Here is a 128384-nt window from a genome sequence, read left to right as displayed (position 1 = left end):
ACCCGAGACACCTACAAGAGCACAGCTCATTTGGGGAAGTACAAGCAATGCAATGTTTGTAAGGTCTGGCGTGAGATGGTATGAGGAGAGATGAGACTGAGGTGTGGCCAGCCCAGACGATGGGCGCGTCCTATACCCTCGGAGGGAGTTTGGCCTTAGTGTTATGAATGGTGGAGGGACATGGTCAGAGTTGAGTTTTAGGCAGCTCACCCTTGCATTGCGGCGAACAGTGTGTTTGAGGGATCAAGACCAGACTTAGGGGAGCAGAGAGATGGCAAAAGCTGAACTAGGGCCATGGCAGGTGGGGGGATGAGGGGTGGAGTGGCTCAAAGTAGGTTTTTGAGCTGCTTATGAGGCATGGGAGATGCTAAAAGGCGTTCCACAAAAATGTTGAAATAAGTCTGGGAAAGACTGCATGTTCTATCACCTCTCGTGCATCTCGAATATAATATCCACATAGTAATGGCTCTGGAAAGTCCTGTGGTAAAGACTTCAAAAAAAAAACCCAAAAAACAAAACCAACAATAGATTTTATTTAAGGCGGTTTTAGGCTCACAGCAAAATGGAGTGGAAAGTACAGAGAGTTCCCATATGCCCCCTGTTCCCCATTCCCACAGCTTCCTTCACTATTGGTATTCTGTGCCACAGTGGTACAAATCCTCTGTGCTCTGCCTATTCATCCCTCCCTCTTCTCTAGCCCCTGGCAACCACCGAGATACACACACACACACACACACATATATACTTTGTTTTGTTTTGTTTTTTTAACTGTCTCCATAGTTTTTTCAGAATGTCATGTAATTGGAGTCATGGAATATGTAGCGTTTTCAGATTGGCTTCTTTCACTTAGAAATATGCATTTAAGATTCTTCCATGTTTCTTTGTGGTTTGAGAGCGCATTTCTTTGGAGCAATGAATAGTATTTCATTGTCTGGATATACCATGTTTTATCAATTACTGACAGACATCTTGGTTGCTTCCAAGTTTTGGCAATTGTAAAGTTGGTGTAAACATTCAAGTGCAGGTTTTTGTGTGGGCACAACTTTCCCAGTCATTTGGGTAAATAGTATGGAGTATGATCACTGGATCATATATCAAGAGTATGATTACTTTTTATTTATTTATTTATTTAAAAGATTTTATTTATTTATTTGACAGACAGAGATCACAAGTAGGCAGAGAGGCAGGCAGAAAGAGAGAGAGGAGGAAGCAGGCTCTCCGCGGAGCAGACAGCCCGATGCGGGGCTTGATCCCAGGACCCTGGGATCACGACCTGAGCCGAAGGCAGAGGCGTTAACCCACTGAGCCACCCAGGCGCCCCAAGAGTATGATTACTTTTGTAAGAAGCTGCCAACCTCTCTTCCAAAGTGGCTGAACTATGTTGCATTCCCATCAGCAATGAATGAGAGTTCCTATTGCTCTGCAGCCTCGTCAGCATCTAGTGCTGTCAGTATTTTTAATTTTGGCCATTCTAATAAGTGCATAGTGGTATGTCATTGTTTTAGTGTGCAGTCCCCTAGTTCAAATATGTTGAACATATTTTCAGATGCTTTCTTTGCATCTGTATACCTTCCTTAGTGAGGTGTCTGTTGAGGTCTTTGCTTATTTTAAAAATCAGGTTGTGTTCTTAGTGTTGAGTTATAAAAGTTTAACAGTCCTTTTTCAGAGGTGTGTTTTGTTTTGAAATAGTTTCTCCCAGACTGTGGTTTGCCTTCTCATTCTCTTGAGTAAAGACCCTTTTTTGTGTGGTTTTCTAGCATTTGCCAAGATTTATTTTTCCATGAAATTCATTTTTTTCTGGAATACCTCAACCATAGAATATTATTTGGGAAAAACAAGCAGAAAAAGTATTTTAGGAAATAGAATGGGGATGAGATGTGGGATGGAAGGAGAGAAAGGAATCAAATCTCCCATGTTCCTAAGCGTGGGTGAGAAAAAATTTACAGGAGGAGAAGCTGACTTTCCCCTCTCAGAGGGTGGATGTAGGAAATTAGAAGTTTGGTTTTAGGCATGTTGAATTTGCAATGCCTGTAATATATCCAGGTTTGGTTGACCAGCTAGAAATGGATTTGAGTCTGAGGTTTGTTCAAGGAAGAAGCTAAGATGGAGAAATGAACTTGAGAGTCAGCCCCATGGAAGTGGTAATTGACGCCATGGGAGTGGAGGGGGTCTAGGATGGATTTTTAAAATACTGTGCCACTGGGCACAGTATCTTGGGGAAAGTACTAATTTCTAATCAGGGTTAAGGAGGAAAGCCCCAAGAAGGAGAGGAGGTGGTATGGGAATGAGGAGGAGGAGGAGGAGCAATTAAGGAAAGCAAAGCAAAACAGAAAACTCCAAGAAAGGGCAATGTTAAGGAACTCTAGGGACTAGAACATCAGGGAGGGATGATCACAAATATCAAGTTAGTAGGAAAATCCATTGAGATACAGACTGATAAAAGGACTACTGAGCTCAGCATTTGGAAACTTCTGCAGGAGCAGTTTTAGTGGAATGGTAGGTTGAAGAGTGCATTGAAGGAGTTGAAAAAGTAGAGAAACAGGCTCTATTCAGTTAAATATACATGTTAGGTTTTAAGGGTTACTCTTAAAAATAGAAATAGAGTGTAAATCACCAATCAATGAAGAGGGAACCTTAGAATAAGACAATGCAAATAAACAAAAATATCAAGCCTCTCCCTCAAGCTTCAGATAGTAAGAAGAAAAAATAAGCATAGAGAGGTGCCTGGATGGCTCAGTTGGTTAAGCATCCAACCCTTGGTTTCAAATCAGGTCTTGATCTCAGGGTCGTGAGATTGAGCCCCAGGTTGGCTCCGTGCTCAGCATGGAGTCTGCTTGAGATTCTTTCCCTTTCCTCCCTCTGTCCCTCTGCCCACTCACACACGCTTGCACATGCATGCTTTCTCACTCTCAAATCTTTCTTAAAAAGTAAGCATAAAAGTGGAACAAATAGAAATAAAAATGCAATAAATGGGCTATTAAAGATATTGAGATAGATTGGATAATTAAAATCCATTCTCTGGCGTCCTAGACCTTTCTTCTAAGACCACTTTCCTTCAACTGAAGTATATCCTTTGAAGTTCCTTTAGTGAAGGTCTCTTTGAGTCTTGCCTGAAGTATAAGGATAGGAAAATGTTTAAAATAAAAGAATGGAAAAGGAAAGAGCAGGCAAATAATCAAAAGTCAGCAGGGATCAGTTTATTGACTTTAAGACAGCATTATTAGAAACAGGATTTCTATGTAATAATTAAAGGTTCAATTCAAAAGGAAAATATTATTCTAAACCAGTATGCATTTTTAAGGCCTCAAAGAAAAGCAAAAATTTATAGAATTTCAAGGAGAAAGAGACAATCTACCATCAGTGCATAAAACAACCTCCACCAGGCTTTTTTTTTGTAGACTCCCAGTAGAGTCTAATGCAAAGGACTTAAAAGAGCATGATGATTTTGGAAGAAACAAACATTTGGAGAGACAATACTACCAGATTTTAAGATTTGTTATGAAACTAGAGTAAGACTGTAAAACTGGTACAAAATAGACATAGACCAACAGAATAGAATACAGAACCCAATACACATTGATTTATGAAAGTGGCAATGCAGAGCAGTGAAAAGAACAGTTATCCAAATAAAGGATGCTGGAACATTAGACATACAGATAGGAAAAAAGTGAAAGTCGACTCTACCTCACACCATAATGAAAATGAATTCGAGATGGACTGCACATCTGAATGTAAAATCAAAATGGTAAAGCTCCTAAGACATAATAGAGAATATCTCATTCCTAGAAGAAGGAAAAACACTGAAACAGGACTTAAAAAGCACTAATCATGAAGAGATTTATAAAGTTGGCTAGATTAAAAATAAGAACTGTTTATCAAAAGATTCCGTTAAGACAGTGGAAAGGCTTGCCACAGAATTAGAGAATATATTTGAAACACATAATAAAGGGCTTACATCCAGAATACATGTAGAACTCCTGCAAAATAAGAGACAGCCAACATAGTGAAAAGTAGGCAATAGAGGCCTGACTGGTCACTTCAGGGGGTGACCCAAATGACTAACAATTACATGAAGACATGCCCAAGCTCATTAGTAATTAGTGAAGTACAAATAAAACCACAGCGAGACATTACTAAACACCTACCAGATGGCTAGAATGGAAAAAAATGATCCAAGTGTTGACAAGAATGTAGGAGCAATGGGAACTCTCCTACACAACTGGTGGGGGTATAAATAGATGCAAGTACCCAAATGTCCATCAGCAGAAAAATGAATAAACTGTGATATATTGATACAACAGAATACTAAACAGCAATGGAAATGATCAAACTATAGTTCTATACAATCACACAGAGGAACCTCACAAGCTTAATGTTGAACACATTTTTCACCATATCATTGTTTTACCCGTAAATATTTGAGCATGCCCTTCCTAAGAATGATAACAGTCTCCTATATAACCACAATACCATTTTCATACTATTGTAAGTTAATAATTTCATATCACCCAAAATTCAGTCCATTTGAATTTTTGCCGCTTATCCCAAGAATGTCTTTTGTTGCTTTTTTTTTTTTTTTTTTTTTAAAGCCAAGGTTCAATCTCGGTTTAGGCGCTATAGTTGGTTGCTATGTCTACTTGATTTCTTTTTGTTTGGAACAGTGCCATCTTTTTTCCTCATGCCATTGGCTTTTTGAAGGGCTCAAGCCAACTGGTAGAAAGTTCTACATTTTTGATCTACCTGGAAACTGAAAATTAGGCCTAGAGACCCAATTAGATTCAGGTTAAATATGTTGGCAGGAATATCTCATAGTTTATTTTGGGTACATCATATCACACCAAACAGCAAATAATACCCGGAGGAAGAGGCTTAATACAGTCACTGGCAAAAAGAAGTTGCATTCATATGAAAATATTGAGAGTGTTCGATCAAGAAGAGAAAGATATAATTTATAGTATAATGGTATTTATTAATATGGATGCACCTACCACAGCGTTTAGATTTAATGTTATGGATCTAGCATCTGAGCATGCTTTACAGACAAAACTAAACATAATATTGACCAATCCAGGAACCTGAGATGATGGAAGTCCTTTGTCTAGTGTGGAGAAAATTTATCCAAGACTCAGGGAATTCTGGAATGAATTACCAAATATGTCACCCCTTTTTCCAACCTATCCCTAGAAGAACCCTGTAGATATTACATTTACCAAAGGCTTGAGGGATCTTTTGTTATAGAAGTACTAGAATAATTAAAACTTGACTTAGCAGGTGTTCCTTGTAGGTCCAGAATGCTAGTGACATGTACTTCCTATTTTCGGGAAAGTTGGGATATTCCAAAATAGAAGTCTTTAACAGTGACCTGCGTGCAATTTATGATAATCAGATTGGATACTAAGATCTTTAGAGGTGATTAATTGGGATAGAGTCCCAGAAAATGGCTGTACACTAAAGTCTTATTTGACTGTATAGCAAAAATTTCTCCAGGCCTAGAGAGAGATGTCATCAAGATAGAAATGCAGCCTTGCATTCTGTTGTTAGACCAGCACTAGTTCACAGATCTAAAGCTGACTGAATAATGTGGAGGCCAGGTATCCTTGAAGGGGGAGCTTAGTAAGACCCCTGTAAAAGCACATACTCCTAGCTCTCCCCAAAGGGACCCATTACCATTTTATCTGGGTAACTACACCAGGGCAACTATGTGACCAGTTGGGCAACATTTGGATACTAGCTGTTAGATATCACTAATTCCTTAGTACCCAAAATGTTACTGTCCATAAGTTTGGGTGGGAGCTTGTGGAAATCGGTAATGGAGTTTTGACCCAATTCAGCCTCACCATAGGCCTGGTAGAATCTTAAGCCCTTAAGTTCCTGCGTGTTTAGTTGGGAAATCTGTCTTTAGCAACTGATGGAATTCCCCCATTGGTTTGTTGACCTGTGAAGTAAGAACTCCTAAGAAATGAATGGAGAAGAGGAAGCTCCTAGAGCTCTTCCATGCCAAACTAATGAGTCAGTAACAGTACTACTTCTCTGGGGAAATTGTAGAGATTACTGTGACCAGAGAGACATAACAGGTGCATTGTGATGATTCCCATCACATGTCCATTTAACTTGTCTGTCTAGCTGGTGCAGCAGATGGATGGGTTTGGGAGAAGACAGATTATCATTAACTTAGTCATACTAAGAGCTCCAGACTGAGTGATACCCACTGTAGCTGCTATTCCAGAACTCATTTCCTTATTGAATCAAACCAGGATAGTGCATGACACTTGATAGACAACCAATACCATGATAATTTGTGAAGGGGCATCTATCCCTTTTGTATATATTTTGACAAAAATATCAGAAGCCGTTTGGCCCCACCTGATAGAACAGCAGTATGAGTTTACCCTTCCTTCTGGAGAATATGCCAGCTCTCACACTTAGTCTATAGAGGCCTTGACTTCATCACTATGGTAGATTTTATTTTCCAGAGGTGGCTCACCGATGTATATCCCATCACACATGTTCATCTTATAAGATGACATTGGCATTCTTCCATTGAAAGGTGGGATCATTTTCTCTCCCCTTGAATAAGTAGAACTTCATAACTGCCTTGACCAATAGAATGCAGCATATACGACCCAGTGTGACCTCCGAGGGTAGGTTATGAAAGGGAAATATGGTTTACCATTCCCCATCCACCTCGGGTTTCTTGCCCTTCAAACTCAGCTACCACATTTGGTGATGAATAAACCTTCAGATGATGCCAGCTTTTTGCCTTTGAGTTTTTCAGTTAGGCTCCCAATGTCATAGAGCAAAGGCAAACTGTCTGCTCTGAGCCCTGTCTAAAGTCTTGATTCATGGAATCTATGAAAGATTGTAAATGACTCTTGTTGTTTTAAGCAGGAAGTAATAGGCAATCTGTACCATAATCCAATCTATAGGGAATCCAGCCATATCAATGAATTATTTTAGGCATGTTGGAATAAGCCCTTAAAAGTCCTGAACTCTATACCCTCTGTATTAAAAGAGAAGTACAGTACTTGTAGTCTCTTAGGATTTGTTAAGAACATGTATTGTTGATGGGTGTGTTGGTCCAGCCAGTTATTGCACTGACCTGAAAGGCAGTCTACTTCAAGTAGAGCCCAGAAAAAGGTTTCTTCTAGTTCAGGCTACGGGCAGCTCTGCCCTCAGCCCTTATGATTTCTTACATTAGTAGCAGATCAGGATACTGAATGGAGACTCTTACAGCCCCAATTAAAGAACCAGCAAGGAGGCAACTATGGATTTTGAAGCTATGCCCTCTTTGGCAAGTAACTATTTCCCCACTTGGCCCTGGCGGGGATTGAATCCCAGATCATGAGACTTAGGTGCCTTGAGACCAAGGCTGTCCATCATGAACTGGGCGGTGGTCTGCCTGGGCCATATCCTTGGGGAACACCCAATATCATTAATACTTAGATCTTTTTCTCATAGGCTAATTGGAGTCATTGGAGAATTTTTTTCTAATTTGTTGCCCAGGGAATATAGATAGACCTGAGTGGAAGCATTCTAGAAAGAAGGTTGGGAATCTTGAGTTCAATGTGTACATTTTCCTTTAACCTTGCCCCATTGTCTCTTCCACTACTTCAAGTGCGCCTGGTGTCCTTCGGTTCAGAGACTCTTCTATTTTATCCTCCCCTGAGACTACACTTCCAGTCTCCTGCAGAGAAGTAAAAGGATAGTCACTTTGACTACATAGTATAGAGGTGTTGGAAATCTAACTGCTTCTGCAACAAATTTGTAATCAATATTCTTTTTTTAACATCACTTTCCCCATTATCAGAGATACCCAAGGCAACTCATTGCTTTGCTTTTTGGGATTCTGCAGTGCAAATTGGATTGCTGCTTGGCTTTCTCCACTGCTTGCCTCAGATCCAGCCTTTTCAGAACTCCTAAGTCTGTCATCATTCATCCATCCATTTTCTAGTTTCCAAAGTTTTTGTTGTTTTTTTCCTCTTCTCCATTCAGTTTGTCCCTGTGAGTTTATGGCTTTGGTTTCAAATCCCTTTCTCTGTGTTATTATGGGATCTTGTGAGGGAGTGGAGCCAAATACATGCATTGCATCTGTTTCCGTTGGTTAGACTGTAAGATCACAAGATAAAGACTGGGAAGGCAGAAAGGCCAGGGGATGAGACCCTGTTTTGTGAGGCGTGTTGTTTTCCCACAGGAGGGAATTGCAGACTTAGAGCCTCAAAGCAAAGTGTACCTATGGGATGGGGGTTGTGACCACAGTCCTTGAGAAGTTGACCACAGTCCATGTTGTCCAGTACTTTCTCTTTAAGAGAGTTCAAGTTAGGGGCGCCTGGGTGGCTCAGTGGGTTAAGCCTCTGCCTTCAGCTCAGGTCAGGATCTCAGGGTCCTTCCCTCCCCACTCTCTGCCTGCCTCTCTGTCTACTTGTGAGCTCTCTCTCTCTCTCTCTCTCTGTCAAGTGGATGGATAAAATCTTTAAAAAAGAGAGAGGGAGGGAGAGTTATTTACAAATTGAGTTCTGAATTTCCCTGACTGTTCCATAAAATGTGTCACAAAACTATAATGTCTGGTTTATTCATTTTGTGGGGACTTAAGCAAAGCAAGATGAAGATGGCTTTGTTCTGTACCATTGTGTCCAAGGATGGAGAAGGGGCATTAGCTTTGAGGACCTACCTCTAGTGAAATGAGTAGCTGCAAACATAAAAGTCTGAAGATTGTTCCAGAGAAGATCAGAGAAGAGAGAATAACTTCTGTTTACTCTCATGTATTAGTGAAGTTGTCCCCTGAAAAGAAAGGAGGACTCTAGCAAAATTCTGGATTATTTAAGTGAAGCGGCAAGATGATTTATAAGCTGAATGAATTCACTGGAGGAAGTTCAGAACCAAGGGTGACTGAGGCTTTGAAAGACAACTTTGTTACATATTTGTCTTTTTAATTGTTTAATTAAAGTGTACCCTACATATAGGAAAGTACACAAATTATAATTGTATAGCTTGATAAATGGTCTATTCATTTTAATATGTACTAGAAGAATTAGAACTGGTACATTAAAATTGTAATTTCAAGGTTATTGCTCGGGATGAGGGTAATGCCGCCTGGTAAGGCATGATAACTCACCCTACAAGGAATATGTAACTTACAGGATCATTGTTTATGCTTTCAGTGACTGATCTGGGTTCTCTTTGAAGCAGATTCTGAGACAAGGATGGAGTGCAAGTAGTGGATTTGGGAAACAAAGGAAATACCAATCAGGAAGTGGGGGAAATAAGACAGGCAAAGATAGACAGCCAGTAAAGCGCATACGGTTAAACTAGTTGCCACTGTGGGAGACAGATTAGTCTCACCAAAACTCCGGGAAACTGCAAAATACAGACCTCAGAATTATGCCACCTAGTGGTGACCAGGCATTCTCTTACCAAAGCCAAGAGTCGTTGGTGTAGGAGGGCTGGTGGTTGTGGTGGTGGGAGGGTAGTCAGTGTTAATTCCTAGACATTAGAGACAGCCCAGCTTCAGGCAGAGAGGTGCAGACACTGGCAACTGACATCCACTGGAGCAAACTGGAAGGTCTGAAGGATATGGCACAGGACACAGATAGCATTAGCTACCGTAACTACATTTTCCATCCAAAATGCTTGGAAACATGGATAATATAGATGATCCTGAGTGCTAGCCTGGATTTCTTCTGTGTTCTCTTCAGCATTCATCTGCTAGAAGTTGACAATCACTTGTTAGAGAAAATGTGTGGAAGGCTGTATCATTGTAAATTGGAATTGGGCCTGACTCTCTATTGATAACATTAATTTCCTTTTAACCCGATCATAAATCAGTGGTTTAAAAAATATGGCATTTCTAAGAGATAAGACTAAAAATTGTAATGAAAATATGAGCAGTTGTGGTGTCTTGAATGAAATACAGTGTTTATGCCCAAGGGGAACCTGGGAATGAATGTATATGACAAGTAACTACTGAAGCTGTTAAGATCGTCAGTCATCTGAGAGTGCGTCCCTGAAGTCTCACTTTCTCTCAGTTCCGTAAGAGATGGACAATGATTTCGAAACAGCTTCTGTTTCATTCAGAAGCTCATTGGTTCTCCCACAGAAGAACCCCCATTTGTCTCTTCAAGATGATAAAATGACTTCCTGTTTCTGGAACACATGTACTTTGTGGGAGCATGTGCCTAAGAGGCACTGGCTCAGGATATAGTTATCACTTTGTGAAAATGTGTGAAGGAAACCTAACTCAAAATGGATTTGGGAAGCCATGAAGGGGGGGCTCTCACTAGCATCACTAGTCACAGCTTGCCTAGTCCAACAGGAAGAAGGGAGATGTCCAACAGGAAGATGAGGAGCCTGGCAACAGCCCGTGAGAGGCCGCCACCACTTCCACCTCCTGCAAGCCAGTGAGAAGCTACCACCACCTGAACTCTCACTTTCCTTCAATGCATTTTGGTTCAAAACAGCCCCTCCCAACTTCCTTCTTTCCTCTATAAAAGGATGCTCTCCTCCTTCGTTCTTTGGATCTGCCTGTTCTTCGGACCTGTTCTTCTTTGCTTATCCTGAATTGCAATTTCTCTGTTATTCCGAATAAACTCGATTTTGCCAGCTGAATTACTTAGTTTTCTCTTTCAAAATGTTGACTACTTGAACAATCTAAATTCAGGCCTGCAAGGCAAGGTTTATACCTGTTTTCTACTTTAAGGATGGAGTGCATTAAATTCAATATTGTGTAACTGGAGTTGGGGCCATGCCTCTTTAAGAGTGAGCTGGGACCTTTTCTTTGGATGATATGGTTAATAACTCAACTGAACTAGTTCCTGGGTCTATATTTTGAAGATTATGAAGAGACATATGAAAGACTTGATAAAATGTCTTCATAAGGGTTTTCTGATCTAATGGACTAGGTGAGGAGATTTTCCCCAACATCTTTGTAGACATAAGCAAATATTTTGAAGAATGTATTCTAGATATTGAATTAGATGTCCTATTGGAATAATTTTGGTGTGTTCCTAGCTCCATGAGAGAATACAGTTAAGTATCTTGCCATAATACACTATGCATGGATTTCCAGCGCTGGCTCATATCAAAACGGAAAAACAGAAACTTATTAATATAGAAGCTCATTTCTTTCTTTCTTTTTTTTTTTAAAGGGACATGAACCTAAATCTCTCATCCCCTTTGAGTTGATAAACAATTCTATTCTTTGCATTGGGAAATTTATTTTCAGATATATACTTTAAAAATTGACTGGGTTTAGGGGACACCTGGGTGGCTCAGTCAGTTAAGCATTTTCCTTTAGCTCAGGTCATGATCCTGGGGCCTTGGGATCAAGTCCTGCATCAGGCTCCCTGCTCAGCGGGGAGTCTGCTGCTTCTCCCTTTCCCTGCATCTCCCCTTGCTTGTGCTCTCTCTCTCTCTCTGATAATTAAGAAAAATCTTATAAAAATAAAATCTTTTTAAAAATTGACTGGATTTAGTAATTGTTTTATTTACTGAAAAGTTGAATTTCTTCTGGGTGGCTCAGTCAGCTGGGCATCTGCCTTTGGCTCAGGCTGTGAGCCCTACATCCTGGGATTGAGCACCAGGCATTGGGCTCCCTGCTGAGCAGGAAGCTTCTCCCTCTCTCTCTGCCCTCTCTTCTCTCTCCCTCTCTCTCCGCCCCTACCCCTCCATTCGTGCTCTCTCTCTCTCAAATAAACAAACAAAATCTTAAAACAAAAATATTTAAAAGTTTAATTTCTTGGATTTAATATTTTTATCATATTTTATGGCATTGCTGCTTTCATATTTACAGTAGACAAATCATTCTCTTGTTGAGTACATTTGTTGAAATAAAAAAGGGATTTGAGAACTTCAGTGGGATACAGCTAACATCATTTGGGATAAATCCCCAATTCGAGCTTACAGTTATAATAGCCTGCTTTTAGATCATGTTATATTCTTTTTGTTTCATTGTACATGTCAACAACCTAGTATGTATTTTTCTTTATACCCTATATTCACATAATCCTCACTATTGTGTATGCATATATATATGTGTGCATATACACACACACAATTACATATTGATGGGATAATTATTAGGCTTAATCATACGAAATTGCCTTTTTTGTATGTTGAAATTGATTACATAACAGGAAGCTCATATGGTTTAATATTTTCTCACTTAAAAATATCTCATGGAGGGGTGCCTGGGTGGCTCTGTCAGTAAAGTGGCCAACTCTTGATTTTGGCTTAGGTCATGATCTCAGGGTCCTGGAATCAAGCGCTGCAGGGGCTTCTGCACTCAGCAGGGAGTCTGCTTGAGAGTCTCTCTCTGCCTCTTCCTCTGTCTACCCTCCTCTTCACGTGTGCACTGTCTCTCAAATAAATAAATAAATCTTTTTAAAAATCCCGTGGAAATCCTGCCAAGTGATGTATAGCTCTAATTCTTTTACAAGGCCTTGGTGTGTGGGTATATCATGATTTATTCAGCAGTTTCTGTACTCTTGGGTATTTACCTTCACATTTTCCGCTGGCAGAAATGTTCTGCAGTAACCATCCTCCTACATTTGTCCTTTGGAACAGTGTTTTTGTTTCCAAGGGAGCGTGAATGCTTTGTCAAAGAAGTATATATTTTTTTATTTTAAGAGCTATTGCCAGATTGATTTCCAAAAGGCTGGTGCATACTTTCTCTTTTTTTTAATTTTAATTTTAATTTTTGAAGATTTTATTTATTTATTTGACAGACAGAGATCACAAGTAGGCAGAGAGGCAGGCAGAGAGAGAGGAAGGGAAGCAGGCTCCCTGCTCAGCAGAGAGCCTCATGCGGGGCTTGATACCAGGACCCTGGGATCCTGACCTGAGCCGAAGGCAGAGGCTTTAACCCATTGAGCCACCCAGGCGCCCCCATCTCTCTCTCGCGCGCTTTTTTTTAAAGATATATTTATTTGAGAGAGAGTGAGAGCATGCATGAGCAAGGGAAGGGGTAGAGGGAAAGGAAGAGGGAGAAAGAAAGACTCTTCAAGCAGATTCCCATGTGGGGCTTGATCCCAGGACCCTGAGATCATGACTTGAGCCAAAATCAAGAATCCAGCATTTAATCAACTGAGCCACTCAGGCACCCTGGTGCAACTTCTATTAGCAATGTATGGGAATAATCTCTCTCTGCATTCCCATTTGCAATAGCTGTTATACTTCTTATTTTTGACCAGTTTGGGTAGAAAGCAGTATCTCATTATTACTTTTAATTTCCATGTTTGGCTATTTTTCATATGCTTGCTATTTGGATTTCTCTTCTGTGGTTTATCTAATTATATCCTTTGCCCATTGTACTGTGGAGTTATTTTTTCTCCCTCTGCTCCCATCCCCTTTTACGTGGCTGAAGCTAATCTGAAATCAGTAGTTGAAATATTGCTATCGACCGTGATTGCCCATCAGTTATGTGCACTGTTGGTTCTAGATGTGTTGAGTTTAATTGCTATTTTAAATATCTTAATAGTTAGAGAGTGATTTGGCATTACAATGAAAAAACTGTTATGTTCAGAAAGAAACAGAAGCCCAGCAACATGAGATGTGATAAAAATTGATGTGTAAAATGGGGCGCCTGGGTGGCTCAGTGGGTTAAAGCCTCTGCCTCCGGCTCAGGTCATGATCTCAGGGTCCCGGGATCAAGCCCCGCATCAAGCCCCGCATCGAGCCCCGCATCGAGCCCCGCATTGGGCTACCTGCTCAGAGGGGAGCCTTCTTCCTCCCTCTCTCTCTGTCTGTCTTTCTGCCTACTTGTGATCTCTATCAAATAAATAAATAAAATCTTTAAGAAAAAATTGATGTGTAAAAAAATCTAAAGAGCTCTATCATTAAGTGTAACATAAAATTCTAAGCTAAAGAAAGCATTGTGCATTAATTTAATTGCAGGATTTTTTGTATTAGTGCTACATACATAATGGTGTATTTTACCATAAATGGTATTTTAGAGTCAATCAAATACCTGTTTTGTCTGTCATCTGGATTACACATGTATTTCATGTCATATTGACTGTTTCAGACATCTTTTGCTTACAAAGATTTTTAATTTGTATACAGTCAAGCACATTAGTTAGGTTCCCAGACTTGGTTAAAAGCATTTCTCTCACTGTTAAATTATATATGTACTTTCTTGGATTTTCTTGCAAGATTTTTTTTTCTTGTAAGATTTTTGTTCTGTTTTTATATGTAAGGGTTTAATGCAACTGGCATTATTTCTTAATATGGCTTAAGATAGAGATCTATTTTTGTTTTCTTTTGGATTGCTAAATACTAAAATTCTATAAGCTTCATTTATTAACCTACCATATTTGTCACTTATTAAAATCTCATATAAACCAGAATCTATTTTTGGATTCCCAAGTCTGTTACATTGGTTTTTTTTTTTTTTTTTTTTTGGCATTTTTCACCAGTATCATAGTTACATGGCCATAATGACTTATCGGTATGTTGTAAGATCTGGAAGGCTAGTCCTCCATCACTGTTTGTTTCCTTTTCTCTTTCCAAAAAAGAGAATTTTTGTCTCTTCTTGGACCTTATTCTTAAGATCTTTTTATCTAGTTCAGAAGTCAAAGTGAAACCCGGTTGGACTTCTAAGAGGAATTGCAATGAAGTTTTATATTACTTGACAGTTATGATCAAATCTCCCTCAAGTGTAATATACTTTTTTACATTTATTCAAATCTTGTTTTATGACTTTTAATAATACTTGTTTTTACTGCTCTCATCTACATTTAATCCTAGATGCTTCTTTCTTTCTTTCAAGATTTTACTTATTTATTTATTTTAGAGAGAGAGAGAACATTAGCAGGGGGAGGAGCAGAAGGGGAGGAATAAGCAGGCTTTGCCTGAGCAAGGTGCTGGACGTGGGTCTCGATCCCAGGACCCTGAGATCATGACCTGAGCCGAAATCAAGAGTCAGTCGTTTAACCAACTGAGCCATCCGGGCACTCCTATATGCTCATTTCTAGAGTGAAAAAGATATTTATTTTGTGTGTATTTCTTATGAGGCAAGTCCCTCACATGAAAGTCTCCCATTTATTTTAGTTTTTATTCAAGACTTGGGTTTTTCTAGATGGCCTGTCATATATCATATTATCAGCAAAAGGACACATATAGCTCTAACTGTTCTTTTCCAATATATTTGCTAGCTTCCTTATATTATTGTATTTGATAAATCCTCCAAGACAATGTTTAAAAATAATGCTCTGGCAGATTTCTGATTTTAATCAAAATGGTTTTAGTGTTGCATCATTTTAGAATACTATTTGCTATAGTCTTTTGTAAATAGTTTTTTTTTTAATATTCAAGTAGTTTCCTTCTAGTCTTCTTTAACTTGGGTTTTCAGTATATTAATCAGAACAATAGTTGACAGAGTAAGTGCTCTATAAGTACTTGTTAAACAAATAAATGTATATTAGTAATGACTGCTAAATGTTATTAATGCCTTTTGATCTTATGATTTTGCTCTTGACCTTGCTTGGTCATATATAGTATGTCTTAAATGCCTTGTTGGCTTTAATTCCTAATATTTTATTTGGAATATTTGAAATAATCATAAATTTATCTTTTGGGGGGTTTTTTGGTACTTAAAAATCATGTTTTAGCATCTTTCTTGTGTCATGCAACGAATCAAGGAACATGCATATTTTTTCTCAGTCTGGAACACTTCTCCTTTGTTGAGAACTGCCCCCTACTCATGGGGGTGAGTGCCCAGAAACCAAGTCTGCTAGGACCCTGCCTGCCCATCTGGTCACCACTCACTGATTAAATGATCTTGCCAAGATCTAGAATTTTGAATTGAGCAACAGACACTAGGAGATGCTAAAACTGAACCATATTAAGGGTGGTGGTATAGAGTGTAGAGGGCAACTCTTTGAGCAATAACCAGATACACTGGTCCCTAACCTTCCACAGACTGGGCTAATCACTTCTTCCTTGGATTCACAAAGACACTCCAGAATCCTGCCAATTATTATCATCACCACCACCATCATCCTTTTTTTTTTTAATTTTTTAATTTATTTGACAGAGAGAGAGATCACAAGCAGGCAGTGTGGGGGGGAAGCAGGCTCCCTGCTGAGCAGAGAGCCCGATGTCGGACTCGATCCCAGGACCCTGGGATCATGACCTGAGCCGAAGGCAGCGGCTTAACCCACTGAGCCACCAAGGCACCCCACCATCATCCTTTTAACTTAGAAAGCAATTCTGGTGAACTTGTTACTTGCAAAGAGGCTTAATTACAAAACTATTTGTAGAGTCACCTCTCTGAATATTTCAAAAGCAAATACAAAATTACATGATATATAACACGTATAGTAGAAATCCCATTTGATTTGTTCCTTTTATACACCGGGTGTTTAGTGTCCCAGCCAAATTCGAATTCATGTTGAACCCCCAAAGGGACTATATTTGGAGACAAGGGCTTTATGGAAGTATTTAAGGTTGAATGAGGTCATAAGGATAGGGTTAGTGTCTTTATTAGAAGAAATAACAAAGATCTCCTTCTTTCTTCCCACATACACACAGGAAGATGTCATGTGAGCACACAGTGAGATGGCTCCCACCTGTAAGAGAAGAGGTGGGATTGCAACCTATATTGCCAGCACCTTGACTTAGGACCTCCCAACTCCCAAACTGTGAGAGAATAAATTTCTGCTGTTTAAGTCATCCTGTCTGTAGTATTTTATTGCAGCAGCCCAAGCAGACTAACACAACTCCCTCAAATGTCCAACTAGTGATCTAATGTCACTTATTGAACCATCTATCATTACCCCACCAATTTGAAATATCACTTTTATAATATATTAAGTTTAAATAAATTATCAAGTCTGTTTCTGGGCTTCCAAAACCATGTCACTAATTTATGAGTTATTTTGACGCTAGTTTTATCTTGATTATTGTCCCTCTATAATACAAGATTATATCTTATATCATATTGGTAGGGCAAGTTTGAATTTATTATGGCTGCACAATTTTATTGGCCATTCTAGAATATCTACCATTCCAAGTAAACTTCAGCATCATTTAACTGAGTAAAAAGAAAAGTTGAGATTTAGTGGAGGAGCATTAAAGTGGAGGAAAAGTGACATACTTAGAATGCTCTATTTCAATCCATGAATGTGGTGCTTGTCATAGTCTATCTAAATCAGTAACTTTTGTAGTTTTATTTATAATGTTCCACATAATTCCTATTCTTTGCCATATTTTCCAATGTTTTTTATGAAAATATTCAAACATACAGAAAAGTTGAAGTAATTTCACAGTGTGCATTCATGTATCACTACCTACCATTAACATTTTACTCTATTTTATGTGGTGTTTTTGTTAGGCAGTAATGGGAGCATAGACTGCCTGAATTCACCACCTGCCAAAGGTATCATGCAGGGCAAATTACTTAACTTATCTGCCAACTGGGAATTGCCTCAGGGGTTCTTATGCGGACTAAATAGTTTAAATACATAATGCACTGAGAACAAAGCCTCTTGCTCTGTAAATACTGTATACCAAGTGCATTAAACTCCTTGGGCCGTTCTAACTAAATATTATAGACCTGGTGATTTAAGTGACAGAAATTTATTTTCTTACATTTGTGAGGCTAGAAGTTCCAGATCAAAGTCTGGCGGGGTCAGTTTAGGGTGAGAACGCTTTCTGGCCTGTAGATGGCACCTTCTTGCTAAATCCTCACATGATCTTTCCTCAGTGCCTACACCTCCAGAGAGTGCGTCCTCTGGTGCCTCTTCTTCTTCTTTTTTTAAAAAAAATATCTATTTATTTATTTATATTTATGTGTATAAATATAATAAATATAAATAATATATAATATTTATACTATAAATAAATATAAATCTATATATTTATTATTTTTATAATTTATAATTTATTTATTTGTCAGAGAGACAGGCACAGCGGGAGAAGGAACACAAGCAGTGGTAGTGAGAGAGGGAGAAGCAGGCTTCCCACGGAGCTAACAGCCCGATGTGGGGCTCATCCCAGAACACCGGGACCATGACCTGAGCTGAAGGCAGACGCTTAACGACTGAGCCATCCAGGTGCCCCTGGTGCCTCTTCTTATAAGGACACTAATCTTGTGGGACACGGGCCCCACCCTTATTGCTCCATTTAATCATAATTACTTCCTCACTCCACATGCAACTAGGGCTTCAACATATGAAATTGCAGAGGTGGGTGGGGAGACACAAAGATTCAGTTCACAACAGCTATCAAGTACATAGTTTCATTTTATTTTCTAAATTTTTTGTAAGCTATTGATGTAGAAGTGTTTTTGGAATGATGTACTCCTATTTTGTCGAGGAGACAAAACTCACCAATAAAAGTGCATTAGAGTACAATCATTTTTTAGAGAATACATAAAAATGCATGAAAAAAACGTGTGTGTGTGTGTGTGTGTGTGTGTGTGTGGTCTGCACCAAATGTTAGCAATGTTTATCTCTGCTTGATGAGATTCTAGGTAATAATCGTTTTTCTTCTGTGTATTTTCTGGCATTTCAGAACTACAAGGAAAGCAATTAACATAAGAATGTATTGATGGCAGCACAAACGACCTGATCATGGTAGTCTTTTAGTAAGACACGGGATTCCATTCCATTCTCAGTCTTTTCCACGTCCATAGGAAGTAAAAAGTACTGTCGATTTGTTTATAGCAACGTTGTTCGGAAAAAAAGTGATACAGACGTTTCTCTTTTGTCAAAGGTTTCTAATCTCCCCATGGAAACATTCACTTGCTTCCTGCCGGCCGAGGGCAGACGGCTCTATTCGGTAGATTGGGTGGGGACAAGAGCACCGGCTCCCCCGCTCCTTCCGCAGGAGTGGGGCTGCGTCCCTCGCGGTGGGGATGCAGAGCAGCAGCGAGCCTGGAGTGGCGGAGCGACCCGGCCGCCGGGCGAGCATCCCGAGAGGCGCGGCGAGCCGCAGGCTGCTCCGGAGGACGCTGGGAACCACGCGCGGAGGCTGCTGCCGCGCATGCGCACCGGTCACGGCTGCGCTATGTGGGAGCATCTCCGAGCTGTGCGGAGGGCTGCTGGCCCCGGGGCGAGGGAGCAAGGGCAAGCGGGGCGAGAGGACCAGGGGGTGAGCCGGGGATTGTGCGGGGTCTGGGGCGGGGGCCAAGGAAGCGCCGGCTCCGCCCCGCCTGCGGTCCCCCGTGGCGCGTGGTGGGCCCAGCGGCCCGGGGTCGCTCTCAGACAAAGGCTGCGAGGTCCAGGCTTGGAGAAAGGCTTATTCTCTTCGTTGCGGGAGGAGGAGATGGGATTGCGGGGTTCCTTGATTTGCCACGGCCAAGCGAGGCGAAGGAGCTGGGATTCAAACCCAGCGCCTTTGGGATTCTAAATCTCAAGACTAGTTTAAACATAGTACTACCTGCGACAAAGAACTGGGCTTTCGTCATCTCTTTGTGCTTCACGACACCAGGACAGGGGTTTGGACCGCGTGGGCTGCGTAGACCCACCATCTCCCTGTATCTTTTGTGAAAAATATTCGCTGATTGGTGTGAGTTCTAGAATTCTGATTGTGCGACTCAGCTTTCTAGATGCTTTTGCTGACTGATATTTTCTGTCCAGTATCCCCAGGGGGCTGCTTAGAAACCTGGAGCCTCCAGCTGCCTGCTGAGGAGAGGGATGGAGCTCAAGACGAGAAGGTCCTTGTGAGCCTAGACATTAAAAGGTCCAGACTCCGGATTTTGGTACTGTATGTTCCCTGGGTGTGCAAGAGTGGAGGACTCCAGCGCAACTGTGAAGCCCGAGGTCCCAGCAGTTTGCTTACCCAAAGTGGCCAAAACCAGATAGAACCTTCTGCCTTGTGGGTTGAGGCAGAGAGCCCCAGAAAGGAGTGCTCAAGTCATCATGCTAAAGCAGCTCCTGATCACCCTGCCCATGGAGGCCAGCACCTGCGTGAAGTTGCGCCATCCAAAGAAGGCCAAGGAGGGGGCGTCCCTGTGGGAGGACGTGACTAAGATGTTTGAAGGAGAAGGTGAGAATAGACTGTTTGGTGGGAAGGAGGAAAGGCAGCGTCCTCTAGTGTGAGAAGGAAGGTAGAGAGCTGAGCAGAAGCATTCTTTGGGGAGGCAATTGGGTAAAAGGTCTCTGAAGTTCTTGATTATGGCTCCTGGTCTGGGGTTTTCCTGAATAGTAGTGGTCAGTTCAACCTGACCCCATGATCTAAGTGTCATGACTGTATATGTTATTTCTTCTTATTTTCTCTATGGGGGTATGAGGCAGGCAAGACTTGCCTAATTTTCTTTATTTTACAAAGGGGAAATTTGAATCAAATGAGAGACCTGTCCAGGCTCTTGGTGGCTTGGTCAGAAGTAGAAGGCAGCAGGGACAGTACCAGGTGATCCTGGAGTATCTTGTGCTAGAAAGCGAGGAAGAGGGCAAAGACTAATGGACGTGTATCAGCAGGATGGCAAGTTTGGACAAACTTAGGACTGTTCAGTATCCAGACTGATTGTAACACCTTGAATAAATAAAATGCCATAAGTTCATGATGAATCTTAAAATAGAGAAAGGGGAAAGACTCATTTACCAACAGTGGTGGTGATTCATACATTGATCTCTTACTTTGAAAATAAATTGTTATGGGAATGAAGAATGCATTTACCTTGGATTTTAGATCATTTTCAGTTGCTGAGGAAAAGCTTTTTACTGAAAATACCTGCCAATAAAAAGAGTAGAAGGAACGATAGACTATTTTGCTATAAATGAAATAATTGAAAAGCTAATGGGGAGCAGGGCATTCCCAGGATGCCAAAGTACTGCCCCCATAAATTACTTGCTAAAGGAAAGAATATTCTTTTCCAATGGCGATATAGGGTGGTTACTGTTTTTGTTTTGTTTTGTTTTTTAAGATTTTTATTTATTTACTTGGGAAGAAGAGGAAGAAGCAGGAATAAGGAGCGGGGCTCGATCCCAGGACCCTGGGATCATGACCTGAGCCAAAGGCAATTGCTTAACCAACTGAGCCACCCAGGTGCCCATGGTGGTCACTGTCCTTAACTAAGTGTGTCCATGATGGGATAACCTCACATTTTGTGTCTTCTGAGTAATATAAAGCACATGGTATCACTCATGAAGAATTCCTGCCAAAATATTGAGACTGATCCTAAATTGAGCTTAAAGCCTGAACTTCTGTTTTAAAGAAAATACAGGGGATAGAGAAGTAAGGTAAACACTAGCACAGTCAGACTGCTGGTCTCTCAAAAAGCCAATGTCAAGAACGAAGGGGGAAGTCCTATTCTAGGAGACTACAGGTAACAACCACTTTGAATGTATGACCCTTGGTTGGCTCCTGGGTTGGAATCAATACAGAATAAAAGAGTTTGAGAAGACTTGAGGAAATCGGAATATGAATTGTTAACTTGCTTAGGTATGATGAATGGTATTACAGTTATGCAGAAGATCCTTATTTGAAGTATTTAGGGATGATGTATCATGATGTCTGCAACTTTGAAATGGTTCAAAAAATATATAGATAAATGAAGCAAATATGGCAGGTGTTGACAATCATTGAATACAGGTGGTGGTTATATGGGTGTTCAATCTTGATGATAAAAAGTGGGGAAAAAATACAAGGACAACAATTCATTTGTTCATTCCTAGTTCATATTTCTAGTACCTCAAATGCAGTCAGTATAGGAAGTCTAGCAACCCGGCAGCATCTTATGCTTAACAAGTTAGCAGATAGGGAAAAATATGAATCAGATATTTTCTACCCATATATTCATACTAATATCCAATTGAGGGAGATAATTATATAAATAAATAAAGCAGGTATCTGAGATGGATATCCAAGTAGAGATAAAAACGAACTTTGGAAGAGTTTAGGGCAGAGGAAGCTTTCTTCACATTAAGAGTGTTTGAGAAAACTTCACCTGAACTGGTCCAGAAGGATATCTCAGTTTTTCACCAAGTAAGAGGTGCGTTCAAAGAACAGTGATTGGGGCTCTAGGGGCAGGGGTGTCCAGTGGATGAAGAAGGGTAGAGAAGCAACGATGGACTGGTTGTGGAGGATCTTGAAATCTACGGCAAAGTATTTGGATTTTTCTTTCTTACCAGTAGGGAAACTGAGGATTTTTGAGCAGAAGAGTGGCCAAGGAGATCTGTGCTTTCGGACCAGTGTTGACCATTGGGGAGTATTAAAGCCCAAAGCCATCATGCACTGTAGCTCCTTTTCATTAAGGAGGCTCCAGCCTGCTCTGAGTTGCTGTAAATGTCCCTCTCTGTGAATGTTTTGGGGGAAGAGCCACGTTCAGCATGTCTGCAAGCTGTTTTTCTATTTGGGGAGAAGAAAACCTCACGACTCTTTTCCTTTCTCAGTTTTGCTCTCTCAGGATGCTGATGAGACCCAGGGAGGAAGTTTCGAGGATCAAGTCACCTCCAGGCCCTCAACAGTGGAATCTCAGGTGGGTTGGATTTTCCTGTCACTTTCTTGAAATTGTTTCTCAGCTTTTAAGAGCCCTGGATTTTGATTTTCTTTGGCTCAACTTGCTGGATTGGATTTTCTTAGCATGTTCTAAACCAGGCCGCATTGATCGATTTCACAGGTAATTTTCCCACCAATAGTAGAAGGTTCCTCATAATAGGAGGTTCATCATAATAGAAAGTTCCTCAGGAACCTTCTTGTTTCAAGCAAACCTCTTGTCATTTATCCAACACATTTGAAAGTCATGGGGGATGGGCTAGATGGGGGTTGGGGATTAAGGAGGGCACTTGTTATGATGAACATTGGGTGTTATTTGTAAGTGAGCAATCATTAAATTCTATTCCTGAAGCCAATATTACACTATATTCGACTATATTCTAACTAGAATCTAAATAAAAATTTGAAAAATGAAAATAAAAAATAAAAATCATGTTGGGGTGTGTGTGTGTGTGTGTGTGTGTGTGTGTGTGTGTAAAGGTAATGTAGCTCTTGCCCTAAAATGTGTGTGTAAAATCATGTAATGTAGTTCTTGCCCTGAAACCTCACAGGTGTCATCCAGGGGAAAGACAAACATTGTAAAACATTTTTTAACTTAAATTCAATTAGCCTTGGGGCGGCTGAGTGGCTCAGTGGGTTAAACCTCTGCCTTCGGCTCAGGTCATAATCTCTGGGTGCTGGGATTGAGCCCCGAGTTGGGTTCTCCGCTCAGCTCGGAGCCTGCTTCCTCTTCTCTCTCTCTCTGCCTACCTCTCTGCCTACTTGTGATCTCTGTCAAATAAATAAATAAAATCTTTTAAAAAAATTTAAAAAAATAAGTTCAATTAGCCAACATATAGTACATTGTTAGTTTCAGATATAAAACATTTTAAGTAACATCTAAAAATGAACAGAATGCAGTTCTGACATTCTTGGAGATGTATACTCTTCATTAATGACCTTTAAGAGAGGATTTCTGGTCATGTTTTGGAGCAGAATTGTAGATGAAAAGGGAAATGAGTAGAGAAGTTATTGGCAGGTCATGAAGGGCGCACACTACTTAGGCTGACCAGAAAAGGAAGGAAAATTTCTAAGAGCAGTTTAGTAGTATCTGTGTATCATAAACAAGCTGATCAGAGAACGATCGGCACAGGCAATGGGCACAGCTCTCTGCTGTCAAACCCCAGAATCATAGGGAAACTCAAGAAAAATTAGAGATTAATCAGAAAAAATCGATATAGAAGGAGACATTCTTAGAGAACAAAAGACTTTTATATATGATATGATCTTAGTTTCCAAAATAACATGCTATAGGGTTTAACCCCATATCTTCAACATTCTTCAAATTCAGCTTTCTAATTGGTTTAATATGCATGCTGTTGCCAGCCCAAGAAGCCTCAAATGCCTTCCAGACTTACTTATAATACATAAAAAGCATTAGAGTCATTATTATACTTAAGGAATATGTTATCACCTTTGCTTTCTGGATTCTGGATTCTCTTTGCATTTGATAATATTTTTAAAAATAACCATAAAATGGTTAATTTGTATAGATTGTACATGAGAGGCTCTTGTACTTTACAACATGGTATCTACTTTGGTCAAGTCATCCTTACTAGGTAGAATTCATGCTCCCTCCAGAAATGTGCTGTTCTCACATACTTTTCTTACTAACAGAAATACCCAGCTAATGATATTTTACCCATGCTGAAATGTTCTCATTTTAACCAATTCTCTCAGCCCACCGAAGGTCCCTGTCTTCTTTTGTGACCTCAGCCTCTTTTGAACTCTCCCCTTCCTCAAATATTCCTGATCTTTATTGTCCTTAATCTAAATGATCATATACTGCTCTGAGACCTTCTTTAATGGTTCACGAGTATTTCTCCTTCAGCCAAATGATAAGTTGCAGAAGACAATTTATAAGCTTGCTGCATTGTGTTGTAACTTCCACAGTCAGCCAACCAAATTTCAGAAGGGTGTCCAAGAAAACTTGGCTAGAATCTCTTAGTGTGTAGGCAATATTAGAACTGAAAAGGACATATTTGATGTTCTAGGGACTGTTGACCTTCAAGGACATATCGGTGGACTTCACCCAGGAGGAGTGGGGGCAGCTGGCCCCTGCTCACCGGAATCTGTACCGGGAGGTGATGCTGGAGAACTATGGGAACCTGGTCTCAGTGGGTAAGGATGAATTCCCCTTATCACTAGAACTTGCCTGTTGGAAGAAAATCTTTGTTTCTAACCAAACTGCTATGCGTGGGCTTTGGGTTGTGATATAAGTTTCTAGTTCCTTTTAAACAGCAAGTCAGGATTGCTCTGGTCTTTTCTGCCTTGGTCTTTCTACTCTACCCTCTCAGCAGGCCTGAATATCAAAGAGCTGTCTTTAAATTCTTGGGATGGCTCTTTGACCTCAGCACATGCAGTGTTTTCTTCTTCATGAGCAGGATATCAGCTCTCCAAACCTGGTGTGATTTCCCAGTTGGAGAAGGGAGAAGAGCCATGGCTGATCGAGAGAGAGAGATCAGGAAGTCCAAGTTCAGGTAAGAGCAAGGCAGATGGGGCCTTTGTCATGTTTGCTAGAGAGCTCCACTTGAAGCCTTCTCCAGGCTGTGGGGGAGACCATGCCATCTGGATGGGACCCGCAAGAAACCTGATTACCATCTGCACTTGCCTCTTCTTATTAATTTCTCTAGAGTAGGGGAGGAAAGAGATGCCTTTCTCATCAGGGTTGGTTTGCTTGAGTAATTATCCTGACCCAATGTTCATGGTTTTCTTGCTTTCTCCAGCATTCCAGACCTTGCCAGGATCATAGCTTCCTTTTCCTGTCTATTCTGGTATTCATGGATCTCCTCTCATTAAGTACAGCACCTTTCACCAGATTCTCATGTCATTTTATCATAGATCTCTCTCACAATTCCATTTAAAATTTTTTCCTGAATCTTACTCTGTAATCATAGTTTCAATTCTGATTCTCTTTTTAATTTCTGTAGTTTAACTTTTTATTTCAGATGACTTAGGACTCTGGGGAATATCCCCACAGAAGGCCTTCCTACCAAATCAAATACCTTTTAACAGGCTTCTTCATCTAAGAACAGTAATAACGACAGCTGTTCATCCAGCTGGCCTCCATGAGTCCTGTGCGTACGTTAGCCGCATCTTACAGAGGAGGAAAAGAAGGCCCACAGGTTAAGAAATGTGTCCAGCATCCTTAGCTACTGGTCAGTGAAATTGGTATTTGAATTTGAATCCTCCTGACTCCACAGTCTTGTTCTTATGACTCTATTCTCCACAGCAGCATTGGGTTCATAGATCTCGCCACCTTCTTGATATCTGTCCTTTCCTCCACCAGCCAGTTTAATAATTTTTATCTCCTCTGTCTCTCCCATTGCCTTTTCAGTGCTTCTCATCAATATCCTTTTTAATGCAGATACATCATTTCCACCACTGTTAGGATAGGCTAAACTACTGTAGCAGATAGACTCTAAAATGTGGCTTCAATGAAATAGGAATTTCTTGCTCATACACTGGTCTGGGGGAACTGGGTAAGCTCATGGACATTTCTTTTGGACCTAGCAAATCTGGGATTGAGATGTCTTCCACATGTGGCTGCACCATCCCCAAGGGCCTCCTCCTCATCTAAACATAGCCAGCAGCAGAGTAAGAGCACACAGGAGCCCACCTGGGAGGTTTTTATGGACCAGTCTGGAGTGGTTCACATGACTTTCACTCTGAGTCACTTACGGGAGAAACCTTTGTCCCTTCACTCAAATCAGAATCAAGGAAAATTGGGGAAATATAGTGTAGTTGTGTGTCCAGAAAGGGGAAGAACAGATTTTGGTGGATATCCAGCAGTGTCTGCCACAATCCCTGAGGGGCCTCTGTCTTTTACGCTGCTATTCTATATCTGCACAGATGCCCACAGATACATCATGGTGGTTTTAGTTGTTCCTTGACACCTATATTTTCCATATTTTCATCTTTGTCTCATATATCCATATGAACTCTATTCCCACATATCCCTGGTATTTAGGACATCTCTATCTAGACGTACCGTTGTCACTTCAAGCCCAGTTCATTCAAAAACAGAGACCATCTTCTCTCCCAAGCAAGTTTCTCATCCCGACTCTTCCAGTTCTTCTAGTCTGAAAGACCAAAAGTCATGATAACAGCAAGAATGTATCGTGTTTTTCTACTCTTAATGCTTGCTCATTTCTCACGCTTCTCTGATACTACCTGCTAGATCCATTTTTCCTCTTCTTTAAAAGTTTTCTTTATTTTTAAAGATTTTATATTTATTTGTTGGAGAGGGGGGAGAAAGAACACAAGCAGGCAGGGGGAGAAGCAGGTGCCCAGCTGAGCAAGCAGTCCAATGCAAGACTTAATCCGAGGACCCTGGGATAATGACCTGAGCAGGGGCTTAACTAACTGAACCACCCAGGCGTCCCTTCCTCTCTTCATCTTTGTTGATGCATTGCCAAGCCAAGTTCCCATCATCTCATGCCTATTACTAAGATTTTCAGTTGTATTTCTAATGTTTTATTATTTTTCTGAATCAATTTAAATGTTACTGTCAGGTTTGACCTCTTGAAATACATTTATCTTATTCTTTCCCTGAAAAGTTAAGTGACTTCTTATTCCCTGTAAGAGGTAATATAAACATCTCTATTTGCTTTTTTAAAAAAGATTTTATTTATTTATCTGAGAGAGGGAGTGTGAGTGCAAGCCGGGGGTTGGAGGGGCAGAGAAAGAAGGAGAGAGAGAATCTCAAGCAGACTCCATGCTAAGCATGGAGCCTGACATGGGGCTCGATTTCACAACCATGAGATCATGACCTGAGCTGAAACCAGGAGTCACATGCTTCACCAGCTGAGTCACCCAGGCACCCCTCTCTCTATTTGCTTTTTCAGTCCACTCCAAGATTTACCCAGCTATTCCCAAGCACTTTGTATGTGCTATTACTAAGGTGAGGTTAGAAATCCTGGGGAATAAGAGTTTGTTGTAAATAGGAAATATTGGTGGTTTAAGATGGCAGGGTCCAGAATGGATGAAAAGGAATATAAAGAGAATAAAAACAATAGAAACTCCCTCTTCCAAAAATATTGTCCCATATATACTATGGATAAACTATATAGTCTCTATCCTTCAAGATTTTACAGTATAAGGATGCCTGGGTAGCTCAGTCAGTTAAGCATCTGCCTTCGGCTCAGGTCATGATCCCAGGGTGCTGGGATCGAGTCCTACATTGGGTTCCTTGCTCAGCAAGGAACCTGCTTCTCCCTCTCCCTCTGCCTGTCACTCTCCCTGCTTGTGCTCTTTCCCTCTCTCTCTCTGACAGATAAATAAAATCTTTACAAAAAAGATTTTATGGTAAGTTAATAATCTGTCACAAATTAAGAAGCCCATTTTTCATCTCATTTAGGTGTAGGCAAAAATTATGAAGAGTGATAAAAATTGAATGAACTTACTGGGAAGGGCACCCGCATCCACTGAGAGCACATACCCAGAACCCAGTAATTCCTCTATAGTAAATCCTATGAAATATTGACAGGAGTGTAAACAAATGTTTGTATAATGATGAAACGAAAAAGTAGAGACAATCTCAATATTTTTCGGTAAAGAAAAGTCAAATTATGCTATGTCCATCAGTGGAATGCATTGAATGCATTGCACTTGTTTAAAAAAAATGAGATTAATCTAAATTTATAGACATGGAAGGGGCCCCATAAGATATAGTTGAATCAAAAAACAGATGCAGAGGGCACCTGGGTGGCTCAGTGGGTTAAGCCACTGCCTTCGGCTCAGGTCATGATCTCAGGGTCCTGGGATCGAGTCCCACATCGGGCTCTCTGCTCAGCAGGGAGCCTGCTTCCCTCTCTCTCTCACTCTCTGCCTGCCTCTCCGTCTACTTGTGATCTCTGTCAAATAAATAAATAAAATCTTAAAAAAAAAAGATGCATAAATAAATAAATAAATAAATGCATGTGCATGCGCGCGCACACACACACACCCGTACCATGATCCCTTTTTGTACAAATGTATGTTTGTGACCATACATATGTAAAAATGCACACACTTATATATACATACTGTTGGGAATATCTAAATGTACATATTCCAAAATCCTAAGAGACTAAGGAAATGGAGAGGAAATTGAGAGAGGCTATTCCTCCTATATTATTTAATGTTTTATGTAGAAAGTATGAGATAAATACATGAAAAAAACCCCCATTTTAAAATAGAGAATATTTTGTCATAGAAATATGGACTTGAGATGATATGGTGCTAGAATCCTGTGTTCCTTAATCTTATCTCTTATATTTACCCTTACAACAATGCTCTCTTCTTAGTGCACTTCCTTCTGGAATTCACATGGATGAACTCCTCCCAATTCCTAGAAATCACCTTACATACTCTGAAAGCTTCTTTCTTTTGACCATTTCTTTATTTCCTTTTATATTCACTTTCTAGGAAGCAGAACTACCTTTGAAGATAGTCCGAGGTTTCTATGCTTAGTACATTTTCATTTTCACCCCTCCTATTCTCACTATGGCCATTTATTTTTTAAAGTGCACTGAATATGGGTCATTTCTATTTTGGGATTTCTTTCAGACTTGGAGAATAAAACAGAAACCAGGGAGGCAGCCTTAAAGAATGATATTTCATGGGAAGAATTACACCATGGCCTAATGAAGGAACAGTCCACAAGAGGAAGCACCTTATATTCAACACTGGGAAGAGTCTCCAAATGTGATAAGTTAGAAAGCCACCAGGAAAACCAAGGAATGGGTGATGGGAAAATCCCCTTGACGCACAGGAAAACACTCACTCAGGAGAGAGGCCGAGAACCTAACAGATTTGAGAAAAGTACTAACATGAGCTCAAAAGTTATTCCCAGACCAGAAGGTCCTCCAAGAATAAAAGACCATAAGTATGATATATCTAGAAAGAGAAGTAGATACAATTTAGATTTGATCAATCATTCAAGGAGTTACCCAAGAATGAAAACCTTTGAATGTAATATTTGTGAAAAAATCTTCAAACAGCTCATTCACCTTACAGAACACATGAGAATTCATACTGGAGAGAAACCTTTCCGATGTAAAGAATGTGGAAAAGCCTTTAGCCAAAGTTCATCCCTTATTCCACATCAGAGAATCCATACTGGTGAGAAACCCTATGAATGTAAGGAATGTGGGAAAACCTTCAGACATCCATCATCTCTTACTCAACATGTTAGAATCCACACTGGGGAGAAGCCCTATGAATGTGGCGTATGTGAGAAAGCATTCAGCCAGAGCATTGGGCTGATCCAGCATCTGAGAACTCATGTTAGAGAGAAACCTTTCACCTGCAAAGACTGTGGAAAAGAATTTTTCCAGATTAGACACCTTAGGCAACATGAGATTATTCATACGGGTGTGAAACCCTACATTTGTAATGTATGCAGTAAAACCTTCAGCCATAGCACCTACCTAACTCAACACCAGAGAACTCATACTGGGGAAAGACCCTATAAATGTAAGGAATGTGGGAAAGCCTTTAGCCAGAGAATTCATCTTTCTATTCATCAGAGAGTCCACACAGGAGTAAAACCTTATAAATGCAGTCATTGTGGGAAAGCCTTTAGGCACGATTCATCCTTTGCTAAACATCAGAGAATTCATACTGGAGAAAAACCTTACGACTGTAATGAATGTGGAAAAGCCTTCAGCTGTAGTTCATCACTTATTAGACATTGCAAAACACATTTAAGAAGTACCTTCAGCAGTGATATGTGATATATGTTCAACATCAAAGAATCCTCATAATGGAACAAAAGCCTCTAAATCAGGTTTTCTGACTTCTGGATTTTAAGAAGCAATGATTTTCTCTAAGGATTTGACCCAATTTACAACTTTCAGTTTTGCTATGTTAAAGAAACTACCTTTTACTAACATTGATACAGAAAAGAAAGGGCATTTTAATATTTTTAAATATAGGAAGGATGTAATCATTAGGAATAACACCCTTAACATTGAATTAAATTGACTATGAAAATCTCCCAAATTTGTCTTTATTTTTCTCATTTCATTATGGGCCAGTGAAAAGTTCATTATGGCAATTACTGGTACTTGGATTGGCTTTTGAGAATCACTGTTTTAAATAGTCCTTAAATAATCAGAATAAAACATGAAGTATAATTTTTTACTATAGCCCTTTATACGGCTAGAAGAGGTATGAATAAAAATACTGATTGGCTCATTTCTAGAATAAATAGTGTTAAAGGAAGCTTTCTAGAATTGATAGACAACCTACTACACATGAAATACTTAAGTATATTTTATGGTTTCTTGTAGAGAATGGGCAAACTTTTTATAAAGGGCCAGAGAGTAAATATGTTAGGTATTGTGGGCCATATGAGCTCTGTCAGACCACTCATCTCACCATGTCAGTGCAAAAACATCCAGAGAAACACATGAACCAGGATATCTCCGCCATGGCACTGCTGATATTTTAGGCCAGATGTTTTGGGCAGCTGTCCTGCGCCCTACAGTGCGTTTAGCAGTATATCTGGCCACAAGTTGCCAGTCATAGATGCCAATAGCTCCCCCCACCCCCCATTGTAACAACCAAATATGTCTCCAGATGTCACAAGATGTGCTCTGGGGGTCAAGATTGTACTCATGAAGTATTTGAAAACCACTGACCTAAATGAATGGGTGTAGCTCTGTTCAAATAAACAATGAACTTTGTGTAAAAAACCAGTGTTTGGTTGCGTTTAGCCTGAGAGCTACAGTTAACCATTCCTGCTACACAGTATGTAAATAACTGTCCCCCCTTGCCCCCGAGTAAGCACAGCAATAGTGGTTGCTCATATAGGGGTGTTTATTTTTTAATCTGTTTTGCTGGAACTTTTGATATGTCCTGCTATAAGGTCATATTAAAACCTTAGTAATTTCATATAATTCCTGGAATAGTTCTAGTATTCAACCATATACTATAACCTGAGGAGGCTTCTCATCACTTATTTGACAAAGCTCCCCATGTGATTTGATGTACCAAATAAGCCTAATTAGTCAAAAAGACTTCATTTAGAAGTCAAATTTAGGAAGTTTGTCTGAAATATCAGATTTTAAAGTACGTTCCTAAGTAAGATTATACATCATTTAAAAACTTACTAACTGGGGCACCTGAGTGGCTCAGTTGGTTGAGTGTCGGACTTTTGGTTTCAGCTCAGGTCATGATCTCAGGGTCATGAGATCAAGCCCTGTGTCAGGATCCATGCTGATGGATCAGTGGAGAGTCTGCTTGAGGTTCTCTCTCACTCTCCCTCTGCCAGTTCTCCCATCACTCACTCGCTCTCAAATCTTAGAAAAAATAAATAAGATAGATTGTTAGCTAAGGTGGCAATAAGATTCTAAAGATAAATGCAGAGGATTACATCATTGTTAATAAAATTTAACTTAATGTTGAGAAGATTCTATTTTAAAGACAAAACATGGAAACATTGTTTTTATAGGCTGTTTCAAAATACAGAATAATCTTTGTTTACAATTTATACTAATAACCTAAGAAAACTGCCATTTTAACAGAGGAAAACCAAATTCCAATCTTAAACTAGTGTACTTCCAATATTAAAACTCAAGAGGAACTTTAAAAATATATATATTTATTGGAGAGAGAGAGCAAGAGAGCAGGAGCAGAGGGGAAAAGGGAGAGGGAGAACAGACTCCCTGCTGAGCAGGAAGCCCGACCCTGGGCTTGATCCCAGGACCCTGAGATCATGCCCTGAGCTGAAAGCCGATGCTTAACTGGCTGAACCATCCACGTGCCCCAACAAGATGATCTTTAAAAAAAATCATGCAGATCTTCCTTCTTCTTGTCATCTCCCATGTCGATATATACTTACTGAGACAAGGACATGCAGGGTGCTGCATGGATCTGAGATTTTGTAGTGGGTCCTGTGATGTGCAGGCCAGAATCCCCATTAGGACTGAAGGACTCTGCTGCAGGGAATGTGGTTGATAGTCCTCAGCTCTCACAGACCATCAGGGGTTGCCTTAACTGGGGGTGGCTGGGTGGCTCCACGGGTTAAAGCCTCTGTCTTCAGCTCAGGTCATGATCCCAGGGTCCTGGGGTCGAGCCCCGCATTGGGCTCTCTGCTCAGTGGGGAACCTGCTTCCTCCTCTCTCTCTCTCTCTCTGCCTGCCTCTCTGTCTACTTGTGATCTCTGTATGTCAAATACATGAAATCTTTAAAAAAAAAAAGGGGGGGGGGTTTGCCTTAACTGAAGACACCTGCCTTATCAAAGGAAATAATACCCTTTGCCCAGGTTGTTATATCCAATGAGTATTATAAAAGTCCAGCCCTTTGGCCCCGATTTAGGATGGTTCTGAAGGGTAATCCAACTTTTAGAATTCCTCAGCGCCAATGAAGGCTTCTGTTGATAATGTATGACCACTCAGCTTCTGCCTCATCTTGCTCTCCTACTCCCCCTGCTCTTCTCCACATGGTGATCACTCCCTAGTAAACTTTCTTACATTTTAATCTCCACAATCTGTCCTGACCACATGCAAAATTCCTTTCCAGATTCCCTTCTCACAAACATACAACTTAACTTTTTATGTTCAGATATTTATCCTAAGTTTCCTCTCTTTTTAAATAACCAGTCTCACTTTCCTTGCATCGCATCTGTTTATTTGTTCTTAAATCACCCATAAAACCTCATGAGGCATCAGACGAAGTTCCAAGTCTTTTTTCCCCTTTCTTGACACATTTTGCAATGCAGATAACATGAACTTATTTGAATTTCAGTAAACACAGGCAGAATGGAAATTGTATATAATATATAATGCTGATAATTCTAAAGACATGTCCATTTGATTAAGCTAACAACCTTAAATTAGCTTTAATACTGAATATTTTCACTCAGCATAATTTCTTCCAGACCCATCCATGTTGATACAAAGGTTGGGTATTCATCCTTTCTGATGGAGGCATAATACTCCATAGTATAAATGGACCACATCTTCTTTATCCATTCGTCCGTTGAAGGGCATCTTGGTTCTTTCCACAGTTTGGCAACTTGGCCATTGCTACTATGAACATTTGGGTGTGGACTCTGAGGAACTAACCAAGGGTTTTGGAGGGGAGAGGGGTGGGAGGTTGGATGAGCCTGGTGGTGGGTATTGTGGAGGGTACATATTGCAGGGAGCAGTGGGTTTGATGCATACACAATGAACTCTGGAACACTGAAAAGAAATTTAAAAAAATAAAAATTTTTAAAAATACTGAATATTTTCCAAAATCATGTGAACTTATAAAACATTTGGGTTAGTTTTTATCTTTAAGTTTTAGAATGCCCAACTCCTACAAGCACTTACTTTAAGCCAACTAAATAAAGCTTTTTTATAAGTTAATTTTAGCAATACCACCCTGGGGTAGAGAAAATATCTCACATTTATAGTATTCATGGACACACAAGTACACAAGATGCAAGCAAAATCTTAAGGGCCTAATTTCCAGATGTCTCCTTTTTACAAAACAAATCTAGTGTTAAGACGAGATTGTAATGGATAGATCCATTCATTGGTCATTTTTCTCTGTATGTGGCCAAGCAGCATTATGAAAAAATGCCCAGTTTTGGAGAATACAGCCCAGAGGTCTGCATGTGGGGTCAAATTGTCATTTCCCATTTTCCAATGAGAACATAGCAAGTGTTATCCAAAGACACCAAAATATGCAACAACAAACCAAACAAATGAGGCCCAACCTCTGTGAACATTGGTTCCTCCCCAAAAGCCAGGGCTTCACCGACCCAACCAAACAGCTTCCTCATCAACATTTTAGAAAAGGAGGCCAAGAGAGCCCAAACCCCCTATTTGGAGGCATCTGAAGGGCAGGAAGAGATCTAAGATTTAAACCAAATGAGAGAAAGAAAGAAGCTCGCATGCCCTCCATATAAAATACTCACCCCTCTGTCCAAACCAAACCCCAAACTGTCTCCTTGCCACATGAGTTAAATTAAGCAGGAGGTGCCCCGTGGGGCGGGGAGTGCCTGGGGGTGTTCCCCAGGACAAAGAACTTAGGTAAGGGCTAGGACTCATCATGTTACAGGCTGAGGGCCAATGAAACATACACAAATAGCTCCTCGCCAAATTTGTAACCGAGCCCAAGTTCATCCACCTAATGGATAGCAAAGACAATCAGGCATTGAGTATGCAGTGAGAAAAGGGTTATTCGAGAGGGGGCAAAATGAGAGGCACATTTCAAATCTGCCTCTCCCAGGAGAGTCCAGGAAATTTAAAGGCAAACAAAAAGGGTAAAAAGTTGCAGTTGCACACATAAATCTGCAGCTACAATTAGTCCCATTAACACATTGGTTACAGGTTTCACTAATTTTCTCAGAATACTGAAAATGTAATATTTACTCATGGTTGGTGTTTGGAGGTTGGGGCGGGAAGCACCAACCTGGACCACTCACTATATAATACTATAGAGCTCAAATAATGTTTCACCCTTCTTCATTACAGGGATAACATAGAGGATTATTTTTGTTATCTTGAGTCTTCTTTGTGTGTGCTTTTATGTAATTAGAATCATGGTTTACCTGCCTTTGGAACTGGAATTGTTTTTCACCAGATATTATGTTGTGCTCAGATCCTAAGCCTTCATAGCAGAATGGTAGAGTTTGTTTTCAGGAATCATAAAAATATGTATTTAAATTCCAACTCTACCATCCCTAGCTTTGTGATCTTAGTCAAACTTCATCCTATTTTTTCATCTGTCAAGAGGCATTTGTAATAGACACTACACAACAGGTTTATTATGCTAGGTACACGTAACCGCTCAAGGCCAGAAACTATTCATATTGCATTTTATGGCTTTTCTGCTTCTTATAAAAAAATGCTCATTTATGAAATCATAGAGATGTATAAAGAAAACAAACATGACAGAACCCGGACAGATATACCAATGTTAAAACGTTGATGTAAAAAGACAGCATTGTGGGGCGCCTGGGTGGCTGAGTCCGTTAAGTGTCTGACTCTTCGTTTTGGCTCATGTCCTGATCTCAGGGTCATAGCACCGAGCCGTGCGTTGGGATCCGTGCTCAGTGGAGAGTCTGCTTGTGATTCTTTCTCTCTCTTCCTCCCCCTCCACTTCTCCCCACTCCACTCACCATGATCTTTCTCTTTTTCTCTGTCTAAAATAAATAAATCTTTAAAAAAGACAACATCATATGATTTTGTTTATATAAAGTATCAAAAGTAGCCCAGTTCATAGAAACACAAGGTGGAATAGACATTCCCAGAGACTAGGGGAAGGGGGACAGGGGGAATTCTTGTGTAATGGGTATAGAGTTTCGGATTTTCAAAAGTCTGAAAAAGTTCTGGATGTCTGTTTTGCAATATGAGTATAGTTAATGCTATGGAACTGTACACTTAAAAGTGGTTAAGATGGTAAGTTTTATGTTGTGTGTTTTTTACCCCCCCCAACACTTTTGTGTTTTTTTTCCCCCAGTGGACACACTCTTGCACACAGTTGGAAAAATTCTTCCAACCTAGTTGTACCAATGCTATATCACTTCTTCACTGACCTTTACTGGTCACGTCCTTCTGTCCCTCCCTACCCAGCTTTTATTTTTATTTTTTAAAGATTTTATTTATTTGACAGACAGACATCACAAGCAGACAGAGAGGCAGGCAGAGAGAGAAGGAGGGGAAGCAGACTCCCTGCTGAGCAGAGAGCCCAACATGGGGCTCGATTCCAGGACCCTGGGATCATGACCTGAGCCGAAAGCAGAGGCTTTAACCCACTGAGCCACCCAGGTGCCCCCCTACCCAGCTTTTAGTCATGCAGCTGCAAACACCTTCCACTCCATACACATATGTCGTTAACAACTTTCCTCAGGGTAAAAGATCATTTCACAAGTTGGATTACCTCCTGGATCCTGACTTTCTCTTTTTCCCCATCCCTTAGACATCTCGTTATGGGTAGAACTGTGTCCTCCCCAGCGCCTGTCAAATTCATATGCTGAAACCCTAATCTTTAAATACGTGATTAAGAGAAAGTGAGTCATTAGGGTATGCTGTAATCCAACCTGACCTGGGTCCTTATAAGAGCAAATTTGGGCACACGGAGAGACACCAGGGGCCTGTAAGCACACAGAGGAAAGACCATGTGAGGACACAGAGTGAGGCTGCCATTTGCAGCCAAGTAGTATGGCTTCAGGAGAAACCAACTCTGCTGACGTAGGCAGGCCTGGTCTGAGGACCCAGAGGGGTCCTTGCAGGACCAGCCAAGAGAGCCTTCCGCTTTGCACAGGATAGAAATCAGACTCAAGCCAGGAGGAAGGGAGAGCAGAGTTTATTGAATAATGGAAGTGATAGAGCATAGTAGATGGAGTGTCTGGGAGACTCAGAAAAGGAGAAGCAAGTCTCTGTGTTGCTTGGGGTTAAGTGTTTATACTGGAAAGAGGTCCAGGATATGTGTTCCTTTAGGAATCCAGGTTTGATTAAAGGTGTCAGGTGAACAATAGCCGTTGTCCTATACATCACTGAAAATAGGGGGTATGGATGCCATTGTTGGCAGAGATTTGTTCAAAGCCTAATGTCGTGGAGCTCAGGATCCGGTTCTTCTTTGATGTTATCAGGTATGTGGGAGCCTAGGATGAAACTCAGGGAATGATTAACTTTCTCGCTTCTCCCCTTGGAGTGGGAACATGTAGCTTCTTTGGTTTACTCAGATTCAAGGTGAAATATGAAACATGAGTACATGGGGCCTAGCAAAGAAACAGCAGAGATAGAGCCTTCCTAAAATGGAGCCCCTTCAGTTTCCTTATCTCTGCTGACACCTGGATCTTGGACTTCTAGCCTCCAGAACTGTGAGAAAATACATGTCTGTTGTTTAAAGCCACCCAGTCTGTGGTATTTTGTTGTGGCAGTCCTAGTAAACCAGTGCACTCCTTTAAGAACATTTAAAAATATATATTCCAGGCTTTTACTTTCTTTTTTTTTTTTTCTGAGAGGGAGAGAGACAACGAGAGAAAGAGAGAGAGAGAGAGAGAGAGAGAGAGTCAAGCAGATTCCATGCCTGATGTGGGGCTTGATCTCACAACCTTGAGATCATGACCTGAGCCAAAACCATGAATCGGATGTTTAATTGAGTGAGCCACCCAGGTGCCCCCAGACTTCAGTTTTTATGTTATTGTTTTCTGAGATGGGTTAATATAAATATTCTAGCTCCACTATTATCAGAAAGACAAAGTCCTCATTATCCTATTTCCACAGGCTGCTCCCTCATAGCCCTTACCATCAGCTGGGATGATATTGATTTTTCTATTTTTTATTGTTAAAAAGAAAACCACAGACTCAAAATGGGGCCACTGAGGTCAAGTCATTAAACCAGGACTTAATAGCTAAGCTAATTGCAATTCCAATCACCCCCCAAAATATAGTCTTAACAAGTCATCCAGGAATTTTGTGATCTGGCACCACTGAGCTAATATGACACATGGGCCCTCTCCATCCCCCAAAGGTAAATGAGGTAATCCACCTAATTAGATTCCCAGCTCTAACCCTTAAAAGAAGGTGACCTTACCTGGAACTATCCTTTTTTTTTCTTTTGCTAATAACTTCCTTGTGGTCCCCTCCCCCCCACCAAAAACCTTCTATTTCAAACAACTAGTAGTGCTCCCCTCTACTTGCTAGATGGGATGCTACCCCATTCATGAATCAATAAAGCCTGTTAGATCTTCAGCTGCACTGGGTTGAATTTCTGCTCAACATTATTATCTATTTAACTCCTCACGAATGAAGAACCAAGAGAACAGGGACCATTTTGATAACTGCTCTATGCTCAGAACCCGTGACAATGCGGGGCCGATGGTAGACACTCCAGATAGTTGCTGAACGAATGAATGACAGAATGACAAAGAAGGGATTCCCCCCACCGGAGGAGCGGGCGGGCCACGTGGTCCCTCCGGCTGCCGGCTGGCCCCGCCCACAGTGAGAGGGCTGGCGGTTGCCCCTGAGTCTGGGCTCCCCGGGCGCGCTCCGTTGCTCCGGCTCCGGGTTTTCGGGCGCGCCGGCTTCCCGGGAGAGGGCGGTCTCGGGGCGGCCCCTCGTGGGCGGAGCCCGCGGCGGGGCGTGCAGAGCCGCCGGAAGACGCGCGCACAGAGAGGGTGGCTGCGCAGCTGCTTGTGGTGGCCGGACAGGGGGCTAGCGGGGCGGCGCGGGGGCAATTGGCGCCGCGGGCGACGGCGGGGCGCGGCGGGAGGACGAAGGCGCCAGGCCACCCGGGGCTGCGGCCCACGAGGCGGGGCGGCGGGTGGAGTCGGCCGCCGCCGGCCCGGCGTCACAGCGACAGCCCGCGAGGTGTAACCTCGCCCGCATCTGGGAGAAGCCGGGTCCGGGCAGCCCTCCCACTGCGGCCCGCGGAGCCCCGCTCCCTGGCGCGCGGCCGCAGAAGGCCTCCTGGGAGGGCGGCGGCGCGATGCGGTGCGAAGGCCGGCCTTAGGCAGGCTCCGCGGGCAGCCGGGAGAAACCCCGCGTCCGGGGCGGAGGCCGAGGTCCCGCGGGCTTCCTTTGGGAGCCCGCGGGAACGTGGGGGCGTGTTTTGGAGAATCGTTGGTGAGCGGGGACATGTGGTCTAGGAGGGCTGGGGTAGAACAAAATCTGCTACCTCGGGATCCACCGAAGAGACACCCTGTGGCGCGGAAAGCTTCGGGAGCCAGCGCTCTTGCGGCTGCGTCCCTGATCCCAGCAGCGTCCAGGGCCGAGCTGCTGAGGCTTCGAGGGGCCGCAGCCTCTGTCCCGGGGAGACACAGCCAGGAGCAGTGAGGAGGGCCAGCTTCCAAATGATGCTTGGAAAGTTTCCCCACTTTGGTAACTAGACGTTTACTTTTCTGTATTCGGGGCAGGATATTTCCACTTGCTCCAGCCTGCGGGATGCAGCTCCTTTCTGTGCATCGAGCGGGCTCAGTTTGGGGCCGAGTGGGGGGGCCCGTAAACTACGTACCCTTCCTCACAAACTTCAAAAAGTTGGGCCGGCTCCCTTTGCTCGGAACTCGGACTGTGCGTGGGGAGCCAAATGTGCTGGACCAGGTCGCTGCGGAGGCACCTGCTCGAACCACGGGGCGTTGGTTGGGATGATAGATTTGAGTTGTTTCCAGATTTTCCTGTTACAAACAGTTCTGCAGTAGTCCTCATGATTCTCAGTGTACTGTACTTCCTCCGTCTGAACATCCCCCTCCCCCATTTTAACATGTCTGAAACCAGGAGGCATCTTAACAGGTTAGAAGGACTTGCCAGCTGCTGGCCATCTGCGTGGGTGGGGATATGTCTGGCGCTTTTTGGGCATGTGAACATGCAGCTGTGTGATTATTCCAGCCTTATGACACTTGAACTTTAAATTGAAGTCTCTAGTTGTTTTTAAAAAGTAGTTTGAAAAGATAATGCTGTGATGCAGCATTAAAACAAAAGGTTTATAGTAATATTTATTACGGGTTTTCTGCATGCCTGACATTGTTTCAATTAGTATTACAGCGCTATAAAGTAGAATTGCTATCCCCATTTTATAGATGAAGAAACTGAAGCTCAGAGAGTTGAAATGCCTTAGAGCTTTTAAGTCCAAGTGTCAGGATGCTAGCCCACGCTGTCTGATTTCAAAGCTTGCTCTCTTAACTCCAAAACCTGTATCCAGGCAGAAGATGCATGCAACTCACAAAGAGGGACGTCAAGGCAGCGTCTACGCTTGTATGTGCATATGGAACTGGGAGACAGCCGCATCCAAGAGCATTGATCATACTTACTCCCACATTGATGCCAAATCTTTGTTTTTGGATCTTTTGCAGTTTGAAATATATTTTCGCACGTTCTGGAATTCTGACTGTGTGTTGGGTGCTTCTTGGATTCCTCTTCTGCCTTTTGCTCCTCTAGAAGAATATAGAGGCATGCACTCAAACCTACTCAAATGGCTGCCTCCTGGGGTGGCTGTACTTAATCTAAGAGAGAAGTCAGTTTTTCAGAGTTAAAGTCACCTGAGCCTCTAGGAGCCCACAGCCTCTGGTGCCACAGGGACACACCAAAGTTCCAAGGGCAGGAGATTGTGCTCAGAGGAGACGACGCACCTGTGAAGCCTTTCAGTAGAGGTTCTGGCGGTTTTTCTCACCAGAAGTGGACAAGTTCTGTCGGGTGGGCAGCATCATGCTACAGCAGCTCCTAATCACCCTGCCCACAGAGGCCAGCACCTGGGTGAAGCTACGCCATCCAAAGAAGGCCAAGGAGGTGGCACCCTTGTGGGAGGACGTGACTAAGATGTTTGAAGGAGAAGGTGAGAATAGGCTGATGGAGGGGAATGGGGAAAGAAGAATTCACATTTTGTGTGTGAAAAGATAGGTACACACTTCGCTGAGGTGGTCTCCTGGGGAGAAAATTGGGGGAAAGCAGGTCTTTGGGGTTCATGCTTGTGACTTTCGGGAAGGGGATCGCTATGAGAGGAAATGTGGGGCTCTCAGCATGGGCTCCTTGTTTCCATGTGCTCCATGCTGCTCCCGTCTCCAGTCCTCAGATCAGCACACAACAGTGGCTCCCAAGTATATAGGATTCCCAGACAGTGGGGTCAAAGGTTTCCACTCCCTAATGCCCTCCCAAAGTCTTCCTTCATAAGTTTTGGTCATTCTGGCCCAAAGCCAATGTTTTTCAAAAGGAGCCTTTCTTTTCTTCTGAGAGGAAGGAATGACATGCTTGATGATTCCCAATTTATAGGAGGTCAGTGGGAAACAAGTCCAAGGTTACACATTATCTGGTGGTCTGGTCAGGACAGATACATGGACACAGGAATTTATGTGTCTCACGTGGTCTCTTAGTTCATGCCTTTAACACTTCAAGTCCTACTGATACCGATTCTCGCTGCAGCAGGCAGGGACCTTCCTAAGGATCTTGACCGATGGCAAAATGAATAATGATCTCCAATGCTTATTACTAATTGATGGAGATGGACACATATCCCGGTCAAAATAATAGAAAGTAGCCTAAGAAAGTGCTATGGTAAACTTCTTTTGGAAGACAAGAGATGGGACACATACTTTTGATTGTATTTATTGGAGAAATTTTCACAAAGCAGATAGCATTGACTTGGGCCTTGAAAGATGTCTAAATTTCTTGTGGACGATTTGGGGAAGGGTACAGAAATGACTGCCTTAAGGAGTGGTTCAGAGAGTGGGTACTGTCCTAGTCTGACTGAGGGCCGAGAATGTGGTCAGCGTATGTAGGATGGATGAAGGATGGTGGATAGCAGAAACACGCCGGGAAAGGATGCTTCTGGTGAGTCGTAGAGCACCTTAAAGGCGATGGGAAGTGTTTGGATTTTTCTTTCTTCTCAGAAACCTTTCAAACAGAGGAGTGGCCTGATAGATCTGTGCTTTTGGACCAGCGTTGACCACTGGGACATGTTAATGCCCAAAGCAACGCACTGTGGACCCTCCTCGTTAAGGAGGCTCCGACTGCTCTGAGTTGCCCTAAGTGTCCCTCTTTGTGAATGTTTTGAGAGAAAAGCCGTGTTCAGCAGATCTGGAGGCAGTTTTTCTATTTGGGATCTATGAGGAGATGCATGCCTCATAGCTCTTTCCCTTCTTTAGCGCTGCTGTCTCAGGATGCCGATGAGACCCAGGAAGAAAGTTTGAAGGATGAAGTCACGTCTGGGTCCCGAGCAGCAGAATCCCAGGTGGGTTGGTTTCCTTTCATTTTTTTGACATGCTGTTTGGTTTTTAGGGCTTTAACTTGCCTTTTTTTAAAATTTTTATTTATTTTTATTTATTTATTTATTTATTTTTAAAGATTTTATTTATTTATTTGACAGACAGAAATTACAAGTACACTGAGAGGCAGGCAGAGAGCCCGATGCGGGACTCGATCCCAGGACCCTGAGATCATGACCTGAGCCGAAGGCAGCGGCTTAACCCACTGAGCCACCCAGGCGCCCCTTAACTTGCCTTTTTTTTTTTTTTTTTTTTTTTTTTAAGTGTGAGAGGGTGTTGAGGCTAACAGATTCAACATAGGGAGCTCTTATACAGAAAACTGGGCTGCAATGGTGGCCATTCCCCTACTCATGGTAGCTTCCCTCCTATTTTTTTTTTTTAAAGATTTTATTCCTTTATTTGACAGAGATCACAAGTAGGCAGAGAGGCAGGCAGAGAGAGAGGAGGAAGCAGGCTCCCTGCTGAGCGGAGAGCCCAACATAGGGCTCAATCTCAGAACCCTGGGATTATGACCTGAGCTGAAGGCAGAGGCTTTAACCCACTGAGCCACCCAGGTGCCCCACTTCCCTCCTATTAACTCTTGTTTGTGACCAACATCTAGATTTAACGCTGTGCTGATTTCTGTAGAGAAAGTGAAATGAGTGATCGAATTCTAGCCCCTAAAAACGAACAGATATTACTTGGAGTCTAAGATGTACATCAATTTTTTGAGTATTTAATATTCAGTATTTCATATTCAATATTTTTGGAGTATTTTGAGTATTCAGAAACACACTTTGCTAAGAGAGAAGAAGGTTCTGACATTCTTATGTGCCAAACACATGTCACTGGTGAACTTGAGTATTAGGAACAGAGGTCACACTTCAACCAAAGGAGAAGCGAATGGGGAAGAAGTGGTCTGGCCACATGGCGCACGCTTCAGACAGGGTGGGCAGTTCTCACGGGCTGTCCTCACTGCCTCCTGGAAGGATGGGAGAAACAGGAGGAAAATTGTAGAATGAATGAGAAAGGAAGACTGTTAAAGATCAGATGTTTTTCAATGACAGAAGAGTTTTAAGTGAAAAGAACTTGGGTTCTGAAGTTAGATGGTACAGGATTTGAACTTTGCTCTTGTATTTATTTGCTTGGCGATCAGGGGTCATTTTTTCTAGCTGTTTACAATCCCAGTTTCCTCAGCTGATTCAGATGCTGATTCCTTCTAGGATGGAAATGCATTTCAGAGTTATTTACAGCAATTAGGAAGAAGTTACAATAATCTAATTGTTTAAAGAGTATCTTTACATTGTACAGTCTGAAATTCCTTGCCTCTTGACATTTATCAAAAAACTGATGGGATTCTTAGTGCTAGGAAAAGATGAAATTTTTTAAAAAATTGCGCTACAATTTAAGTATAGAAAAATATAGTTAAGAAAGTGTATAGTTCTATTTGGGCATATGTATATATATACCCTGTAACCAAAATATAGACCATTTCCATCATTTCAGGAAGTTCCCTCAGGCCCCTTTCCAATCAAACCTTTGCTTCATTCTGAGTAGAGAGTACTTGGCATCTCTGTGTTATTTTTTTTTCACCCAGAATAATGTTTTTTTTTTTATTAAGTTCAATTAGCCAACGTACAGTACATCACTAGTTTTTGATGTAGTGTTCACTGATTCATTAGTTGTGTATAACACCCATTGCTCATCAGATCACGTGCCCTTCTTAATGCCCATCACCTTACACCATCCCCCACCCCACCTTCCCTTCTGCAACCCTCAGCTTGTTTCCCAGAGTCCAGAGTCTTTCATGGTTTGTCTCCCTCTCTGATTTCTTCCCATTCAGTTTTCTCTCCCTTCCCCTATTGTCCTCTGTGCTATTCCTTATGTTCCACATATTAGTTAAACCATATGATAACTGTCTTCCTTGGCTTGACTCATTCACTTAGCATAATACCCTCCAGTTCCATCCATGTTGATACAAATGGTAGCTATTCATCCTTTCTAATGACAGAGTAGTATTCTAGTGTGTATATGGACCACATCTTCTCTATCCATTCATCTGTTGAAGGGCATCTCAGCCCCTTCCACAGTTTGGCTGTTGTGGACATTGCTGCTGTGAACACTGGCGTTCTTGTTCCCCTTCTTTTCACTATGTGTGTCTGTGTGATTTCTTACAACTCTATGGGAATCTATATCTCAAAATAAAAAGTTTAAAAAAGAATTTATATTCTGCGGTTGATAGTTATAGTGTTCTATAAATGTCTGTTAGTTTAAGTTGGCTAAATAGGTTGTTCCAATCTGAATCCTTGATACATTTCTGCCCACTTGTATCAGTTACTGAGAAAGGAATATTAAAATCTATATTGTGGTTTTGTCTCTATCTCCCTTTAGTTCTGTCAGCTCTGTTTTGGGTTCTGTTATCAGATGCATTAATGCCTAGGATGGTTGCCTTCTTTTTTTTTTTTTAGATTTTATTTATTTATTTGACAGAGAAAGATCACAAGTAGGCAGAGAGGCAGGCAGGGGTGGGGGAAGCAGGCTCCCTGCTGAGCAGAGAGCCTGATGCAGGGCTTGATCCCAGCACCCTGAGATCATAACCTGAGCTGAAGGCAGAGTCTTAACCCATTGAGCTACCCAGACGCCCCAATGGTTGCCTCCTTGATGAACTGACAGTTTATAAGCTGTGTCTTCTGTATGGCTCGTAATATTCCTTCTCCTAAGTCCGCTTTGTCTAATTTAACTATAGTTCCTCCAGTGTTCCTTTAGTTACTGCTTGTAGGGCATAGCTTTTTCAATTCTTTTGCTTTTAACCTTGTCTGCGTCTTTATATTTAGAGTGCGACCTTCCACATAGCCATGTCTTGCTTGTTTCATGCATTTACAGTTACCATAATCCTCGATACGGTTGGATTTAAGTGTTATTCTTGGTCTTCGTTTGCTGTTCACGCATCTTTGTTTCTTTGACCCTCTTCTGCATCCTCTTGGATTGCATAGTGTTTTAGTATTCCACTTTATGTCCCCTGAATGCTTTTTAGCTATACTTGTTTGATTTGCATTTAGTGGTTGTCCTGGCCATTACAATACACATTATTAACATGTCACATACGGTGTGACACTATTACTATTACACTGTTTCACATACGGTATGAAAACCTCGTATTTCCAATTACTCATTCCCATTCTTTGTATATTGTTATACATTTCACTTCACGTTATAAGCTCCACAGTACATTGTTCTTTTTTTTATTTTTTAAAAAGATTTATTTTTTTATGTTAGAGATTACACGTGTGCATGCAAGCGGAGAGGAGGGGCAGAGGGAGAGAGAGAATCAGGTAGGCTCCCCACTGAGAGCACATTCCCCTCTTATTTTTATTTTTAATAGTAAATTGTTCTTAAGATATTAAGGAAAGAAGGGGTGCCTGGGTAGCTCAGTCAGTTAAGCGTCTGCCCTCCGCGCAGGTCATGGACCCAGGATCCTGGGATTGAGCCCCATGTTGCGCTCCTTGCTCTGAAGGGAGCCTGCTTCTCCCTTTCTCTCTGCCCTTCCTCCCCACTCACGCTCACGTGCACTCGCTCTCTCTCTCTCAAATAAATAAAATCTTTAAAGGAAAAAGAAATTAAGTAAAGGAAAAAAAAGCCCGGTTGTCTTTTCCTGTTGTCTTCCTCCTTGAGAATATTTTGCTGGATGTAGAACTCTAGGGTGCCTTTTTTTTTTCTTTTCAGCACTTAAAAGTGTTCCACAATCCTTTAGCTTGTACTGTTTTGAATAAAAAGTCAGCTGTTATATTTTCTCTCTTTAGGTGACATGCCTTTCTGTTTGTTTATACCATCTTCTCTTGTTTTTCTGTTCCTCCTTTCCTGCCTTCTTCTGATCTTCCCTTTTGTCTTTGCCTTTCAGCAGTTTTTCTACGATGTGCCTAGGGATGATTTTCTTTGAATTTATTCTTTTGGGGATTTGCTGAACTTCTTGGATCTGTGGCTAGATTTTTTTTTTTTTCTGTCAAATTTGGAAAATTTTCAGCCTTTGTTTCTTAGTATTTTTTCTGCCCATTCTTTTATCTCCTGAGGTTCTAATTACATGTATATTAAACCACTTGGTATTATCCTGGGTTATTTGTTTTTTCCTCTTGCTTCAGTTTGGATAATATCTATTGACCTCTCGAGTTTCAAGTTTCACAGATCTTGTCTTTGTCAGGGTTCAATCTGCCACTAAGTCCGTTCAGTGGATTTTTCTCATTTGTAGAATTTTCATTTAATTCTTTAGCATTTTTCTCTCTTCCTCAATTTCCCGTGTTTTCAGCTATTCTAACCTTTATTTATTTATTTTGAGTGAGAGAGCAAGCAGAGGCAGGAAGGGGCAGAGGGAAAGGGAGAGATCTCAGAGGCTCTCAAGCAGGCTCCACGCCCAGCACAGAGCCTGACATTGGGCATGATCTCACAACCCTGAGATCATGACTTGAACTAAAATCAAGAGTCGGATGTTTAACCAGCTGAGCCACCCAGGTGCCCCTCTATCCATACTTTACTGTAAATTTTTAACATATATTTTAATAATTGCTTTAAACTTCTTGTCTGCTAATTCCAGTGACTTGGTCACCTATGGGTTTACTTCTATTGATTTTTGTTTTCTTGATTCTAGATCAGATTTCTTCCTCCTTCACATGTGTAACAGGTTTTTTTGTTTGTTTGTTTGTTTGTTTTATTTTAGTAGTTCAGATATTGGGTATTAAAGGATAGTGGGGGATGAAATATAGTTTGTTTAGTTCTGTTTATTTCCAGGAGACTAAGCCCTTTCCTCTGTCTGGTGGTTAAGGTGAGGGCCTGATTATTCATATTCCCCCTAGAGCTCTGGCTGAGGTAACTTTTATTTGGTGAGTTCGCTTCCGATTAACCCCAACTACAAAAGCCCGTGCCACCACAGCTGGGGTGGAGGGGCACTGATCTTTTTTAGATCTTCGAGTATTTGAGCTAGGAAGGGGTCAGACCGCAGTTCCAGATGGCTTTGTTCATCTTTGCATTAAACTCCAGTGGGGCCCCAGAATGTAAGCTCATCAGGAATGCATTGGTTTCATGACAATAAGGGTTGAAAGCCTCTCTCTCCTTCCCTCCCCACTCCGAAGCCTCTCTAATCTCATCTCCTACTCCTTCCTTCACCACCCTCCGCCACTGATGCCCACTCTCCTATTCCTGAGATAAGCCAAGGATGCTCTCGTTTTAGGTCCTTTGTACCTGCCTGGAATGCTGTCCCCTCAGATCTCCACAGAGCTCTCCCTCACTGAATTCATGTCTCTGATCAGATACCACCTTTTTTGAGAGACCTTCCCCTACCATCCTGCATGAAAATCGTCCTCTCCCCTCACCATGTTCTCCATGTTCCTCCCTTATCCTGCTTAATTTTTTTCGAAGGCACGTATGACCATCGTTTTTTCTAAGTATTTATTGATGATAATCTCTAGAGGATTTTCAACCACTTCCAGAGGAGGCTTTCAGTAGGACTAGTTTAGAATCTCTCAGAACTTAGAATTCTCTCAGAACTCCTTGGACCTTGATGGAGGTGGACTCTGTCTGAAAAGGAATATATTCAATATTCTAGGAACTGTTGACCTTCAAGGACATATCGGTGGACTTCACCCAGGAGGAATGGGGACAACTGCCCCTTGCTCACCGGAATCTGTACCGGGAGGTGATGCTGGAGAACTATGGGAACTTGGTCTCAGTGGGTAAGGACGGGTGAGACAGTCACCCAGAAAACCTGCCCATTATAGGAGAGTCATTATTTCTAAATTATCAAATGTTGTGGATTCCCTGGAGTTTGGCCTTGGGTTTCTTTCTTTTCTTTTTTTAAAAAATATTTTATTTATTTATTTGACAGGCAGAGATCACAAGTAGGCAGAGAATCGGGCAGAGAGAGAGAGAGAGGAAGCAGGCTCCCCGCTGACCAGAGAGCCCAATGTGGGGCTCGATCTCAGGGATCATGACCTGAGCCGAAGGCAGAGGCTCCAAACCACTGAGCCACCCAGGAGCCCCTTGCCTTGGGTTTTGTATTAGAGATGTCTCATTCCTTGGGGATACAGCTTTACTTGGTAGAGATAGAATAGAAATATATTCTGTGGTGCCCCTTTCCATCTTTAGAGACCCTGAATATCAGAGGACTAGAATGACATTCTGGGGATGGCTCTTAGAACCCAACATAAGCATTCATGCTTCTTTTTCTTCTTCTTCTTCTTTTTTTTACTTTATAAGCAGGATATCAACTTTCCAAACCTAGTGTGATATCCCAGTTGGAGAAAGGACAAGAACCATGGATGACAGAGAAAGAAGGCCCAGAAGATCCCAGTTCCGGTGAGACTAAGACAGGTAGTACATTTTAATATGTAGGCTCGAGTCCCTGAATTCTTCCCACAGCCCCTGGACAGGACATGCGCTAAACCTGACTTCACCCCGCCCTCCGTTTCTTTCCCCTGACCTTGCAACAGTCTCTTCGCAGTTGGAGGGAAGGGAATCTTGTCTTCATTAAGGTTAAACTTGACTTTCCCTCTTTTCTTCAGTATCCTGACCTCTGAATTGAAAGCTCCTTTTTCTAAGCAGTAAGTTTGTGCATGGTCTCGCCTCACAGGAAACACCTCTTTTCAGGAGTCTCACTGCATTTGACAGTTCTTTAATTTTCTCTCTTGCATTCTGTTTCCACTTTTTGCTAACTTCCATTTTACAGTTTCAGCTTTGATTCTCAGTCTCTTTTAAACTCATGTGTCTTTTGTATTTTTGTAACTACTGTATGAAAATTCTTGCAAGAGAAATCACCACAGATACTTTCTCCCCAAATTCAGTGGTCCTTAACCGTCTCCTTAAATTTTGTTTTACTGTGAAATATTTTAGGTGTTCAGTAAGGGATAGAGAACATTGTAACAAACTTCTATGTAGCTTCCAACTAGATTAAGATAAAAAAGAGTTGAAGCCCTGCTGTGACCCTCCTACCTTTTCAAATAACTAGCTCTTCAGAGTTTAAATATAGTCATTTTCACACGTGTCTTCATACTTTTATTACATGTGTATATCCCAAAACAATATATAATTTTGTTTTGCATGTTCTTATTCTTTCAGTAAATCGTGTATATACTTCTACTTACTTCTCTCATTCAACATGGTTGCTATTTGTGTTGCTCTAGTTCTTTTTTTCCATTGAATCAATAAACCACAATTTATTTAGCCATTTTCCTATTAATATGCATTTATATTGTTTCTGAGATTGAGGGTTACCAAGATGCAGTGTCTTCCTGTCTACATAGGCAAGGATTTCTGAGATGTCTGGTGGGAGCAAAATTGTTGGGTCATGGTATATATGCACCTTCATTTTGTTGCGCTACAAAGCAGTTGCATCAATTTGTACTCCAATCAGCAAGCTTTAAGAGTTTCCAGAGCAAATTTAAAAATTATTGTAAGGGTGCCTGGGTGGCTCAGTCAGTTGAACATCCTACTCTTGATTTAAGCTCAGGTCAGGATCTCAGGGCCATGGAATCAGGCCCATCTCAGACTCAGCACTCAGCGTGGAATCTGCTCCAGATTCTTTCTCCCCTCTGACCGCACCCTTCAAATAAGTAAAGTTTTAAAAAAATAAATAAATAAATAAAATTATTGTGAATTTACGGATGAGTATGGTATCTTGTTGTGTCTTTCATTTTCCTGATTACTAGTAAGAGGAGCATACTTTTCATGTTTATTGACCATCCAGAATTCTCATATGTAAATTGTTTATGTCCTTTGCCAATTGTTCTATTATTATCTCTTTTCTGGATCATAGAAAAATTATGTAATATTTATTGGCTTAAATTTTTAAAATTTGGATATTCATATTCGGAATTAATTCACCTGGAATCATTTTATATATAGTATGAGGTGAGGATCTACTTTGACTTTTTCCACATGGATGATCAGTCCAGGAACTATTTATTTAATAGTTAATGACACTCTGTTACCTCTCAAGCTTCCTTATATACTTGGTTCTGTTGTAGGCACTCTGCATTCTGTTCTGTTTTTGTATTCTAGCCCTACTCTAATGGCAAGCTAATTACTGTATTTCATTGTGAAACTGCATATTTGATAGAGTTAGTTCTCCCATTTTGTTCTTCAAAGTTGTCCAGGTTATTCTTAGCCTCTTGCTTTTTCCATATAAATGAGTGCATCAGATTTCACACACACACACACACACACACACACACACACAGTATGTGCATGTGCACAAATACTCCAGTGGTATTTTGATTGGAATAGAAGTGGATTTATAGATCAACTTTGGGGGGAATTAATATTATGATAACTGAGTTTTATTATTCCAGAAACATGGTATATTGCTCCATTTATTGGTATTTCCTAACGTTTTTAAAAATAAAGTTTCAGTATTTTCCCTATGAAGGTTTTCCTTCAAATTACATCTTTTAGGTTCATCTTGAAGACCTTATATTTTCCTATCATAGATAATGTACATATTATATTTTAAAAATATATTTACTTACTTTAAGTATTTTATTTGCTTATTTGATAGAGAGGTAAAGAGAGCACAAGTAGGTGGAGTGGCAGGCAGTGGGAGAGGTAGAAACAGGTTCTCTTCTGAGCAGGGAATCCAGTGTGGGCTCTGTCCCAGAACCCTGGGATCATGACCTGAGCCAAAGGCAGATGCTTGAACAACTGAGCCACCAAGGTGCCCTGATAGTATATTTTTAAATTATGTTTTCTGTTTGTTGTTGGTGTGTAATAGCATATTTGATGTTATATATTGATCTTACAGCTAGCCACCTTGTTTTCCTCCATTATTAATTCTAATAATTTGTTTATATATTCTCTTGGGTTTTCTTTTTTTCAACATCTCTCTTTCCCTGTCCTCTTCTCTTCTGCCTCCCATATTCAGGACTAGAATAAGAAGCCTACATAAGGGCGCCTGGGTGGCTCAGTGACAGAGATCACTGATCTCTGTCAAATAAATAAATAAAATCTTAAAAAAAAAAAAAAAGAAGAAGAAGCCTACAGAACACAGACTCTATTATTGCCTTTAGTCATTAAGAATTTGGAAGTACTGGGGCACCTGGGTGGCTCAGTTGGTTAAGTGACTGCCTTTGGCTCAGGTCACGATCCTGGAGTCCTGGGATTGAATCCCACATTGTGCTCCCAGCTCCACGGGGAGTGTGCTTCTCCCTCTGACCTTCTCCCCTCTCATGCTCTCTTTCTCTCTCTCAAATAAATAAAATCTTTTAAAAAAGAATTTGGAAGTACTAATGATCCTTTTGTGTTGAACAAAAAAATCTTAAAAGAAGTTATATCTTTCAGGATACAGATCTGTCAGTTGAAACATTGGTAATATAAACAAATTATCAGGTAAAAAAGCTAGGCAGAATTCTGAAGGTTAAAAGATACTTCCAGGGGCACCTGGGTGGTTCAGTTAAGTGTTTGACTCTTGACTTTGGCTTAGGTCATGATCTCAGGGTTGTGAGATTGAGTTCCGCTGGGCATGGAGTAGAGCCTTCTTAAGATTCTGTCTCTACCTCCCCCTCTGTTACTCCCCTTCCCCCTCAAAAAAGATAAAAGATGTTTTCATAGAACATAGCAATAATAGCAACATAGTCAGGGTTTCTTACAAATCTCCTTTCTAGGGACAGACTAATAACCACAGAAAGTAGAACAATGTAAATATTAATACAATTCACTAAAAGCTTAATGTTTTTATGAAAGTTCTTAGTTCAGACCTTATTTTTTGAACAAGCTTCTCTTGCTGCTGCTCATGTGGGGAGATGGTTTTCTAACAGTAGTTGTCAATGAAAAAGATACTCATAAGCCATCACTCTGAAATTTCATAATTTAATATTAGAATAGGTCTAATGTGCTCAAATTTTACGCTGTATATTAAATCACACATTTTTCTTATTTACTGTTTCTTCACTTCCCATTACCTTCCATGATTGCATCACCATATTCAGTTGTGCAGTTGACCCTTCAACAACACTGGTTTATACTACGTGGGTCCACTTATATGTGGATTTTTCACAGCACTATAAATGTATTTTTTCTTCCTTATAATTTAACATTTTCTCCTTATTGTAAGACTGTAGTGTATGATACATATAACATAAAATTTATTAATTGACTTATCAGTAAGGCTTCTAGGCAACAGGAGGCTATTAGTTGTTAAGTTCTGGGGGGGAGTCAAGAGTTATACTTGGATTTTTTTTTTTTACTGTGTTGGGGTAGGTATCCCAACCGCCATGTTGTTTAAGGGTCAACTGTAATCAGAACCTCGTACGTAATATGTGTAGTTATCCTAATTTCTATTTCCTACTCATTGCAATAATTGATTTTTCAAAGCATAATGAATAGGGGTTACTTGCATTTCTTTCCCTTTCTTTCAGACTCGAGGACTAAAACAGAAACCGATGCATCAACTGCAAAGAACAGCATTTTACAGGAACAGTTTTATCATGGCATTATGATGGAAGGGTTCCTGAGAGATGATGGCATTTATTCCACACTGAGAAAAGTCTCTAAATATGCTGGTGACTTAGAAAGCCACCAGGAAACCCATGGGAGAGATGGAAGACAAGCCATCCTGACCCACAAGAAGAGTGGCCAAGAAACTAACAAATTTGGGGAAAATATTGTCAGTTCAAACGTTATTATAGAGCAGAGGCACCGTAAATGTGATACACCTAGAAAGAGGAACAAATACAAGTTAGACCTGATCAATCATCCGAGTTACATAAGAACAAAAACCTATGAATGTAACATATGTGAAAAAAACTTCAAACAACCCATTCATCTCACTGAACACATGAGAATTCATACTGGTGAAAAGCCTTTCAGGTGTAAGGAGTGTGGAAGGGCCTTCAGTCAAAGTGCATCCCTGACTACGCACCAGAGGATCCATACTGGTGAGAAACCCTTTGAATGTGAAGAATGTGGCAAAGCTTTCCGACATCGCTCATCTCTTAATCAGCATCACAGAACTCACACTGGAGAGAAACCCTACGTGTGCGATAAATGTCAGAAAGCTTTCAGCCAGAACATCAGCTTGATCCAGCATCTGAGAACTCATTCTGGAGAGAAACCCTTTACGTGCAATGAATGTGGGAAAACCTTCCGGCAGGTCAGGCACCTTAGTGAACACATAAGAATTCACACTGGGGAGAAGCCCTACGCATGCACCGCGTGTTGTAAAACCTTTAGTCATAGAGCGTATCTAACACATCACCAGAGAATCCATACTGGGGAGAGACCCTACAAATGCAAGGAATGTGGGAAAGCCTTTAGGCAGAGGATACACCTTAGCAACCATAAAACTGTTCATACAGGAGTGAAAGCATATGAATGCAGCCGCTGTGGAAAAGCCTACCGGCATGATTCCTCCTTTAAGAAACATCAGAGACACCACACTGGAGAAAAACCGTATGAGTGTAATGAGTGTGGAAAAGCCTTCAGCTATAACTCATCACTTAGCCGACACCATGAGATACACAGGAGGAATGCCTTTCGAAATAACGTGTGAAAATAGATTACTCAACATGAGAACAAAAGCCAGCTCTAAATCAATGATTCTGTGTTTTTAAATTCCAGGATTCTGAATTTGAGTAATTGGTATCATGATGCCAGCTTTTAATTTTGCCCATTATGTAAATAAACAGTACACCAATAACTACTATCTACTAACACCTCCATACAAAGTATTTAATCAAGAATAAAGGATGTCCTTCAAATTAAATTCAGCATTATGGAGAGTGCACACATAATTGTTATCTTACTGATTTCATGGTGGATCAGTTGTTCTCCATGGCCATTCACTGATTTATAGACTTAACAATTGGGATGAACTGTTGAAAATGTCACCACCCCTATTTTTTAAGTAAGCTTTTATTTTTTCAATGGGGAAACTTAAAAATGGGGTAAGGCTCAAAAGGCATAGAAAGTCATATAAGGGAAGTCCTTTTCCTACATCCCCAAATTTTTTATAGAGGCAACCATTTTTTATAACTAATTTTTTTGTGTGTGCACCCTTCCAGAGATTTTTGTATTTATATCCAAGAGAATATAAATGAAGAGTTTTTCTTTTTAAGCATAACACATCTGCACTTTACTTTGATCATTTAACCATTTATCACAAAAGTCATTCCATATTAGTGGATAAAGTGCCTAATAGTTCCTTTTTACAACTGCTTAGTATTCTGTGGTTTGGATATAGTTTAATTTATTTAGCCAGTCCACTATGGATGGACTTTTGGATTTCCATTCTTTTATTGCAATGAATAGTCTTAAACATTTTTTAAATTTCTCAGACACATAAGTAGACATGTAGGGTAAATTTTGAGAACTGGAATCTTACTAGAGGGCATGTGCATTTTTATGATGATATTGCCAAACTGGCCTTCATAGGTTGGACTGATCTATTTTCCTACCAGCAAGATAGAGAACTATAGGACCCACTTGATGCTGAAGCATGTCCTGGACCATCTGCCCTTTTAATCATCAAAGAAGTATCCGTTTGTCTCAGTAACTTAGCCCAGAAGTACCAGCTGAGCTGCAGCCCCAGGGAGAGTGGTGCTTGCCGTTCCTGGAGCCAGAGAAGAATCTGCATCTTCCTGAAGCCAAGCCCACCAAAATCTCAGCTGCAGGAGAAACCCTTTCTCCACCAACTACTCCAGTCCCTAATTCTGAGGCTGGAGCTGACTGATCAGTGAGAGTCCCTTTGAGGAGGCCAGTACACTTGTCATAGCAAGTAAAATTGTGGCTGCAGCCCTTCTGATGGGATGGAGGAACACGGACAATTGAGTCAGGGTACTCAGGATGGCAGGGTGTACCACGGATGATCAACCACACAGCCTTTTACAGGATGGTTATGTTAGCAAGTTACAGTTAACACACGGAGGAAGACAGGAAAGAGGTAGGGTGTGACTTTCTAATAAGCATTAATGAATGAATGAGAGCATAATTAACATTACTCATGTCTGAGAAAACGGAGCACCAAGATTAGGACCACATGGTTTTGTACGTGTTCATTTTTCAATTTGGTAAACATTTACCAAACGTATTACAGTTTCAGTGATTCTGTGAAATAGTGATGGAGTTCCCCTTATCTCCATCCCACTGCTACGACTCATGATAAACCAAACAAAGCCTGGCACTTGGGCCCTCCTTTGTAACTAGTGCTACTTTATAGTTCCATCTCCTATTTTCCTCTTTCCCATGTGGGCTCTGGCTAAACAGATTAGTTGAGACTCTTTGATCAAATAACACAAATCATTTGGGGGTGATTCAAGTCTTAAAGTGGGAGTATTGTTAGAAAGATACTGGGGTATCCTGTAATTCATGGGCTGCAACACATTCTAACAGCAGACTTGAACTAGGACCTGAAGCACTTGAGAAAACCCAGGCAGCTTTCTCTCCACCTCTCACAGGAGCTTTTTCTGTCTTTTTTTTTTTTTTTTTTTAAACACCTTGTAGCAAATCACAGTTACCATCAGCTCCAGATTTTATATATATTGTTTTCATCATCCAGAAAAAAGATAACTGTCTTCTTTTTCTTCTTTGCAACTTTAAAATCCTAGGGAAAGTCTCGTATTGACCCAGCCAGGTCAGGTGCCCACCTCTAGGTAGGCAGAGAACTTCTGTGGGAACCGTGTGGATGGTGTGAATTGGGTGGGTGGTTTGCGGGGGGGGGGGTGTCTGGAGGGGCAAGAGAGCGGAAAGGGTTACTGTTCATAGAATTCCAGATCCCAACTCACTCTTGGATACCAGTACATAGGATCAGATTTTTAGACCTGGGAAGGGTCTAGGAATTCACTTAATTAGAACTCACTTTAGGGATGCCTGGGTGGTTCAGGCAGTTAAGTGTCTGCTTTTGGCGAAGGTCATGGTCCCTGGGTCCTGAGATTGAATCCTTGATTTACTCCTTGCTCAGCAGGGATCCTGCTTCTTCCTCTGCCTGCCACTCCCCCTGCTTGTGCTCCCTCTTTCACACAAATAAATAAAATCTTAAAAAAAAAAAAAACAGCCCACTTTATAGATGAAGAAACAGAGAATGTCCTTTAATTATTCATGTCTTTTACTTGTGTTTTGAGCATTTTTTCTCCAGGTTTAGCCTAGCTTTCCAAACACCCACCCTTAATGGCTATACGAAACTGTTCTTTGCCATTCTGAGTTTTATTTCTTAGATCTGCTACTGCTTCAGGAGATCTTAATAACTTAAGAGCCTGTCCGTTGGTTTTGCCTATTTTTGCCTGTCCTCCTTTCTGGTTATCTTACAGGCTGATCACATAAACGCTCTTCCCTGGGCCCGAGTCCTTTAGTCATGTTCTTTCCCTCAAGCTAAACATTTTGTCTAACTGATTTTGTTAACATCTCAACACTTTTTAAATCTACATCTGTATCTTAGGAATGTCTCCTGAACTCCAGAACATCATAGTCCGCATCCTACTGAATATCTCCATTTGGATATCCCATAGTCCCCTCAAAGTATGTCCAAAACCCAACTCATAATCTCAATAAAATCTGTATCCTCAGTCCAGTGAGTGGTACCACCCTCTTTCCAGTTCTCCAGTTTAAACTTCCTCCTCATCCATCACCTCTCTGAGTCACTAAGTCCTATATATTCTATTTGGGATCTCTTCACTATCTTCCTCTCTGTTCCCATTGTCAGTTCTCTAATTAGGCTGTTAGCATGTCCTAACTGCTTAAATGGGATTTCAACTGGTTTTTCTATAATCTGGACTCATCATTTTTTTTTTCAAGTTTGGTATTAATTTTATTCTATTTTCTGTATAACTTTAAGTACTTAAAGGTTTATTTCCACAGGCCTCAGGAAATGGGTAGAAGTCACAGGACAATCTCTCTTCCCACCAAAAAAGTTGCATATTTTGGTAAGTGTCTGGAGAGAAAAACTGTAATTTACATTAGCAGTGCTGTGCAAGATTCTTACGTAAGACCTCAAACCAGGCTGTGGTAGAGATTTTAGTCCTTCATTCAGGTGCCCAGACAGAAGCCAAAAGCAGTTGAGCGTGACAGGCCAAAGGAGGCAATGAAGGTGGAGGACAGGCACCCAGCATGGAAGGAGGAAGGAATTCCAGATCCCTTGGAATGGTGTGTTTTCTGTTTTTTGTGTGGGTTTTTTTTGTTGTTGTTGTTGTTTGTTTCTTTGTTTTTGGTTTTTTCTTGTTTAAGTCGTTTCTGTAGGAAGGTGCTGGGCAGGGATCCCAGTGAAAGGAAGGGGCCAACACTCGCTTAACTGGCCTGGGTGCGGGGCACTGCCACAGTGGCTGACACGGGAGAACCTACTCTCCCAGGTTCAGGCAGAGCCAGGATGGAATGCAGAATGAAAGGAATGCTTATGGGAAACAATTCTGCTTGGAATGCTAGCTGGCCAGCTTCAGCCTTTGGTCTGATGTAACCCCTACCTCACTCATCAACAGTGAAAAATTAGTTTGGTTAGAAGAATCTGCTAGAATAACACCTGCCTCAGCTACCTTCACGCTCACTGTTAGAAAAAGGTGAACTTGTGTGAACATTCTGATCTGTTAATCCCCGGGGACTGCTTTAGTCTTCCCAAAGACTGTTGGTCAAATAGCCTGCAAAGGCTGAAAGCTTAGACACACCAGTGCTGGTGTGCGGTTCCTTAAGGAGGGACTGGCGGTGTGGTTGAGCCGATAGGGAAAAGCCGCACCTTCCTGCAGAAGATGAACTGACCTGCTCTCCCGCCCCAAATCTCAGCCTGAGGTATATTTCAGTGAAGGCAGGTAGCTGTACTTCTCAAAGCAGAGAAGCAGTTGAAGAGCAGAAAGAGGAAACCTAGAAAAGAACCGTCTTGATACATGTTTATCCCATGGTGTGAGGGAGAGGGCAAAGAACCCGGCGCACTTTGCTTATCCAGCAATTTGTCACTGTGGTGACCAACTTCTGCCCATTCCATAGGGTCTTGAACTGCTCAGGGACTGGGAATTTATTAAAGTCATGGCCTTCTGCAGGAATGAGGACATTCATCTCAGAAGATTTGGCAGTGGGGCGCGGCTGGGTGGCTTAGTCAGTTAAGCATCTATCTTCAGCTCAGGTCATGATCCCAGGGTCCTGCCCAGTGGGGAGCCTGCTTCTCCCTCTCTCTCTGCCCCAATCCCCTGCTCATTCCCCCTCTCTCTCTCTCCTCTTCTGTCTCTTAAATAGATAGATAGATAGATAAATAAATAAAATCAATCTTTGAAAAAGAAGGTTTGGCAATAACTATCTTGCAATCCAGGGAATTCTTGTTCAGGTAAATGGGCAGTCATCTGCTTTGTTGATGAAAATTGTTGGCCCTTTACGCATTAGCTGAACTTTGACATCCTACTATTGATTATATCCATAATGTCTGCCAAGTCATCAAACACCAGACCAAGTTTCTTAGTTATCTACTGTAATGGAGTTTAGTTTGCCCTTGATTTGCAATGTCGTGTTGACACACTTGTATATGTAAGCCACCTGTTTTAGCTCTATGTCATCAGTCACCAGGTTGGGAATGTTCTCGTGATTTTCCACTCTCCACCTCTTGCCCTTCTGTTCCAGTACAGCTGGCTCCCTCTTTGTGGTTGGTCTGGGGAATGGGCTGACTCCTGGTTTAGGTGCAGAGAACAGTTTGGGGCCATTTAGTACTGGACCACTGTGAGCCTTCAGGGCAGGGTTCCTGTCATCTGGACACAAGATTCTGTTCCTGTGTCTTTGTGTCATCAGGTGCAGCTTTCAGGGAATGTGTGATGCTCTCCCCCTTGTTTGCTGAGTGGGAAGCAGACTCATCTGAGGCTGAACTGGGGGAACTGGGTGGTAGAGGATCCTGTGGGGGAGGAGGAAGACCCAATCCAGCAGAGGGGCCAGATGGCAATCCACTCAGTTCTTCTGTCACAGGCTCCGTTTTGGTCCAGGCCAGTCCAGTGGGACATAACTCCTTAATGTAAGCCTGTAGCTCTGTCCATATCCTCAAGTAAGCTTTGATCCAGTGCACATGCTTCTCATTGATGTCTTTGTACTCCTTGAGGACTAGGTTTGTATAAAACATGGCTGCATCATTCTTTTCTTTCACGTAGGGACCAGGCTTGGGAGCCACAGCCACCCAACTTAGAGCCTGGGTATTTTTCCTGATGGCTGACAGGTGATTAACAACTTGCTGCCTTGGTTCATCTCCAGAAAGGTTCCTGAATCTGCTCTGAGCTGGGTGCCAACAAATCAGAAAGCTTATTGCCTGCCGACTGCTGGCGCTGAGAGGCTGTGACCAAGAGAGTCTGCTCCAACTTCAGCCCTGTGTGGACCATCTCTGCGTGTTTCTACACATCTCCCCCAGTTTCTTTACTGATCCACAGGTACTCTGCCACAGACCTGGCAGGCAGTGAGTCAAACAGTTGCGCATATGGAGTGGCTTCTGCTTTGGGAGCACTGTCTCTGTACCCACAGTGCACTTCAGAGCCATGGGATTCTGCCTCCAGGAGGTCCACTGCCCTCCATTCTTTCTACCAGATTTTGCATGTCAGCCACAGCATACCACCTTCTCAGAGTTCTGCCTCACTTCCAGACTTGGACTCACTTTCCTCCCCACTGCTGCTAGAGTGATCATTCCAAAACACATACTGAATCAAACTTAATCTAATTGCATCACATTGCTTAAAATTCCTCAATGAGTTCTCACAACTCGAAGATAAACTTCATCTTCTGTATTCTTCTTTTTTTCCAAGATTTTACTTATTTATTTGATAGAGACACAGCAAGAGGGGGAACACAAGCAAGGGGAGTGGGAGAGGGAGAGCAGGGAGCTGGATGCAGGGCTCCATCCCAGGACCCTGGAATCATGACCTGAGCCAAAGGCTTACACTCAACCAGCTGAGTGACCCAGATGCTCCTTCTGTATTCTTAATACAGAACACCTGGCATAGAGCATTACCTATTTTTCTGGCAGTGGCTCCCGAATTTCCCCTCAAGCATACTTTGCTCCAGTCATTAAGATCTTATAGTCCTGTAAATATTCCATTCAATATATTATATGGTTTCTGGTCCTCAATTATGCTATTTTTCTTCCTTCTGCCTAATTTCTTTGTTCAGTTAGCTCCTACTTATCCTCCCAGATTAAATTTGTGTTACATCATCAGGGAATACTGCACACAATTTATGCCTTCTCGGATCAACACTTGAATTCTTGGCTGAATTTGCTAAATAAAGAGATAGGCCTTATCTTACAGGATTTTTAAAATCAAAGACTGACAACGTGGAGTTTTAATTTTATATCAGCATGTAAGACCATGGGATCAACATGAAGCAAGAGCCATAAATAGTGCACCACTTCAATTTACTTTACATTGTTGCTTGTTTCACTTCCTTTTCTTATTCTTGCTACTATGGGCTTGCACTTCCAAAAAGAAAAAGAAAAAAAAATAAAACACCTAATCTTTGCTCTAGGCTCTGTTTTCTGGAAGACTCTGGCTAAGGTAAGGTTATAACCCCGGTTCGATTAATCAGGGTCAAGGGGACAATTTTTGGATTTATCTTTGAGATATCAGAGAAAGAGGCTTCCTTCTTTGCCACTAGACACAAATCTGGAAGGTTATATTCCTGGAAGCTATTGGCAGTGGAAAAGGAGGGAGGCTACTTGGAAATGAAGCAAACATAGAAGATCCAAGAAATGGAGACAGACAACTCAGTTCTGGTCACACTATTTGATCCCTGGATCAAGCCTCACTTGAAGGTAGAACCCTGGGTTTTCAATCTCTTAGAAATGAATAAGTCCTAATTGATTCAGGCTTTATCAGAAGCTGCCTATTTTTAGAACCATGCCTCAGTCTTACATCCTTAGTGCAGTCTGACATCCTTAACTCATTTCCACCTCCCTAAACCTCATTACTTAGGGCCATCTTCTCTGGCTCTCTCCAAGCAAGCAATGCCCTTTTGAATTACCAGAAATAGGTGTTTGGCCAAAGAGAGGCTGATCTTAATATGTGGAAGAAAAGATTTTTAAATACAGAATATTGTCAATGGGCTTCTCTTGAGCATATAAAAATTATATTAATAACTGTTCTAGCACCTGTGAGGAACACAAACGAGCAAAATAAATTCCCTGCCCTTAGGCTCTGATGCCCTAGAGCAGCACGTCCAAGAGAAATACAGTGTGAGCCACAACACAAATGTGAACCACATAGGTAATTTAAAATTTTCTGGCAGCTACATTAATATAATAAAAATAAGTAAAATTAAAAATATATTCATTTGGACCCAATATATCAAAAATGTTATAATTTCAACATATAATTAATATAAAAATCATGTTATTGTCTTTTTTTTTTTTTGGTACTAAGTCTTCAAAATCTAGTATTTTGTAGTTAGAGTAGATCTTTCTGGGCTAGCCACATTTCCAGTGCTCAAGAGAACCTCATGTGGCTAGTGGTTACTTCACTTGACAGTGCAGCTCTAGAGAGTAACCATACAGAGAAACACTTTTATCATATAGACTGTTATTTGGTAGATTATAATCAGTGCAGTGTTAGAGGTACAAATCCTGTGCTCTGAAAGAGGAAGGAAGGAGAGATGGAAAGAGAGACAAACAGATCATTTGTGTCTAACAGTATTTCCATGGTTACAGATATCCTTGGAGATGGATGAACTGTATCAGTGAGTTTTGTATAGGAATGGGCCTTAAATGCCCACACTTCTTAGAATAGCCTTTTGGGGAAAAGGTATCACTTTCTAAAATTTGAGTCCCACAGTGCTGAGAATGAAAGCTTTGGGGAACATGGTCCTCCTGTCTTGGGAATCTCTTCTGCTTCACTCCCCCAAGCAGCATACCCTGCACTGCAAACTTCGTTTGAAGATACATCCATGTGTGAAAGGGTTGAGAGAGACTTTCCTGACTTTGGAAGTTACATTTTGGCTACAGAAGATTATACTGGGGAGGAGGCAAAAACCTTCTCCAGCCTCAACCCAGCAATACCTACTCATTTCACTTGATTAAAAAGATTGTCCTCGGGATGCCTGGGTGGCTCAGTTGGTTAAGCAGCTGCCTTCGGCTCAGGTCGTGATCCCAGGGTCATGGAATCGAGTCCCGCATGGGGCTCCTTACTCCGCAGGGAGCCTGCTTCTCCCTCTGCCTCTGCCTGCCTCTCTGTCTGCCTGTGCTCGCTCGCTCTCTCTCCCTCTGTCTCTGACAAATAAATAAATAAAATCTTTAAAAAAAAAAAAAGATTGTCCTCAACTGTCACATTTCTGAGGTCAAGGATGTTTTTCTACACAACCACAAAATCATTATCACACCCAGGGTACTCATACTTGATAGATAACTATTATCTAATATACAAATCACATTTAATTTACCCAACTGTCCTTTCTAGTATTCTTTATTTTTTAATTCTTAAAAATATTTTATTTATTTATTTATTTATTTGACAGAGATTACAAGTAGGCAGAGAGGGAGAAAGGATTCGGAAGCAGGCTTGCCACTGAGCAGAGAGCCTGATGCGGGGCTCGATCCCAGGACCCTGGGATCATGACCTGAGCCAAAGTCAGAGGCTTTAACCCACTAAGCCACCCAGGCGCCCCTTCTTTATTTTATTTTTAAGAAATCTTTCCTATTTTGAAGTCCAAACAATAGTGTACTGTATTATATTCTAAAAGCTTTACTAAGGGTGCCTGGGTAGCTTAGTTGGTTAAGCGTCTGCCTTGGGCTCAAGTCCTGATCCCAGGGTACTAGGATCCAGTCCGGGGGGTGGAGGGGTTGTCTCTGCTCAGCAGGGAGTCTTCTCTCCCTCTGCCACTCCTCTCACTCCTTTTCTCAATCTGTCTCTCCCTCAAATAAAATAAATAAGATCCGAAAAAAAATAAAAGTTTTCTTGTTTAGTTTTTCACATTTAGGACTTTAATACTCCTGGAAATGATTTTGGTGAGGAAGTAAGATAAGAGGTCTCATTTCATATGTATTTTTTAATAAGGATACGCTATTGTCACAGAACGTTCATTGAAAAGACCATCTTTTTTATCCTTTGCTATGCGATGCCACCTTTATTGTAAATCAAGTTTCCCACGTGTGATAAAACGGTAAAGCAAGGAAGTGACTGTCCCAAAAGTCAGGCTAGTGCGTTTCCTCAGGAAGGGGCGTTGGGGGTGTATTTGGAAAGCAACAGTCACTCTTCTATTTTTGATCTAAGGATGACGTATCTTTTCAATACTTAATATTTACCTTTATTTTCTATTTCAGAATATAGCTGTGTTAAAGGGTTGCAAGACGGGAGCCAGCATCTTTGCAAAGGGAGCTCGTGGCCGTTCTCAGCAGGGAACGCTGGCGCGAGGAGCAAAGGCGGTGCGGAACTCAGGAGACAAAGCCAAGACCGCAGCACTGAACGGACAGAGGCCGGTGCGCGGGGGTACAGGGACGCGCGCATACGTCTCTCGGACCCTGGCTAGGAGGTAGCCGGGAGCCCAGCCGGTGAGGGCTTCCGGGTCAGGCGACAGCGCCGTTTTGTCCCGATTTAAGCCAGACGCACAGCCAGCGGCGCGCGGGGACCACCCGCCCCAAAGCGGCCGCTCACCTTAGCCCCCTACTCTATCCCGCCGCGAGAGGGAGTCCGGGGCGCTCTGGCGCTCGCGACGACCAGGAGCCGCCGCTGAGGCCTCTGGGAGGGGGCGGGTCCCGGGCGGCCGCTGAGCATTCTGGGTGTATCTTTTTCCCGGCGGCTGTGCGTACTCGGCTGCTCAAGCTCTGCGGGCAGGTAAGGGGCAGCGCCCGGGAGCAGTTCCGAGGCCGCGGAGGAGCCGGGAAGAGTCCGGGGTTCGGAGGAGTAGACAAGGATAGGACAAGGCCGAGGAATGGGGGTGGGGAGCTGAGGGGATGCGGTGTGGAGCGCAGGGGGCTGTCCCCGCTGTCGCCGCGGCCCCCGGCTGGGAGCTGCCCGGGCAGCGGCTTGTCGTGTTTGTCTTCGCAGGCCAGGCTTCTGGACCTTTCACAGAGGTCCACTGGAACCGGTTGCCAAGCCGGCGACCCCTTGCTGTCATTTCCGACTCCCCCAAGACGTTGTAGGGAGTGCTCAGTAAACTTAAGGGCAGGCGTGGAATTCCTGGGCTGACAGTGGTTTGGGGCTCTTGGAAAGGTCCGGGCTGAAGGTAAGCACTCTCGGAGCCCACAAGTCAGGATGTTGAGGGTGAAGGTCGTGGCAGCCCCTCAGGCAGCCAGGAACCCATCAGAGAAGAAAAGCCTTTCACCTGAGGTCTGCGGAGCACCTGGGCTGAGGTTTGGGGCTGGAAGAGGGACCTGATTTTGGAGCTGCTGGGGGACTTTGGTTATTTTTGACTCTTGCTTGCAGGGAGCAAAGATTGGATTAAGTAACTACGTCCGGGTTGCGGGGAAAAAGAAGTCATGGAGAATTTGATCCAGGAGAGAGGCAAGCGTTACCTTGCATCTGGGATGAGCAACAGCCCATGTCGAGTGGATCAGAGAGGAGGAAACGCTGCACTGTGAGGGACTGGTCAGGTGAGAAAGGACCAAAAGTCTCCGTTCTACCACAGCATGCGCAGAGTTGCTGATCTGGATTCTTCAATGCAGACCTGGTTTTTCAGAGCTCTTTTCTCCTCCCCTGGCCGTGTCATTTTCGCATTCTGCACTTCCTGGTGAGGAGAAAGATCAGCCACCTCCCAGCGTAGTAGAAGTTTCCTCTTTCCTAAAGTTTAATTTCATTTGTCAGAGGGAATAGATAGACTTTTATCTCTTCCTTGGGGAGGGAATGGAGCTCCATTGTTGAGTGTTAGTTGAGTGTTAGTATGTATATAATGTTTTATCATTATTTTGGGTAGCTGAGTAGGGTCAGAAGGAGTGCTCCAAAGTGTCAGTAGCTTCAGGAAAAGGAAAAACTTGCCGAAGAATATTCATAAGGCAAGAGCATCTTACTAAATACTACTGACCTAGTCAGGATAGGATTTAGAATGTAGATCCATAGGGCTCCAGACTCTTGCCATTGTTCTATTTCCTGAACATTTCGTTTCATTCACTTACCACCTAATAATTGTTACCATTCCTATGTACTACCTGTATTGTTATTTTCATATTTTAAATTTTATACTTTCATTTATTTAAAAACCAGATTTGTCCTAAGAAATACTCTCTATGAAATTATGATTTGATGGAAACTCTAATAGCTTTATATTCTGAGATAAGTCTAAAAATGTTGACCTTTGTGCCATGTAAGATCATCTCATGTCAGAAAGATACAAACTTGCATTAGGGACACAGTGTACTGCATCACCTGGATTTTTTTCTGCATAGGAAAGTCCAGGCAACACATCTGAGTCTAAATTGTCTATCACCAGTGTATTGTTTTCTTCTTTGAGATGAATAATTCCACAGAGAATGCCCCCTTTTTGTGTCTTCTCTATGAAACATTTCGCTTAACCTGTTCAGGGCTACCCTGTTCTCAGTATGTAAAGTAAATACAAAGTCCATACCTTCCAGGAGCGTACTCTCTCTTTGGCAGTTAATACTCACACATGAATTAATCTAAAACAGTACTGTTCAATAGAACTTTCTGTGGTCAGGGTAATGTTCTGTATCTTTGCCTTATGATGTAGTACCCACTAGCCACATGTAGCTTTTGAGCACTTGAGATGTGCCTAATGCAACAGAAAAATGGGGTTTTAAATTTTATTTTATTTTAGGGACACCTGAGTGGCTCAGGTAGTTAAGCGGCTGCCTTCGGCTCAGGTTGAGTCCTACATGGGGCTCCCTGCTCAGTGGAGGGCCTGCTTCTCCCTCTTCCTTTGCCTGCTGCTCTCTCTGCTTGTGTTCGTTCTCTCTCTCTGTCAAATAAGTAAATAAAGTATTAAAAATAAATAAATACATAAACTTTATGTTATTTTACTTAATTTAAATAGCCACATGTGGGGCACCTAGGTGGCTCAGTGGGTTAAGGTTCTGCCTTTGGCTCAGGTCATGATCTCAGGATGGTGGGATTGAGCCCTGCATTGGGCTCTCTGCTCAGCAGGGAGCCTGCTTCCCTCCCTCCCCTCTGCCTGCCTCTCTGCCTACTTACGATCTCTGTCAAGTAAGTAAATAAAATCTTAAAAAAAAAAAAAAATAGCCGCATGTGGCTGATGGCTACATATTGGACAACCCAGGTCTAAATATTTGAAAAACAAACAAACAAACAAAAACCTTTCAAGGTCAGTTGATTGGGATTTACTGCCCTCCCACTAGGGGGAAAACACCCCAGGTGTACATGTGAATTGCCATTTAACTTCAGTTTCTTGACAGAGGGTCGATTCTCTCCCAACTTCCAGGGACTTCATAGTCCAACTAACATTACTCATTTTGAAATAGTCATCACTTAAGGCACATTTATAATTTAAGACACTTGTACAAATGTGTATATTCTGTGTTTTATTACTATTAAAGTATCTTATAAAGCAATAACTGTATAGGATAGAAGCAGAAGTCTTCACATTGTATTACTTTTGTTCATTGCAAATAACTTTTCTTCCAGCTATATCAATGTTTCCTTTCATTAGGGACATTGCGACTATTTAAAAATGAGTTAGGTACAACCATAACTAATAATACCATTTTCAAGGTATCAGTTCTTAAGCTTTTAATATGGGAATTGGTGCATTCAATTTATTCATTGCTTATTAGATTAGCAAAGAGAAAATTTAGCTCATAGTTACCTCAATCAGTTTAAATTCTGTGTCAGATTATTTTACTGGCATCCAGAGTCAAATACTGGTGGACTGGTCACACCTTGATTTGTTTTGTCTTATCTCTATGCTAAATTAGATATGTGAGGTTGGGAAGAAGGCTTAAGAAGAGTATCTTTACAAGGTAATTTGCCTAGTTTCTTAGGATTAAAAATGTTCGAGAGACAAAGCAAATCAAACATAATGTGTGTTCTTTGTTCCCTGGTTTAAAGAAAAGTTATCCAAGACATTATAGGGCAGTTGGGGAAATTTGAGTATCGGTGGTAGTATTATTATTATTATTAATTTTGTTAGATGTGATAACAACATTGTAGTTAATGTAGGAGGATGTCCTTATCTAGAAATGTATGCTGAATCATTTATATCTATAAATGATATGTTGTGATATCTGCGATTTACTTTAAAATAGCCAAAGTAAAATAGCCAAAGAAAATGCACACATGAAAGATGCAAATACAGCAACATGTCAACAGTTGTTTGTCTATGTGGTATGTGTATAGGTGTTCCTTGTTCTATTTCTCTGTATATGTGCAATTATTTGCAGCAAATTTTTAAAAAGAGTACCTGTCCCAGAGTAGAGTAATGAGGTCTTGGATGTAAAGCACTCGGTTGCTAGCACTCAGTAACTGTGCAATAAAACATTCACTGGTATAGCAGATATAGTGGTATTTTATAGTGGTTATTGACAGGGTTTTTTTTTTTAAGATTTTATTTATTTATTTGACAGACAGAGATCACAAGTAGGCAGAGAGGCAGGCAGAGAGAGAGAGAGAGGAGGAAGCAGGCTCCCTGCCAAGCAGGGAGCCCGATGCGGGGCTCGATTCCAGGACCCTGGGACCATGACCTGAGCCGAAGGCAGAGGCTTTAACCCACCGAGCCACCCAGGTGCCCGACAGATTTTTTTTTTTAAAGATTTTATGTATTTATTTGACAGACAGAGATCACAAGCAGGCAGAGAGGCAGGCAGAGAGAGAGAGAGAGGGAAGCAGGCTCCCTGCTGAGCAGAAAGCCCGATGTGGGACTCGATCCCAGCGGCTTAACCCACTGAGCCACCCAGGTGCCCCCGACACATATTTTTAATCATAAGCTAATTTCTTGTGAAAGTAAAAAATAAACCTAGTGGGAAACACCAATTTCTGTGATGCTAGGAGGGTAATTTACAAAGTCTGTAGGGTAAAGTAGAACCCAGCAAGAGATTTTCCTTTTTGCCATTTCCTTGATATATCTCAAATATAAAAAGCCACTAATTTCCACATGTTGCGGTGAACATCCTCTCTCATTACTTCATGTCATTGTGTGTAAGCAGATCTATTTGTATTTATCTATACTTAATCTTTGAATTTTGCCATATGGTGTTCCTGAGAGCTACATTAAAAAAGAGCTGATTTTTCTCAAAGAACAGTTTCTAATTGAGTTTCCTAGTCAAGGACTTTGTATCGAAGGAATCACAGAAGTGGATATGGTTTTACCAACATCACCCCAACATTTACAAAAATCTATACTCACTTAAAATAATGAAATAATGTCCCAAGTCAGTAGAATTTTGCAGCAGAAAAGGCAAACCTCAAATCTCCTCTTTTTTTTTTTTGAAGATTTTATTTATTTATTTGACAGATCACAAGTAGGCAGAGAGGCAGGCAGAGAGAGGCGGGTGGGAAGCAGGCTCCCTGCTGAGCAGAGAGCCTGATGCGGGGTTTGATTCCAGGACCTTGAGATCAGGACCTGAGCCTGAAGGCAGAGGCTTAACCCATTGAGCCACCCAGGCGCCCCCTCAAATCTCTTAAATGAAGAAATTGAGGCCAAGGCAACTCTGTTACATTACTAATTGATCATAAATAGATAGCCTTCTGTTACTGAATACTACATCTGCAACTACTGATATACAATATGTTGACTAATTGAATTTAAATTAAAAAAAAGATAAGCTTCTTTAAAGGATGTAAATAGCCACGATTCTTTTAACCTTATTAGAATTTGACAGTACTTCGGAGAAATTATTTATTTAGATAATACATTTCTTTAACAGGATATGCAGGGCTTTGTGCCATGGCAGAGACTGGGGAAGAGGTGTCAGCAGAGGCCTCAGGGTTCTCAGACATGAGTGACTCAGAGTTTCTAGAGTATCTGGATCTGGAAGATACTCAAGAGTCAAGTGCTTCACTTAGCAAGCCTGGCCCTTCTTCCGAACTCCCTGGGAAGGATAGCAAGCTCATAAGCTTACCAACGTGGAAAAGAAGATTGGATGTCTCATCACCAATGGAGCGATTCCACCTTAAATATTTGTATGTCACTGACCTGTCTACTCAGGATTGGTGTGAACAGCAAATGGTATATGAGAAGGAGCTTCCTGGTTTCTTGGCTCCTGAGAAGGCAGCTGTTTTGGACACTGGTGCCAGCATCCACCTAGCTAGAGAACTGGAAGTCCACGATCTTGTGACTCTCCCCATCACTACTAAAGAAGATGCTTGGGCAGTTAAATTTCTGAATATATTATCAATGATTCCTGTCTTGCAGTCAGAGGGACGTGTCAGAGAGTTTCCAGTGTTTGGAGAAGTGGCGGGTGTGCTGCTCGTTGGAGTAATTGATGAGCTGCACTATACAGCCAAGGGGGAACTGGAACTGGCTGAACTGAAGACACGCAGGCGCCCTATGCTCCCTCTGGAAGCCCAGAAAAAAAAAGACTGTTTTCAAGTCAGCCTGTACAAATATATCTTTGATGCTATGGTTCAAGGGAAAGTGACCAGCACTAGCCTAATCTACCACACAAAATTATGTCCAGACAAACCACTGGGACCATCAGTGCTGAAGCATGCCCGGCAGGGAGGCTTCTCTGTGAAGTCCCTGGGTGACCTCATGGAGTTAGTCTTTTTGTCTCTAACTCTGTCTGACCTCCCAGTTATTGATATCCTGAAGATTGACTATATCCACCAAGAGACTGCCACTGTGCTGGGTACAGAGATGGTGGCCTTTGAAGAGAACGAGGTGAAAAGCAAAGTGCAGCATTATATGGCCTATTGGATGGGCCACCGAGAGCCTCAAGGGGTTGATGTGGAGGAGGCTTGGAAATGCCGGACATGCAGCTATGCAGATATCTGTGAGTGGAGGAAGGGCGGTGGGATGCCCAGCTCCATTCCAGAGCACCAGGCCAAAAGAGTGAAATGAACAGAAGGGTATGCCTTCTTCAGGAACTTTGATCTTTCCTGCTCCTAATGTACTCAGCAGAATGAAAGAGGACCAGTCTTTGAGCTTGGCTTTCATGGAGAATGTTCTTACTTTGGTTCTTTCCATATTTCCTCAAATTCTAACCATTCAAATCATTCAGGGGTGAGTGGGAGAAATCTGGGATTCTATGATCTCTGGAACTATGCTGCGAATTGCCAAGAAGACACTTGCTCAGCGTGGCTGGAGCAAAAGGTATCTTTCAGCAATCATTGCTTTCTTAAGAAGATTCTAAAGTTTCTATTAAGTCTCCTCTCCTTTTTTTCTAGGTCAAGGCTTTCTACATTTTATATAATAAAATAAAGTGAAATGCTGTCCAGGTCAGTTGAACTAATTTTTTTTTTTTTTAATAATCTGAATCATTGAGAGATGACCACTATAAATAGTTGTGTGTATGTAATTCAAGCCTTTAAGTACATAACATAAACATATTTCTGAAGCAGAATTAGTGGGATGAACACACCAAGAATTTAAAATAAGCATGATAAATATGCTGAAATAAGGGAAAATGAAGCAGGAGAGGAGATCATTAAAAAATGAAAACATTAGATATAAAAAAATAGGATAGATGAAGTAACATGTAACATTCACACCTAACTATACTCCTAGGGGTAGGTCAAGAGAAACTCTCACACATTTGAGGAAGAGTATACTTTCTAGTACTTTCACAATAGCAAAACCTAAACCTAGAAAGTATCCAGGTGCCCATCATCAGAAGAGTGTGGACAATGTATAACAGCCAAAAGAAATGAGCCACAATGACGTGCAACTTGGGTGACTCTTAGCACAATATTACGTGAAAAGATAAGTCCCCACAGCTTACATACGGTATGGTGGCCTTTTTATAAAGGGAGAACCAAAAAATTAAATACATTTTAAGGAAAATGTGAAAATAACGGAGAGGAATCTCCATGTATTTAAGAAGGCAGTGGAGCCCTTAATTGCAAACATCACCAAAGAGGCCAGAGGGAAGAATGATATGGATATCATCTGGAAGGAAAAGGCTTGTTTATGCAAACACTGCCAAAGAATTTGCATAATTAGATGGAAGGGGGAGAAGAGTTGGCAGGGGTGGGGTTTCCATGTGAACCAGCAGAACGGTGAATATTGTAAATGTGACTCCATGTTCTACATGAACTGGTAAAAAACCTGGACATTTTTTGGAGTTATGGTAGATTACCTCTGGAGGTGTTCTGAGCTACACATAAAATTTTCTTATGGACAATGGGAATCTTATGATAATAACTCTTTTCTCATTTACTGAGTGAGTGTTATGTGCCAGGTATTGTGCTAAGCACTTGTATGATTAAATCTATATATCCATTATTATCCCTGATGAGGGAATTGAGGCTTAAGAGGCTTCTAAAACTTGTCTGAGATCCTACAATTTGAAAATGGGAGACTCCAGGCCAGATATGTCTGATTGCAGTGCTTCTAAGCTCAACCATTATGCTATTACATATTTCTTGCTGTTGTTAAGCCTCCTACACTGTATCTTATTCTAGGCCCTAGAAAGTTTGGAATCAAACTGGGATCATAGTTAAAAAACTGGACTTTATGGGATAAACAGTATTAAGCTAACAGTCTTCAAGAAAACAGCTTGCTCAGAGTTCTGTTGGCATCATTTTAGTTATACTAGAAGTTTTAAAAAGAGGAAAAGGAAAAATCAGTTGGTTTCAGACAATGACATTGTCAGAATTCAATAGTTCTGTAATTCAGTAACACCCTGAGCTCTCAAATCCTTACATCAACATCTCCTTGTCATCGTTTTATGGTTTCTCACAAGATAAGTTGAGACATCTGTAGGGATCACCCCAGGATCACTGGTGCTGTTCTCTACAGCAAATGCTTTCCTGGTTTGCAGCTTCCACATGGTTAATAATGTCATCTCTCCCTTGGAAATTCTGCTCAAAGTTATCTGAACTCTAAATTATGGACCTCTTGGATATTTGTCCCATGAGTGGGTAAATGAAAAGAGACATAACAAAGCTGTTTCTTGATTATTTAAAAATTTGCTTCCTGGGCCAGAGAATAGGTTGAATATTTTAATTAGGACTAGTTCCAACTGTTTATAGTAGAAATTGCCAAAATAATTTTTGTTTTGTTTAACCAAACAAAATAGAAATTTATTTCTTTTATGACAAAACCCCTAAATATAGTTAGTCTAGGTTTGATGTACTCCATGGTGTCAGGAACCTAAGTTCTTCTCTCTTGTTTCTTTAACATCAACAGGTATCTTCCTACTTAATAGTAGGAATAAAATTAAAAAAATTATTTATTTTAGAGTGAGAGTGAGTGGGGGAGGGGCAGAGAGCGAGGTAGAGAAGAAGGCTCTCCATTGAGTAGGGAGCCAGATATAGGGATTGATCCCAGGACCCTGGGATCATGACCTGAGCTGAAGGCAGACGATCAGCTGTTGGAGCCGTCCAGGTACCCCAATTTTACTATTGTTTTAAATTGCACTATTCAATAAGCTGGGAAGCTGAGTATCTGTTACTTATTGGTAATTTGTATTTCCTCTAAGAATTGACTGCTTATATTCGTTGCCCATTTTTAATGAGGATTTTAATCTTCTAAAATCTGAAAAGCCAGCATATTGTTTAATTTCCTCTATGGTGGATTTTTCTGAATAAATAATACATGCTCATTATAAAATACATTAAAATGAAAGGAAGAAAGTACTTCCACCAATGTTTTTTCAACTATTGCTTTATTTATCGCTTCTCTGGGTTATTGCTTCTCTATTTTCTCTTTTTGGAAACTGTTACATGTATTTCTATTATGTTACATAGAAATTGTTACATCTATTTCTATTAATTCCTGATTCCCCTAATTTTCCTCATTATTTTATTCTCTGTCGTTTTCTTTCAATACTGAGATAATTTTTTGCTTTTCTTCGACTGCTCAACTTAGAAAGATTTCTTTGCTTAGTATTCCAGTATTTTCTTCTGGAGTGCTTGTTATGTGTAAAATTTCCTTGACTTGCCTTCTACATCTGTTATCTTCTCTTTCATATTTCACTCTTTTTGTTTTCTATCTTTACATTGTAAGACTTCTTTGACCTGGTAATCTAATTAACTGACATCCTAGCATTTTCCCACTCTTCTCTTCTGCTATTCAAGTAGCCATTGAAGCATTTTGGCCAGTGATTTTATTTTTCATTCCTACCCCCAATTTTGCTGTTCTCTGATTTTCCCCTCTTTCCACACAGGGAATGGGTATTAGTGTAGCAAGTGTGGTAAATGCATCAATGAGTATTGAGCTCATTAGAAAGGTCATACGGAAACCTTAAAGTCTGATTAACATGTTGGGGATTCAAACAGGGCATAGATCTTTGCTATAATGAGAGAATTCACACAGTGAAGAAACTAGAAATATGATACATATGGTAAATGCTTCAGTTGTAACATAATTCTTCATGTTCCCCTGAGAAGAAAAAAAAATTTAAAGGTGAGGGATGCAGAAAAGATTCAGTGCTAACTCAAATTTTCATATTCATTAGAGAATCCATATGGTTAGAAACCTGTGACAAGAGCCTCAGGTAGAATATAGGTTTTCAAGTTCTTCAGAGAGATTACATAGGAGAAAGGCCCTCTAAATGTATGAAGAGAGGTAAAGGTTTTAGTGATAACTCAAAACTTCACATCCATCAGAGTGCAGGAAAGAGAGGAACCCAATAAGAATGTTGTGCATGGTAAGAGCTTCCGCCAAAATGCAAATCTTCATGTACATCAGAATCCACACTGGAGAAAAACCTTACACATGTGGTTATTGTTCTAAAAGGGGAGTTCATGTTGATACAGGCATACCTTAAGAACAACAACAACAAAAAAATCTGAAACAACTTTACACCTAAAGGAACTAGAAAAAGAAGAATAAGCAAAACCCAAATTTAGAAGAATAAAGGACCTAAGGGCAGAAATAAATGAAATAGAGATTAAAAAATAGCAAAGATCACTGAAATGAAAAGCTGGTTCTTTGAAAAGATAAACATAATTGATAAACCTCTATGCAGACTCATCAAGAAAAAAAAAAAAAGAGAGAGAGAGCCAAAATAAAACCAGAAATGAAAAAGAAGTTGTAACTGACAGTACATAAATACAAAGGATTATAAGGGACTTACCAAGAACAATTATTGCCAACAAATTGGAAAACCTAGAAGAAATAGATAAATTCCTAGGAACATAAAACTTTCCAAAACTGATTCATGGATAAATAGAAAATCTGAATAGACAAATACAAGTAATGAAATTGAATCACTATTTTTACCCCCCACCAAAAAACTCCCCAAAATTCTAGGACCAGATAGCTTCATAGGTGAAATCTACCAAACATTTAAAGAGAAGTTAGTACTTCTCCTTTTCAGATTATTCCAAAAAATTAAAGAGGAAGGAACATTTCCAAACTCATGAGGCCAACAAGTACATGAATATAGGCTCAATATCACTAATCATCAGAGAAATGCAAATCAAAACCACAATGAGATCACCTCACACCTGTGGATTAGATATTATTAAAAAAATAAATAACAAGTGTTGGCAAGAATGCAGAGAAAATGGAACCTTTATACACCATTGGTGGGAATGTAAAGTGGTGCAGCCACACTGGAAAACAGTATGGAGATTCGTCAAAAATTAAGAATAGAACTACTATGTGATCCAGCAATACTACATCTAGGTACTTACCTGAAACAAAAACCAAAACACAAACCCCAATTTGAAGAGACATATGCACCCCAAGATTCACTGCAGCATTGTTTACAATAGCTAAGATATGGAAGCAAACTAAGTGCCCAACAGGTGAATGGATAAAGAAAATGTATTGTGTGCATGTACACACACACACACACACACACACACACACACACACACACACAGGAATATGGAATATTTGTCATTAAAAAGAATGAAATCTTGTCATTTGTGACAACATGAATGGACCTAGGCAGTATTATCCTAAGTTAAATCAGAGAAAGACAAATACTATATGATTTCACTTAAATGTGGAATCTGAAAAACAAAACAAAGGAGCAATCAGAACAGAAACAGATTCATAGTTATGAGAAACAACACACATTCCATGACCTATTTATGGAGATAAAACTATAGACGTGCTTGGTCCTCTCCCCCAACTTCAGAAGCCAATCACAAGTCCAGGTTGTCACCCGTGCTTTTGACCTACTGGCTATAGATTGGAGGTTCCAACAACCCTTCCTTGGGTTTGATCAACTTGCTATGCAGCTTATAGAACTTGGAGAAATGACTTTATTTACTAAATTACCAGTTTAATAGAAAAGGATATACAACTCAGGAACATCCAGATGGAAGAGATGCATAAGGCAAAGTATGGGAAAGGGGTAAAGAACTTCCATGCCCTTTCTGGGTCATCACTCTCCCTGTACCTCCATGTATTCACCAACCCAGAAAGTCTCTGAATCCCATCCTTTGAGTTCTTATGGAGATGTCATTACATAGGCATGATTGATTAAATTAATGGTCACTGGCAATTGATTTCAACCACCAGCCTCTCTCCCCTCCTCAGAAGTAAGGGAGTTGGGACAAAGTTCCAATTCTCTAACCATATGGCTGGTTCTCCTGGTAGCCAGCTCCCATCCTTAGGTACAGTCCAAAAGCACTTCATTAATATAACAAGGACACCATTATCATTTAGGAAATTCCAAGAGTTTTAGGAACTCTGCCAGAAATGGGGTTGAGGATTAAATATATATTTCTTATTACAGGTCACAGTATCGCAAAAACAAAAATATGTGCTTTCATAGAACATACAATGAGACAAAGAGAAAGGAAAAGGAATCAAGGATGCTAAAATACAAAAAGTGTATTAGAATCAATGCAATACAGTATTCCTTTTCTCTCCTCAAACCTCCAATACATTTTCCCCATCTTCTTTTTCTACTCATCTTTATAAAACCAAACTTCTTAAAAGTACAGTCTATATTTGCTTTCTACACTTCCTCTCTTCCCATTCTTTCATCCCACTCTTAAAAAATTCCTGTTAAATTTAATCAAACTTCTACCACTAGACCAAAATGGCATATTTTCACAGCTTCCACAATGCTAAATCCAATGATCAATTATTAGTTATCATCCTACTTCTCATTAGCATTTATACAGTGGTTCATTCTCCACGTTTTGAAACATTTTCTTCTCTTGATTTTGCACATCCAAACTCTTCTGCATTTAAGTCTGTCTCACTCATTATCTCTTAGTCTTCTTTCTTGGGTCCTCTTCATCTCCTTTGCTGGGACCTAAGCTGGCGCATTGCTAGAAGAAACTGAACTAAGGGTAGATTTAGATTTTCCAGTTTTTAAAAATACTGATGTCTTTTATATTTTTTTAACGAAAATGATATATACACCTCTTTTTTACAAACAGGCGCAGCTCTTGGGAAGCCACAGAGATACCAACCCAGGAATCTCCCCCAAAGAGGCAGAGGCTTCCGATGCCTTCCGGAAACGAGCTCCACAGGCCTTATGGGAAATGTAGTCCCCTATGAACAGCCTGCATCGCGGAGGGACCTGGGAACCTGAGCGTCAATTACTTCCGCACACGCGCAGTGGGTCGCCAGCCGGTATTCGGAATCTTCCAACCTGCTCCGAATGAAGTGAGAGCGCGGCATTCGCCGGAGTCTCTAGGAGAGCTCTGTAACCTGATCTCTTAGAAGCAAAGCTGGGAGCTTGGCGGTGAAAGGCTGGTAGGTATGACTCTGTGGAACCTGGGGACGTAAGGGACGGGCGGGACCAGTTTATTGGCTTACCCAGCAGAAGATAATACTTCACAGCCCTTACGTGCGGTGATTTGGTTTTTGGGTATGTGAGTCCTGTCCGATTCTGGAGTAGTTCAGAGAGAGCAAGAGAAGGGTCTGACTACCGCTCAGTGGGTTCCCAGATTCCGGGTGGGGCTGGGGCAGGCTCGGTTTGCACTGCTGCTCTTGTAGGAGATCACGGTGTAGGGGTATGTGCATCAGCTGTACCTTTCCTGGTTACAAGAACACCATTGGACCTACCAGAGCCTGCGAAAGGTAATATTAAACCATTCAAAGGGATCTAGGAAGAAAGCGTTTCTAGAGAAACTGCTATGTTCTCTTTTTAGTGTATTTTCACAACAATAATCTGAAGTAAGTATTCTCTCCATTTTGCATGTGAATTAACTGAAGCTGAGAGGGGGTATGTTATTTGCTTTAGACTGACAGTTTAGAAAGTGGAAGAGCTGAGATTCAAACCCAGATGAGTTTTCACCAAATTTTCTTCCTTCTCTTTCTCCTCCTCCTCCTCTGAGTATAGTTGACACACAGTGTTACATTAGTTTCCGTTGTACAGCTGAGTGATTTGACATGCCGATTTCACCACAAGTGTGGTTACCATTTGTACCCCTTATATGACAATGACAGTATCATTGACTGTATTCCTTATGCTGTGTCCCAAATTTTATTCTTTTTTTTTTTGCAAGATAGCATCCTGTGAAAAAAACAAAGAGTTGAATTTATTCTCCTTTTGAAATATTTGAGCAGTGACTGCTGAGTAAATTTCGATTTGTAGTCTTTTTTTTTTTTTTTTTTAAGGGTCTCTGTTGAAACTGCAGATCTTCCAGGGAAGTCTGTAAATAAAGCTGTGAGTCCTCTTTGCATATTTTAGCCTTTCTATGGCCCCAGCTTTGCTGGTTGGAATTTTTAAAAACCGATACTGGGCTCATAGGAGATGGCGAATTTCCAGAGAGAGAGAGAGAGAGAGAGAGAGAGGGGGGCTGATTTAGACTTTAAACTGAAGGGTGCTCCAGCTTAAAAAAAAAAAAAAAAATTCCTGGGTCCAACCTTCTCAAGAAAACCCAACTTAGTTTGAGTTCTCTTATCCCAGTTTCAGAGCAGATATTCAAGAGAATTTTAGAGACCAGGCTTTTAGTTAGTCTTTTAATTCATTTAAATTTTCTTGGGATAAATTTTGGGAGAAAAAAATGTCACTGATTCAAAGATTAACAACTTGCTGTTAGATCAGCAGGACAGAAATGTACAACATACTTGTCTAACCTTCATATATTCATAACAGAACCACCAGGAGAGTTTGGTGCTTATAAAATATGGATTTTTCTGACATCTAGAATCATTCTCCCACTGGGTGACATTTACTGAAGCTGGAATGTGAGTCCTTCTGTTCTGATAGTGCTCTTTTCTTTTCTACATTGCTTCTTGGTTTTTTATATCTTTCTATTCTTCTTTTCCCATTTTTACATTCATTCAGATCTCTGTGTAAGAGCTGCAGAAAATGATCAACTTCCAGGTAAGGTATCCATTTATTCAGTCACTTAAATCTCTCGAAAATCCATATAAAAAGGAAATGTATAGACAGGGAAAATGTGGATTGAATAGATCAAGTCCAAAAAAATTTAGAAAATTGGTAAGTTGATATCCCGTATTTGGAATAAATTTGAGCTAAAAACCAAATTTTGCACGTAGTTGGAATAAATTTGAGCTGCATATGTGTACCCAGTCCTTATAGCAATCATAGAAAATGGCTGGCCAGCCAGTTAAAGTATTGGTATTATCTGTGAGGATGAAGCAAAATAATTCCTCAGGTAAGTAAAGATATTCCTGATTCAATTCTCTGAAAAAAAAATACTGTAATGGATTTTCATAGAGATAATGTTAGAAATAACATTCACACCAACAACCCTGTGATAAATGTAATATCACATTTCCTGTGACTTTCTTAGGGTGTTTCCCATAGTAAGTAGAGAACATAGTGCCAGTAAGCAGCACTGTATGAACTCAATTTGTAAGTTCAGGTACATAGCCTTTCTAATATTCTTCTGTAACCATAAGTAAACCTTGTACCCTTTTCCAGAGTCTCCTGGTACTCCTGAGCATTTTCTCTTCCATGTGAATTTTAGCATCAACTTGTCAGACTCTATAAAGGAGTATATAAGGTGTTTTAATTGTGATTGCAGTATACTTTTACACTGATTTGTATAGAATTCCTAACTTCAATAATGTATTCTGTGTTCAATTTTTCTTATTGAACACAGAATACATATTCTTCTTTACATTTTTTAAAAGATTTTATTTATTTATTTGACAGAGAGAGATCACAAATAGGCAGAGCAGCAGGCAGAGAGAGAAGGGGAAGCAGGCTCCCTACTGAGCAGAGAGCCGGATGTGGGGCTCTATCCCAGGACCCTGAGATCATGACCTGAGCTAAAGGCAGAGGCTTAACCCACTGAGCCACCCAGGCGCCCCCCCTTCTTTACATTTTTATAGGTTTATTATTTTAATTCTTGTACATTCTTTGTAATGTTTATTCTTACATATGGTTTAGGTTGCTCTTGAGAATGGGATGGATCTTTTTTCATTATATTTTCTAATTGGCTATTTTGGTGTTTGGGAAATGGGCATTTATCTATTTGACTTTATGTCAACTTACAGGACTCTTATTAAGTACAAGAATTTTTTAGTTGGTTTTTAGATTTTTTAAGTAGACAGTCATATTCTCTTCAAATGGCGTTTTATGCCTTACTGATCAATATGTATGTCTTAAATTTTTTTCTTGTCTTATTGCAATGGACAGGACTGCTAGGAACTATAATTTTCAATGTAATTACTAGCCAGTATCTTTTTTGTTCCAATTTTAATGGGATGGTTCCAGGGTTTCATTGTTTCCTCTTGTATTTTAGTAGATAGTGGGTTTTTTTTTTTTGTTTTTGTTTTTGTTGTTGTTGTTGTTGTTTTTAATCAAGTTAAAGACTTTTAGCTTGTTAAAATAAAAAAAATTTTAGCTTGTTAAAATTTCACAAGTTGGAAACTTTTCCCCTTATGTGTTTTTAAAAATACCTGTTGATAAAATAATATATTTTGTCATCTTTAGTACCGCAATTTAGAGAATTTCTAATACACTTTTTAATACCGAACTATCTATGCATTCATAGGACAAACCCTAGCTAGTCTCCTAACTTTTTAAAGGGCCAGATAGAAATATTTTAGCCTTAGAAACCATACAGACTCTGTGTAACTACTCAACTCTGCAGCTGAAGTAAATGAATGGGTGTAAATGTTCCAGTAACATTGTATTTACAAAACAGCTGGCCAATGTAAGGGTTGTAGTTTGCTGACCCCTGTTCTATATGGTCTTAACTATCTCTTTGTAATACGCGTGTAGCTACATGCTTTTTAAATTTCAGCTTAAGTTAGTTAACCATGATTTTGGCCTTACAGTTGAGAGGATATATTTTATCATGTAAAAAAGAGTCCTTATTTTCTATTTAATTATGGTCATGTGAGTCTGACATGTTAACCTTCTAACCTATATTTTTACTTTGTTGTGTCTAATATATTGTAAGATCTCTGAGACCAGTAATACCTTTAGTCTTTAGTCTTTTTTGTATTAATACTACAGTGTCTGGTAGGTCCTTATTAAACATTTTATGAGTGAGTGAGTGAGTGAAGGACATATTAGCAGTATCTTAAATAATTTTATTGAGACATAATTCAGGTATTACAGATTGACCCATTTAAAATATATACAACTCAGTGGTCTTCAGTCTACTCACTGAAACCGTCTCCATTATCTAACTTTAGAATATTTTCATTACCTTAAAAGAAACCCCATATTAGCAGTCATTCCCCATTCCTCTCATCTCCCAGCCCTAATTTGTTTTCTGTTTCTATGGATTTGCCTTATCTGAATATTTAATGTAGCTAAGACAATACAGTGTGTGATTTTCTTTGACTAGCTTCTTTCACCTTTTTCAAGGGTCATCAATATTATATGTATGCCAAAAAATATTGCATTATATGGATATACCTCATTTTGTTTATCCATCTATTCATCAGCTAATGGGTACTTATTGTTTTCATTCTTGGATGAATACTTCTTGTGAAGATTTGTGTATAAGTTTTTATGTAGGCATATATTTTTGGTTTTCTTGGGTATATACTTAGGAGGAATTGCTGGGTCATATGGTACATTTCAAGGAACTGTAAAACTGTTTTCCATAGTTGTTGCATCATTTTACAACCCCAGTAGCAATATATGAGAGTTCCAGTTTTTCCACATCTTTGTCACTGTCTATCTTTGATTTTAACCATCCTAATGGGTGCGAAGTGATATCTTATTTAGTTTTTATTTGTATTTACTAATGCTGTTGATCATCTTTTTGTGGCTTGTGGACCATGTGTGTCTTTGGAGAAAGCCTCTCCAAATTCTTTGTCCATTTTTAAGTTGGGTTGTAAGAGTTCTTTTTATATTCTCGATACAAGTTTCTTATCAAGGTGTATGATTTGCACGTATTTTATCCCAGTCTGTGGGTTGTCTTTCATTTTCTTTTTTTAAAGATTTTATTTATTTATTTGACTGAGAAAGACACAGCGAGAGAGGGAACGCAAGCAGGGGGGGGCAGGCTTCCTGCCAAGCAGGGAGCCCAAAGTGGGACTTGATCCCAGGACCCCAGGACCCCAGGACCATGACCTGAACTGAAGGCAGACACTTAATGACTGAACCACCCAGGCACCCCATCTTTCATTTTCTTGATGGTGTCCTTTGAAGCATGGAATTTAAATTTTGATGATTTCCATTTTATCTATTTTTTTTTCTTTGGTCACTTATACTTCCTGTCATATCTAAGAAACCACTGCCTAATCGAAGGTCAGGAAGATTTACTTCTATGTATTCTAAGAATTTTATAGTTTTAGCTCTTGCATTTAGGTCTCTGATCCATTTTTAGTTGATTTTCCCATATGATATAAGGTGTTTGTGTGGGTGTGAAGGGAGTCCAGCTCATTTTTTTGCACGTGGATGTTTAGCTGTCACACCACCATTTGTTAAAAAGACTATTCTTTACCCGATTGAACTGTCCTGACACTAGTGAATATTTTTAATGTGATTTTTGTTTCTATCACAAAATATAATTCTGAGTCAAGCATACCATAGTTATATTTTCTGAAAACTCAACAATGAATATGATATGATCATAAGAGGCTGCCTTGATTCTCTTGAAAGTCCCCAAATGATGCACACTTTAGTTTGAAGATGAATGTGCTGTTACAGGGATCAATGACATTCCAGGATGTGGCTGTGGACTTCACCCCAGAGGAGTGGCAGCTGCTTGACTGTGATCAGAGAACCTTGTATTGGGATGTGATGTTGGAGAACTTTAGAAACCTCATCTCAGTGGGTAAGGACAGTGGGTGGTGACTCCTCAGTGGAACTAAGAATATACTCCTAGTGCCCTTCCTCTAGGACTGGTGGAAGCTGTGGACGTTCTGAAGCATTCCTAAGTCTGGCCCTGAACATTAGCGGTCACAGATTCTTCATCCCCTTTGAGATGATGCATAAACAGATAGAGTGTTTATGCTTCTGGCTCCCAGGTGGAGGAGAAGGGTCTTTTCTGTTCTAAAGCCTGTCTGTCATCCTTTCCAGGCCCTGAGACTGAAGGAGGCAGCCTGAATTGTGAGGTAGTCATTTGTCTCTAGCACTTTGTCTCCAGTTCTGTGTTGTTTTCCATGAACAGGGGGCCCCGGTACCAAAACAAAAGGCATCTTCAAGGCAGAGCAAGGACAAGAAGCATGGCTGGGGGAGGGAGAGAACCCACGCTTGTGCTGTCCAGGTGAGTGAAAGAAAACCAGGCAGATGGAAGTCTTTGGAGTTGAGATTCAGTTCAGTGAGGGACAGGTAGTTTGGAAGCAGCTCTTAGAGGAAGGCCTTCTTAAAAGCCACACAACTTTGGGGCCCCTTGACATAACATCGTCAGATCCGCAGATGACACCTTGACCCCCCATGCTCACTGAGCTGCTCTTTCTCTTTGCTCAGCTTTTGTCTAGAGGGAGGTCCCTCTCCTCTCTGCCCTGTCCCCCTGCACTGCCTGTTCCATGGAGGCCCTTGCTTTGTGCTCTTAATTCCCAAAATCTTCATTCTTTTATCGTCAGCATGGGCACATATCTTTTCCATATATCTAGTTCTTACAAGGTAGTCAGATCGTGTGGATTTAAAGTCTTACTCCATCAATCACTGTCTAACCTAATTATTTTGTAGCACAACTTTATTTATAAAACAGATACAATATTAATCCTCACTTCAAGTTTCTTTTAAAGATCATATGAGTTAATCCACATAAAATCTTACAAATAGTTGACACAGAGTATGTGTTCAGTATAATTGGTTGATTTATTTCAAAACTTTTAGTAACATTATGCTCTTTCTAATCATTTCCCCTTTTCAAAAAAACCTCTCCCTTTTCTTGTAGCATATACCCACCTGTGCATCCCACCTTGCTCATTTGCAGTCTCACTGCTCACTGGCAGTAGTAACCTTGTAGGGCAGCCCTCTGCTTCACTTGGTAATACTGATATCGTTTGGAAGTTCCCCAGCTTCCTTTGAGCTGGCTCCTCACTAATCTGTCCTCACCCTCACTTACTGCTTCTCCACCATTGCTGCTTGCCTTCCTGTCCATCTTCAGAACTTCTCTCATGGCAACTCCTTCAGAAACCGCATCCCTCTGAAGAACTAATTTGATTTTCTTTGTCCTATCTGTGGCATCTGTGTGTCTCCCAACTCCCCATTCCCATTTTCCCAACTCCTTGTTCCCATTTTCCCAATCCCCGTTCTCCAGCTCCCCATTTTTCCCACCTGGCCTCCATCTCTGTTTTCTCATAGTAACCACTATGTCATATTCTTTAGCCTTCACCTTTCTGTTTACATTGTAATAAAGGATAATGGCTGGCCTGCTGCTTGGCCATCTCCACATCACTGTGGTAAGCAACTTAGCTTTTTTCTCTCAAGAGTGTCTCCTTAAATACTATTATGACTTATTACCTGTGATTTCAATTATTAGTTCATTCAAGGCTGATTTAAAATAAAATTTTCTTTTTTCACAGAGCCCATAAAAGACTTTAAATGATTGAGACACCAATTAAGTGTATTTTTAGATCCCCTAGGACCCCAAATTCAAATGACATAGCAAATAACCTAATGAACCAAGTGAATTTGAACTCCCAATACTGTGTCTAGGCTGTTCATGATTCTATATTGCCAATTTCATCCTATTTTCTGGTTTATCTTAGATGTTCCTGCAAGATGTATCCAAATCATTACATTTTCCTTGTCACTCTCCGGACAGATAAACACAGATTATTTCTTCATAACTTGTACAGTGATATTTAAAAAGCTTTTAAGGCCCTCTTTAATGTGATCCCATTTTATTTGCCCAGCATGGTCCATCTTTTCCCTATGCCATGACAGTTGGGCTCTTTAGTGAACTTTGTACATGATTTTCTTCTGTGCCTCAGTTCTTTGGAAGCTGATGTGCTCTGCCTAACTAAGCCCAGCATGCCAGTAAGTCTGAATTCATTTCTTCTCCTCTTTCATGGGAACTCCAGCCTAGTTGCTCTCTACCTTCTTGGAACCTCCATCCTAGCTCTCTTATGACTCTACCGTGAAAACTTGACATATATTCTTTTAGTTTTGTTTTTTTTTTTAACCCTATGGCTTATAAAGCATATTTTCTTATGATAATGCCCTGAAGAAAAAGTCCTGTACCATTTTTTATTGTTCTACCATTGCTGAGCACACAACGGATATTTAATGAACATTTTGTTAATTCACTGTTGTAAAGTCAGGCATTGCGAGCGGTGTTTCTTATTCTTTCAGTGAGGCTTTTTTATGTTTCCTGAGAAATATTCAAAGAAAGCAAAAAACAAAAACAAAAAACAACCCATTGCCATTTTTTTCAGTGTGTAAAAGGCAAAACAACCATATAAAACATTTTAAAGTTTAGGAGTGTGGAATATTTGTTCAGTGCACAGTAACATTGCTGTTCTAGTTAATTGTCAGAATGACTGGTATTGGGGAGCAGTGGTGACTATCTTGGAAATACAGAGAAAATGGAGCTTAAAGTTAAAAGTATATGAAGATTAGAGGAGTCTTTTATTGAGATCATGGAACAATGGTTCTTCCCTAAAGAATATCTAAGGACTAGATAGGATGAGGTAGGGGATGTTAAGGTGGGGAAAGGGACATGAGCAAACTATTGTAGTTATTTAGAGTCTAGAATTCTTAGAACAGAAGGTATTTGTTTAGGATGAGAAGAATGCATGCTTCGATACCATGAGCGAATTCATTATAATGTATAGTTTTGTTCACCAGGCTGAGTGCTTTGCATTTTTCAGTTGGTTACTGCTAGTTGAGGTAACACAGGATACTGCTTCCCATTAGTTGAAGTAGAAAGGAAAAAAGACAGAAACTCTAATCCCTATAAAGAGATGTGTACTAATGGCTATAGCCCAGTACTCGGGGCAGCTCCACAGAGAAGAATGAGGCATGAAGGAAGAATTTGGGGTGTGGTACTAACATTCCACAAGGAGGGAACCGTAGGAGTGGCAATATAGCCCCTTTTCCTGAGTTTTCTTTCTTTCTTTCTTTTAATTTAAGCAATCTCTGTACCCAGTGTGGGGCTTGAGCTCACGACCTCAAGATCAAGAGCCTCATGCTCCTCTGAGCCAGCAGGTGCCCCCTTTTTAATGGAGAAATGGATTGGAGATTTTAGGGTTTTGAGGATAGGAATGAAAAAAAAATGTGACTTCAGGATAAAAAAAGGGACTTCACCAGCTTTCTGGGGATTAAGTTTTTAGGTAGATTGAAAGAAAATGTAAAAACAGTACTTGTCAAATACAAATATAACAAATGGTCATATATAGGGCTTCGCCCTAACAAAAAAAGAAATGCAGCCAGAATAAAAGCAATATTAAATGGGCAGAATCTGTGGCTCGGCTTACAAGATCATGGGAGAATATATCCCAGCTGTGGTAGCTGCAGGCCCGTCTCACCTGTGATCTGGATGAAGTTAGAGGACTGGACACATAAGAATGTTCCTGAAGGCAACTGCCATTGTGCCAGATGATGAAGAGGAAAAAGAGGTGTGAATGAGGGAAATGGGGAGCCCTTCCACCAGGGCAACCTAGGACTGGAGTAGTGGGGACTCTAGACCTGCCATCTCCAGATCTAGTTTTTCGTCTGATATCTTCCCTTAGCTCCCTAGTGTCTTGTTCCTTGGGTCACCTCATCCACTGGTCATATCTCCTCAGTGGGCTGTCTTCATGTGAGGTAACCATGCCTCGATGTCTGTACCCTGTTCAATGTAATTTGTGCCTATTTCACGGTCTTTTCATAGGTCCCAAGTTAAGCCATCTGTTCTCTTTAATGTCATTCATCTGCTCCCATTTCCTCTTCAGCAGTTTTATTCTTAAAGCTCAGAAGCAAAGCAAATATAGGATTTGTTTCAGAATTAGATACTGGATTTGAAATAATGTTTCTTTCTATAACTGGCATGGAAAAAATTAAATAGACATGCTTTCTTGTACTCTTTTTTAGAAGCTGATTGCCTACTTGTTGATGAATCAGAGAAGCACCAGGAAAGCAAAGACAATTTTTTGAATTCAGTTTTGTTCACATTCAATAAAATTCTGACTATGGACAGACTCCATGGTTATAACATGAGCACAAGTCTTAATCCTACAAGAAAAAAATCATATAAATGTAAATTATATGGGAAGAGTTTGCAACCTACTTTAGACTTACTTAGTTACGATAGATGTTATACTGGAAAAAACTCATATGAATGCACTGAATGTGGGAAAGCCTTCAAAAAGAAATTTCATTTCATTAGACATGAAAAAAATCATACAAGAAAAAAACCTTTTGAATGCAGTGACTGTGGGAAAGCCTATAGCAGGAAGGCGCACCTTGCAACTCATCAGAAAATCCATAACGGAGAGAGACCCTTTGTGTGCAATGACTGTGGGAAAGCATTTATGCATAAAGCACAACTGGTGGTCCATCAGCGACTCCACACGGGAGAGAAACCTTACGAATGCCATCAGTGTGGGAAGTCATTCACTTGGAACTCCTCCTTCACCCAGCATGTGAAATCGCATACACTTGAGAACTCATTTGAATGTAAGGAATGTGGGAAAACCTTCAGGTATAGCTCATCCCTTTATAAACATTCTCGATTTCATACAGGAGAGAAACCCTACCAATGTATTGTATGTGGCAAAGCCTTTGGTAACACATCTGTGCTTGTTACACATCAGAGAATTCATACAGGAGAGAAACCATATGGGTGCATCGAATGTGGCAAAGCCTTCATCAAGAAGTCACATCTGCTTAGACATCAGATAACTCATACAGGAGAGAAGCCCTATGAATGTAACAGATGTGGGAAAGCCTTTTCCCAGAAGTCAAATCTTATCGTACATCAGAAAATTCATACATAATATTCATGTTGAATACGACAAAGCCTTAAATATTAGATAACTATCTTATTAAAACAGAATTCATGGGGAGAAATCCACCAATTTGAATGGATTTGGAAGAGTAGATTCCCACAAAAAAGAATCAGTGCCATCATGTTTTGGAAGTGATAATAAAATTTTTACAGAAAAAGGTCACAGAAAACATTTATAAATAACAGCGCTTAGAAAGAAAGCATAAATTAGTCAAGGAATCAGTGAAAATTATACTTATTATCTCTGATTTTTATTTTTATAATATTATAGAATTACACAAGTGTGAGTATAAAATGTTTATTACATTAAATTATATCAAGAGTGAGATACCTATCATTTTTCCTTCCAATCCTAACAACATGCAAGTGAAAAAAATGTGGTTTAATATGAAATATGCATTTCAGTAATACTTTTATCCATTTGCTGGCACTTTTAATGGGCAAGGCAGTGTTATTGATCTGTCTCCTTTTTAGTTATAAAACTTGTTACGGAGATGTTTTCCTATGTGTGTAAACAGCAAAACAACCAATTTAAGGTTGCGAGGGAAAAGCAGTTGTATTCTGTATTACGATAACTATTCAGTTGGGGAGATTAAGTCTTTAAATAAGTTTGTAAATAAAACATTTGCACTTCAAATATTCCTGTTCTTTTTCATTGGTGCATCTACATAAGATTGTGACTGTGTCCACAGGGGCACCATCTCTATTGGATTTTAATAAGTAGGGTGTCCTGATACTTTGCAGCTTTTGGGGAGTGAGTTTTTGGGTCCATATTTGTTTTCTTGTAAGAAATTGATACAGGTTTAGCTCTTAGGGGTGCCTGGAATTGTGCCTGTGACAGCACAGGGAGCATTAGTCAAGTTGAAAAGAGCAAGTTTCTCTGCTTAGGGACTTCACTCTGGAATGTGACATTATGTAAGTTACACATATTCCCTTAAAAGGGTGAGTTTTTATTGCTAGAGTTTTTATTTAGGCTAGAGTTTTTTTTGTTTTGTTTTGTTTTTTTTGCTGTCCACAGTGTTCCTTGTCAAAAACCTTTATGCCTTCTTGAGCGGTGACAAAACAACCTGGACCTGAATTTGGAAATCAAGCCTTTTCAAGTTTAAGCTGATTTACAACTCTGCATTGTTTTTCTTCCATTAGCCATTTTTGAAGAGCATATTGTGTATTGACTATAAGTGAATGATAGTACAAGATAGAACAAGCATATTAGAATTTAAGGAACTGAATTATATATTGTCTACTGACAAAAGTCCTTTGCTTCACCAAACTTTAGTCAGGGTCCCAAACCTTCTCCTAGGCCTTCTCTTCTGTTTTCTTATAAAATCTAGGTTTAGCAAGAATCTCACTAAATCATTTTAACCAGAATTTCCTACCCTCGATATCTGATCTGGTTCTTCACCCTCTACAGTCCATCAGGTGAGGTCTGATCACCCTGGCCTTTCTTCAGCAAGACTCCTGTTAGGTCAAGGGGCTGCCTTCCGCTCCAGCCACAATCTCAGGGTCCTGCGATTGAGCCCCACATTGGGCTCTGTGCTCAGCAGGGAGTCTGCTTCTCCCTCTCCCTCTGTCCCTTTCCCTGCTCTTGCTCACACACGAATGCACTCCCTCCTTCTCCTTCCTCACACATGCATGTTCACTCTCAAATAAATAAATACCTTTTAAAAATAAAGGACTCCTTTTAGGTCGATTTAGCCAGAACCCTCCTTACCTCTGGTGTTTTCTCTTAGTAATTTTCCATCAATTGACCATTCCTCCCCTCCCCACTCCTTTGCTATAAATTCCCACTTGCCATGCTGTATTCACAGTTGAGCCCAATCTCCCTACCCGACTAAAATCCCATTACAGTGGTCCATATACCTATTGTGATGGTCCCAAATAAAGCCCACCTTGCCATCTTTAACAAGTGTCCCTGAATATCTTCTTCAACACTCCCCAAATATTTCAGGAGGCTACATGGTGGTTTCACTCTTGCAGTTCCAAAAATTTCTGGAACCTCATTCTTTCAGAATTGTCCTCAAAAATCAGTTTGACAGCCATGCAGGAAATTCTTTAGGTATTTAATCACAGGACTTGCCAGCTCAACTGTTTTCTCATTTCCTACATGAAATCCTCATTTTGCCCTACTTAGTTCTGCCATTCCATCTTATCTCCCTTTCCCAAGCCTGTGCCTTTCTCATCTGAGAAACCCCAAACTACTTAAAGCTACAGGAAGAGAGGAAGTAGGGGTTTCTTTGCCAGCATTATGTGAGGCCCCTTAAAAGAGCTGATGTGTAGGTCAAGGTGGCAAGAAGTGTGCAATGGTCTGCTCTGGAAATAAGGGAATAAAACAAAGGAGTTTTGATTGTAATGTATCAGGGCGCATGTAATCTGAGTTTCATGAATTATTTTGCTCCCTCCTGTAAGTGGAAGTAGGAATATGAGTAGAAGATAAAATTATTTCCAGTACTGGGCAAATATAAACTCTTTCCTAGAGAGCTCTTGTTGCTGACCTCATTGTTGGGCTGTACAAGATTCTGGCAAGAAGAAAAACAAAACAATGCTTGGATCTATCCAAACATCTTGGATTCCCAGAACTCCCTAGTCTATTTGTGCTCTGTGGCTGAAACAGAGCATTTAGGTCAGAAATCCCTTAATTTTTCCCACCTCTGAAAGTTTGTCAGACCTAGATTTTTTTTTGAACTCTATAAAAAAATTGTTCAAAAATGCCTTCTCTCTCCTTTATTTATACATGGATGGTGAATTGGCATTTCTCCACCCCCCACCGCCATGAAACTGTTCATTTTTCTGATTATATCATATATGTTAATTTTAACAATAAAATACAAAAACTGTAATGAAAACAAGAAAACAAAAAGTGGAAAAGGGAAGTTTGAGTTTGGGAGTCCTCATGTTCTAGAAAAAGGGAGAATGTTTAGGCCTTCTAAGATGTAAAAGACTTTAAGGGTAACTAGAAAGCATAGAAATAGAATGTATCTGAAGAGAGGAATAATGAAAACTTAATAAATCCAACAGTGATCAGGAAACATGAATGGTGCAGAAAAAAGGTAAAGAGAAAGTAAACAAAAAAGACAAATAAATAATAGCCTATCAATAACATAAACTGCAAATGGGTTAAATTCACCTGTGAAGAATAATTTCCATTATAATTTTTCCAGAAGCACTTTAATCTTTTATTTTTATTTAATTTTGTTTTAAATTTGGAAGGGGAAGGGCAGAGGGAGAGGAAGAATCTTAAGCGGGCTCCATGCCCAGTAAAGAGCCTGATGCAGGGCTGATCTCACAATCCTGAGATCATGAGTTGTGCAGAAATCGAGTGGAATGCTTACCCAACTGAGCCACTCAGGTGCCCCATTATTTTAATAATTTCCTTTGCAAACTAAAAATAACTAATTTCCAGTGAGCTAGAGCATACCACTGGACACTTTTTGCCACCTTGACCCACTCAGTTGCCCTTCACTCGCCATAGCCCTCTACCCACTTCTCATTGTCTTTTTAAAACTTTTTTATATATTTATTTGTCAGAGAGAGACAGAATAAGCCAGGGGAGGGGCGGGGCGGGTAGCGGGAGGCTGAGGGAGTAGCCGGCTCCCCACTGAGCAGGGAGCCCGATGTGGGACTCAATCCCAGGACCCTGCGATCATGACCTGAGCTGAAGACAGATGCTCAACCGACTGAGCCACCCAGGCATCCCTTCCTTCTTATTGTCTTAAATACACTTTGGAGTTTCTCCAGTGAGGGACAGGACCTGGGAGAAGAGTTTCAGCACCAGTACTGTATGCTTTCTGTACCGTGTTCAAAGTTATTTAAATTGCTTCATTTCTTTGCATGTTTGTTACTGATTAAATATGCAGTTAGATTCATTTTCTTCTGTTTGGAATTAATTTTAGGGCTTTGTTTTTTCTTTTTTATTTGCTTTTATTTACTTTAGGTAATGGAAATTTTCAAACACACATAAATAGAGGGAACAGTATAATGAATTCCCATCCATGTACCTGCCTCTTACTTAAACAATCAGCAATTCAAGGCCAGTCTTCTTTTTTTATATTTGTTCCCAGTATCCACTCACTCTCAAATTATTTTTTAAGTGATGGGGCGCCTGGGTGGCTCAGTGGGTTAAGCCGCTGCCTTCGGCTCAGGTCATGATCTCAGGGTGCTGGGATCGAGTCCCGCATCGGGCTCTCTGCTCAGTGGGGAGCCTGCTTCCCTCTGTCTCTCTCTGCCTGCCTCTCCATCTACTTGCAATTTCTCTCTGTCAAATAAATAAATAAATAAAATTTAAAAAAAAAATTATTTTTTAAGTGAATCACAGAAACCAGAATCACTATCTCTAGGGATCAGATAGAGTGTCCAAAGGAAGAGCACCCCCCAGCTGGTGCTGAGATCCAGACCTTGGTGGTAAGACCTCGGCCGTGGCTCACAGAATGGCAGAGAAGTTGCTGTGCCATTGCACCTGCAGAAGCTGCTGGAAATCCACCCCTTGGGGTAGTGGGGAAGCTCTTCATTGGGAGGTGTCTCACTGGGAGCTTAGTAACTCCTGTGGGAAGCCAGGAAAGCTCCTGGTCACCATGCACAGTAGGAGGGGCAACTGTGCAGGAGCTGGAGGCACTCTGCTATGAGATCAACCAAGGGAGTCACAGGGGGAAAGCTGCTGGCCTCATTTACCACTTTCCATTCCCTACCAAGATAAATTGAGAGAGGCTTGGAGTCGGACGCTTAACTGAGCCACCCAGGTGTCCCTCGATAATGTTTTTTTATTTTTTTTAAAGATTTTATTTACTTATTTGACAGACAGAGATCACAAGTAGGCAGAGAAGCAGGCAGAGGAGGAAGCAGGTTCCCTGCTGAGCAGAGAGCCGGATGTGGGACTTGATCCCAGGACCCTGGGATTATGACCTGAGCTGAAGGCAAAGGCTTTAACCCACTGAGCCACTCATGCTCCCCAATAATGTTCTTTTTAAAATAAATCTCTTTCCACTTACAAAATCTTTTCCCTCAGTGAAACCTGAAATTCCCTTCTTGCCAATGTTCCTTTATAGCAAGACTGTATGTAGGGGTGTGTCTGTGTGTGTGTGTGTGTATACACATCACAACACATCACAACACACTTTGACGGGGTGCGGTGGGTGGGGGCTCAGTGGTTTAAGCAACCAATTCTTGATCTCAGCTCAGGTCATGCTCTCAGGGTCCTCGGATTGAGCCCTGCCTCTGGCTCTACGCTCAACAGGGAGTCCGCTTTGGGGCTGATTCTCTTTCCCTCTGCCTCTCCCCATGCTTGTGCGCGTGCTCTCTCTCAAATAAATAAATCTTAATCTTAATCTTAAATAAATCTTAAACACACACACACACACACACACAAAACTTTGAAAATATACTCATAATTAGGCTGCCTGAAACAAAACACACACACACACACACACACACACACAACCCAGACTTTTTAACGGGGCTCTAATACATCAAACAGTTTATATTTTAAAATTATTTTTTTTAAAGATTTTATTTATTTGTTTGACAGACAGAGATCACAAGTAGACAGAGAGGCAGGCAGAGAGAGAGGAGGGGAAGCAGGCTCCCTGTTGAGCAGTTAGCCCGATGCGGAGCTCGAACCCAGGACCCTGGGATCATGACCTGAGCTGAAAGCAGAGGCTTTAACCCACTGAGCCACCCAGGCGCCCCATATTTTAAAATTATTTAAAATAAAACGTATTTATGCTATTCCTGTGTTACTCAAAATATCTTGTTTTTTTGTTTTTGTTTTTGTTTTAAGATTTTACTTATTTATTTGACAGAGAGATATCACAAGCAGATGGAGAAGCAGGCAGAGAGGGAGATAGAGGGAAGAGGGAAGCAGGCTCCCCGCTGAGCAGAGAGCCCGATGCGGGACTCGATCCCAGGACCCCGATATCATGACCCGAGCCGAAGGCAGCGGCTTAACCCACTGAGCCACCCAGGCGCCCTCAAAATATCTTGTTTTTAAAAAGAAAATGAAGGAAAAAGTTACTTGGCCATAGTATATATTGCTTTTAATAAATTACTGTTTTCTATTTGCCATGTGGATAAGGCATATGCTTTCTATAGGTCATGTCTATATTAATAATTAAGAATTACGTACACATTTCCCTCCAATATAACCAGAGCTCTTCCATGAAGCTTAAGTGCCACCAAAGCAGAAATCTCCACGAGGAGAAGAGGAAACCCCTAAGGCTTTCCGGACCAAAACTCCACAAGGTTTGCGGGATTTCCTAGAGGATTTCCCCAGAGGACCCTGGGAAAGTGGGTGGGTCGCTACTTCTGCGCACGCGTAGGGAGCCTTCCGGAAGTGTCCTGAGTTGTCTGGCTTGCTTGGGTGCGGAGCTGCCGGTGACCCTGAAGGGCTGGAGGGACAGTTGAAGAGCAAAGACTGGCTTGTTGGTTCATGCAAAGGAAGTAAAACTGTAGGAAATCCTTCTGCACGGGACCATTTCGTTCAGAGAAAGCCGAGGAAGGGTTGGCCTCCCGCTTCCCTGAGGCGGAGCCCAGGTCTGGCCGGGGTGAGGCGGGTCAGTGCGTGGCTGTGTTGTAGGTGCTGTGCGCTGCGAACGGACTCCAAGCCTGGGCGTGGAGCTGAACCTCATCTCACTCCAGGAGCTTTTGACTCGCAAACGGCTGTAAATCCCCTCAAGGTGGCGGGGGCGAGAACAAGTACACCCAGAGCCAGACACGGTTCAGCACTTTTCAAGAGTATGGCATTTACTTATCGTGGTTACTCTGCGATGTGAGTGTCCTCATCGTTTTACAGAGAGGAGGGTAGTTACCTGCTTCAAATCACACAGCCAGCAAGCGGAAGCGATGGTATTCAAACTTGTAGCAGTTTTACCTGAGATTTCATTTTCTTTTTGCAACGTAGCACTCTGCCTCCAACAAAGAAGTTAGTTGGCATTGTTTCTGAGCAGTGAGAGCTAATCACTGTTTTTTGAGAGAACTCTTGGTGTCTCTGCAGGAAGGCTGTGTAATTGAACCGGTGGGTCCCTCTCGCATGTTCCTGCCTGTTTCAGGTTCCAGCAGCCCTGGGTAAAACCCATCCACACAAAACCAGCCTAGGGCCACAGGTGATGGTGAGTTGACAGACGTGGGCCCCAGGATGAAGGTTCCGGTGGGAGTGTTGTTTGTCTGTCATCCAGTCCATTTTTTCTAGAAGGAAAGGGGAGGAGACTCTCTTGAACTGTGACCTTTTATCCCATTTCAGGAGAGACGGGAATCAACATGTGTCCCTCCTGTCTAGTGAGAGTAGGGGTTGACTCATGGCATTGCAAGTGAGTGCCTTCAAGGACTTTGTCGGTAGAGGTGTCAAGTGTTTGAGGAGAGAGGTGAGAATTACATAAAAACGGAGAGTTGGGTGTATGTGATCAGGCCCCACAGGAAAAGGAAACTCACTTGGAGGAGGAGGAGGATATGATCAAGGAAAGAAAGAAACAGGAACTACTACCCAAAGAAACTTTCTTTGCTAAACAAGTTCTCTCCTTCTCTCCCCATCTGCCGCCCCTCCCTTCGTCCTTGTCTCCCTCCCTCTCCCTTCCTCCTGGGCTCTCACAAAAACACAGTCATGCAGATGTTTTCCCTTCATTTCCTATTGGTCCATTGGATCTTTCAAGATTAGACTGGCTCCATACTGTTTATTGTGACAGTTGCCTTTTGGGGCTACTGATTCCCTTTCTCCCCTTACCTAAATGCACAAATAGTTTACAGAGTGACCACAGACTGGTAGTGCTAGAAGGTCTTTTAGGAATCTTCTAGTTCTGTTTCATTTTAAGAAGGAATAAAATCAGCCCAGAGATGGCCATTGCGTGCCTGCAACCTCACAGCTTGTTAATGACTAAGTCAGGCCCCAAATCCAGTCTTTAATTCTCAGACTGTTGTTCTTTTTCCGGCCTCCCAGTTCCTTTGGGCCCAACTTGCTTAATAAGGGTGTTCAGAAAATGCCTAGCAAGAAGACCAACACTAAGAGAGGTTTATCCATCAATTCACTCAGCAAACATTTGCTAAGTATCTTGTGGACCAAACACTGTTCTGGTGCTTGGTGTACCATGGTGAACAGAGTCTACTTTTCATGGGAGGAAATAAACGAAGCCCAAGTGAACATGTACATAATCTGTGCTCTGAGGAAAAGGAGTAAGGGTGTCCGAAGGTGACAGTGAAGGAAGCTATTTTATGTGAGGTGGTCAAGAAAAGCCTCACTGCTAAATGACATGGGGAAGGTAGAGTGCTATGTAGTATCTGGGTTTTTTCTGGGGAAGAACAGTCCAAGCATACGAAATATACAGAGATCCTGAGTAATCAGTCTTGGTATTTTGGAAGAGCAGCAAGAAAGTGGAAGGTCTGATCAGGGTGAGCTATAAGAGAGAGATTGGAAGATTGAAGTAGGTGACATTAGAAGAGGTGGAACCAAGATAGTATAGAGATAGACCTTGGCTTAAAATTTGTATCTTTGTAAATTATATATGTTATAGCTGGTTTTTTTAATGTGTATATGTGTATATGTACATATATCTTTGAAAAAGTAATGCATTATAAAAAATTTAGAAAGTACTAGTATAAAATAAAAGTTACATAGGACCCTGCTTTCTCTCTGTAACCCTAAATAATAATTATTTACATTTTGATATATAACTGCCAAGATTGCATGTCTCTGTGTGCATATTTTTTAAATATGATATATCTCACCGAATGCTTTTTTTAAAAGATTTTATTTATTTATTTTTCCGAGAGAGAAAGAACACAAGCAGGGGAGCAGCAGGCAGAGGGAGAAGTAGGCTCTCCACTGAGCGGGGAGCCTGATGTGGGACTTGATCCCAGGATCCTGAGATCATGACCTGAGCCAAAGGCAGACACTTAACCGACTGAGCCAGCCAGGTGTCCCTGTGTGTATATTTTTTTAAAAGTGCATACTCAAAGCAAACAGGATCAACCTGGACTCAGATGGAACCAGCGAACCATGGAGAAATTCTAAGGACACTGACCCTCCCACACACTTAAGTCAGTATGTTGTATCCTTCAGTCTTACAATTTTATTTGTCCATTTTGCCTCAATAAAGCTGAAAAAGAAAGAGCTTGACTAAAAAAAAAAAAGTGCAGGGAAGGATCGTATTACATATTTTATGTACTTTTTTCACCTACAAATATAAATGGAAACTTTTTCCATAACAGTTTCTTCCTATAGCATTTTTTAAAAATCAACACTATATTAATGGATATTTAGGCTGTTTTCATATTATAAACAATGATGTGAAAACATCACTTTTTATCTCTCCTTCCTTATTTTTAAAAATAATTACGGTTTTACTGAGTGCTTACCATGCACCATATATTGTTCTGAATGCTTTACAAGTATTAACTTAGTTAATCTTGACAAAATCCTATGACTAATATTACCAGCATTTTTCAGATAAGAAAAGTGAGCTATAAAGTGTTTAGGGTAACTCTGTCAGGGTCACACTGCTAGTACATGGAGTAGCTGAATTTGAAGCCAGGCTGCCTGGCTCCCCAGCCTAGGCTTTAATCTTTGCATCCATTCCATTTTATTTCTTTAGGATAAATTTCTGGGTGAAAATAAATCACTAGGTGAGAAATGAACAGTAAGTTATAATAGATCAATAGGGAAGAAATGTGTACATCTACCCAAAAGAACATCTTGTCCAAGTTTCCGATGATCATATTAGAATTTAAAGTAGATGCGTTGGTTCTTCCAGAACGTGGACTTCCCTGACTTCCAAGCAGCCTTTTCTGTAGCTGGCATATGAGTACTTATTTCTAGGCTGGAAAGTCAGAGAAATCCCCGAAGTCTCATTTACAGAGGTCTGTGTCCTTTCCCATGAATATCAGAAAATTACCAGTTTCCAGACAAGACATCCATCCATCTGTGCATCCATTTATTCATTCAGATTTCACTTTGTTTTTTGGTGGATTTGCAGTGACTTAATAAGAATCCACATACTGACATGGGAAAATATTACTATATAAGAAACAGGAAAAATATAGATAGACATTTATATTGAACACAAACTTAGAAAGCTGATGTGAAGGCCATTGGGTCTGCACACGATTTTTCATGCTGAGATGTAAATGTTTGCTGAATCTTGGCAGTCATAGAAAAAGGATACCCAATCAGCGAATTCTTGGCCTTGTCCTAGACAATAAGCTGTAACAATTCCGTGGATAAAGGTTTGCCTGGCACAGACTATGAAAGAAAAATTGGGCTGTGTATTTATGTAGGAGATTTGTTGTAAATGCAGTAGTAGTTTTCATATGACCATAGTTTAGTTTCCTTTTGTATAAACTGAATACATGAGACCAAAGCAATGCTCAGTGACCTTATTTTCTCTCTTTCCTTCTCTTCCTCTCTCCCTTCCCATATATATGGATGTATATTTATGTATATAGTGGGACCGTTTGAATATGATTTTTGTTTTCCCAAATTTTAATTCTGAGTCAAGTACATAGTAGTTTTTTGTTACCCTGTATAACTGAACTGCAGACTCGGAACGATGAACGTAATGGGAGGAATTGCTCCGAATCCCCTCCCCTTCCCCCGGTGGTACTCACTACAGGCTGAAGATGAATGTGCTGTTACAGGAATCAGTGACATTCCAGGGTGTGGCTGTGGACTTCACCCCAGAGGAGTGGCAGCTGCTTGACTGTGATCAGAGAACCTTGTATTGGGATGTGATGTTGGAGAACTTTAGAAACCTCATCTCAGTGGGTAAGGACAGTGGGTGGTGACTCCTCAGTGGAACTAAGAATATACTCCTAGTGCCCTTCCTCTAGGACTGGTGGAAGCTGTGGACGTTCTGAAGCATTCCTAAGTCTGGCCCTGAACATTAGCGGTCACAGATTCTTCATCCCCTTTGAGATGACGCATAAACAGATAGAGTGTTTATGCTTCTGGCTCCCAGGTGGAGGAGAAGGGTCTTTTCTGTTCTAAAGCCTGTCTGTCATCCTTTCCAGGCCCTGAAACTCAAGGAGGCAGCCTGAATTGTGAGGTAGTCATTTGTCTCTAGCACTTTGTCTCCAGTTCTGTGTTGTTTTCCATGAACAGGGGGCCCCGGTACCAAAACAAAAGGCATCTTCAAGGCAGAGCAAGGACAAGAAGCATGGCTGGGGGAGGGAGAGAACCCACGCTTGTGCTGTCCAGGTGAGTGAAAGAAAACCAGGCAGATGGGAGTCTTTGGAGTTGAGATTCCAGTTGGTCAGTGAGGGACAGGTAGTTTGGAAGCAGCTCTTAGAGGAAGGCCTTCTTAAAAGCCACACAGCTTTGGGGCCCCTTGACATAACATCGTCAGATTCCCCAGATGACACCTTGACTCCCCGTGCTCACAGAGCTGCTCTTTCTCATTGCTCAGCTTTTGTCTGGAGGGAGGTCCCTCTCCTCTCTGCCCTGTCCCCCTGCACTGCCTGTTCCATGGAGGCCCTTGCTTTGTGCTCTTAATTCCTAAAATCTTCATTCTCCTTTTATCATCAATGTGAGCACACATCTTTTCCATACATCTGGTTATTATAAGGTAGTCATATCATGTGGATTTGAATGAGCTAAGAGTCTAGACTGTTCACTAATATCTCCTCTTAATGGAAGGGAATCAAATCTCAGAAATAATGAAGAACCATCTTCTCCCCATTTTCCCTAGTGTTATTGTATCTGTGGACCTAATGTTGTAGGGATATGAGCTCAGTGGTGATGATATTACACTGGACAAGGTGTGGCATCATGGTGACAATCAGAATTGATCTTGACCACAAAATATATAAAGACAAAGGTTGCCAGAAAGTAAAAGTCTTCTGTTTCAGGTCCCCAGAGTTAATAGAAGTCACTAAGCGTGGAAACCAGAATGGGAAATTTGAGTTGGAAGCATGTGGTGTCACAGGCAGAACAAGGTTCTAGAGACTTCTATCTGGGAGATTGAAAGAGGTCATAAAAAGTAGTTAATTTTCAGGACAAAGTCATATCAGTTGGTAGAAATAACGATGATGGATGCAAAAGCAATTTATGTTTGGGTCATTTTATTTTAAAGATTTGTTGATCTGAGAGAGTGCGTGAGTGTAGGGAGGGACAGGAAGAGAGTGAGAGAGAATTCCCAAGCAGACTCCCCTCTTGATCATGGAGCTTGACATAGGGCTCCATCCCAGGACCCTGAGATCATGAGCTGAGCCTAAATCAAGTCAGGTGCTTAACCAGCTGAGCCACCCAGGTGCCCCACATGTGTTTGACTGTTTTTAAATACCTCCTATGAGTGGAATTTTGCAGTATTTATCCTTTTGTGGCCTGCTTATTCACTTAGTCTAATGTCTTCAGGGTTCATCCATATAGCTCATGATAGGATTTTCTTTTTAAAAGTATGTGTGTGTGCATACTATATTTTCTTCATCCTTTTATTTGTTGATTAACATTAGATTATTTCTGGCTCCATAGCTCAGGGGTTAGAGCACTGGTCTTGTAACATTAGATTATTTCTAATTCTTGGCTATTGTGGATAATGCTTCAGTGAACACAAGAGTGTAAACATCTCTGGGAAATCCTGTTTTCAGTTTTTCTGATAAATGCCCAGAAGTGGGATTGCTGAATCGTATAGTGGTTCTATTTTTGATACTTTGGAGGAAATTCCATACTGTTTTCCACAGTGGCTCCACCATTTTACATTCCCACCAACAGTGCACCAGGGTTCTAGTAGCTCCACATCTTTGCCAATACTGGCTAGTTGTTGTTGTTGTTTTATAATCGACATCCTAACAGATGCGAGGTATGATCTTACTGTCGTTTTGATTGGCATTTCCGTGATTAATGATATTGAACATCTTTTCATATACCTCTTCACCAGTTATGTCTCCTTTAGAGATAGGTCTATTCAAGTCCTTTGCCCATTGTTTTGCTATTAAGTTGTAGGGGTTCCTTATAGATTTGGGATATTAACCTCTTATCTGATAAATGTTTTTAGAATATTTTCTCCCATGCTGTAGGTTGTCTTTTCACTCTGCTGATTGTTTCCTTTGCTGCACAGAAGCTTTTGAATTTGATGTGGTCCCACGTGTATGCATTTGCTTTTGCTGCCAGTGCTCTAGGAGTCATGCAAGAAATCTTTGCCAAAACCAATCATATGAAAATTTTCCCCTATGTTTTCTTCTAGGAGTTTTATAGTTCAGGTCTTACATTTAAGTCTCTAATATATTTTTGTATATGGTGTAAAATTAGGGTCCATTATCAGTCTTTTACATATGGGTATCTGGTTTTCCCAAATATCAGCTGTTAAAGAGACCATCCTTCTCCCATTGTGTAGTCTTGACTCACTTGTTGAAAACCATATAAGCATGGGTTTATTTCTGGGTTCTCTCTTCTGTTCCCTTGGTCTATATGTCTGTCTTTATGCCAGTACTACACAGTTTTGATCACTGTAATTTGGTAACATAGTTTCAAGTCAGGAAGTGTCAGCCTCCTGTTTTGTTCTTCTTTCTCAAGAAGTTTTAGCAATTTGAGTCCTTTTTGGTTCCATATGAATTTTAGAATTTTTTTTCTATTACTGCAAAATTTGCCACTGAATTGCATTGAATCTGTAGACCACTTTCGGTAGTATGGACATTTTAACAGTATTAAGTCTTCTAGTCCATGAACACAAGATGTCTTTCCATTTACTTGCCTTTAATTTCTTTTATTAGTATTTTGTAGTGTTAGTATACAAGTCTTTCACCTCCTTGGTTACCTATTTGATTCTTTCTGATACTATTGTAAATAAGATGATTTTCTTCATTTCCTTTTTGGATTGTTTGTTTTAGTGTGGGGAAACACAACTGATATTCTTATGTTGACTTTGCATGCTACAACTTTGCCGAATTTGTGTATTAGTTCTAATACTTTTTTTGTGGAATCTTGAGGGTTTTGTACATATGAGGGTTTTGTACATATCTCTGTGAACAGAGATATTTTTACATCTTCTTTTCTAGTTTGGATGTCTTTATTTCTTTTTCTTACCTAATTGATCTAGCTAGGACTTCAGGACTATGTTGAAGAGAAGTGGTCAGAACAGGCATCTTTGCTGACATTATATAATTTTTAAAAAATATTTTATTTATTTATTTGACAGAGATCACAAGTAGGCAGACAGGCAGGCAGAGAGAGAGGAGGAAGCAGGCACGCCGCTGAGCAGAGAGCCCAATGCATGCAGGGTTCGATCCACAAGACCTGAGCTGAAGGCAGAGGCTTTAACCCACTGAGCTACCCAGGCGCCCCTGACATTATATAATTTAAATTTTTTCTTTTTATAATATGAGGTTGAAAACAGTAACTGGGAATGTTTCATTTTACACTTTTTAAGAAGTTATCTGCTTACTTGATGATGCGCTAGGAAGCAAAGACAAATTTTGGACCAAGATATGTTCACCTTTGAGAAAACACTGACCAAGAAGAGAGTCCAGAACTGTAATCTGAATACAAAATGTATTTCTTCAAGACAAATACAACATAGATGTGAGTCAAATAGAAAGAGTCTGCAACCTAATTCACACTTGCTCAGTTACAATAAAAATTACATCAGAGAAAACTCCTATGAATACAAGGAATGTGGAAAAGCCTTCAAAAACAAGTTTTGTCTCATTAGGCATGAAAAAAAACCTGCAAGAAAAAAAACATTTGGATGCACTGAATGTGGGAAAGCCTTCCAAAAGAAGTGTTGTCTCATTAGACATGAAAAGAAACATATAAGGAAAAATAAAACCTTTGAATGCAATGACTGTGGGAAAGCCTTTAGCAGTAAGGGACACCTTATAGCTCATCAAAAAATTCATGGGGGAGAGAGACCCTATGTGTACAATGATTGTGGGAAAGCATTTATGCATAAAGCACAACTGGTGGTCCATCAGAGGCTCCACACGGGAGAGAAACCTTACGAATGCCCTCAGTGTGGGAAGTCGTTCACTTGGCACTCCTCCTTTACCCAACATGTGAAATCGCATACACTTGAGAACTCATTTGAATGTAAGGAATGTGGGAAAACCTTCAGGTATAGCTCATCCCTTTATAAACATTTTAGAATTCACACAGGAGAAAAACCGTACAGGTGTAGAGAATGTGGCAAAGCCTTTGCAGACTCCTCAATGCTAGTCATGCATCAGAGGATTCATACAGGTGAGAAACCCCATGGGTGTACTAAATGTGGAAAAGCCTTCATCAAGAAGTCACATCTCCTTAAACATTACTTGGCTCACACAGCAGAGCAACAAAACAAATGCAGCACGTGTGGGAAATCTTTTAACCGGAAGACACATCTCATTCTCCATCAAAGGAGTCATAAAAACATGGAAGCTATGTGAATGTGGGAAAACTTACAATTAATTAGCCTTTTAATAAAGCAGCAAAGAATTCATCATGAGAAAAACTATGAATTGGATAAATGTGGAAAAGCATGTTCTGAAATCCATATTCTATGATACTACTAATTTTATTGAGAAGATTATAGAAAACTTTGGATTATAAATTGACAATTTTACTGTATAGCATAAAACTGAGAAAGTTGTAATAAATTAAAAAATCAAGGCATCAAGCTGACTACAATTAAATATAGGTACTGCCCCAATTTGATTGTCATACAAGTTATACAAATGTATGCATTGATTAAGAAATTTGTATAACTATAGGTTTGAAATACATGCTATGCACTTTTTAAAAAAAAAAAGATTTTATTTATTTATTTATTTATTTATTTATCAGAGAGAGAGAGCACGTGCACAAGCAGGCATAGTGGCAGGCAGAGGCGAAGAGAGAAGCAGGCTCCCTGCCAAGCAAGGAGACCAATGCGGAACTTGATCCCAGGACCCTGGGATCATGACCTGAGCCAAAGGCAGCAGCTTAACCGACTGAGCCACCCAGGCATCCCTATGCTATGCACTTAACACAAAATTATATCTGTTATGGTGATGGTTACTCAGCATTGTGACTGTACCTAATGCCAATGAATTGTACACTTAAAATGGTTAAAATAGTAAATTTTATGGTGTGTGTATTTTATTGCAATAAAAAATACGTAAAAATCTTTAAACCGGGATTATGTGTGGTAAATATCATCATTGTCTCTTCAAACCTAAAATCACCATACAAAAAAAATAAAATAAAAATCACCATACGAAGGCTTGCCAATTATAAGTGAAATCATATGGCTTAAATAGAATAAAGTTCAGTCCTTGTGAACCATTTCATGGCACCTGTGAAGAGTTGTGGCTAAGCCTTCTGGATCCTCCTTTTAAATAACAAGTAAGGGACAGTGATGAAGTCCTGTACTGCCTCTGCTCAGCTGAGGGCATTGGATAATATGTTATTTCCTTTTTTTGCCTATTTACTATTTATAATATTTTATTGCAATATTGTGTTTGTTTAATCCTGATTAACTGGACATTGAAGAAAGAAAACAACTGTGTTTTATACTCTAAGCACTTAGTATGGGAAGAAAGGCTTTTTTCAGGTCATGTGAATAAAAGCCATACTATTTCACTGGCACAGTTATATAAGTAGGAATGAACCTAGCTCAAGTAGCTTATGACTGGGGTACTTTGTTTAGAAAAATTAGGTATTATGATTCTTTGCATAACTTTTGGAAGAAAATTATTACATTTTTGGTTTGGAAGTTGGTTTAGAGATATCTCAGGCTTGTTTGGAAGTTGCTAGGTGACTAGCATAGGTGTTGTATCAAGCTATTTGAAAAGCTTTTCTCTTTCCATGAGCTGCTTAGCAGCTATTTTATAATTTGATATTATGTAAATTCTGTTTTCTCTTTTAAAACCTGAACCAATGCTGATTTAAGCAGAAATTTTATATTTCACTTGAAGTATTGCTTGATAATGTAAAAAAATCTTTACACCCTTTCTTTGGTGGTTGTGAGGCTTTGGTATAGCATTAAGCTTGAACCTAAATTCACCAAATCAGGTTTTCTCTCACAAGCCTACATTTTTGGATTAAATATGTGAACTTGGAATTATTTATGTTTCAAGAGCATTTTTAAAAATATTTTATTTATTTATTTGACAGGCAGAGATCACAAGTAGGCAGAGAGGCAGGCAGAGAGAGAGGAGGAAGCAGGCTCCCTGCTGAGCAGAGAGCCCGATGTGGGGCTTGATCCCAGGACTCTGAGATCATGACCTGAGCCGATGGCAGAGGCTTTAACCCACTGAGCCACCCAGGTGCCCCTCGAGCATTTTTATAGGGTGATGATGGGTGAAGACTTCTGCATGAGAATCATTTTCGGAATATCCATCAGATCTAAGTTAAGCCTGCCTCACAAAGTTTTCAGTACTAAGACTACATGCCAATTAAACAGGTAGTCACACCAAATCACTTGGCAAACCACAAAAGTGTATATGTAAGCTAGTCATAAGCTCAAGCTTTTCTCAAGTTATCTCTCATTTCCTTTTAAAGCTTTGTTTTGATTTATTTAATATTACTTCTCCCCTCCTAGTTCTTTCTCAGCTCCTGTCCTTAGCAGTAATAGCATCTGAGCAAATGCAGACTTTAAGACAGGAAGAAGACTCCCTTAGGGATGTAAAGTCTCTCATTGCTGCGAGAACAATGTGAGATTCTTGAGAGGTCTTGTGCATCAAGGGGTAGACTGAGAATGAGAAGGAGGCTGAGAGTGTTACTTGACATTATGGTCTGAGCAACATGAGCTAAACTGTTTGCTCCCTTTCTTAAATGCTGAAATTAATGGAGTAAGAGAAATAGCTGAATATGAACCAAAATCAAATGTTTGAAAAGCTGGAACAAAGAAAATGTTTTTCTATTTAAACTAAATCATTGTCAGGCACTAAAACGAAATCGTGAATCCCACTAATTCTAATGCATTTCATGGGGCTAGGAGCTCTTGTCTGAGAAGGGAAAACTGGTCCACACTGTGGTACATATTATGCAAATGCATAAATTAGCAATATCTTGAGATTAATTGTAAAGTGTGCAGAACATTATGTTAACCGATCAAGTTTGCACATTATGTTTAGGTAAGATCAAGTGAATTTAAAGTTGTTTCTTTTTTTTTTAAACATCATGTTTAGGGATGCCTAGGTAACTTAGGTGTTTGACTCTTGATTTTGGCTCAGGTCATGATCTTAGGGTCATGAGACTGAGCCCTGTGTTAGGCTCTATGCTCAGCAGGGAGGCTGTTTGAGATTCTCTCCCTCTGCCCTTCCCCCTGCTCACACGCAGGCTCACTCTCTCTTAAATAAATAAATCTTAAAGAAACCATCATATTACTGAATAAAATAGGGTTATAAGTAGCACTAGGTATTCATACTTAATTGGAAGACTCTTATCTAAGCCAAGACCTGTGTTGTTAATGATTTCTGTGATCCCAAGTTATTGTCGTGTTTTAGTTTCTTGAATATATTTTTACAAATATTTATTGCTAAATTTTAAAAATTGAGATATATAGCTGGAATAGCACATTTTATTAGTTCCAGGTGTACAACATACTTTGACATTGTGAAATGTTCACCACAATAAGTCAAATGAATAGCCAACACCACACATAGTTACAAATTTTTTCTTGTGATGAGAACTTGTAAGATTTACTCTCTCAACAGCTTTCAGTCATACAACAGTATTAACTATAGTCACCATGCTGTATATTACATGTCTAGGACTTGCTTATTTTAGAGCTGGAACTTTGTACCTTTTGATCCCCTTCACCCATTTTCTTCATGCCCGACCCCTACCTCTGGCAGACACCAATCTGTTCTCCATATGAGTTCAGGGTCTTTTTTAGATTCTGTATATAAGTGATTTCATATGGTATTTGTCTTCGTCTGACTTATTTTACTTAGCATAATGCCCTCAAATTCCGTCCATGTTGTCACAAATGGCAAGATTTCCTTCTTGCTGAATAACAGTTCCACTGTATGTGTATATAAGTGTGTGTGCATGACATCTTTATGCACTTATCCACTGATGGACACTTAGGCAGCTTCCATGTCTTTGCTATTATAAATAATGCTACAAGAAAAGTTTCACACAGTAACTAGTTTTGTGTATATATATATATATATATGATTTTTTTCAATCTTAGACATATTTGTGGGCGAGGTGCTTCTATATTTAAAGCTATAAATATGACCATTAACCTGAAAAAAAATTATTTTCCCCAATTTCCAGACTTCTTCGACACTTAGTATTCTGGTACTGATACATACGTATTGCTACATGGGTAACTTTCTACCATTGAACTCACTCTTTCCTAGATAAGCTCAACGCCAGAATATGATTTTGGCAAGAAAAAAACCAAAATATTATTTACACTCAGCTCAAACATGATCTTAAATTCCCTAGAAGCCCATTTTTAAAAATTTGAAGTCTACACCTTTGTCTAGTTGTCAAAAGTGTCTGAAATGGCCATATATAGTGTAAGCAGACTATCCTTTTTTCACATTCACCTTTCCTCTAGAGTGTTACATTTGGATGGAGTTTTGCTTTCATTGTTTCCCCTTTTTAATAGGAACACTCAATATGCTCCTTTATTCTTTCTTTAATGTTAAACATTAGGTTGATTTTTTTTTCAGTATGAACATAGGTTTATACTTATTTAGTACTGCTTATTAAAAAAACACATATAACATACAAAAAATTTTTAATGAAAATATTACCTGAAATCTCATTTTTCTGAGAAAACCATCATTAACATCAGCCACTGGGGGAGAATAGAATGTAAGAGGCATTGATGAACAAATGAATTGTAAACATATTGGTAAATCTGAATTTATGCTGGGTGTAAGTAATTTAAGGATTAATTTGGGAGAGGGCTAGAAATAAGGTGAGATGAATATTCTAGATAATGTTAGAATAAGTGGGAGGAATCAGGGTTACAGTGTTACACATTATACAGTCTGTTCTGGGAGAGGATACTAACTTTATACCTTGTTGAATATGTATGATAAAAACTGAAGGCTACCCACAAAAAGAAACAGACTTTCAGAAGTCACTAGAGAGAAAAAAAAAAAAAGGAATAAAAAGAACTATAAATCTGGTAGAAAACAGGAAAGAAAAACTAAAGCAACAAAGGAAAGGTATGGTAAATATAAAGCAAAAATAAAACAGGAATGTGTCTGAGTAGATCACTAATCACAATAAAGGCAGTGGATTAAATCACTTATCCTGAGAAATAATAATGCCTTCATTATATTTAGGCTTACTTTTTTTTAAAGATATATTTATTTATTTGAGAGAGAGAGCATGAGAGGAGAGAGGTCAGCGGGAGAAGCAGACTCCCTGCAGAGCAGGAAGTCTGATGTAGGACTCAATCCCAGGACTCCAGGATCATGACCTGAGCTGAAGGCAGTTGCTTACCAACTGAGCCACCCAGGCACCCCTAGGGTTACCTTTTTAACATGTCAAAAACCCTTTATAACTTACATTGTAAAAGGGAGATAATCAAGTGCTCTCCAGGAAAAAGAAAAAAAAAAGCTGATACCGTTTTGGAGAAAAGAAGGTAAACTGGTGATATGACTAATTTATTTCATGAATTAACACTATCTCTTGTTTAAAAAAGAAAATGTTTTCCGGGTGCCTGGGTTGTGTCCAACTCTTGATTTTAGCTAAGGTCGTGTCTCAGGGTCTTAAGATCATGCCATGTGTGGGGCTCCCTGTTGGGCGTGGGGCTCCCCGTCTGGCATGGAGCCTGCATAAGATTTTCTCTGCCACTCTCCCACCTAGTGCACACACACTCTCTCTCTAAAACAAAAACAGAAATAGTTTAAATAATTTTTCAAGTCTAGAAATTAATTATAGCTGGTAGAGCAGTAAGCATGCTTTATCAGTATAGGAGTTGCCACTTTACATTGGGCAGAGAAAGGACTAATTTAGTCTGTTTTGAGCAAGGCCCTCCACCACACAGCAGTGGTACAAATATCTTTAAGGTCAGAGTGACACTTTGGGGGTTCTCTGTCTTCACTGCATTTTAATCAAGAGGGAGAAGTAGATACTTTGCATTCCTCCTCCTTTTGCCTTAACAAAAGAGAAGCCTAAAAGCCCATACTTTTCTAAAGCAGAGACTATCAGATTAAAAAAATATATTTATTTGACAGAGAGATAGCACAAGTAGGCAAAGCAGAAGGGAGAGGAAGAGGGAGAAGCAGGCTCTCTGCTGAGCAGGGAGCCTGAACTCGGGGCTCAATCCCAGGACCTGGGATCATGACCTGAGCTGAAGGCAGCCGCCTAACCGACTGAGCCACCAAGGCATCCCATCAGATTGTTTTTTAAAATCCAGATATAAGCTACATGCAAGATTGAAGCCAAGTCATCCAGAAAGGATAGAAAATAAAGGAGTGGTACAAGATCCACTAATCAAATACTAGAAAGCTGATGTATCAGTATGAATGGCTACAGATCAGGGGCTGCTAAACTCTCCCTGTAAAGGGCCAGGTATCAGTTACCTTGCTCTGTGGCCTATACAGTCTGATATGACTACTCTGTTGCTGTATCCTGAAAGCAGCCACAGGCACCAAATGAGTGTGGTTGTATTCTAATAAAACTATTTATGAAAACAGGCAGCAAAACAGATTTGGTCCCTGGGTATAGATTGCCGACCCCTGTTCTAGCGGTATACTGGTAACACAGTAGTGAACAAAAAAAGGCAAGACACCACCACTTGGCTCAACAATAAATAAATAAATGATCATCTTGGGTATTGACAAGTAAAACACTCTTTAAAGCCTGTGAGGACATTGACTGTGATAGGAAACTAAGGTGAAGAGGCAATGGGCACCTGGGTGGCTCAGTTGGTTGAGCGGCTGCCTTTGGCTCAGGTCATGGTCCCGGACTTCCAGGATCGAGTCCCACATCCGGCTCCCTGCTCCTTGGGGAGTTGGCTTCTCCCTCTGACTTTCTCCTCTCTCATGCTCTCTCTCAGTCATTCTCTCTCAAATGAATAAATAAATAAAATCTTAAAAAAAAAAAAAGATGGAGAGGCAAAGGAAGTCCTCTGAGGAGCCAAGACTTGAATGCAGTGAAGGGAGGAGCCTTGGAAAGATCCTGCCAGTCTCCCGGCACAAGAGTGAGTCTGGCCTGTTGAGAACCAGCAAGAAGTCCGGTATGGCTGGAGGAGAGACGTGGGGATGAGTTTTGTGCATTAGACAGGTGCCAGAGTATGTAACATTGCATTCTAAATGTGATGGGGGGATTGTGAAGATTTGAGAAGAGGGGTATAGTCTGATTTACTTTTGAAAAGTTCTCCCTGGCTATGTGTGAGGAATAGATGATAGGGATGGCAAGAGTGCAAATAGGGAGACCATTTAGGAGGCAATTGGCCCAGAGTCCAGAAAACAGATGAGGGTGCCTTGGACTAGGGTGTTGGGAGTGGAGATTCTCCTCTGGTGGCCAGACTGTGTCAGCACCGAGCAGCCTTGGAAGCAACGTGTTAAAGAGGGCAGAGCCACTGTCAGTCTGGATCATTGCTATGGTCTGAACTTTTGTGTTCTCAAACTCGTATGCTAAAAACTTCATACCCAAGGGGATGGTATTAGGAGATGAGGTCTTTGGGAGATGATTAGATCATCAGGATAGACTTCATGATTGGGATTAGAAATCCCACAGGGCTTGCTAGCTCCTTCTGCCATGTGAGGGTATAAGAAGTCTGCCACCCTGAAGAAGGCCCTCTCCTGACCATGCTGGCACACTGGTGTCAGACTTGCAGCCTTCTGAACGTGAGAAATTTCTATTTATAGGCTCCCCAGTCTATGGCATTTTGTTAAAGTAGCCTTAATGGACTAAGTCACTGTCTCTCACATGGGAGAGAGCTGCCCACCAACATGGACCACCTACTCTGTACCGTGAAATGAGGAAGAGGAAGGAACTACTTTGCCTGAGCCAATGTGTGGGGAAGTCTATTTGTTCCAGCAGTTTATCCTTATCACTAACACAGGGATTGTTGTCGAAGTACACATGTACCATGGAGATATTACAGGTTCAGTTCCAGACTGCTACAATAAAGCAAGTCAAATTTTATTGGTTTCCCAGTGTATTTAAAAGTTTTAAGACCAGGGGTACCTGGGTGGCTTAGTCGGTTAAGTATCTGCCTATGGCTCAGGTAATGAACTCAAGGACCTGGGATTGAGTCCCACATGGGGCTCCTTGCTCATCTGGGGAGCCTGCTTCTCCCTCTGCCTCCCACGCTCCCTGCTTGTGCTCTGTCTCTGACAAGTAAAAAAGAAAAAAAAAAAGAATGGAGACTAAAAGATCAGAAATAAGATCTTTAAAGAAATTTATAAGTCTGTATATATATGTATTTATTATATATACTGTATGTGTATGTATTATATACACTGTATGTAATACCATACAGTAGTCTGTGTAAGTGTGCAATAGCATTATGTTTAAAAACACTGTGTACATACCTTAATTGAAAAAATACTTTATTGCTAAAAAATGCTAATCATCATCTGAGCTTTCAGCAAGTGGTAATCACTAATCATAGACCACCATAACAAATATAATAATGAGAAAGTTTGAAAATTTTCGTGAATTGCCAAGATGTGAGAAACACGGAGTGTGCAGGGGGAAATTGAGACAAATTTAGAAGCTTCCTACACACCGAACAGTACCATTTCTGGGTACGGGGAAAAGAAACGTGACAAATTGTCCATTGACTCCTAAAAGATTCTTTTCGGAAGTGGCATACCGTACTTCTGCTCATATTTTGTGGCCAAACAGGTCGCACTGTCACCACTAACTTCCAAGGGATAGGAAATTGCAGTCCTACCATGTACTGGAAGGAAGAGGGAACCCAGAGCATTTGTGAATAGTGCTGTGAGTCCCAGGTGCAGAACTTGACGTTAACTGGGATTTGTTCTTTAGTCCAGGATGGAAACTAGGATTAAGAGGTGAGCCATTAAGGACCCCACAGTGTTAAAAAAAAAAAAAAAAGCCATAAATAACTGGGTGCCAGACAACCTCTCCACTTCCAGGATTTACTAAAGGGTGACCAGTCTTCTTCATCCTCAACCGTTTCCCCAGACCTGCTCTGACAACCCCCACTTCAGATAACTTCAAGATTAGTTGGAGCGGTGGGGATGGGAACCAGCAGCCATGAATCAGCCTTGGGGGCAAAGGTCCCCCTGGGTTTGCTCCAAAAATCAAGTGAGGATTCTAAGCGACTCCCCCTTGGAGATTGGGGCTGCTTGCAAGAAGGAGGTTGGAAACCTGTATAGAAATAGGAGGGAGGAAGGGAGGCAAAGTGGACATCCCATTAGGTGTTCTGCCTGGGGACGGGGAACTACAGGCCCAGGGGGTTGGCAGGGTTCACCCTGGGCTGGGGCTACGCATCAGAGAACTGTGCGGAGACAGCGCCGCACACTTGGGCCCCCAGCGACCCAATCCTCAGCACGCCACCGGGAAAGCTCAGGCACCCAGCGGCAGTGGGGTCTACTGAGACCGCGCGCCGCAGGGTCTTGTGGAGGTGCGGAGGGGCTGTCCGTGCGCAGGCGCAGTGCTAACGGACCGCGGGCTTGATCCCGCCACCAAGCGCTGGCGAAGCTGGGCTGCTCTTTGCAGCACCCCGAGTTACTCGCGGAGAGACTGGAGCTCACAGGGGCACTCTGGGTCAGCGGAGCCATGCAGGTCAGAGCGACAGAGTGCGGGTACGATGGAGGGACTTGAACCCCAAATCTGGGGCCTCAAGAGCAATGGTCTCAAAAAGAGGGTGATGCTGAGATTTGGCTGTGGAGTGTGGGAACCTTCCACGTTCTCTAAGCACTCACTTCACCGGGCTCTTCTCGTCTCCGACGGGGGTTAGTGGCATCTGTCCCCGAGTGGCTTGTGGGTCTCTTTCTCCTTCCGACTCCAGGCTTGGTGCCACAACCCCGCGCGGGGCTGCTCCGGCTCTGAGTGTCCCCCAGGTCGGGGCCGCGATCCCGCGGCTGATCCACCCTTTGGTGCCTCGGGTTTCTCTCAAGTGTTGTATTGCCTGCGTTGCCGTTCTTGTGTCCAGTGGTCCCTAGCCCGAGTTCCTCCAGGTACGTATCAGGAGAGGTGCTTAGTGGGGCTTTGAACTTGGCTGGGTTTCCGAAGACTTGCTGAGGTGGCGGTGTGGGGGGACGGAAGGGGTGAGAATAGAGATTTGGAGGCTAGGAGAAAGTTGCCAGCTGAGGACAAGCTGTTCCTGAGCCAGTGGGAACAAGCCATGCTCTAATGAATGAAGGCTACAGCTCCACAGGTGTCGGGGTGGAGCCCCTAAGATGGCGAGGGCTACATAGCCCGAGCAGCAGGGACAGCCTGAAAAACACCCGCCCTGGCCACACGTGACCTTGTGCTCGTCACATGAACACCGCATGCCACCACTGCCTATGAGCCCCAGATACCTCCTGTTCACGTGAACACCTCTGTGATTGGCTGTATACCTCCTGTTCAGGTGAACACCTCTGTGATTGGCTGTTATGCCCTATATAAGGCAAGGGAACTTCCCCGCAAGGGGAGAGAGAAAGATCGACCAGGGAATAAACAAGTGCTTGTGCATCGACCTGTGTGTGTGTTGGTGTTGCGTCATCTCTGCAGGCAGGGAGAGCGCGACATTTGGTGCCGAAACCCGGGAACTGTGAGTATATTTAAAAATAGCAAAGATACAGTGAAGGTAGAAATTCTGATACTGGTTGAGATATGTTCTGATTTACTGATAATATTGAGGTATATTTAACTTTTTAATTTTATGTGCATTGATCTCACATTGAACAGTTTTGTCAGAGTGAAATACAATGTTTCCATTTTGTTTATTTGATTTTTAGAAGTGGTAGTTCTAACAGGAAGATTTCATGGAATAGAAGTTGTGCAGCTTTTTAAACTTAGCATTTTAGGGAGAAGGTGAGAGAAGGCAATACATGAGTACTTTTTCCCCCTCGTCATATTGCACGTTCGTCACTAGGATGACCACAAAGGAAAGGTTAGAAGTTTGCTGAAGAGCAACCACAAAGGGACAGCAGCTGTATGTTCGCGGATCACGACTGTAAAGGTAAAGATAATGGGGTCGGAAATTTCTAGACTCCGAATGGAGTGCCCCTTGTGGGCACTTTTGAAAGCTAACGGAACCCCTCTTGAGAGTTATTTAAGAAGTTGTTTTTCAGGAGGTGGGAATTTGAATAGTAAACCTGCGTCATCTCTGTGAAACCTTAAGATGATGAAATAGAACCTTTCTTTGTTCCTATTTCTTTAGTTATCACTGTCTTATCTAACACTTTGAACCAGTTAACTCAGTTGGAGCATGGTGCTAATGTGGCTAAGGATGGGAGTTCAATCCTTTTATAGGTCCCTTAACTTTACACACTTACACAGAACTCTTCATAGCTACAGATTGCCACTTCTTGTAGGTATATATCTCTCAATTCAGCTCTTAGTCACATGGAAGGTGAGGAGTATAGCTTAGCATAAGCCTTTCATCTCAAATGGAAAGACGGCTTAAATAATTGGTATATGTGATACTATAGACTTTTAATCTAATATTTAAATTAAACATAATAATGTAATGTCTAAAATATGTGTCACTATAATTTTCTCTGGGTAAGACCATTTTCTAAATAGTATCTTTTAAAAATTAAATTTCAATAAATTAAGTTTCAGTAAAAATTAGGTACAAATACAAATAAAACATAGTAAGAAAAGGTGAAATCCTGTTAACACTGAGTTCTTGTGCCTAAGTTTGGGTTTATTAAAGGAAAGTATACTTGGTGCTATACAAGGCAGCAGAGTCTTCAGTTCACATATACTATTCAGTATCACAAAACTCCTAATTTCTGTTCTTGGCCTTTGCAGTTTATGTTAGTACCAGTTCATGTTAGTACTTTTCTCAGTTATGAGTTATGATTAGTATTATTTTTAGTACAATTTTTTGGTAAAAGATGTTAGATAAGTAAATATTGTTAAACACTTCAGTTGCTCTTAAGCTCCTCACATGCTGTTTAATCAGAAGAGTGTTGATTTGATCTCCAGAAAGAACCAAAGAAAGAGTTTACAAAGTATTTTGGCTGTTGTACTGACCTAGATTAGGATAGTTGCTGTCTGTCATTGCTCATTTGATATTGCGCTGCTAAGCAGTATCCAGAACTGAGGGACTACCCAACATCTCTATGCCTTTTTACCTCTTCTACCGTCTTAGGTATTCTGTACTTGACTTTGCTAATTTTGCAGGTCTAGAGATGAGAAGTTTATTGAGGTAATGGAGGGTTATAATCAAGTAATTTGCTTCTGCTAGAGATAAAGTGAATGGATTTTGTAATGAGTGGTCATGATCAGAATAAAGGTTAAAAGGAAGCAAGCATTATCAGATGGTTTTTAAAACTAATCTTTTGGCAGTAATTTCAAAAGTAATTGACACAGATTATTTACTTGAATCCTGAGATGTGAGGATTTGGATCTAAATCCTGTATCCACTTTGGGGAATCATTAATATCAGGACTAAACTCTAAGGACTATTGAGGAATTAAATCTAAATGACCTTGAACATTTTTAAAAAATATTTTATTTATTTATTTGACAGAGAGAGATTACAAGTAGGCAGAGAGGCAGGCAGAGAGAGAGAGGGGAGGAAACAGGCTCTCTGCTCAGCAGGGACTTGATCCCAGGACCCTGAGATCATGACCTGAGCCGAAGGCAGTGGCTTAACCCACTGAGCCACCCAGGCGCCCGACCTTGAACATTCTTGATACATGTTATGTCCTAATCTTAAAAATGGTCATTTAGATTCAGAGCTACATTTGTGGCCTTTGAAATAGGCCAACTTAGAACATTTCTGTATTTGGCAAGTTGTGCCCCTCTTATCCCAGCACCCTCCTTTGGAGTAAACGATGGACCCCCTATGCCTACTGTGGATACTCATCCTACCCTTCAGTGTTTTGACTCAACCATGGCGGAATAGAGAAGTACAATTATGGGCCATGGTGCAAGCCTGGCCTGCTCCTCTGCCCCTCTCTAACGACTCGACAGTTTTTCCTTTGTTTTTCTCTACCAATGCAAGTACCGGCTTTCCATCTCTACCATACGAGAACACCGAAGCAGCTTACAACATCACTTCCTTACTCCTTCCCGGGAGACTTTGCTTCTTTGTTTGTTTTAACTACTCTTCTTCCTTTCAACCCCCCTGTATATCACTTGTAATGATCCTCAATCAAAGGGTAGATCTCCTCCAGGAACAAATGAACCTAATGTCGCAAGTTCTCTCCACCAGTTGTATCCAGCCCTTATCAGGCATATGCATCACATCTAACTTGTATTCTAATCTCTCCCGAGCAGCGAACCTCTCCTGAGAATTATCTCAGATGCTCAACGGCACCTGGTCAGCCAAATTCCACAATCTGACAGCCTCCCTCCGGATGGAGATTCTGCAGATCAATGCCATGAGAGTCAACCCTCTCACGGCCTCCCAATTCCTACAAACTATGCAGGCAGTGGTGGCTTTTGGGAAATCCTGGTTTGGGACTATTGCACTCGGCTGCATTGTGCTCTTCTTCCTCCTCCTGACGCTGCATTGGATAAGGGCCCTCCAACACACATTAGCCAGAGACCAGCAGGCTGTACATCAAGCCTTGGTAGCCACAGAGCATGGTAGCTCACCCCAAGTATGGCTTAGCATGCTGGACCAGTAGTCAATGATGGGTAATGAGGACGATAACAGCGTACCAACCTAAGACAGAAGCTGCAGCGTGCTCTGCAGTATTTGATGACGGGTAAGGGCGCAAGTTGATCGTCCCAACCTAAGACAGGCACAGTCCCTTATCCATACAAATAAATAAAGAAGGGGGAGCTGTTGGGGTTGCGCCCCTAAGATGGCGCCAGTCGCGCCCCTAAGATGGCACCGGCTACATAACCCGAGCAGCACGGACAGCCTGAAAAACACCCGCCCTGGCCACACGTGACCTCGTGCTCGTCACATGAACACTGCATGCCACCACTGCCTACGAGCCCCAGATACTTCCTGTTCACGTGAACACCTCTGTGATTGACTGTATACCTCCTGTTCACGTGAACACCTCTGTGATTGGCTGTATACCTCCTGTTCATGTGAACACCTCTGTGATTGGCTGTTATGCCCTATATAAGGCAAGGGAACTTCCCCGCAAGGGGAGAGAGAAAGATTGACCAGGGAATAAACAAGAGCTTGTGCATCGACCTGTGTGTGTGTTGGTGTTGCGTCATCTCTGCAGGCAGGGAGAGTGCGACAACAGGCAGCTGGAACCTATCCTTGCAGGGATACACCTCTGACCTGAGATCTGCCAAAACTGAGCCAAGACAGTGGTGTGGAGGAGGACCAGAGTGTGGAGCTGCTGGGGCTGCAGCAGCTTTGCAAGGCTTGGGTCAAGTGACCCCTTTCAGAGATCAGGGAGGGCCTGTGGAGGTTTTGACTGAGAACAGAGGTGAGATGGTGAACAATCTGTAGTATGGAGAAAAGAAGGAAACATCGGACAGGGGAGTTGAGGGAGTGGTTCAGACAAGGCAGAAACAATGTGGCCAATTCTCTGGGAGCTGCAAGGAAGGCTTGGTGTTTCATGGCTCCTTTTCTCCTCCAGCTCTGTCTCCTTAACTCTGTAACCTTGCCCAGGCAGAAGAAGAGATGACCACTTCCCAGGTAAGATGCAGTTTTTCTTTTTCAGTCCAGACTTTTGAGGAAAAACACAAGTTGCTCTTTCTTCCTCAGGAAAGGAGAAGGAAACTTTCATGGAGCACTTACTGCATGCTAGATACATTCAACATTGACTTTTCTTTTAATTCTCACAGTAGGTGTAAGAAGTGGATGTTATTCCCATTTTACAGATGTAGCAACTGCCTCAGTGAGGGTTAGAGACTTGTCAAGTTCACCAGGCTATTAAATGGGGAAGTCAAGATTCATCTCTAGGTTCCTTGCCTCTGCTGTACATGCTGTCAATGGACAAATCTTCTCATCCATGGAATGGGCATACATTGTCCACATCTAAAGGGGTGGGTCTAATCTCTGAAATGAGGGACTCCAAAGAGAATGCTACCTTCAGGCCTGATGCCCTCCTTTAAGTTTGTTCCCTTCTCTACTTGACATTTAGCTCCTTCATTTATCCACTTAGTTATGAAGTCAATGGTATCAGTGCTAGAGAAGGGTTATGGAGGAAGACTTCCTGAAGTAGGTGAGCTTTTGTTTCTTAAAGAGAAAATTTGAGTATATGAACTTCCATACCTCTTTCAAGTCTTTGCTTTTTTTGTTGTTGATAATTGTTTTATGGCCTGATAGGTGTTCAATTTTTACAATGTTTCATGTGTGCTTGAGTAGAATGTGTATTCTCTAATGGTAGGTGACAATGCCTATAGGTGTCCATTTATTTTTGTTTGACTGACCCATCAGTAACTGAGGGAAAAAATGCGTGATATTTCCTTGAGTAGTAGATACGTCAGTTTCTCTCTACAGTACTTATGTTGTTTAAAAAGATGTAATTTGTAGATGTTGTAAGATGTATATACAAGTTTAGAGTTGAGTTGATTTAGCTTCATGGAGAATTGAATTTTTTATCTCTATGCAGTGATCTTTTATTTCACTAGTGGTGCTTTTCATCTAGAAATTTACTTTCTTTGATATTAATATAGCTATTCCAGCTTTCTTTGTGATTATTATCTTTTTACATACTTTACATTCAACCTTTTCATGGCCTTATGCTTTGGGGGTATCTCTTGTTAACAATTTAAAGCTGAATTCTCCTCGTCCCCTCTCATCTCTGCCTTTTTAACTGGCAGGTTTAGTCTATTTACATTTAGTGTAGTTATTGGTATATACGATGTTTTCATACTGTCTTACTTTTTTTTTTTTTTAAGTAGGCGCCACACACACTGTGGAGCCCAACATGGGGTTTAAACTCACAATCTTGAGATCAAGACTGGTGCTGATATCAGGAGTTGGACACTTAACTGACTGAGCCACCCAGGGGCCCCTATACTTATATTTTAATTTTATTTGTCCATTTTTTTCTGTTTTTTTCCCCCTCCTTTCTTACCTTTTGTTTTTTTTTTTTAAGATTTTTTTTATTTGAGAGAGAGCATGAGAGGGGAGAAGGTCAGAGGGAGAAGCAGACTCTTTGCAGAGCTGGGGCCCAATGTGGGACTCCGAGATCATCAGGCAAGCTGAAGACAGTGGCTTAACTAACTGAGCCACCCAGGCCCCCAGCCTTTTGGGGTTTGTACATTGTTTTTTAAGTGGCTAGGGTTTTTTCCTCACCTTCTCTACTTATTTCAAATTTATAACCTATGTAATCTTTGGGTGGTTATCCTTGAAATTTTACCATATATTTGCAAATCTAGGTTTAAACAACTTAAAGAATATTGCAAAGACTTTAAAACTCTTTACCACTGATCACATCCTCACTTGAATTATAAGCTATTATTTTCTACCTTTTTATTCTGTTCTTTTAACTTCATGAATTAGATATTATTAGAATTATTTTATACAGTGTTTTTTGGATTTACATACATATTTATCACTTATTTGTGTGCCATTCCTTCTCAGACTTTTAGGATCCCTTTTCTCTTTCCTTACTTGGATTCCTTAGAAGTTCCTTTTTTTTTTTTAAGATTTATTTATTTATTTGATAGAGATCACAAGTAGGGAGAGAAACAGAGAGAGAGAGAGGAGGAAGCAGGCTCCCTGCTAAGCAGAGAGCCCAATGCAGGGCTCGATCCCAGAACCTTGGGATCATGATCTGAGCCGAAGGCAGAGGCTTTAACCCACTGAGCCACCCAGGCGCCCCTAGAAGTTCCTTTTTAATTCTTCTTTAGACATTCCATTTTGTTATTTTTCCACAAATCTATGTTATTTCCAGATAATTTCTTTGCTTGATTATCTTATAATTGTATCTTTCATTTTTTCAAATAATTTATGTATTGCTGCTCTCGTTTTGTATCTAATGGTTTAAATGTCAATAGTTGTTAGTAGTCTAAATTTGTTTTTTGCTGACTCTCACCTTTGGTGACTTTAATTGTTAGCTCACTGATTGATACTAATATGTAGGAGTCCTACAGGAAATTTTCCTCCAGAGGGAACTTGCTTCTATTTCTGCCAGTAGCTTAGAGGATGCTACTAGACGATTCCAGTTCCTTAATGTCATTTTGCCACAAACCTTTCAGAGGGCTTTTGGAAATATGTGTCAAAAACCTTTAAAGTGGGGTGCCTGGGTGGCTTAGTGGGTTGGGCATCTGCCTTTGGCTCAGGTCATGATTCTGGGGTCCTGGCATCAAGCTCTGCATCAGGCTTCCTGCTCAGCAGGGAGCGTGCTGCTCCCTCTGCCCCTGTTTGTGCGCTTTCTCTCTCTCTGACAAATAAATAAATAAAATCTTTTTTAAAAAGTCTTAAAATGCCTATGTCTTTGACGTAGTGATTCTACTTCTTGGAATTTACCCAAAGAAAAAAGTTTATAAGTGCATAAAATTTAAATACAGTGATATAACTTGCAGTTAGTAATAGTAATAATCAGTATAGTAATAAAAACTGTGAAGCAATTTAAGTGTTCAATATAGGGAAACTGTTAAATAAACTATGATGTAACCATAAGGTGAACTAGTCTGTGGCTATTAACAAGGTGCAGAAGAACATTTACTAGCAAGGTAAAATGTTCATGATACTGTAATTGAAAGATATTTTTTAAGTTATGAAGAATATTCCCAACGTAAAAAATCTACATATGTACACCAAAATATAAATAGAAGTTATTTTGGAGGCAATGTGATTATATAATACATATTTTTTTCTGTAGTTTTCTCTTATTTTTTATAGCACTTTTGTTATCAGAAAAAAGAACCAAATGAAAAGTAGTTCCCGTTCGGGGAGCAGGGAGTTATTAGGGATGTTTGTTGTTTTATTATCGAGTTTTCTTTCCATTGACAAATAGTAATTGTATTAGCACATACCCTGGGTGGGGGGGGGGAGGTCATGATTTAAGTGTTTAGCCTAGAAATACAAGCTAACACTCCAACAAACTAGTGGGCTAGATCAGTAGGGTTTATTTTTTTTTTCAATTTTTCAAATTTAAATATAATTAGCCAACATATAGTAAGTACATCATTAGGTGTTCTTTTTTAAAGATTTTATTTATTTATTTGACAGAGAACACAAGTAGGCAGAGAGGCAGGCAGTGGGAGGGAGGCAGGCTCCCCACTGAGAAGAGAGCCTGATGTGGGGCTTGATCCCAGGACCCCGAGATCACGACCTGAGCTGAAGGCAGAGGCTTAACCCACTGAGCCACCCAGACGCCCCACATCATTAGTTTTTGATATAATGTTCAATGATTCATTAGTTGTGTATAGATCAGTGCTTTTTAAAAAATATATATAAAGAGTATATAGCACTGAAAAATAATCTCCAGCCAAGTGGTAGTATAATTGTATTGCACAGACATTCTAGAAGCAAGGAATATGAAGAAGAACCAGGGGTTGCCTGGGTGGCTCAGTTGGTTAAACATCTGACTCTTGATATAGCCCAGGTCTTGATCTCAGGATCGTGAATTCAAGCCCCACATTGTGCTCCATGCTGGGCATGGAGACTACTTAAAAAAGAAGAGGAAGAGGAAAAAGCAGCAGCAGAGGTCACACTTTCTTTACATAAGACCAAATAAATCAGAGGCTTAGAGTACATATTTCTATCAGCAGCTAATTTATGTATCCCTATACTACACAGGTGATCACATTATAATAATGAGACATTATAAATATGAGACATCTTAACACAGCCAGTGATTTTTCCATACAGTCTGTAGTGGAACAGCCTTATATACACTTGATGTTGCTTTTCCTTAATAGTTTAAATATAACATAGGGTTGAGTATTAAATACTGTGGTCTTAGGCATTTATAATAACACATCTCTGTTATATTTAGGAATAAATTTTAGAAAATAATACAATGTAACTGATGTGATCATTCATTATCGACTAAGAACAAATCCAATTTTATTTTTGTAAATTTGTAAAACAAACTCTTTAACATATATTGTCCATCTCCCAATATCCAAAATCAAGTCAAAATGTTAACGATATTTCTTTTTTTTAAAGATTTTTTTAAACATTTATTTATTTGACAGAGAGAGCACAAGTAGACAGAGAGGCAGGCAGAGAGAGAGAGAGGGAAGCAGTCTTCCTGCTGAGCAGAGAGCCCAATGCGGGACTCGATCCCAGGACTCTGAGATCATGACCCGAGCCGAAGGCAGCGGCTTAACCCACTGAGCCACCCAGGCGCCCCTATTAATGGTATTTCTATATTCAAGACCAACTTGAGTATTTTCATTTTTACAGCCAGTTTCCAAAAGCTTTTCATAATTAAGAATTGAAAATGAGGGGCGCCTGGGTGGCTCATTGGGTTAAGCCACTGCCTTCGGCTCAGGTCATGATCCCAGGGTCCTGGGATCGAGCCCCGCATCGGGCTCTCTGCTCAGCAGGGACCCTGCTTCCTCCTCTCTCTGCCTGCCTCTCTGCCTGCTTGTGATCTCTCTCTGTTAAATAAATAAATAAAATCTTAAAAAAAAAGAATTGAAAATGAGTGCTACAATATGAACATGACTAATTATTGGGCATTTATTTTGATCAGCTTTGTTTCTGAAGTTGCTGTATATATAGATTTAGAATTTTGCATTAATTCACTTTATCGTAACAGATGCTTTTTATAGGAAATAATCTTTTGATGATCCAGAAACAGAATTAAGACAGGGGCTAGGTATTTAGAACATAGTTTTAACTTAAAACTGTCATTTATTTAATTATCAAAAATGGGTTTATTCAGGAAAAGCAGAGAACCGCAAGTAGGGACAAGCAAACTAAGGCAAAGCCTTAGACAAGGCTGTGTTCTCTATTTTTATAAAAAGAATGCTCTTTCATACAGTAAAAGAGTGGGGGAAGTTGGGAGGGCTGTTATAAATAAAAAGTCCACTGGCGTAAACTGGCAGTTCAGAGTGTAGTGCCTTTTCATTGGCTGATTTGTGATAATCTCTCATTGGCTGGGCTGTTGTCAGGGCAGGAGAAAACTTTCTTCCTCCTGCTGGGATAATAAAGTAGTAGCTAAGTAGGTACAAGATTCTCTTCTTGTTGGGTCTGCAACTGACCCAGTGATAGGGTGTGAGAGCTCCCCCTACCGGCCTCCTGACTCCATTCTAAAGGAGGATTCCTTTTATTAATATTCAGTCTTTAAGTCACAAATAATAGGTAGTCCTAGAAAATAAGAGTTATAATTATTATACGCTAAGTATTGATGATGTTGATGCTTGAATTTAAAGACTGAAATATCGTTAGTGAATTATTTTAAGGCTTTACAAAAGGCACTGAATTTCATTCTTAGAGTCGCCTGACAGTACAACTTATTCTTTCTTCTTAGAACCACAGTGCATACAAATAGCCACACTAAAAGATCTATCACATCCTTATTCAAATTAGTAGTTTATAGTATAATAATTGGGAAGAAAGGCGCTAGTTTTTCAGTAATCCTATAAAAATGATTTTCATTTATTAGGACACGTGCTTGCCTATTGCCCAAACTTCCAGTTCTTCCCAAGAGCATTTTAAGAACTAGTCACTCATGGGGGGACCTGGGTGACTCAGTCAGTTAAGCATCTGCCTTTGCCTCAGGTCATGATCCCAGGGTCCTGAGATGGAGCCCCTCATCTGCCTCTCCCAATGCCCTCCCCTCAATCCTACTAACGCTGTCTCTCCCTCCCTCCCTCTCTCTCTCTCTCAAATAAATAAATAAAATATTAAAAAAATAAAAGACCTAGTCATTCTTTGGACACCTGGTTGGCTCAGTCAGTTAGGCGTCCAACTCTTGATCTCAGCTCAGTTCTTGAATTCAGAGTCATAAGTTCAAGCCCTGCATTGGGCTCCATGCTAGGCAAGGAGCCTACTTTAAAAAAGAAAAAAAAAAAAGACCTAACAACTCTATTTGGGCATGGATGCATCTCTGTTTTCCTTGGTAGTTAGTCTGTAAGATAGTTCAAGAATCTATAAGTTTGCTTTAAAATAGGAATGATATCTTCCTAATCAAATGAAAACTTTATGTTTTATGAACATGGGGGTCAGAAGGTTGATAATATGATTAGAAGGGTTCTGAACTCCCAAAGAAATGGTTATTGTTTTTAAAAAATAATCATTGGGGGCGCCTGGGTGGCTCAGTGGGTTGGAGCCTCTGCCTTCGGCTCAGGTCATGATCCCAGGGCCCTGGGATCGAGCCCCGCATCGGGCTCTCTGCTCAGCGGGGAGCCTGCTTCCCCCTCTCTCTCTGCCTGCCTCTCCACCTACTTGTGATCTCTGTCTGTCAAATAAGTAAATAAAATATTTTTTAAAAAATCATTGCCTGTTGACATGTTATTCTTATTTTGGTTTATATTTTCTCTGTTTATTTCACTGATGCATCCCAAGTACCTAGACCACTGTCTTTTAAGTGCATTTTAAAATTAGTCATTTCTTGTTTCTATCTTTTTTTTTTTAAAGATTTTCTCATTTATTTGAGAGAGAGAGCACGAGAGGGGAGAGGTCAGAGGGAGAAGCAGACTCCCCACTGAATAGGGAGCCTGATGTGGGACTTGATCCCAGGACTCCAGGATCACAACCTGAGCTGAAGGCAGTTGCCCAACCAACTGAGCCACCCAGGCACCCCTTGTTTCTGTCTTTTAATTGAAGTACAGTTGACACAGAAGTTTCTTTTATTAAATGTTGTTTTGCCATCCTGTAAGATATCACAGAGATTTTCCTCTTTCACTTGTTATGATTACAGAAGTAATATATTTTCTAATGCCAGCTATTCAAATAACCAAAATACTCTTTAGTTAAAAGAAACTTACTGAACAATATTTGGTAGCTCACAGAATCTCCTGAGAGGCCAGAAAGACAGCCTGGAAGCTACACAATTTAGAACAATGCCAAATCACACAACTGGACCATCCCAGTGGAGAGACCACTGCTGCTGAGGCAGACACCCAGTTTGCATTGCTGTCCCAGGGCCGCAAACACTACCCCTAGGACATTTGCTTCTACTGCTTCTGGTACTGGATGCCTCTGCTGCTATCCTTACTATTTGTAGCCATTAGCTTCTGAATTTAAGAATTAAGCAAGTGCATCGTCTTGGTGGACTAACCAAGGGACACTGGCAAGTGAGTTTCTGCCTTGTATTTTGAGGACACACAGACACATAAGATGAAGAATTCCCTAGACATAGTGTTTAAATTTGCTGGGTTGCCAAAAGAATGATAGATCAAGGAACCTTTAGATTTGTTTAATAATAAAGATATCTGTTAGCCTGTCTAATTAGGCAGAGTTCAGGGGACTTAATGCTAAATTATAACTTTGAAATGAAATGGAACCTGGCTGTGTAGATAAATAAGTATATAAAGAACACAGACATCTCCAAGTGTGTATCTAAAACACATATAACACTATGGGTCTGTGTATAGTTGTGGGGAGTGAGGGAAAGGGAAGTAGTTAAGGCTGAAACACAAGTTTGAAGCAGCTGGATGATGGTGATGCTCTTCACTGAGATAAGTAGCAGAGGAGGTGGAGATGTGTACGTGTGTGTTTGTGGAGGGAGATCTGAGACAGATCCAGGTTAAAGATACAGATTTATGAGTTTGTATGTGGTCATTAAAGTCAAGGCCTTGGTTGAGATTATCCAGCTGATATGTGATGAGAAGAAAAAGAAGGTAACTAGAGAAGAGCCTTGGGGAACACAGATATTTAAGGACTGGTCACAAAAGGAGGGGCCAGAGTAGAGGTGATGTTGCAGGAAGGCAAGATGGTATAGATCAATGAGGAGGTAGAGGTGGGATAGTGGCTCAGAATAGTGGTGGCAGTGGAGAGAAAAGAGATCCTTAGGAAGGCTTAGTGATGGAGGAGGTATGAGTGATGACACAGAGAAAATAAATGATGATGCTTATTTTGCTGACATGAACATCAGAGTGGTTGAGGTGTGGTTTCCTGAGTTAGTAAACATTGGGAGATAGCAGGTTTGGAAAGGGAGATAAATTCAGAATTGAGCAGGTTGGTATAGATGGCTTTGAAACATCTGAGTTGATTTTTATTTCATTTGACATACTTCATACTGAATGTTCATCAAGTAGGTAGTGGGGTCTAGAACTCTAGGTCTGGGTAGAGGTCTTGGCTGCCAAAGTGCATTTAAGAGCTGCCAGCATTTGGGGATGCCAGGGTGGCTCAGTCAGTTAAGTGTCTGCCTTTGGGATCAAATCCCACATTGGCTCCTTCCTCAGCGAGGAACCTGCTTCTCCCTCTGCCTGTCACCCCCCCTGTATGTGCGCACACTCTCTTTCTGACAAATAAATAAAATACTAAAAAAAAAGAGTTATCAGCATTTGGATGGCATTTGAGGTTAGCAGTGTAGATGAGATCACAAAAAGAGAGTGAAAAGAGGACCTGGGAGCCAACTCAGGGAACCCCAACATTGATGAGTAGAGAAGGAGCTTGAGAGTGATCAGTAAGGTAAGGAAAAAACTGTTACTATGATATCCAGATTCTAGGAGTAGAGTTTTGAGGAAAATTATGTGGTTAGTGGGGCCAAATAATACCAAGAAATCAAGCATAAAAAGGATTGAAAACTTTCTATTGGATTTATCAACAAGGAAGTCATTAGTTATCTTAATGAGGATGAAATTTTAGAATTAGAAGTGTTAGATCAAAGGATGTTTGATAAACACTGCCAAATTGTTATCCAAAAATATTTTTACCAATTTATACTCTTCCCATCAGTATAGAAGGATCCGGTTTCCTCCCACTCTCACTAACAATGGGTATTATAAGTCTTAATCTTTACATGATGGGTAGGGGAAAATAGTATCTTGTTATCTGAATGTCCATTTCTTTGATAATTTGTGAGGCATTTATTTCTCATCTAGGAATTATTCATTCAGATAATTTTTCACTTTTCCAATTTTAAAGGATTTTATTTATTTATTTATTTAGAGAGTGGGTAGAGGGGCAGAGGGAGAGAGAGAATCTCAAGTAGACTCAGCACTGAGTGCAGAGCCTGACATGGGGCTCGATCCCACAAACCTGAGATCATGACCTCAGCCAAAATCAAGAGTCTGACACCCAACTGACTGAGCCATCCAGGTGCCCCTCACTTGTCCATTTTTAACTGGAGGAATTTATCTTCTAATTGCTTTTTTTTAAATTTAAGTTTCTAATTATGTTCAATTAGCCAGCATATAGTGCATCCTTAGTTTTTGATGCAGTGTTCAATGATTCATCAGTTGCATATGCTTTTAAGAGCTCTTCATATTATTAGGGTTAGTGAGGCTCTGCATAAGATAATATGTATCTTTTAAAATATTTTAATTCTTTAATTACCCTTACAGCTTGGGCCAGAACTCTGAAGTGTCCTCTATTCTGTCTACTTTTATTAGTGTTCGCGAATTTACCCTTTGTACCACAAACACTGGGGTAGATGATTAAGAGGAATCACTGTTGGTGTTTTAGGAACCTGTTACATTCAAGGATGTGGCCATGGACTTCACCAAGGAGGAGAGGGGGCAAATAGACCCCACACAAAGGGCCCTGTACAAAGAAATGATCCTGGAGCCCTATGGCAACCTAATCTTAGTGGGTGAGGACAACTACTCTTGGGAGGATTTTTGTTTCCTTGGTTGTTAAAACCTGTGGGCTCTTCAAGTATTTAACTAAGCAAGGGCTTCAGAGTCAAATACCAGAGTGTCCAAGTCACTATTTTTTTTTAAATTTGATTATTGAAGTACAGTTGACATAAAATGTTATATTAGTTTCAGGTATACAACATGGTGATTTGGCAATTCTATACATTACACAATGCTCACCATGATAAATGTACTTACCATCTGTCGCCATGAAGTGTTATTATAATGTTACTGACTATCCCTATGCTTTAGTATTTAAAGTAATTATAGAGGGGCACTTGGGTGGCTAAGTGGGTTAAGCCTCTGCCTTCGGCTCAGGTCATGATCTCAGGGTCCTGGAATTGAGCCCCGCATCGGGCTCTCTGATCAGTCGGGAGCCTCCTTCCCCCTCTCTCTCTGCATACCTCTCTGCCTACTTGTGATCTCTGTCTGTCAAATAAGTAAGTAAAATCTTTTAAAAAATTAAAAAAATAAAGTCATTAAAGATAAGCATGCACTTATTGCCATTTTGTTAATTTTTTTTCTGGTTATTATAGTTCTACTCTGTTCCTTTCCTCTTCTTTTATTCTCTTCCTTTGTGGCTTAATGGCTTTCTTTAGTGTTACAATTGTATTCTTTTCTCTTTATCTTTTGTGTATCTATTTTAGGTTTCTACAACCTATGTAGATAGTAGTCTATGTTAAGTCAATGGTCACTTAAGTTCGAACAGCATTCTAAAAGCATTAAATTTTTACTTCCCCCTTCATATTTTATAATATGTCATATTTTACATCTTTTAATTTTGTGAGTCCCTTAATTTTTTATATGTAATTAATTTTACTACTTTTGTCTTTTTACCTTCATATTAGCATTATGAGTGACTGATCTACAACCTTTATTGTATCTTTGTTTTTACTCATGAAATTTTTTCCATAAACACACACACACACACACACACACACACACACACCCCTAGTTAAGACCTTATTTGCTTAAAGACATCCCTTTAACATTTCTTGTGAGACTGAGTTAGTGGTGGTAAACTCCTTTAACTTTTGTCTGGGAAATTTTTAAATCTCTTCATCAGTTCTGAATAGTAACCTTGCTGGGCAGAGTATTATTGGTTGTAGGTTTTTTCCTTTCAGTACTCTGAAAATATCATGCCCTTCTCTTTGGCCTTCAAAGTTTCTGCTAAAAAAATCAGCTGATAGCCTGTTGATGTTTCCTTTTTATATAACTAGTTGCTTTTCTCTTGCTGCTTTTAAGACTCACTATTTTTAATCTTTAATTATTATGTGTCTTGGTGTGGACCTCTTTGGATTCATCTTGTTTGGGAGCTCTCTGTGATTCCTGGACACGGATGTCCATTTTCTTCCCCATGTTAGGGAAGTTTTCTGCCCCTTTCTCCTTTTCTCCTTCTAGAGCCCCTATAATGTGAATATTATGCTTGATGTTG

At 40.7% G+C, this 128384-nt stretch overlaps 5 protein-coding genes and 1 pseudogene across 17 annotated transcripts; 5 read left to right on the top strand and 1 right to left on the bottom strand.

The window, feature by feature from the left end:
* Positions 1 to 19004: 19004 nt before the first annotated feature.
* ZFP69B (ZFP69 zinc finger protein B) lies at positions 19005 to 31194 on the top strand. Of its 3 annotated transcripts, none has more exons than XM_032303536.1 (6): positions 19005 to 19086; positions 19575 to 19677; positions 22329 to 22414; positions 24465 to 24591; positions 24855 to 24950; positions 29020 to 31191. In XM_032303536.1, the coding sequence occupies exons 4-6, from the start codon at positions 24558 to 24560 to the stop codon at positions 30186 to 30188; spliced, it is 1299 nt and encodes a 432-aa protein (XP_032159427.1). In that variant the 5' UTR covers positions 19005 to 19086; positions 19575 to 19677; positions 22329 to 22414; positions 24465 to 24557; the 3' UTR covers positions 30189 to 31191. The 3 variants fall into 3 exon arrangements, with proteins under 3 accessions (XP_032159427.1, XP_032159426.1, XP_032159424.1); XM_032303535.1 differs by having other exon boundaries at positions 19575 to 19983; positions 29020 to 31190; XM_032303533.1 differs by lacking the exons at positions 19005 to 19086; positions 19575 to 19677 and adding an exon at positions 20950 to 22217 and having other exon boundaries at positions 29020 to 31194.
* Positions 31195 to 38511: 7317 nt separating this feature from the next.
* Positions 38512 to 54922, top strand: ZFP69 (ZFP69 zinc finger protein). Of its 6 annotated transcripts, none has more exons than XM_032303541.1 (6): positions 38512 to 39275; positions 40093 to 40722; positions 42029 to 42114; positions 47721 to 47847; positions 48374 to 48469; positions 52522 to 54922. In XM_032303541.1, exons 2-6 carry the CDS (start codon positions 40596 to 40598, stop codon positions 53652 to 53654), a joined length of 1569 nt encoding a protein of 522 aa, XP_032159432.1. In that variant the 5' UTR covers positions 38512 to 39275; positions 40093 to 40595; the 3' UTR covers positions 53655 to 54922. The 6 variants fall into 6 exon arrangements, with proteins under 6 accessions (XP_032159432.1, XP_032159431.1, XP_032159429.1 ...); XM_032303540.1 differs by having other exon boundaries at positions 48371 to 48469; XM_032303538.1 differs by having other exon boundaries at positions 38513 to 39275; positions 40244 to 40722; positions 48371 to 48484.
* Positions 54923 to 57672: 2750 nt separating this feature from the next.
* LOC116568065 lies at positions 57673 to 59626 on the bottom strand (annotated as a pseudogene).
* EXO5 (exonuclease 5) lies at positions 59390 to 76533 on the top strand. Of its 4 annotated transcripts, XR_004276492.1 has the most exons (6): positions 59390 to 59478; positions 63351 to 63559; positions 64075 to 64252; positions 64453 to 64619; positions 68859 to 70246; positions 76447 to 76533. XR_004276492.1 is itself a non-coding variant. In XM_032303545.1 (3 exons), exons 2-3 carry the CDS (start codon positions 64568 to 64570, stop codon positions 69992 to 69994), a joined length of 1188 nt encoding a protein of 395 aa, XP_032159436.1. In that variant the 5' UTR covers positions 63744 to 63861; positions 64453 to 64567; the 3' UTR covers positions 69995 to 70249. The 4 variants fall into 4 exon arrangements, 1 of the variants encoding a protein (XP_032159436.1); XR_004276493.1 differs by lacking the exons at positions 59390 to 59478; positions 63351 to 63559 and adding an exon at positions 63744 to 63861; XR_004276491.1 differs by lacking the exons at positions 59390 to 59478; positions 63351 to 63559; positions 64075 to 64252 and adding an exon at positions 63744 to 63861.
* A 120-nt stretch (positions 76534 to 76653) lies between these two features.
* Positions 76654 to 87973, top strand: LOC116568063 (zinc finger protein 684). 3 transcript variants are annotated; one of them, XM_032303547.1, is made up of 5 exons: positions 76654 to 76765; positions 78306 to 78344; positions 82104 to 82230; positions 82567 to 82662; positions 86421 to 87973. In XM_032303547.1, the coding sequence occupies exons 2-5, from the start codon at positions 78330 to 78332 to the stop codon at positions 87323 to 87325; spliced, it is 1143 nt and encodes a 380-aa protein (XP_032159438.1). In that variant the 5' UTR covers positions 76654 to 76765; positions 78306 to 78329; the 3' UTR covers positions 87326 to 87973. The 3 variants fall into 3 exon arrangements, with proteins under 3 accessions (XP_032159438.1, XP_032159439.1, XP_032159437.1); XM_032303548.1 differs by lacking the exon at positions 76654 to 76765 and adding an exon at positions 78114 to 78205; XM_032303546.1 differs by lacking the exons at positions 76654 to 76765; positions 78306 to 78344 and having other exon boundaries at positions 81620 to 82230.
* A 13757-nt stretch (positions 87974 to 101730) lies between these two features.
* On the top strand, positions 101731 to 102666 carry LOC116568221 (zinc finger protein 684-like). The gene is made up of 2 exons (XM_032303742.1): positions 101731 to 101954; positions 102039 to 102666. The coding sequence occupies exons 1-2, from the start codon at positions 101731 to 101733 to the stop codon at positions 102664 to 102666; spliced, it is 852 nt and encodes a 283-aa protein (XP_032159633.1).
* Positions 102667 to 128384: the final 25718 nt, after the last annotated feature.

The sequence above is a fragment of the Mustela erminea genome, chromosome 10 (assembly GCF_009829155.1).
Source record: "Mustela erminea isolate mMusErm1 chromosome 10, mMusErm1.Pri, whole genome shotgun sequence".
In the NCBI taxonomy this organism is placed as follows: Eukaryota; Metazoa; Chordata; class Mammalia; order Carnivora; family Mustelidae; genus Mustela; species Mustela erminea.
Note: the sequence above shows the minus strand (reverse complement) of the source record. Positions and strands in the feature narration are given on the sequence as shown.

What these genes read in the sequence shown, in the direction of transcription:
- ZFP69B (XM_032303533.1), top strand. Translation starts at nt 21,980, where the DNA reads ATGAAGAAGGGTAGAGAAGCAACGATGGACTGGTTGTGGAGGATCTTG. An exon ending in CCAGCCTGCTCTGAGTTGCT is followed by an intron (nt 22,218 to 22,328) that starts GTAAATGTCCCT and finishes TTCCTTTCTCAG; the next exon opens with TTTTGCTCTCTCAGGATGCT. An exon ending in TGGGAACCTGGTCTCAGTGG is followed by an intron (nt 24,592 to 24,854) that starts GTAAGGATGAAT and finishes CTTCATGAGCAG; the next exon opens with GATATCAGCTCTCCAAACCT.
- ZFP69 (XM_032303538.1), top strand. Translation starts at nt 40,596, where the DNA reads ATGCTACAGCAGCTCCTAATCACCCTGCCCACAGAGGCCAGCACCTGG. An exon ending in TGGGAACTTGGTCTCAGTGG is followed by an intron (nt 47,848 to 48,370) that starts GTAAGGACGGGT and finishes TTACTTTATAAG; the next exon opens with CAGGATATCAACTTTCCAAA. An exon ending in TTCCGGTGAGACTAAGACAG is followed by an intron (nt 48,485 to 52,521) that starts GTAGTACATTTT and finishes CCTTTCTTTCAG; the next exon opens with ACTCGAGGACTAAAACAGAA.
- EXO5 (XM_032303545.1), top strand. Translation starts at nt 64,568, where the DNA reads ATGTCGAGTGGATCAGAGAGGAGGAAACGCTGCACTGTGAGGGACTGG. An exon ending in CACTGTGAGGGACTGGTCAG is followed by an intron (nt 64,620 to 68,858) that starts GTGAGAAAGGAC and finishes TTTCTTTAACAG; the next exon opens with GATATGCAGGGCTTTGTGCC.
- LOC116568063 (XM_032303546.1), top strand. Translation starts at nt 82,086, where the DNA reads ATGAATGTGCTGTTACAGGGATCAATGACATTCCAGGATGTGGCTGTG. An exon ending in TAGAAACCTCATCTCAGTGG is followed by an intron (nt 82,231 to 82,566) that starts GTAAGGACAGTG and finishes TTCCATGAACAG; the next exon opens with GGGGCCCCGGTACCAAAACA. An exon ending in CCCACGCTTGTGCTGTCCAG is followed by an intron (nt 82,663 to 86,420) that starts GTGAGTGAAAGA and finishes ACTCTTTTTTAG; the next exon opens with AAGCTGATTGCCTACTTGTT.
- LOC116568221 (XM_032303742.1), top strand. Translation starts at nt 101,731, where the DNA reads ATGTTCACCTTTGAGAAAACACTGACCAAGAAGAGAGTCCAGAACTGT. An exon ending in AACAAGTTTTGTCTCATTAG is followed by an intron (nt 101,955 to 102,038) that starts GCATGAAAAAAA and finishes TTGTCTCATTAG; the next exon opens with ACATGAAAAGAAACATATAA.